A 144,179-nucleotide genomic window follows, 5' to 3' on the forward strand; every position below is an offset into this window, starting at 1 on the left:
GGGATCAATAGCAGAATAACTGAGGCAGAAGAACGGATAAGTGACCTGGAAGATAAAAGAGTGGAAATAACTACTGCAGAGCAGAATAAAAAAAAAAAGAATGAAAAGAACTGAGGGCAGTCTCAGAGACGTCTGGGACAACATTAAGCGCACCAACATTCAAATTATAGAGGTCCCAGAAGAAGAAGAGAAAAGGAAAGGGACTGAGAAAATATTTGAAGAGATTATAGTTGAAAACGTCACTAATATGGGAAAGGAGATAGTTAATCAAGTCCTGGAAGAACAGAGAGTCCCATACAGGATAAATCCAAGGAGAAACATGCCAAGACACATATTAATGAAACTATCAAAAATTAAATATAAAGAAAATATATTAAAAGTATCAAGGGAAAAACAACAAATAACACACAAGGGAATCCCCATAAGGTTAAAAGCTGATCTTTCAGCAGAAACTCTGTAAGCCAGAAGTGAGTGGCAGGACATATTTAAAGTGATGCAGGAGAAAAATGTAGAACCAAGATTACTCTACCCAGCAAGGATCTCATTCAGATTTGATGGAGAAATTAAAACCTTTACAGAGAAGCAAAAGCTGAGAGAGTTCAGCACCACCAAACCAGCTTTACAACAAATGCTAAAGGAACTTCTCTAGGCAAGAAACACAAGAGAAGGAAAACACCTACAATAACAAACCCAAAACATTTACGAAAATGGGTAAAGGAACATACATGTTGATAATTACCTTACATGTAAATGGAATCAATGCTCCCACTAAAAGACACAGACTGGCTGAATGTATACAAAAACAAGACCCGTATATATGCTGTCTACAAGAGACCCACTTCAGACCTAGGGACACATACAGACTGAAAGTGAGGGGATGGAAAAAGATATTCCATGCAAATGGAAATCAAAAGAAAGCTGGAGGGACTTCCCTGGTGGCGCAGTGGTTGAGAATCTGCCTGCCAATGCAGGGGACGCGGTTTCGGGCCCTGGTCTGGGAAGATCCCACATGCTGCAGAGCGGCTGGGCCCGTGAGCCACAATTGCTGAGCCTGCGCGTCTGGAGCCTGTGCTCTGCAGCGGGAGAGGCCGCGATAGTGAGAGGCCCGCGCACCGCGATGAGGAGTGGCCCCCACTTGCCGCAACTGGAGAAAGCCCTCGCACAGAAACGAAGACCCAACACAACCATAAATGGATAAATAAATAAAAATTGTATAACTTAAAAAAAAAAAAGGAACAGAATGGAGCTGTTCTGTAAAAAAAAAAAAAAAGAAAGCTGGAGTAGCAATTCTCATATCAGACAAAATTGACTTTAAAATAAAGACTATTACAAGAGACAAAGAAGGACACTACATAATGATCAAGGGATCGATCCACGAAAAAAGATTTAACAATTGTAAATATTTATGCACCCAACATAGGAGCACCTCAATACATACGGCAAATACTAACAGCCATAAAAGGGGAAATCAACAGTAACAAAATCAGAGTAGGGGACTTTAACACCCCACTTTCACCAATGGACAGATCATCCAAAATGAAAATAAATAAGGAAACACAAGCTTTAAGTGATACATTAAACAAGATGGACTTAATTGATATTTATAGGACATTCCACCCAACAACAACAGAATACACATTTTTCTCAAGTGCTCATGGAACATTCTCCAGGATAGATCATATCTTGGGTCACAAATCAAGCCTTGGTAAATTTAAGAAAATTGAAATCGTATCAAGTATCTTTTCTGACCACAACGCTATGAGACTAGATATCAATTAAAGGAAAAGATCTGTAAAAAATACAAACACATGAAGGCTAAACAATACACTACTTAATAACGAAGTGATCACTGAAGAAATCAAAGGGGAAATCAAACAATACCTACAAACAAATGACAATGGAGACACGAGGACCCAAAACCTATGGGATGCAGCAAAAGCAGTGCTAAGAGAGAAGTTTATAGCAATACTATCCTCCCTTAAGAAACAGGAAACATCTCAATTAAACAACCTAACCTTGCACCTAAAGCAATTAGAGAAAGAAGAACAAAAATACCCCAAAGTTAGCAGAAGGAAAGAAATCATAAAGATCAGACCAGAAATAAATGAAAAAGAAATGAAGGAAATGATAGCAAAGATCAATAAAAGTAGAAGCTGGTTCTTTGAGAAGATAAACAAAATTGATAAACCATTAGCCAGACTCACCAAGAAAAAAAGGGAGAAGACTCAAATCAATAGAATTAGAAATGAAAAAGGAGAAGTAACAACTGACTCTGCAGAAATACAAACGATCATGAGAGATTACTATAAGCAACTCTATGCCAATAAAATGGACAACCTGGAAGAAATGGACAAATTCTTAGAAATGCACAACTGCTGAGAATGAACCAGGAAGAAATAGAAAATATGAACACACCAATCACAAGCACTGAAATTGAAACTGTGATTAAAAATCTTCCAACAAACAAAAGCCCAGGACCAGATGGCTTCACAGGCGAATTCTATCAAACATTTAGAGAAGAGCTAACACCTATCCTTCTCAAACTCTTCCAAAATATTGCAGAGGGAGGAACACACCCCAACTCATTCTATGAGGCCACCATCACCCTGATACCCAAACCAGACAAAGATGTCACAAAGAAAGAAAACTACAGGCCAATAACACTGATGGACATAGATGCAAAAATCCTCAACAAAATACTAGCAAACAGAATCCAACAGCATATTAAAAGGATCACACACCATGATCAAATGGGGTTTATTCCAGGAATGCAAGGATTCTTCAATTTATGCAAATCAATCAACGTGATATACCATATTAACAAATTGAAGGAGAAAAACCATATGATCATCTCAATAGATGCAGAGAAAGCTTTTGGCAAAATTCAACACCCATTTATGATAAAAACCCTCTAGAAAGTAGGCATAGAGGGAACTTTCCTCGACATAACAGAGGCCATATATGACAAACCCACAGCCAACATGGTCCTCAATGGTGACAAACTGAAACCATTTCCACTACGATCAGGAAAAAGACAAGGTTGCCACTCTCACCATTGTTATTCAACATAGTTTTGAAAGTTTTAGTCACAGCAATATGAAAAGCAAAAGAAATAAAAGGAATCCAATTCGGAAAAGAAGAAATAAAGCTGTCACTGTTGGCAGATGACATGATACTATACATAGAGAATCCTAAAGATGCTACCAGAAAACTACTAGAGCTCATCAATTAATTTGGTAAAGTAGCAGGATACAAAATTAATGCACAGAAATCACTTGCATTCCTATACACTAATGATGAAAAATCTGAAAGTGAAATTAAGAAAACACTGCCATTTATCATTGCAACCAAAAGAATAATATATCTAGGAATAAACCTACCTAAGGAGACAAAAACCTGTATGCAGAAAATTATAAGACATTGATGAAAGGAATTAAAGATGATACAAATAGATGGAGAGATGTACCATGTTCTTGGATTGGAAGAATCAACATTGGGAAAATGACTCTACTACTGAAAGCAATCTACAGATTGAATGCAATCCCTATCAAACTACCACTGGCATTTTTCACAGAATTAGAACAAAAAATTTCACAATTTGTATGGAAACTCAAAAGACCCCGAAGAGCCAAAGCAATCTTGAGAACGAAAAATGGAGCTGGAGGAATCAGACTCCCTGACTTCAGACTATACTACAAAGCTACAGTAATCAGGACAGTATGGTACTGGCACAAAAACAGAAATATAGATCAATGGAACAGGATAGAAACTCCAGAGATAAACTCATGCACATATGGTCACCTTATATTTGATAAAGGAGGCGAACATATACAGTGGGGAAAAGACCACCTCTTCAATAAGTGGTGCTGGGAAAACTGGACAGCTACATGTAAAAGTATGAAATTAGAACACTCCCTAACACCATACACAAAAATAAACTCAAAATGGATTAAAGCCCTAAATGTAAGGCCAGACACTATCAAACTCCTAGAGGAAAACATAGGCAGAACACTCTATGACATAAATCACAGCAAGATCCTTTTTGACCCAGCTCCCTGAGAAATGGAAATAAAAACAAAGATAAACAAATCGGACCTAATGAAACTTAAACACTTTTGCACAGCAAAGGAAACCATAAACAAGACCAAAAGACAACCCTCAGAATGGGAAAAAATATAAACAAATGAAGCAACTGACAAAGGATTACTCTGCAAATTTTACAAGTAGCTCATGCAGCTCAATAACAAAAAAACAAACAACCCAATCCAAAAATGGGCTGAAGACTTAAATACACATTTCTTCAAAGAATATATACAGATTGCCAACAAACACATGAAAGAATGCTCAACATCATTAATCATTAGAGAAATGCAAATCAAAACTACAATTAGATATCATCTCACACTGGTCAGAATGGCCATCATCAAAAATTCTAGAAACAATAAATGCTGGAGAGGGTGTGGAGAAAAGGGAACACTCTTGCACTGTTTGTGGGAATGTAAGTTGATACAGCCACTATGGAGAACAGTATGGATTTTCCTTAAAAAGCTAAAAATAGAACTACCATACGACCCAGCAATCCCACTACTGGGCATGTACCCTGAGAAAACCATAATTCAAAAAGAGTCATGTACCAAAATGTTCATTGCAGCTCTATTTACAATAGCCAGGACATGGAAGCAACCTAAGTGTCCATCATCAGATGAGTGGATAAAGAAGATGTGGCACATATATACAATGGAATATTACTCAGCCATAAAAAGAAACGAAATTGAGTCATTTGTAGTTAAGTGGATGGAGTTAGTCTGTCATACAGAGTGAAGTAAGTCAGAAAGAGAAAAACAAATACAGTATGTTAACACATATATATGGAATCTAAGGGGAAAAAAAAAAGGTCATGAAGAACCTAGTGGCAAGACGGGAATAAAGACACAGACCTACTAGAGAATGGACTTGAGGATATGGCGAGAGTGAACGGTAAGCTGTGACAAAGTGAGAGAGTGGCATGGACATATTTATACTACCAAACGTAAAATAAATAGCTAGTTTGAAGCAACCGCATAGCACAGGGAGATCAGCTCGGTGCTTTGTGACCACCTATAAGGGTGGGATAGGGAGGGTGGGAGGGAGGGAGGTGCAAGAGGGAAGAGATATGGGTACATATGTATATGTATAACTGATTCACTTTGTTATAGAGCAGAAACTAACACACCTTTGTAAAGCAATTATACTCCAAAAAAGATGTTAAAAAAATTAGCCTTAAAATAATACTACCCTGATGCAAAATCAGAATTCAATTCTGCTACAGAAATAAAGTTTTCTTAGATTGTAGGTCTGCATTAAGGAGAAATTGAAAAATTTTTTTCCTTTACCTTTTAAGTAGTCAGCCTGGGAAACCAAGATTTTCTGGTTTTTTTTTTTGAAACCACGATTTTTGTATCTTAAAATTATTTCCTCTCCTTCATATTGTCTTTATCATTCCTTTGATTTCTTAAGAAAATAGAGTTTTCTCAATATTAAAAGAGCTACATTTTTTTTTTTTTACTGGTTATAACACCAAGGCTTTGACTGGAATGTGTATCCAAATCAGATATCACCTGAGAGCTTTAAGGAACTAATGTTGACTTTAAGGACCAAATTTTTACAAAGTCCCCCTTGGAAAATCTGGTCTGTGCTTGGTTTATGGAGTTCTCCAACTTAGAAATCAGTAAGAAGGGTCACTTTCCAGCAGTCCTGGGAACATCAGAATATTTGGGGAATGTATAGACAAAAGGAATTCACCTAAATCTATAGGTATTACAGGCAAAAATCTAGTGGCAAATTCTTAGCTTGGCTTCGTAGTCTCCAAAGGCTTTTAAAAGTCTAATCTGAGATTCCTTTATCAAAAATTCCAGCAAACTCAAGAGACCTTGTGGTCAAGCATTATTCTTGCTGTACTTATATAAATAATCAGACCAAGTTTAATGAGGCTGGACTTATTTTGCAAACAAAGTAGCCTATGATTCTCTCTAATAGAAGAGGTGGTGATTAGAGGTAAAAATTATGTTTCAATGGAAAACTATAATATACACTTGTGGGTTACACCTTGCACATTTTGGCAGTCCTTGACAAATCCCAAATTATTCTAGTTTCCTCCAATATCTGACTAAAACTCTCCAAATTAGCATTCTCAATTTTTCTCCCTTATGACTTGGAATCATTGTGAAGTAAAATTGCCCTTTGCCCAAAGACCTGCAAGATGAAGTTATACAATGTATTATCAACTTCAAAGAAGTGAATTTCTGTGAAAACAGACCATGAATAGGCAGCCTTTGTGCCTGCTGCTGTATGGGCCACTCAGGGAGTTCACTTGAATGCCTGATGCCATCAGCGCAGACATCCAAACTGAAACCTGGGAAATCCATTAAATTGTTACTGCTGCCCTCATTCCACTGTCTAAAGATGTTTTGTTCACGGCCACCTTGTTCTAAAGACACAGAACAAGAGTTGTTTCTCAAAACGAGAGTATTAATCTGAGGATGATAGCAGGACCTTGCTCTAAAATCCTAAAGACCTGTGCCGTGATTCACCTGTGGGGGCTGCCAAAGGCTTCAAATAGCATCGCTGTGAACCAATGAAACTTCAAGAACCTTTGGATATGCTGGATTATGTGGTCCAAGTGGCAGAGCGGCTTGAGCAGGATACTTGACCTGTTACAGAGCCTTCTCTTGTCTAAGCCCCACTGAAAACTAGTATCTTTCTGGTCACTTGATGCATAGGACAGACTAACACACCCAAACGAGGCATATGTTGCCTCCAAAATACAAAATATCCACTAGGTGTTGTGCCTCTTAGTTTAGGATGGACCATATACAACAATTTACCCTTCACCTTAAAAAAGGATTTCTGGACATGCCCCACACCTTTCAATCCCTAGAAATGTCACTGAAGTAGAAGATCCCTGAATTTTATTTGAATTTATTCTCCACCCTCTGACATGCAAATATCTTACCATCAAGTCTAATTGCTATTGCCCCTCTCTAGGTCCAGTTAGCATAATGTCATAACGTAATGCATTGATGGAATGGGCCACTGTGATATCATGTGGAAGGGAGTGGTGATGAACATCTCTGTGAACTGTGACACAGGACTGGAGAGTTGATATATCCCTAAGGTAGGACAGTGAGGGTGTATTGCTGGCCTTGCCACCTGCAAGGAAACTGCTCCTAGTGGGCTCTATGGTGAGGTAGGCATTTGCCAGATCAACAGCTGTATGCTGGATATCAGGGTATGTGTGAATTTGCTATATCAATAAAACCACATCTGGTATAGCAGCTGCATTACTATCTTAATCTCACAATCATCAACGGTAATTCTTCAAATATATTTGTCTTTTGCCCAAGCCAAATAGAAGGGCTGAAAGGGGGACTTTTAAATATTGGGTCATTAAAGTCAATCTTAGTTCCTTAAAGCTCTCGGGCCATATCTGATTCGATGTACATCATTCTCAAATTTAAAATTCCAGCCAAAGTCTTTGTAATATAGCCAGTGTTTCCAATTCCTGTTGCAATTAGAAGATATTTTTATTGAACTTATGCAAATTACTATAGTGCCATAAATATACGAATTCAAATCCTGGAGGGATCAAGTAGGGAGAAAAAACAATTGCTGCATATTTGTTCACAAAGGGATACTTTACTAAATTGCTATACCTTACAGATAGCTTAAGAGAAGTTTCCTTAAGTCCAGAAAACACAACATTATAAAAGCAAAATTTCAAATAATACGGCCATGGTTATAGTTCTGATATAGCTTATTTCATAAGGGATATTAGTGATTTCTGTGGCATGAAACATTTTAACATAGTATACTGACAACAGGGTATTGATAATTTTATCATTTCTGATTTGACAAAGCAGCCCATGGAATTTAACATACAAAAATAAACCAAATTAGTTTATCATCTATCTTTTACAAGATAAAATATAAGTACTTTAAGATTTTCCAGGGGCCAGCTGGAAATTCTCAAAGTTAGTTTGAGGTCAGAAAGACTCCATTTAAAATTTGATTTTCGGAAATTGTCAAAAATGTCAAATGTTGAAAACTTCACTAAATAGGATCACCAGTCATTATGAAACAATAAGTAGTTATTCATTTAACCCAACTCACAATTAAAATTCTTCATAGGAAAATACATAAAGTTCTACAGTTGTAAAAAATCTAGCTCTTTTAATAATGAGAATTCAGTTTTCTTAAGTAATCAAAGATCTGATAAACACAATCTGAAGCACAGGAAATTATTTTACAATACAAAATATTGGTTTCCCAGGCAAATACTTAAAAGGTAAGACACAGACTTTTCTTACAATTTCTTATCAAGAGCAGACTACAAATCTAAGTAAATTTTATTGTCTTAGCAGAGAAAGAGAACCAAATTCTAGTTTTGCAACATTGTATTATTAATTCTAAGACAGAGTTTTATAAGCCATGTAAATAATTCTTCCAATCTTAGCCAGATCTGACCACACAAGATGATTCATTTTCCAAAATTCCTTCCCCATAAATCTTCTACAACTTAAAAAAAAAATTCATTTAGTTTTGTCTTACCCTTCTTACATTCCATTCTAAAACAACTAATCATACTCCTTCCAGAAAAAATTTACTCTCCTTTAACCTCAACAAAAACACATCCTTCCTATTTTTCACTATCAAAATCATGTCTTACATAGAAAACAAACTTACAGTTACCAAAGGGGAAGGGGGGAAGGGATAAATTAGGAGTATGGGATTAACAGATACACACTACTATATATAAAATAGATAAACAACAAGGATCTACTGTATATCAGAGGGAACTATATTCAATATCTTGTAATAACCTATAATGAAAAAGAATTGGAAAACAAGATTATATAAATACACACACACACACAGAGACAGACACATCCAAATCACTTTGCTGTACACCTGAAACTAATACAGTATTGTAAATCAACTATACTTCAATTTAAGAAAGACATGTCTTACTTTTCCTGATTTTTTTTACCTTATTAGTCATGGTAGTATCATTTACAAACATTGAATAAAATTTTTAACCATCAGTCACCTTACTTTTACAGAGAAAACTAGAAAGTAAGCAACTGTTAACTGTCTGGCACATGCTATCATTCTGTAGCAAATTTATTAATAAATAATTTTATAATTTTCTAGATGCATGTGCTTTTCCATAGTACAATTTATCACATTTGAAAATGGACCCCAATTATATTTAGCTTCTCTATACTATATTTTAAAATATGCCAAAAGTTGACAAACTTTTGTTCAGCAATTAATGTTTCTATATTTTATTCTATCTGTAAATGATATAGATGTTAATTAATATGCATCATTTACTTAACTTACTATTAGCTTTAAGGTTTCAAGTTACCAAAAAAGGTTTGTAAAACTGTTTTAAGTAGATATATTATAAAACATAATTGTTGAAAAGTTGATTTATATATTTTATCACACCTGCATCTTTTTAATCCAATTGTGCTTAACAATAATGTATGAATTGATTATGAAAATTTCATGAGGTAAACAAACAAATCTAGCCATCATCCTAAGTTATTTTTCTTGCTGACAAATTAGGCAACAATATATTTTAAAAACATTTTCTACTGTGCTTGACATGCATCATATAATTCATTTTTACTGTACATTTCATTCTTAGGTTGGATTTATAGTTTTACAATCTTAAGCATCTAGTATAGATATTATAAGCTTGTTTGACTAGTAAACCTAGGAAGAAAAAAACCTGTATGTCTGCATTATATTTATTTCTGACAACTCTGAAAACATACTAGTCTTTATTTTACCAACAATTTTTAAAACTAGATTTTACAAAGATTATTTCAGATCATGTGACCTTAAAAAACTAGATTGGCTTCTATATTTCTGAGCATTTTAAGAATATTTAATATATGGATGAACTCATTTATCTCTAAGCCAATTTGAATAAAACTTCTTTAAAGGATTTTATAAATTAACTTAGAAATAGTTTTGGAAGGTGGAAAATGTCACATATACATTACATACATGCATAGGTACATAACCATACAGACAGATGAAAACAGAGTTCTTTTATCTTTCTTTCTAAAATTTTACCATGACTCAGTGAAACACAGTGATACAAACTAATTGATTTATCTATACTTTATATATTTATCTGAACCGTGTTTCTGGAAAATGGGACAAATAAAGGTTACCTGTTTACCAATATTTGTGGCGACTTCTAAGATTTTGTTTTGCCCTGACATGTAATCTAATGGAGGCTGTGGATAAAATTTTAGGCCAGTGACTGAGGAGACATCTAGCAACAATCTGGATGTCTCTAAAATCCAACCCAGTGGATAACATACTGAGTATGTGCCCAAACAGCTTGTGGTTCTCTTTTCAGCCCCAGGTAGTTACTTACTGCCAACTAAAAATTGTCAGTTGCCTTCTGTTTCTACAAGAATGAAGTCAGTAGCCACTGCAGCTGCTGAATTTCAACACATCCTGAAAGGAGATCAGGAATGAGGTACTCTGTGCTCTGTGAAAAACTGGCAGAATGGGCCTTCAGATAGTTAGATATTTTCAGGAGAAGATTTTATGAGCCCAAATTGTTGCATCTTCTCATATCTAGAAAAGCACTAAAATCATTAATGGAAACATCTGCTCCTCCTGACTAACAGCAACCTTCTGGTGACTAGCAGTAACCTTCTGCCAAAATGTGCGTTTGATTGTACGTATCCCCCTTCATCAAAATCACATATATACTGGTCTCCCTACCTTACCACTTTGGAGAAGTTCCTCAGAGCTATCTGAGAGGCTGTCTCCTATGCTATAGTCCTCATCTTGCCCCCAATAAAACTTAAGTCACAACTCTCATGCTGTGCATTTTTTTCAGTCAACAGTTTTGCAGCCAGTGAAGGGACCCAGAGCAGACTTCTCTCCTCCACCTGAACCTTACAAGGAACCAGAGCTTGGTACAAGCAGACACGTCTTGTGCCCATCTGCCTCCTCACAGAGTCCAGAAGAATTTGGTTGAGTCTTTCCTGGTTCTCAGATCTCCTGTATTGGTTGATGATCCTAAGTTTTATTTGGCAATACATAACGGGTATCTGGCCTCCCAGTCAAAAAATAGTGGGGGGTGCTCACCCAGTTGAAAGGTACTGGGAGGGCTGGTTGAAAGAAACTGGAATTTGCTTAGTTGAAAGACACTGAGCAGTGTGAGCTGAGTGGTTAGGTAGGGAGGCTGATCTGATGTCTTTCCCCAATTCAGCTGCCTTATTAGAATTTGTCAGAATAAAAGTGAAAATATTATATGTGACTTTGCTCTGAAGAAGAGGGACAAGACTCCTCTCAGTCAGTTATGGCTTAACCAGGAAACTGATAAATTTATGGGAGTGGTGGAGACAGAGTCCTCATACTGTGCAGTGGTCCACTCATTAATTAAAGACTTGCTCATCCAGGGGACACGTATAAGAAATGGCCATTCAGTGATCCAAGCATCCACGGTGGTCTTAGAAGGGAGAAACCGAGTAATGTAAGGGGCTGAAAGGACTCTAGGGTGATGCCTAGAGGAGTTAAGCTCAAAATCAGCATACTGGTCCACCACACAATTTCATTAGTAAATTTTATCCCCAACAATTTCAAATTTAAAATGGGAAATAGAGCCTCTCAAACACAGAAACAAAGGGTGTCAGAAAGCCAGTCTCCAACTAACACTCCAGCCAGATTTACATACATACAAAACTTATACTTACAAGTACATACTTAATTGGGAATCAAAGAACAATCTTGCCATGAAAATGGCCAGTATGGGATTCTTTATTGCATACACAGTTGTTAGAGAAAGCTGGCTTGATAAAACCTCTTTTCAGAAGTCTGACACTGAGAGAACAAATCCTTCTAGGAGAACTTGCTTTACTCTCCCTGTGGCTTGAGATGCAAATATTTTACCAGGGCTCTCAGGAACATTTAATTTATCTAGACAATCTCTAGACCCTGAGACTGAGGGGGAAAAGGGGTAGGGGGAAGAGGCCTTTTAAATTTAACTTATTTCAACTGTTATTTATAAACTAATGAGTTTTATATTGTAGTACCTGATTCATGACTAAGTTTGAAAATGAAGCTATGAGACCTCTGGTTGCGTCTTGTCTACATGTCTATGTGTACAAACATGTCTTTAGATTTTGATGGTATATAAAAATTAATTTGCAAATGAACTCTACTTAATTGGCTTAAAGGAAATTAAGCACTTATATAAATTCTGAGAAGTATAAAAGAAAATTGGCCAGAATGAATTTCAAGTTTATATGAACTGGAAAATATTAAATATTAAATCAATACCCGGTATTAAAGTTAAACTTGTTACCCACCACCAGTCCCTCCCATCAAGCCTATTAGATAGCCTCATCCAACAGAGGGCAGAGAGCAGAAGCAAGAAGAATCACAAACCTGCAGCCTGTAGAACAAAAACCACATTCACACGAAGATAGACAAGATGAAAAGGCAGAGGGCTATGTACCAGATGAAGGAACAAGATAAACAAGAAAAACAACTAAATGAAGTGGAGATAGGCAACCTTCCAGAAAAAGAATTCAGAATAATGATAGTGAAGATGATCCAGTACCTCAGAAAAACAATGGAGGCAAAGATCGAGAAGATGCAAGAAATGTTTAACAAAGAGCTAGAAGAATTAAAGAACAAACAAACAGAGATGAATAATACAATAACTGAAATGAAAACTACACTAGAAGGAATCAATCACAGAATAACTGAGGCAGAAGAACGGATAAGTGACCTGGAAGACAGAATGGTGGAATTCACTGTTGCGGAAGAGAATAAAGAAAAAAGAATGAAAAGAAATGAAGACAGACTAAGAGACTACTGGGACAACATTAAATGCAACAACATTCGCGTTATAGGGGTACCAGAAGGAGAAGAGAGAGAGAAAGGACCAGAGAAAATATTTGAAGAGATTATAGTCAAAAACTTCCCTAACATGGGAAAGGAAATAGCCACGCAAGTCCAGGAAGTGCAGCGAGTCCCATACAGGATAAACCCAAGGAGAAACACGCTGAGACACATAATAATCAAACTGGCAAAAATTAAAGACAAAGAAAAATTATTCAAGGTAGCAAGGTAAAAATGACAAATAATATACAAGGGAACTCCCATAAGGTTAACAGCTGATTTCTCAGCAGAAAATCTACAAGCCAGAAGGGAGTGGCATGATATAATTAAAGTGATGAAAGGGAAGAACCGACAACCAAGATTACTCTACCCGGAAAGGATCTCATTCAGATTCGATGGAGAAATCAAAAGGTTCACAGACAAGCAAAAGCTAAGAGAATTCAGCACCACCAAACCAGCTCTACAACAAATGCTAAAGGAACTTCTCTAAGTGGGAATCACAAGAGAAGAAAATGACCTACAAAAACAAACCCAAAACAATTAAGAAAATGGTAATAGGAGCATACATATCAATAATTACCTTAAACGTGAATGGATTAAATGCTCCAAACAAAAGACACAGGCTTGCTGAATGGATACAAAAACAAGGTCCATCTATATGCTGTCTACAAGAGACCCACTTCAGACCTAGGGACACATACAGACTGAAAGTGAGGAGATGGAAAAAGATATTCCATGCAAATGGAAAGCAAAAGAAAGCTGGAGTAGCTATACTCATATCAGATAAAATAGACTTTAAAATAAAGAATGTTACAAGAGACAACGAAAGACACTACATAATGATCAAGGGATCAATCAAAGAAGAAGATATAACAATTATAAATATATATGCACCCACCATAGGAGCACCTCAATACATAAGGCAACTGCTAACAGCTATAAAAGAGGAAATCGACAGTAACACAATCATAGTGGGGGACTTTAACACCTCACTTACACCAATGGACAGATCATCCAAAATTAAAATAAATAAGGAAACAGAAGCTTTAAATGACACAATAGACCAGATAGATTTAATTGATTTTTATAGGACATTCCATCCAAAAACAGCAGATTACACTTTCTTCTCAAGTGCACACGGAACATTCTCCAGGATAGATGACATCTTGGGTCAAAAATCAAGCCTCAGTAAATTTAAGAAAATTGAAATCATATCAAGCATCTTTTCGGACCACAATGCTATGAGATTAGAAATCAATTACAGGGAAAAAAATGTAAAAAACACAAACACATGGAGGATAAACAATACGTTACTAAATAAGCAAGCGATCACTGAAGAAATCAAAGAGGAAATAAAAAAATACCTAGAGACAAATGACAATGAAAACACGATGATCCAAAATATATGGGATGCGGCAAAAGCAGTTCTAAGAGGGAAGTTTATAGCTATACAAGCCTACCTCAAGAAACAAGAAAAATCTCAAGTAAACAATCTAACCTTACACCTAAAGGAACTAGAGAAAGAAAAACAAATAAAACCCCAAAGATAGCAGAAGGAAAGAAATCATAAAGATCAGAGCAGAAATAAATGAAATAGAAAAAAGAAAACAATAACAAAGATCAATAAAACTAAAAGCTGGTTCTTTGAGAAGATAAACAAAATTGATAAACCATTAGCCAGACTCATCAAGAAAAAGAGGGAGAGGACTCAAATCAATAAAATTAGAAATGAAAAAGGAGAAGTTACAACAGACATCACAGAAATAAAAAGCATCCTAAGAGACTGCTACAAGCAACTCTATGCCAATAAGATGGACAACCTGGAAGAAATGGACAAATTCTTAGAAAGGTATAACCTTCCAAGACTGAACCAGGAAGAAACAGAAAATATGAGCAGACCAATCACAAGTAATGAAATTGAAACTGCAATTAAAAATCTTCCAACAAACAAAAGTCCAGGACCAGATGGCTTCACAGGTGAATTCTATCAAACATTTAGAGAAGAGCTAACACCCATCCCTCTCAAACTCTTCCAAAAAATTGCAGGGGAAGGAACACTCCCAAACTCATTCTATGAGGCCACCATCACCCTGATACCAAAACCAGACAAAGATACTACAAAAAAAGAAAATTACAGACCAATATCACTGATGAATATAGATGCAAAAATCCTCAACAAAATACTAGCAAACAGAATCCAACAACACATTAAAAGGATCATACACCATGATCAAGTGGGATTTATCCCAGTGATGCAAGGATTCTTCAATATATGCAAATCAATCAATGTGATACACCATATTAACAAATTGAAGAATAAAAACCATATGATCATCTCAAGAGATGCAGGAAAAGATTTTGACAAAATTCTTCACCAATTTATGATAAAAACTGTCTGGAAAGTGGGCATAGAGGGAACCTACATCAACATAATAAAGGCCATATATGACAAAACCAGAGCAAACATCATTCTCAATGGTGAAAAATTGAAAACATTCCCTTTAAATCAGGAACGAAACAAGGATGTTCACTCTCACCACTATTACTCAACATAGTTTTGGAAGTCCTAGCCACGGCAATCAGAGAAGGAAAAGAAATAAAAGGAATACAAATTGGAAAAGAAGAAGTAAAACTCTCACTGTTTGCATGTGACATGATACTATACATAGAGAATCCTAAACATGCCACCAGAAAACTACTAGAGCTAATCAATGAATTTGGTAAAGTAGCAGGATACAAAATTAATGCACTGAAATCTCTGGCATTCCTATACACTAATGATGAAAAATCTGAAAGAGAAATTATGGAAACACTCCCATTTACCATTGCAACAAAAAGAATAAAATACCTAGGAATAAACCTACCTAGGGAGACAAAAGACCTGTATGCAGAAAACTATAAGATACTGATGAAAGAAATTAAAGATGATACCAACAGATGGAGAGATATACCATGTTCTTGGATTGGAAGAATCAGTACTGTGAAAATGACTATACTACCCAAAGCAATCTACAGATTCAATGCAATCCCTATCAAATTACCAATGGCATTTTTTATGGAACTAGAACAAATCATCTTAAAATTTGTATGGAGACACAAAAGACCCTGAATAGCCAAAGCAGTCTTGAGGGAAAAAAACGGAGCAACTACAGTGAGGTATCACCTCACAGCAATTAGAATGGGCATCATCAGAAAATCTACAAACCATAAATGTTGGAAAGGGTGTGGAGAAAAGGGAACCCTCTTGCACTGTTGGTGGGAATATAAATTGATACAGCCACTATGGAGAACAGTATGGATGTTCCTTAAAAAACTAAAAATAGAATTACCATATGATCCAGCAATCCCACTACTGGGCATATACCCAGAGAAAACCATAATTCAAAAAGACACATGCACCCCAATGTTCGTTGCAGCACTATTTACAATAGCCAGGTCATGGAAGCAACCTAAATGCCCATCGACAGACGAATGGATAAAGAAGTTGTGGTACATATATACAATGGACTATTACTCAGCCATAAAAAGAATGAAATTGAGTCATTTGTTGAGACGTGGATGGATCTAGAGACTGTCATACAGAGTGAAGTAAGTCAGAAAGAGTACAACAAATATCGTATATTAATGCATGTATGTGGCACCTAGAAAAATGGTACAGATGAACCAGTTTGCAGGGCAGAAGTTGAGACACAGATGTAGAGAACAAACGTATGGACACCAAGGGGGGAAATCTGCGGTGGGGTGGGGATAGTGGTGTGCTGAATTGGGCAATTGGGATTGACATGTATACACTGATGTGTATAAAATTGATGACTAATAAGAACCTGCAGTATAAACAAACAAACAAACAAACAAAAAACAACTAAACTTTCTTTGGGTTATTTTTATGGAAATATGTTAATATAAATGTTTCAGGCATTACATGAAATTTCTAAAGATCTTATATGTTCTGGTATAATGTTATAAGCCATAATTCCAGGTATTACTTTAAAATGTATATCTCAGAAATAACTAAATTTCCTTGTCAATTGCATTATTATGAACTTTCATCAAATCTTTTACCATGGTCATTTTTAAGTCTGTTGTCATTTACAGACAGTTCTGGATGTACTCTGATGCTTTTGCGAAAATGTTCCTATAAAAGGGTTTCATATTCAAGGAATTCATGGAAAAGACTCTGACAAGTACAGGTTTCTGGTAAATGACTATACTGCTGAACTGAATGAATAAGCATTTTCAGAACTCTAATGGAAAACTGATGAATTCATAAAAGTGCTAACAAAAGATCAAGATGAAAAAAAAATTAATTACTTGGGACTGAGTGAACTGATGAGGATGATTATAATTTTTGTGACTTTCTGTTTGAATAAAAAAAAAATCCCACAAGGACTCAGTGGCAAAAAAAATATACAAATCAATTTTCACTGCAAAGTAAAGGAGCTGTTATAGTGGAGGATTACTGGACCGAATGTCAATATTACGACATAGTATGAGTGTGTTTCATGCTTGGAAATTGCAATCATTGTTGCCTTTGTTGTGGTCATCCATTTCCAATGCTTGGTGTCAGTTTATTTATCTCTTGTAAAAATAAAATACAGTGTGTGTGTGAAAAAAACTTAAACTTGTTGATATAATTAATATAGGCATGTCTTTAGAGTCATCAACATTAAGTATAACACTTTTAATGTATCCATGTTTAACAGAAATCAAATTATATCTTATTATACCTGTTGCAAATTTGTCCACAGGAAAAATAACTTGGTATGATGGAATTTTTTGTAAATAAGTTAAATGTAAATGAGATAAGAGCTTTTGGGTGAACTCTTTAGGAATAATTATGTTTTAGGAATGTCTACCTAAAATAATCTCTCCAGATATTTGGTAACTTTAAATTTTAGAGTTGTGCTAAATTAAATTAAATGATAGAATTTTATTGAATAGTTAGGTCATTAGCAAACAAAATAAGATACTTAATCATTAATTACTGAATATTGGCTTCCTTTTATAGAGAAACTAAAGCTACTTAGGACTATTAATAAATATGTTTGGTGTCACAATGAAATATTTTCTCTAAGAAAGCACATTTTTTTAGAAATTATTATTGGTATTTATGTTTGCCAAGCTAAAAAAGTGCTCATGTAAAAGACAGTTCATAATTGCTTACTTATTGGTTTTCACTAGAAATTAAGGTTTTTATGAGTTGAGGATTCTAATTTAAATATGTAATTAAAGATATTAGATATAATAAGGGAACTATTTCAGTATACAGTAGCAAAGTAGGATGTATGCTTTCAATAAAAGAAGGTATGAGGAATGGAATTGCATTTTGTTAAAGGAAAAGAAAATAATGTTGTCCTAGAGCTGGTTGTTTCTGGATGGGACAAATAAGGGACAAACTAATATGGATACCAAAAGTTATGGAAGGTTTGTGGAAAAGGAACCCTGAGAAGAGTTTTGTGCATGGTCAGGATTGACTAAGTTTAGATTGAATTTACTTAAGTAAATGAATTTTGTTATCAAAAGTAAGCTGATGCAAGACTGGAGATTGGTTTTCTGTTTTTGTTAAGAAAACAAACTTTTCTTAGCCTATGAAGCTGCTTTTGATAACAGATTTTGGTTGTGTGTGTTTTTTGTTTGCTTGTTTTGCCTTTCAAATTATCTGTTCTGTATTTGCCTTTGAAATATTTTATTGTCACTTTGGTTAAGTGAATAAGTATTGTACTTTTGATATTTTTTGACAAACTTCCCAAATTATAATGAATTTCCTTTAACCTCTAGCTAACTTTGGGATACTTCAAAGGGCTCCTGAAACATACCAAAGAGAGCTATTAAACTGATTAGGTTCATCTGTTATGTTAAATTACATGGGAAGCATTGTCCAATGAATAACAAATCTTCTTAGGTTATATTGTATGGGTAAATATTATTTATCTAGATAGTCTAGAAATTATATGGAGTTTCTAAAAATCTGGTATGGCCTGGCAAAAAATTATCAATCATAATTCTAGCTATTATCTTAAGATGTTCTATGTCACAACAGTAACCACGTCTCTTTGTCAATTGCACTGTAATCAGGTCTTTAACCATGCCTTCTTAAATGTTTTGTCATTCATAGACAATTATTGTTTTACTCTGATACCTTTGCAAAAATGCTTCCTCTTCAAGAAGTTTCTTAGCAAGGATTTTGTAAGTACAGCTTTATGATAACTTTCAGATCATATGACTGAAATGGGTAAGAAATTAAAGAATTCTAATGGAAAACCTTACTGATTCATAAAAATATTAACAAAAAGGATTAGTTTCATAGGACTGAGTGAACTGGTGAATATGGTTATAATTGTTATGGCTTCTGTCTGAAATATTACTAGCTTTTAGTCTGTGTTTTCCAGATATAAGGAAACCCTTCCCCTCAAGCTAATTATGACTTATAGCAATTTAGTAAATTATAACTTTATAAGCAAAATTGAAACATTTATCTTTTCTTTCCACCTGATCCCTCCAGATATTGGAGTCTCTTAGGTTTCCAGCAGTTTTACCAGATAAATTAGGAAGGGCACCTCCTAACAGGTGCAAGAATCTCAAGGTATTTTAGGGACTGTGGAAAGGGATGAATTCACCCAAATCTATAGATACTGCAGATGAAATCTGTGACAAGTTCTTGGAATGGTTTTCCTGGCCTTGAGGGGCCTTTTAAAAATTTAATCTGAGATTCTTTATAAGAAGTTCCAGCAAAGCCAATTTTAAAAGTGCCTGTATGATCAATTACACTTATGTAAATCATCAGGTCAAATTCATTGAAACCAGACTTATTTTGCAAACAGATTACTCTTAATTTGGTTATATTTGGTAGAAATGAGGGTAGTTTTAGAGAGAAAAAGATTATGCTTCAGTAGATATTAAATTTTAGTTTTGTTAATTAAGGTCGAAATTTACTAAGACAGCTCCTAGTTGTTATATTATTGTAAAGTTTAATTGAATTGTTAAAAGGACACTCTAATTTTCTTTCTGAAGCTTATCTCAGTAATCTGTCTTTGGATGAAGATCAGATGCCTCATGATGTGCAACCAGAGGATTATGCATACTGGAAAATACATCAATTATAGGACTGTTAACAACCTAGGTGGAAGGACACTTATCAGATACTCTTAACTAGCTCATGCACAGCAAAACTGAAGGGAATTCACTCTTGTATTAGTATTTCCACTCAGAAAGGACCTCTTCACTAGACTGGCCTATTCAGGACTGCTGACCTCAAAATCACCTTAAAACAGTGCTCAAGCAGGAGAACCTCCCAGATAAGGATGAGAAGAAGACAACATCGTAAATGGACAGCTGACCAAGATGACAGACCAGGCCTGTATACGAATTACTTTGATAATTGACCACACCTTTGCTTACAAACCAAATCTATTTCTTTCTTTGGTTCAGTCTTATACATGAGTTTAAAATTAATCCAATTGTTAGATTTATGATGAATTACCTATGTTCAATACTTCTGGGTTACCTTGGTAGATTTCTCCACTCCAAGGCTCTAATTGTATGCCCTTAGGAAATTATTCTAGCAGAAAGAAATAATAGTTCAGTTTGGGCCACTATTGATGTTACTGGATGGCACTCCCTCACTTGGCCAATAAATCACACTTGTTCTGACCATCACCATAAATGTAAATGTTCTTTTAAAGTTACCCAAGCTTAATCAGAGCAACAAGCAAAATTTTAGCCAAAGAATATAATTTCTCTGAGTTGTGGGATGGATTAACATGGCCAATACCAGACTCTGATCGTATAAGGCCCCCCTTATGTTGAGAAAAGTTAAACCATACCAAGGATAACAAGCTTGATAACACTAGGAAATTGGACTGGGTGCTTTACGAACAATGATGTATATCACTTTCCTTGCTGTGCAGAATTGGTATAGAACAGACTAACCTAGGGATATACTGGTCCATACCTAATGGAAGTTCTTGGTTTATATTCTTCCTTATGACCTTAGTGATACTATTGGCTATATTACTTGTATTCTGCCTATTTTACAAGATTGTTGTTTCTTGCATTACAAATGTGTGACTGTGCTTTGATAAAATGATGACTAGGCAACTTGAAGCAGCTGACCAGCTATATAGTTCTATATGAGATCTGTGATTGTAAAGTATAACTCTAGAGATGGGAAGAAGCAACAAGATGGAAACATTTCCTGGACCATAACAGACTAGTAAGACAGGTGGTCCAGAGACTTTTGAATACTGTTAAAAAGGCCTAGTCCAGCAATAGCACATTGAGTGACCTATCAACAAAATCCTCGCCTGAACTAGGAATGAACCTGAACTAGGAATGAACCTAGCATCAAGAGACAAAATGGTCACAAATTTATGACTAAAAATTGTCACTTCCCTTCTGTTTCTACAAGAATGAAGTCAGTAGCCACTATAGTCACTGACCATCAACACTCCCTGAAAGGAGTTCAGAGTGGAGATCAGGAATGAGGCACTCTGCATTCTGGGAAAAACTGGCAAAACAGGCCTTTAGATAGATATTGTCTGGAGAAGATTTTATGATCCAAATTCTTGTATCTTCTCATGTCTAGAAAAGCGCTAAAATCATTAAAGGAGACAGACATCTGCTCCTCGTGACTAGAAGCAAACTTCTTGTGACTAACAACAACCTTCTGCCAAAATGTGTACTTGATTGCATGCATCCCCCTTCACCAAAATCACACATATACTGACCTGCCCCCTTAACTCTTGGGAGCAGTTCCTCAGAGCTATCTGAGAGGCTGTCTCCCAGACTATAGTCCCAAATAAAATTTAACTCACAATTCTCACCTTCTGCATTTTTTCAGTGGATATTATTTTGGGGGTCCCTTAATCCCTTGAGAGCTCTCCATGGAGGGCAGGGTGGGGGCTAAAGTTCAAGTGACTGCAGGGAGCAGAGGGGCTGAGGTGGGAAAAGTCTGTCAGGGTTGAGAGAGGGTTGGAGGAGGTAGGGGTTTGAAGGGGAGCATGTCAAAGGATCAAGGGAACTGGAGGGAAGATCCAAAGCAGTAAAAGGAGGAAGCAGGAGCAGCTGTGATGGGAAGGGACAGGTTTTAGAGAAGCCAGTGTGGGAAGACCTTAAATTTCCCAAAGACACCACTGAAGTTTCAAGTTATCCTTAGTAAAATCATGCCAACAAGAAAGGAAGAACAGAATTGGCACAACACAATTTCAGCAGGAGTTCCAGTAGGGGGTTTTCAGTCCAAGGAGAAGGTCCCATGTTCTTAACTAATGCTACCTTGATACTTATGAACAGAGAGCTTGGAACTCCAACCCAATTTGCACCTGCCTGCCTTCTAGAAACAGAGAAGCCCAGCTCTCTATCCCAGCCTCTCTTTGCCTGGGACCCTAACCTACCTTTGAAAGTACACTTCATTCTTAAGAACCAACATCTGTCCCTACAAGCTACAGGGAACATTTTTCTGGCTTAGAAGTCAAACTCACCTATGGATCCCTGATCATTCAGTCAGGAATGAAGACCAAATCTTCAAAGGTATGCACTTAGGGTCCTGGGTGAGTTATCTGGGCTCCAGTGATGAAACTGATCATATCTGAGTTACAGTACTGTCTCTGTCAAAGAAAAAGTATAGCTGGATGTTAAAGTGGTCAAAACAGATTTTATTCAAGACTGTTGAAATAGGGGAAAAGAGACCTCAGTATAGAACTGGCTCTATTCCAAATACAGCAGGGGTAATTGGGAATTTATAGCCAAGGGACCTTGCGGGAGTGAGTGGATGGAAAATTACTAAGAGGAAACATTAGAAGGTATAGAGGTTTCTGGCTAATTGATCTAACAGGATTCTTGCTGAAAACAGGACAGTCTGATCAGATATCACCTGGTAAATGGCGGAAGATGAGAAACCCAATAGATATCAAGAGTGATCCGACAAGAAGAATAAGAGACTTTTGCTAAACTGACAAGCACGATTCTTGTTGAGGTTTTTTTTACAAGTAAGTGTCCATATGGGCCTAGGAGAAGGTTCAGGAACCTGACTAAAGTTTGGTCAAACAAAGATTTTTTGGCAGTATCAAAGGGAAATTGGACAATTCCTCCACAATGGAGGTAAGGAAGAATATGTCTGGAATACAGAATATCCCTAAGAGTTTCTCTTGCTATCACCCTGCGCTGTGATTAAGATCAATGGAAAACTGCAACAATGCAATCCAAGTAACACTAGCAATGGCCCAGACCCTTCAGAAATGAACTTATGTCCCCCCACCAGGTAAAGAACAATAAGCAGCTAAAGAGCCTGCTGAAGCAAAAGGAATATAGAATTTTAATAGAAAAAGGTAGTTATAAATACCAGCTACTACTAAATAACCAGTTATAGAAACAAGGAGTATAACTGTCATGAGCAGTTCCTCCTTATACTCTTATGAGTACATTTGTGTGCATATATACATATCTTTGTTTCCTATCCTCTCTTATTTCCTTATCATGTAAAATAAAATATACTAAATTTACATCATTAGTATTTAAGTATTGTTAATTTTACATCATACTATTTGTCCCCAGATATCAAGTAGAATAGTCATTTTTACTCAAGCACTTTACCTCCTCTTCTGAGGAAGGGGTACGTGTGTTTTTGATTGTATGCAGGATAGTTTGATCATGTCAGGCAGAATTATGACCTTGTTCTTGTCTCTATTTAGAGATTAAGTATGCTTTAAGGTGACACCTATAGATGTAAAGTTGGCAAGGGGATATCTGTGATGACCAATTTTATGTGTCAATTTGACTGAGCTAAGGGAAGTGCATACAGCTCATACACCTTTAATTCTGGGTGTGTCTGTGAGGATGTTTCTGGAAGGGATTGGCATTTGATTCAGTAGACTGAGCAAAGAAACCCATCTAATCGAATAGAGGGCCTGAATAGAACAAAAAGGCAAAGAAAGGGCAAATTCCCTCTTTCTCTTCTTGAGCTGGGTGTCCATCTTTCCTTACCCTGAGACATCAGAGTTATCAGCCTTCAGACATTGGACTTTCATGAGTGGTCCCCTGGTTCTCAGGTCTTTGGTCTTGGACAAAATTATACCACCCCCTTTCCTGGTTCTGTAGCTGACAGATTGCAGATTGTGGAACTTCTTGACCTCCATAACTGCATGAGCAAATTCCTAAAAATAATATCCTGTTATATACACACACACGTGCACGCACACACACGTGTGCGCGCACACACACACACACACACATATTGGTCCTGTGGTCTTGTTTCTTGGAGAAATCTAACATTGTATTTCATTGTGATATTTAGTTGTCCATTTAACAAAAGTGACAATAAAAGATTTCAAATGGAAATATAAATCTGGATAAAATTTATCTCTTTTAACAATAGTACTCTATTCTCTTAAGAAATCAAGGGTGTGATAAAGGCAACCTGAAACATGGGATATTATTTTGAATAAGTCACATAATCTTTGTTTTAGATTACTCAAAAAGTATTGAAAAAATTTTTACAATCTCCTATTAAAAACAGACCTGCAGGGGGCTTCCCTGGTGGCGCAGTGGTTAAGAATCTGCCTGCTAATGCAGGGGACATGGGTTCGAGCCCTGGTCTGGGAAGATCCCACATGCCGCGGAGCAACTAGGCCCGTGAGCCACAACTACTGAGCCTGCGCGTCTGGAGCCTGTGCTCCACAACAAGAGAGACCGCGATAGTGAGAAGCCCGCGCACCGCGATGAAGAGTGGCCCCCGCTTGCCACAACTAGAGAAAGCCCTCGCACAGAAACGAAGACCCAACACAGCCAAAAATAAATAAAAAAAACAAAAACAAAAACAAAAACAGACCTGCAGTCTAAGAAACTTTGTCACTTTAACAGAGAGAAAATCAAACTCTCAATTTGTATCAATACATTATTGGGCTCATTTGAAAATGAGGCTTATAAACATACACATTTAATTTTAGCTAGCTTTGATCTCACAACATAATATTCCTTTCAAGAACTGTTTGTTAACAGATCCAAATATTTTTAGCCTCTCTGCACCATATAAAAATAAGAAGCCAAAATTATATAAAATTAAACATATGCTTAATGAATGTTTCAGTACCTTATCTTATTTTGAAATTATTTAGATATTCAATGGATATCTATTACTTAACTTTGCATAAATGTAAATTTACAAGTTTCCAAATATATTTTGGAAACTATTTTTAGGAAGACATATTACAAAACACGATTATTGTTGAAATAAAGTTTGTCCAAACAATGAGTCAATTTTATTTAATTTAAATTTATCATTTGTGTAATCTTAAACATCTACTGCATATAATATTAATTTATTTGACTAGTAAACCCAAGTAGAGTGGAAATGTATGCTTGCATTATATTTAATGTTGCCAACTCTGAAGATATATCTGCATTATTAAGTCAATGATATCAAAATAGTCTTATTTACCAAAGACTTACCCATCCCATGTAAATTTGGACAACCTTTGAGTTGGCTCTTATATTTCTGGGAATTTAGGAGGATTTAATATATAAATGCTTATTTCTCTCTAAACCAATTAGGATAGAATTCCTTTAAGGGATTTTTTAGATTAATGAGTTAATACCATCAGGAAATAAGGGAAAAATACACACACACACACACACATTCACAAAGACACAAGTAGAGACCTTATGGTTTTATTTTTAAAACTTTAGTCATGAGTCAGGCATAAATATAATAATAAAAAACTCACTAATTTATAGAATTGGTTTCTCTTTTTTCCTCCATTTTATATTTTTTATTGGCAATGAACTTACGGCAAATGGTTTAAAGTTAAACTGTTCAATATGAGGGCTAAAGTTTTTACCAATATATATCGAGAGAACTTCGAGATTTTCTTTGCTTTGATGTGTAATCTTATAGAGGCTGTGTACTACATTTTAGGCAAGAGACTGAGGTGACATCAAGTAGTTCTCTGGATATCTCCAAAGCCTCATTTAAGTGGATAAAATATCCAGTCGGTTTCCAATTAGTCTTTTTTTCTCTTTTCATCCCCAGGAAGTTGCTTTTGGGGGTCTGTGAATCATTGAGAGCCCCCATTGGGGCGGGGGCCTAAAGTTCCAGTGAATATAGAGAATTGAGGAGCTGGAGTTAGAAAGGTCTGGACAGAGTAAACGGAAGTGTGGCAGAGGTAAGTCTTGAAGGAAGATGGGGCAGGATACCAAGGAGCTGAAGGGAAGGTGGAAGGTGGTAAAAGGGGGTCATGGGAAGCCAGGTCTTTGCAAAGTCAAAGAAACCATTAAGGTTCTGAATTATCCTTAGTAAGTTAATGACACCAGGAGAAGTAGTAGAGAGAGTTAGTTATGTGGTGGCATATAGCCAGCTGGAGTCTGAGACAGGGGATTTGTCAACCAAGAAGTTCCCATTGGATTAAGAGATACACAACACACTACTATATAAAAAAACAGATAAACAACAAGGACCTACTACTACTATATAGCATATAGCACAGGGAACTATATTCAATATCTTGTAATAACCTACGATGGAAAAGACTCTGGAAAAGAATATATGTATACATTCATTGTAACAACATTGTAAATGTAGTTTGTAAACATTGTAAATTAACTATACTTCAATTTTTAAAAAGTTCCCATTAGAGGACCAGAATCAAATACAGAGAACAAAGATGCCTCAAAAAGAGCCAGAATTAAATAGCCAATGGCCATTATCAAAAAGACAAGAGATGACAAATGCTGGAGGGGGTGTGGAGAAAAGGGAGCCTTTGTGCACTGTTGGTGGCAATGTAAATTGGCTATGGAGAACATATGGAGTTCTCCACTATGGAGAACTGTATGGCAGCTCCTCAAAAAAACTAAAAATTTGACTACCATATGATCTGGCAATTCCACTTCTGGGTATTTATCTGAAGAAAATGAAATCAGTATCTCAAAAAACAAAATCTGCACCCCCATGTTCACCGCAGCACTATTTACAATATCCAAGACATGGAAACAACCTAAGTGTCCACTGTCAGATAAACAGATAAGGAAAGTGTGAAATATAGATATACATACACACAAAGGAATATTATTCCACCATAAAAATGAGGAAATCCTACCATTTGTGACAACATGGATTGACCTTGAGGACATTATGCTAAGTTAAATAAGTCAGAGAAAGACAAATAATATATGATGTCACTTGTGGAATACAAAACAAAAACAAAGGAACTCATAGATCAGAGAAAAAATTGGTGGTTATCAGAAGTGGGTGGTGGGAGTGGGTGAAATGGGTGAAAGTAGTCAAAAGGTACAAACTTCCAGTTATAAGATAAATAAGTCCTGGGGATGTAACATACAGCATGATGACTATAGTTAACAATAACTGTATTGAATATCTGAAAGTGGCTAAGAGAGTAAACCTTAAAAGTTCTCATCACAATAAAAAAAAATTTGTAACTATTTGTGGTGATAGATATTAACAAAGCATGTGATGGTATATATATCTTATTATGCTGTACATCTAAGACTAATACAATATTATATGTCAATTATATCTCAGTTTTAAAAAGAGCCAGGGAAATCTTTCTTTTCCTAGCACAGGATTCTGGGAATGACCCCTACTCAAAACAAGGAGCCAGCAAGGACTTCCATTCCAGCACACACAAGAAGTCTGATACTCTAACCTCACCCCAGAGAGTGTGAGCGTACTCAGAATTGTAAGAATCAAAACCATGCTTCAACAGACATCTGTCTGGAGCACTGGGTCAGGAGCTGGACTCACCACCAGATACCAAAACAGGCAAGAGGAATGGAGATCAAAGGTTTCTACACAGCTAAGAGGTCTGTCATGTTGGACGGTCTAGTGGTGCCTCTGATCCAGATCCCAGCCATGGAGCCAGATTAACTGTCAAAGATAAACCAACCTGACTTCAGTTAAAGGGGGTAAGCACAGATTTTCATCAGAAACATACTGTTGTCATAGGGAAAAGGTCCAGTGTGAACCGAACTCCACTTCTGTTTGCTCGGAGGTGACTGAGCATTTTCAAGGGAGAACGAGGGAAAAGTGAGAGGGTGTGCAGGGAGGGGGCACTCAGTAGAGTCAGGAAAATGGAAAGTTACAGAAAGTGGGGAAGGAGTGCTGTTCCCTGTAAGCCATCCGGGTTTGTTAACCAGCACTTATCAAACTTAGGCTCCCACAGAGATAGGAGCCTATCTCCAGGAGCGGGATGCAACAAACAGTAAATTCCTTTAGCTGAGTTTTCTCAAGCCAGCATTTTAATGGGAGTAGGAAGGGTCCAGGGTTAACCTAGGGAGGCAGCTTGGGCTGTTAGAAACCGTGTTTTTCAAGTCTTTATAGGCCTAGGCTGAGGCTTAGTCTAAAGGAGAGCTCAGAGGGGCCTGGCTAGAGTCCTGTCAGAGAGAATCTTTGTTAGCAATATGCCAACAAAGAAGGGCGTGGGGAGAGGGACTGAGGAAGGGCGGGAGGAAGGAAGAAAAAAACCTGAAACTGAGAAGGATTAAACAAAGCTAAAGTAAATACTATTTACCCTTGATAGACAAAGTATTAATAATCTACCAGTATTAGATTTGATGAACTATTGTTACATCGCCCCATCAAAGAGCTGATGAAGAGAATGCAGCCGGGAAGCGCTCTGCAAGAAAATCACAAGGCTTGTGTCTGGAAATCAAACAGCCTCTAAGAGAACAGACGCACAGCGGGATCCAGGAACCAGTGAGAAGGGGCCGGTTAAAGCTCGTCCACCGCCAGACTGGGGCACCTGGGCGCCCCCTACCGACCTCACCTGTCTCGCTCCCAGATAGGTCCCTCCTGTGCGCGGCTGTGGACCAGCTTCGTCCTCAGTTTCCTGTCAAGGCTGCTCCCGGGTCCCGCATGTGGACTCCAGATGGCGCTGTGAGCGGTCAGCTCCGAACCTTAGGACCAATGCATCCATCCGCCTACACGTGCAAAATGACCTAAGGGACAGCAACCTGCAGTCGGGTGGGGCGGGGAGGGCGTGAGGGTGGAGACAGACAGGTGAACAGGGCACTCAAGGTCCCTGCTGGTCCGTGAAACTGAGAACTCGCTCTGTCCCCTCCACTCTTGCTCCTCTTCAGGCTCAGAACCCCTCCTGGTAACATCCAGGGGTCTCCCCAGGGGACAGGGACCATCCACATTTGTTATGATTGCCTTTCCGACAGGCAGACTTCATGGGCCTGGGGTAACTGTCAAGGAACAAGACCTAGACCTTCAAAATTCCTCAACACGCAGGTGTTCCTCTGTGGGTTGCACCTGCCTCACTTACTGACCTTCCTCCCTCTCTCACCTGCCCGGTCTCACCAAGCTCTGCCTTTCCTGCCCCTGACATCTTCACAAGTAACTGCACCCAGTGTGCCCTCAGATGCATTGGCCTCCTTACCTGCCCTTGCCTGTGGCAAAGACAGTTTTTTTCTCTCTCCTCCCTGCCCCCAGTTTGCCTCACTGCTCCTCACGAGAGCACTTCCTCAGATGTGCTTCTCCTAGACTCCTTCCTGTGCATCCCAATCCAGGTCTGATTCCTGCCCTTGGAGTTCCCAAGCACAGCTCTCTACCCACAGTTTAGTTTTCTGAATCCCCACTGGAATGAAATCTCAGAGAACAGGGAATTTATCTGTTAATCCCCCAAGACCCCCTCACATGTAGTGGGCACAAAGTGACAGAGAAGAGTCTCATTTCATTGAAATTCAAAACCAAATAAGCCTATTTCAGTCTCTCACATCTCTCACCTCTAGTCTTGTTGCATTCTGTATAACATAGCCCCAGTTTCTGCAAGTATGAACAGGATTTGAATCTGAGTATGCTCCCTGGGGAGTCAGCACTGCAGGGTGAGACTCCTGCTCCTTCCCAAGCCACCACCCTATTAATAAATCACGGTGACACACAGGACTCCTTTTCACCTCCTTTACACCCATTCTTTCTTTCTGGGTGGGGAATCTTACCTTGCTGAATCCAAGTTAACTATACATTCTCCAAGAATCAGCTCAGAAATTGGTGCTCCTTTTATAAACCATTACAAACATCAATTTTAAGTTTCATCCATTTTGATATGCACATCTTCTTACATTTTCCATCCTAGAGCAAAAAGAACTATATAATTAATGGCATCTGACAGAGCGTACTGTCATTTCATATACACACATAAACTTGTCTGAAAACCTTCTGTTGACATTTTCTGGTAATATCACCAGCATAACGTTTAGCAGAGCTGGTGTCAGTGTCTTGGAGGGAAGTCTTACCGAGAAAGAAGGCATGTTTTTCATTAAGAAATGCCACATTACCATCTCAGGTAACAATATTACATGGAACATCATGGATATTGATGGTTCTGAGTTTAAACTTGATTCTGAAGATTTGGATGCAGACTGTGAAGATACTTATGGGACCCTAACTAATTAGTTTCTTTTGTATATATAAATAAGTATAATAGGATATTTATATATCTTATATATAGATAAGTATATAGGACTCATTTCTGTATAATTTGCAAAGGATTCTTTCAATAAGTACAAGCTAAGGATTATAAGCATTAAGCTATAATGCAATTGGGCACTTTTCTTTCATTAAGCTGCATCTTAAATTAATGATTCTTTGATTTGATGACATATGCTAAGTCCCAACCATTTGCACTCAAAGGGAAACAGTGAAAATTCTAACTTTGACATTCCTCTTTGTATTACAACTGCCAGGTTTCTTGTCTGTCTTATTTTGTGGATTTTATTTGAATTATTTTTTACCTAAATACTATAAATAACAAGCCTAAAGTTTGGTGTACAGAAATCTTTCAGTCAAGGTTTGCAGAAGAATCAGAAAATTGGGGGGAAATTTTAAAAAGACGGAAAATTCTAAGGAGCTTCTACCTGAAATTTTGGAATACATTAGCATGTTGTGGGTGACTGTGCTCCTGAGTACTCAACGCAATGGAAAGAATATGGCCACTTAAGCACTCCATGAAGTAAAATAACAAAGGGTAATGGCTCCTAAAACTTCCAAGTACTGGCAGATGTTAAATTAGAATCTCAGGAAAAACTGCTTAATATATCAATACCAATTTTGACTAGATCAGGTGAAGCAGGAACACATTATCATTCCTGGTGATAACAAAATTTCATAAATTTCAATAATTCATATTAAGAAAATTACATAAAAGTAGGAAAATGATTATAATCTTTTAGTCTTTTATGAAGGAGTGAAATAGATAATTATTCTAGTAATGCTTCAAACACCAAAAGCCTATTCTTGTGCCACAAACTTGGTGATAAAGGTGATATAAATCTTGAATTCATAGATTGTTGAATTTGAGCTACCACATCAGCTCTACCCACATTAAAACAATTGTTCCATAATCATTATATATATGCATATATATATATGTATATGTATATATGTATATTTTAAAATAGTTCCAGACTCTGCTGTAGGGCATAGCGACAAAGTTGTGACCAAAAAAGAATTACCTGTAGTCGACTCTGTTCTAATACATATTCAGTGTCTACTGTTTTTCCAGGTACTTGTGCATAGCTGTGTAAATCCTCTTCTCTTGGTGTTTCTGTCGGAAAAGGTGTCCACTCAGAGATAAGTCAGACAGAGAATGACAAATACTGATGATACCACTTGTATGTGGAATCTGAAAAAAAGCCAGAACTCATAGAAACAGAGAGTAGAATAGTGCTTCCCAGGTGCTGGGGGGTGGGGGGAATAGGGAGATGTTGGTCAAAGGACACAAATTTACAGTAAGAAGATGAATAAGTTCTGAGGATATAATGTGCAACATAGTGATTAACAATACTGTATTGTATACTTAAAAGTTCCTACGAAACTAGATCTTAAATGTTCTCACAACGAAAAAGAAATGATAATTATGTGATGTGATGGAGGTGTTAACTAAAACTATGATTATAATCATACTGCAGTCTATAAATGTATTAAATCAACAGTTGTACACCTTAAAGTTATGCAATGTGATATTTCAATTATATCTCAATTAAAAATTAAGATTAATTTTACCTCCCCCCCACAAACAGTTTGGAAGTAAGTTTGAAAGAGATGCTCCTGTGCCTCTTAAATCCACAGTCAGCCGAAGTCAGGCACCAAGTTGCAGGCACATCCTCTGTGCTTCCTGGCACCAAACAGGACTCTAAGCCGACCTGCAGGAGTTTCTGTAATTGCTTCTGTTTGTCCTCTTCCAATTTTACTAAGGAAGCACCCAGAGTTCTGTGGGCCATTTAAACCTACCTAGACCATTCCTCCTCCCAATGGAATGGAGCATGGCCTTTATGAGGTACAAATTTCCTCGATTCAAGGTCAGGGTGGCAACACTGTTTTTGCTGCCAACATCTTGACTTTTTGTCCTCGATAAGCTGAGGTCTCGTTCCTTTCTTAGAGGATTCTGGCCTCCCAGTAAGCACCATATGGGACATTCTTCTCTGTATTTAGAGTCTACCAAAGGACATTCTTGCCTATGGTTCAATGCAAGCCCTAACTACAGGACCTATTATAGTATGTGGACTGACCCTCAGGGTCAGAGCCAAAGTTAGAGTTAACATAAAACCTCAGTATGTGCCCATGGAATGCATTGTTGTAGGATGGGAATATCATCCAGGGATCAAAGGAGAAGGTAAACCAGAGAAAAGACTTTTAAAGGGCCAGTAGCCATCTCAAGTGTTTTGGGATGGCAATGATACTTAACGCTTAAAAGTGGGTTTGATGGTTTGATTGTGTCACTTCATATTTCTGTCCTGCAAGTTAGGGCAGGGTCCCCAGCAAGAGATGTGGCCACATGTAGTCTCAGTTTAATCATCTCTGACATGTGGAAAATAACTGTACTGTAGGGATTTTTTGAGATTGAAAACAATAAATGCATGTGAGAAATAACTAAAATTATTGCTAACATTCACGGAGCTCCTTTTAGGTATCCAATATGTTCAAAGCTGTTCTTATAAACTGTGTCAGGGTACATTTAATGTGTGCCATGGCTTTGACTGAACATCACTGGCTCTCTCTTGAAGAAAACACTAAACCCCTGTATGGAAGCCACAATTCAACTTTCAGGAATGAGAGTGGGGCAGGGACAATTTTTACCTTGATAAGTTGCCCCACATGACTGACACCCATGTGTGCATTTGACTGGAATCCCAATTCCCTTCATCAAAGCACCCTCCAGAATTGGAGGAAGAGGATAAACCCTAGCCACCGAGGAGGAAGAAATGGAAATCAGATGGATGCAGAGTCCATGAAGACATTCTTAAGCTTCCTGAGAGTCCTGGCCTGCTTGCCCTGGGATTTTACCATGCATATGAAAAATAAACTCATTGCTTCTGTATGCAACTGTAGTAAGGTATTATTTATACCTTGATACTTAAAGCACAACCATGCAATACCTGGGCAACACTCTTAAAGCAATAATCCACAAGAAGTATCCTCAAAGTATTTCCCCATCATTGTCTCCTCTCCTCAGCCTCTGCTCTCTCCTCTGGTTACTTGTCCCCCTGTGGCTGAGGTGGGGAACTGACCCAATGTTGCAGACAGGTGAAAGAGGTTCAGGTAAGAAAAACAGAGGGTAAAAAAATAGCTAATAAAAGCAAAATAGTCAAATTATTCAAAAGTTATAAATCAGGTAATACATGTTTTATAATTATGAAAATGTTTCTGAGTCTATCTAGTAAAATGAGTCAAAGATAATTATGCCATCTTATGCTATTAGAAGATTAAAAAAGCAATTTGGCAGTATCTAGTAATATTTTAAAAGAACATCTGACCCCATTAATTTCCTCTACAAAAATATATACATGGGTTTAGTTATATGTCTAGGGTTGTTTATTTCAACATTGTTTTTTACAGCAAAATACAATAACAACAACAACAATAAACAAACAAAAACATAAATATTGAAATATCAAGGAAAAATTAGTAAACTGGAAAGTCATTGTGGTCCACCGATAAAATGAAATATATGGAAACATTTAAAAGAACAAAACTTAAAAGCATCCAAAAGTTGTCTACAACAATTAGGGGCTACAGAACCTCATGGAATGTATATCCCAGCACAGTGGTGAGGAAGGATGGGCTTTGTGTCATGACCTTAGCACTCTTGTTTCTGGGAATTTGCACCCAACCCTTCCTTTTCTCTTTGTACACATTGTATACTATGTAATGCATACATTTACCATGAATATTAATTAAATAATGAAAGACAGTTATAATCAGTACCTGGAATACACAAAGTTCTTGACAAATACTAGCAGTAATTAATGTTATTACAATTGTACAGTATATATCTGTACAATATATCTGTGGTGTATATCTATACAGTCATGAGAAAGAAGGAAATCCTACCACTTGCAACAACATGGATAAAACTTGAAGGAATATATATATATATATGTATATAGGTACATATGCATATATATACACCATCATATATATATATATATATATATATATATATATATATATATATATATATGTATCTTGGAGATAGATGTCTTCCTCTTCATATAAAGACACCAATACTAATTCCATCATGAAGGTCTCAACCTCAAGACCTAATCTAAACCTAGTTACCTCCCAAATGTCCCACCTCCAAGTACCATTACATTGTGGGATAGGGCTTCAATGTATGTTTTGGGGGGGCGGACACAACCATTCAGTGCATAACAATATACTTTACCATGACTTTTTATACTACATCCTTTTCAAGGCAATGGAAATCACTTCTTGACTGCTGTATCTGAAGCAGCAGGATCTTCTTCTGCTCAGAACATCTGTGTATCCTCCACACAGAGAAGAACAGATACCATGTGGGTGGCTCAATATTTCAGTTTGCAAAAGCGAGTGAATTGTTGCATCAACCTTCCTTTCCTTATTCAAATCAGAGACACAAGCATACAAAACATGATTTGGTCTTTTTGCAGATTAAAATTATTTAGTAGCACCCAGCTTTAATGAGTCCTGCCTATTGATTTATCCCAATCTCTTTGCTTATTCTACTCACAAATCCATAAATAGAACATACAACTTCTTTGCAATTCACCAACATATGTGATCCCTTGTTAGCTTAGGTATGTGTGCCTTTGTGTGGGTGGTCAAGGAGTTTTAAGGAAATCCCAATTTCCTTGCCTATAATGAACATCCAAATTTAAGTGTTTAGTGATAACTAGTAGTATGATGAACAATAATGTATATTGTCCTCTGTGTGTGTGCCTTTTTTTAATTCTTAGCCCACTCATCACTCTAGATAGAAAAATAAGAAGTCAGGGAAAACATAACCAATATTTATGTAGCCTGTAGTTTGCTTCATTAACATGAAGAAGAAATTAAACACTGTCTCTTTAACCTTTTCCTAAAGCAGACCTTCTACACCTTGATGAAACATTTCAGGGCTCAGATATTTGTGAATTTCAGAGGTTTATGGTATTTTGTTTTGTTTTGTTTTAGCATGAGGGCAAGACAATTACAAAGTATCACTTGAATTGACTAACTTTGTGCAATATCCAGAATCCAGGAGAGGGAATACATACTGGGTGAATCCTAGGAAATCCAGGTCTTTCCTGGAAGCAAGGACTCTGGGTTGCAGATGTGGAGAAGACCCTCTGTCTAAACCCTGGTCTCTATATCATGTTTAATAACCATGCAGTACACCAGGATAAAACACTCAGATAAATAACAAACAACAGACCTAAAGGTCTTCCCTCCACCATATCTCTTGGGGCCTCAGGTTCATGAAGCTGTGTTCTGAATAGGTACCTGTTTCTAGGCTTTTCCATGAAGGAGAGAGAGTGGGACAGGAGGACAGCTTTGTGAACTACAACAAATACCCACAATAGACCCATCATGCTAATGGGTCTGAGAAAACTGCACATTTAAGGAGTTTATCCATCACCATGATGCAGAGCATTGTCTCTGCATTTAGAAAGATGGGTTTCAGTGTTTTGACTATACCTCTTAAGGTCTTTATGAGCCTTCAACAGTTATTCTAAGAAGTATATGCTTAATGAGCTCACTTGTTTAATGGGTAAAATAATAGTACATGATGTAAATTAAAGAAAAGCCTTAAAAGTAGAGTTCTTAAAGCAGAAGCTAACACACCATTGTAAGGCAATTATACTTCAATAAAGATGTTTAAAAAAAAAAAAAAGTAGAGTTCTGACACACACTATCCCATCAGAGTTCTGGCTACAATCATTGTCCATACCATTATTATGATCACATGTGTATTTACATAAACACGAGCATACGTGTACACACACACATGCTCATGCATAGATATACCCTCAGACAAAACTCCACATATTTTTTTAAAGCACAGTACATTTTTATAAAAGAAACACACCACAATTTTGATAGTGGTCGCCATGGAAAAGTGAAATCTGAAGAGAATTGGGATATATGCAGATTTTCACTGTCTACACTTGAGACTTCTACAATTCATAACAGGAAATGAAAATCAATGAAACAAAATATGTATTCGTGCACCTATGAGTAAGTTATTAAAATTTTAAGTATTATAGAAGTAAATCAGAAAATATTTCTAAATTTGATTCCTGATATTCTATGTCTTTTTTATTATATTCTGCTTGTTTCTTCTTTTCTACATTTTTTCTACACATTTATAAAAATTCAAGGAATTCCAGCTAACTTCCAAAAACAATGAAAGAAAACATATATTATGTCCTGTGTGATTTGGAGAACTGATTAGAGAGAAGAAAAATTACATTTTTGAAGACCATATAGTAATCACAATAATAGTCAAATTTATAGGGTATTGATGAATAGGCTTCAGGAGTACCTTAGTGAGACTACTAGCCTGATCAGTGACAACAGTGCCAGGACCCTGGGGTAGGAACAACTCCAAAGGCATGTGGAGGAATAGAACACCTAATTGTCACTGTCAGTCTGGGAGAAGAGAAGGAAAAAAGGGCAAGTTGCACATATAAGGGGCTCAATGAGAAGATGTTACACTTTGCCAATCAACTGACTAGTGTGGACATAGCCCATTCAGGCACAAATATATGCTCAGGAAGTTCTGAATTTTAAATTTAGCTCCATGAAAACTGACCTTGCAGTGCAAAGGGTCTGTTTGACAACTAGTATAAACACAACCATTATATTTATTTCAAAATTTTTCTGGATCAAACAACACATTTTAAATTTAGAATAAAGAAAGCCATATCATGTAAAATTCATGGAAATTTAAAACATAACATGAGACTCAGAGCAAGGTTCCCTGCCCATCTTGATACCCACTAGGTGTACTGCAGTGGAAAATTATAGAAATCATAAAACAGGAAACACTTACTAAAATCTGTATTTCATATTAAAAGTGGCACTCTAACTAAAAAGTGATACTCAACATTATTTAATTGATAACTATTTGAAAATTCGCTAAGAATACAAATAGATTTAAACAGAATTGAAAGGCATAAGTACTAAAATGAAGAACTTGGGTTTCACATAATGTTTTATGAGAAGTATGAATCTGTAAACCTAAGTTAAATGTTCTTTTGGCCAAAATTAAAAATGTGGAACAAGTCGCCTTCAGGGTTGCTTTCGCAGGTAGATGGGGTAAACACACTCCACCCTGTCTCTCCCACTGAATGTGGCTATAAAAATTAAGTAAACTGTAAGGAACAGCTCTCTGAAGACTCTGAAAGTAAATAGTAATGGGGAGTCAAGGAAGAACACTGTATTGTGAAGTATTTCTAAATTGATGATGAGTTTTCTTTTTTTTTTTTTTCCCCCTTTGTGTTATCTCCTGGTGTGAACTTAACACATCTAGAAACCTAGAACTGAGCACTGCGGTGCAGATAGAGAGCTGCAGGAGAAGCTCTCTAGTTCTAGTCTGAGGATTGAAAAGGGAACTCCTAATACTCAGAGAGTGCTCCCCTTCCTCTTTTTTTCTCCAATCTCTCCTTCCCAAACCCCGAGGCTGCCCTGTTGTCATGGTGACAGTGGCAGCTAAGGGAGCTCATAAGAACAAAAACTAAGATTAGGGGGACTTTCCTCTCCTTGGGAAGAGCTGCAGTTCCAAGACTGTGGAGCCAACCATCACTATATTTATTTCCTCTCTCTCTGGCCTCTGACCACTTCACCTCAAACATGGTCAAAATCATGGCCAGAGGACTGAAAAGGGAGTCAACAGGAAGCAAATAGTACTGGAAGTTTGTGGAGAGAGAGGAGCTTGAGAAGGGGACTCCCTGAAGTCCTTTAAGAATTCACAGGCTCAGTGGCCCCCTCTAACTGCTCTAGTGTGGGTCTCATCCTAATTAGCATACCAAATAACTGAACTGCCCAGGTCAGGGCTGAACTCTGGGTAATGTAGAGGCCAGATAGTAAATATTTTTGTCTTCATGGGCTATACTGTTTCTCTCAAAAATGACTGAAGTTTGCCATTGAAGAATGAAGGCAGCCATAAACAATTAAATTAATGGGTATAGCTGTTTCAATAAAGTTTTATCTACAAAAACAAGTTTTAGTTCTTAGGCCAAAAGTCAACAGAAATATGTGACAGTGTTCACCCCAACCAAGGGTGAATAACATGGTGTCTGCAGACAGAAGGATGGTTTGGTATTCTCACTCCCCCAATAACTGCTGCTTTTAAATTGAAAATACATTCTACCTTTGTTTTCTCATCTATACAAAGGTTAAACTGATGGAACAAACTCCACCTATATTTTCTGAGCATTAATTTCAGAACAGTGCCTGACACAAAATAACCTCTGAATAGGTATTAGCTTAAAATAATATTATCTTTATATATTGTGTATAATATATTTAAACACATACAAAGAAACATAGTGATACACTTTAATGTATTTTATAAACATATGTTTTAAAAAGGACACTGAAGTCTTAATAGTGGTAGTGCACTGCAATGATCAATTTCTGGAATCAGGGGTATAAGGTGGAATTTCCTTAATTGTAAAAAAAAAATTACATTTTCTTCCTTTACACTTTCTTTATTTTTTGCTACTGACAAAGATTCTGTTTGCCCAAACCCAGGCTCCTGAATCTTTTCCTAGGCCCATTTGTGCACTTGCTCATAAAACCTAGTTTTAGCAAGAGGCCTGCTAAGTTACTTTAGCCAGAACCCCTCACCCTGGATATCCAATCATCCTCAATGTCTAATCAGGTTCTGCATCCTTCACCATCACCTAGTTTGTGTCTAATGAGCCTAGCTTATCTTCAGCAAGAATCCTGTTAGTTAGGTTGACTTAGCCAGAACCCCTCTTATCCCTAATACTTCCCCTTAGTAATTTTTTATCCATTGATCTCCCACTCTACTCCTTGGCTATAAATTCCCACTTGCCTATGGTAGTTTCAGTGTTAAGCCTAACCTCTCTCCCCTACTGTAAAATCCCATTGCAGTGGCCCCTATACTTATCATAATGAAACTCTGTCTTACCATCTTTAACAAGCATCATTGAATATTTTTTATTTTACATTACCATTAGCACATATTCCTCTTTCAAAAAAAAACCATAGAATTGTCAACAGTTTTCCCTAACATTACCATCAGCGTGTATTTCTCTTTCAAAAAATCAATAGGATTGTCAACATAGCAAAAAACAATAAAGATTATAGAACAATAATAGAATCAACTAATAAAATATAGCAGACCATAGGGTCGTTATGTTGGGATTCTCTCCCTTTCCCTAATCGTCTCTAATATTACTTAAACATTCCATCATAAATCACAAAATGGAGGCAAATCAAAATAATTAACAACAAAAATAAAATATACATGACTTCTAAGGTTGTATAAAACTACCGTGTTGTTTACCACGAGCAAGGTGCTAATTAAGCTGTAAGGTCAGAAATTAGCTTCCTTGGTCAAATCATACATTTGTAAGTAAATCTTTGCTGGAATACAACCATGCTCATTCATTTATGTTGGTCTATGGCTGCTTTCATGCTACAACTACAGAGGTAAATAACTGTCAGAGAGACCATCTGGTCCTCCAAGCTTAGAATACTTAATATCTGGACCTTTACAGAAAAAAAAAAAAAAAAGCTGACGTCTGAATTACAGAGTTTGAGGAATATTTTCTAAGAAAAAAGAAAGAAAGAGTCACAACTGGGAGAATAACATAGGTCAACCAGAGGCAGTGTCAACTGAAAAAACAATCTGGGAAATGAATGATCAGTTATCAGGTGAGAACTGGGGTAATGGAGTAAGTCAGGATACACAGAAAAGTAAAGTCCAGTAGCTATTTTAAAACTTGTGAAACTTTTTTCAACTTTGCACAGAAATGTTTTAAATAATTTTAAAAGGATTTTATAATATTAATATTGAGACTTTGGGGGGAAACATTGAGGCGTTGACGCCCTTAAATATTCTCTCATATTAAAGGTATTTTGTTGGAAAATTAGGAAAAACATTAGTGAGACAATAGAGAATCTTAAGGACAATATAGAAATTATTCAAGTAGTATACTTTTTTTAAAAAAAAGATTATCACGTTCAGTACTATTGAAAAATATTTAAAATTTCACATGAATACAATAAACAAAACAAAAAAGGTTAATATTTTAAAAGGAAGGGTATAAAAGTATGCTTTTAGGCAATGTTTACATGACTAAAGAAAAGGGAAGAGCTGGCTGGGGAAACACCACACTACGTATTTTTCTTGGAAAAAAGAAAAAGAGGTTGACACAAAGTTAAAGAGAAAAACCCATAATAATGATACGAAGCCTAGAGAGGAAAACTTTTATGGGAAGCTTACTCCCACGCTTTGTTAATATTTGCTGCGCAAACGACCAATGGGAAATTCCCAGAGGGCACCTTAAAGCTGACGGACCCGGAGGAGAGCTCGGAAAGGGAAACCGGGAGGGGAAGCGGCGCTGCACCTGGTTCCGCCCCGCCCACGCCGCGCAGCCGCGTAAAATATCCGTTCTCTGGGTCGCGCGCTAGGGGACGAGCCACGTGACCTGCCCACAAAGCACTGCGAACGAGCCGGCGGCGCCGTACAATGGCGCATTTCCGGCTGGCTGCCGTGGTGGGCCGGAAGCGGGGATAGCGGTCGGTGCCGCTTGGGTCGGAACTGCGGGGAATCAAGTGTGCGGCTCTGCCGGGGGCCTCGAATAAATACGTCAGGCCTCTCTATGAGATTGGGAAACGTTTTAAAGAATAATGACCTATTAAGCATTTAGCCTATGAAAATTACACTCATGAACTATGAAAACTGAACCGGAAAAGGATGTGTTTGTAAACACACACATACACAGTTCCGCAGGCATGACCGTGACGCAATGCAGCGTCAACTGGATTTGTTTTATAACCAAATATGAACTACATATGTGTCCACGGCAACAAGTCCCTGTACATCCATGTTTGTAAATGAAATCAGTCTAATAGGATTCACACCAACCTTTATCCCATAGGTTACACATAGAAGAGGTGACGCGGATATTGGGCAGGCTTCCCTATTTCTTTACCGGGAATAATTATGAATCACCTCCCCACCCCGAAATTATACATTATGTTACACTTTTGAAATATATATTTTAAAAATCCTGCTCAAAGGAACACAGGCATTTCTGGTTTCTGTATCCTTTTTTTTTTTTTTAATCTTTTCATTCAGCTTGCCATTGGCCTCCCATTTTTGTTGATGCTAGATGGCGCTGTGAGCCCAGGGGTCCCTGATTCCCCCCAAACAGGGTAGCTGTATTCCTGAAATATGAGAAGGCGAGTTTAAGGTTTGAAAGTAACCTGTGTTTGGAGCTGAGTTGCCTCCAGAGGAGCGGTCCTGACCTGACTGCGTCTTTCATGTGGAAGTCTGTAACTCATTTGAAAGAAGGTTGTACCCTGAAAATACAAACTTTTTCTGTGCCCATTTTTCTTGGACTTTAGGCTCTCTCTCATTTTTCCTACCCCATACTTTTCCCTTGCCTATTACAGAGTCTGAGTCTAAAACCCATATTTTTTCTTCAAATTTAAAGGACTCCCAAATTCTCATTTTACATTTAAACCAGCTGCATTCCTGGTAAGCAGACCCAGAGTAGCCTGAGGAAACAAGAAAAACTACAAAATCAGAACACATTAACACGGAATAAAATTCCTCAAATATCTAGCCCAGGCATATTATTCCAGCGTTTCTCAATTGTACAGAAATTGCTACTTTCCATAAGATATCTCAAATCTTGACTTCTAGACGTGCCCTCGTTTCTACCTGAATACAATCCCTTTTTTGTCTTCCCTAGCTCTAATTTACAAGGCTTTCTGCTACCTATTCCTTATGTATTCAATCATAAATTGTTTCCTCTAGGAAATCTTCAATGATGATTTAAATTCAAGTTGCATGCTAAAACATCTTGTGAATTGCAGCAGAAAAATGCACATTCCCCACTACAGCACATCTAATCTGAATTTACATTGCCTATTCAAATCTCTGCTTGACTGATGTCTCAGATAAAGGAGAAACTTTATCTTTGTTGTTCATCTGTCCATTCCTCACAAATAGCAAAGTACACATTACGTGGTTGCTTCTCAATTTTCTTAGTTTTCAAAAATGAATGGGTCAAAATCAGTTTCCTATATACCAATAAGATATAATCGGATATTGAAGTTAGATATATTTTACAATAGCATCCAAAATATGATATACTAAAGAGAAATGTCTGGCAAAATACGTGCAAAATTTGTACTCTGAATATTACAGAATACTGATGAGGTTAATTAAAGGATATTTAAATAGATGTAGAGATACACCAATTCTATGGACTGGAAGTCTCAATATTTTTAACATTTCAATTCTCACAAATTTATCTAAAACTTTTAGCACAGTCTCCAATCAACATCCCATTATGAATTTTTGCAGAAGTTGACAAGAGGTTTCTAAAATTTATGTAGGAAAATAAAGGACTTAGAATAGTCATCCAAATCAGAAAATGAGGAGCAATGTTTGAAGACTCTCACAACTTATTTCAAAGCTTTAATATAAAGCAACATTAACCAAGATACTGTGGTATTGGTGTAAAGATAGACATTTAGATAAATGGAACAGCATAGTATTCAGAAATAAACCTACACATATATGTTCAGTGGATTTTTGACTAATGTGCTAAGGAAATTCAATGAAGAAAGAATAGTGTTTGCAACAAATGAGACTAGGACAATTGGGCAGCCATATACCACCCCCACCACCACCATCACCACCACCACCACCAACAACAACAGAAAACCCCAAACAGTCCATCCTTATTTTGCACTATGTACAAAAATTAACTCAGAATTTATCATAGATATAAATATAAAATCTTAACATATAAAACCTCTAAAGAAAGCATAGCAAGTAATCTTTGTGAATTTGGGATAAGCAAAGATTTCATATATAGAAAATAAATATTATAAACCACAAAAGAGAAAACTGGATAAATTGTTCTTAACCAATATTAAAAATAAATTTTGCTCTTTGAAAGACACTGTTATGAAAATGATGAGATGTCATAGACTTAGAGAAAATATTTTCAATACATAAACTGAAACAAATCTTATATCAAGAATTATATATATATAATTTTAATAATAATAAAACAAGAAACACAATTTTTAAAGTATAAAAAGTGATACTTAACCAAAGAAGAGTTGGCAGGTAAGCCCATGAAATATGCTCAATACCATTGTCATTAGAAAGATGTGAACTGAAACCACCATGAGATACCACTACACATCTACTGGAATAATTTTTAAAAAGTTAAAAATATACTGCCAATATAAAATGCTAGGGAAGCTGTGGAGCAATGGGAATTCTCATAGTTTGCTTTGAAAATGTGAAATAGTATAGCCACTTTGGAAAACAGTTTGGCAGTTTCTTGTGAAGCAAACCATACGTTTCTTATATGATCCAGCAACCTTACAATTCGGTATTTTCCCAAGAAAAGTGAAGCTATATGTCCACAAAAATGCTGTATCTAAGTGCTTATAGAAACTGTATTTATAATAGCCCAAACCTGGAAACAACCCAAATATCCATCAAGTGGTAAAAAGATGAACAAATTCTAGTACATTTATTCAGAAAAGTATGATTCAGAATTTAAAAGGAACAAATTACTGACATGCAAAAATACGAAAGACTCTCAAAAGCATTATTCTAAGTGGGAAAAACTAGACAGAGAAAAGACTGCATACAGAATGATTTCATTTATATGATCTGGAAAAGGCTAAACCATCCAGATAGACATGATTAATAATTTCCAAGGCTGGGTGTAGGATTACTACAAAGGGGCACAACAGAAATTTGAGGGGTGGGTGATGAAAAATATTCTTAATTATAATCTTAATTATGCTGCTGGTTGCACGGCTATATGTAATTTTTGAAATACATTTAACTGTCTACTGGAAAAGGATGGATTTCAACTTAATAAACCCAACTTAAAAATAAGTGGGTTATTGCATCAATCTCCTTATTTTCAATCTTTCCTTCGTTAAATTTGTACCCCCCCAAATGTTAAAATACAATTATCCATTTTTCACAGTAGATTTTTCAATTTACATCTCCTGCATAGAGATGAAATTGTAAGAGTCCTGCCTGCAGGATCAGATTTATCTCTTGTCCCAATGCCCACTGACAGTTCTATGAACAGGTCAGTCTTCTTGCCTTGTTACCTTTAAACATCTTTACCTCTGGGTAGTCATTCCCTTACTTCTGTAGCCTTAAAATCTGTATTTGTACTTGTTATGGACTGAACTGTGTCTCCCCCAAAATCATATGTTGAAGATCTAACCCCTGTACCTCAGAATGTGAATGTGCTTGGGGAGAGGGCCTTTAAAGAGGTGATTATGTTAAAATAATACCACTAGGGTATACCCTAATCCAATTTTACTGGTCCTTATAAGTAAAGAAAATTTGTACACACAAAGGGACATCAGGGATCCTAACACAAAGTGGAAAGAGGACATGCAAACACACAGAAGGAAAAAGGCCATGTGAGGACACAGCAATAATGCAAGTCAAAGGAGAGACCTCAGAAGAAACCAAACCTCCCAACACCTTGATCTTGGCCTTCTAGCCTCCAAAACTGTGAGAAAATAAATTTCTGTTGTTTAGCCACCCGATCTATGGCATTTTGTTATGACATCCTTAGCAAACTAATATAACACTCTAATAATTAACTTAGTCAACATCTCACGTAAGGAACTTGCCCCCTGACAACTCAGGTCGTTCTTAAATACTTTTCCCTTGGATTAATAAAATTCTCTGAGCTTAGGTTCTGCTTTTCTCTTCCCCATTATAACTTTTTAATTGTAAATCTTTCTCAGTGGTTCTGCCCCCATTTAATAGTCTTCATTTTAAAAGAGTCAATGATTAGCAAATAGGCAGGAAGAGTATAAACAGTCATTATAGGTATGACACAAATTTGTGATGGAGAAACAAAGAATAGACAACTCTGATGGGCTGTGATTTAAATCTTTGGTAATCCCTAAGCACATCGGAAAGCTCCTACGGAGACAAATTCTAGTGGAGGGCAACTTAGCCCCAGGAAGGCCAGAAACAACAGTAACGAGGATAAATATTCAACTTGTAAGTAAGTAAAACATTTAAAATAACAAGCTCCATTTTGCTTCTATGAAAATAAGATCATTTTAAATTTTTATTACTCATTTTATTAAAGGTTTGAGTGAAACATGAAAATACTGGAACAAGTAATGCTATTTTGGAAAGCCTAAATTAATGTATTAATATATAAGAAGAATAATAGCATACTTGTACGTGTTACTTGTGATTTTTACACAGAAACTGAAACAGAATTTTAATTTGATGCTATCAATATAAATAACCTATTTTCACACTGCTTATGTGGTAACAGATGAAAATGAAAATTGTAGTTATTAATGATGGATTTTCTGTCTGAGCTATAAGCTCTATTCTTCATACTCAAATCAATGTATTTCATCTATGTATTAATTCAACATCTAGGTATTTTCACCAGTGAGGTCAGAGGAAATATCCTAAGCTCTGCGGATATATAAGTAAAAGGTCAAGTAGAATTCAGTGTCTCCAAAGGGCTTATATTCTAGTTTTTTTTTAAATTTATATTTTATTTTTTTGATGTGAACCATTTTTAAAGTCTTTATTGAATTTGCTACAATATTGCTTCTGTTTTATGTCTTGTGTTACAATATTGCTTCTGTTTTATGTCTTGGATTTTTGGCCACAAGGCATGTCGGATCTTAGCTGCCCAACCAAGGATCAAATCCATACTCTCTGCATTGGAAGGTGAAGTCTTAACCACTGGACCGCCAGGGAAGTCCCTACATTCTAGTTCTTGTTTCCAGGTGCTACAAGTACAGAACTCATGAACATGGTGCTCAGAGTCCAACTGGCATCTACTGATAACAGGATATATGGAAATAAACTTTCAAGAAGCTGCTCTGTGACCACCTAACACCATGGTGGAGTCAACAATCAGGAATCATCCCCATCATATCTGCTTTTGTTTTTGTTACATTTTGAGTTTTTCTTGTTACTCATTTGTAGCAAGAGTCTGCAATGTTCTATGTGGTTTTTTTTTTTCACCTAACTGCCCGCTTGCTCCACCAAATTTGACTACTGAACATAGACTCTTAGTAGCTGAGACCCATCTATCATTTATCAATCGATCTATCTCAATAGGTGGCAATATTATGATAATTCTATATTTAATTTTTGAGGAAATGCCTACTTTATTTTCATAGCAGCTGCACCATTTTATGTTCCCACTAACAGTGCACAAGGATTCTCATTTCTCCACATCTCACCAACACTTGTCATTTTCTGTTTGTTTGTTTGTTTACAGTAGCCTTTCTAATAGGTATGAGGTGGTATCTCACTGTATTTTGATTTGCATTTCCCTAATGATTACTGATGTTGCACATCTTTTCATGTCCTTGTTGGCCATTTGCATATCTTCTTGGGATAAATGTTCATTCAAGTCCTTTGCACATTTCTTAATTAGGTTGTTCGTTTTGTTATTGTTGAATTGCAGGAGTTCTTTGTATTCTGGATTAATGCCTTATCAGATATAATTTGCAAATATTTGATCCCATTCCATAAGTCTCCTTTTCAGTCTCTCAGTTGTGTCCATTAATGCACAGAGTTTTTAATTTCGGTATACTCCAATTTATCTATTTTTATTTTTGTTGCCTGTGCTTCTGGAGGTCATATGCAATAACTCACTGCCAAATCAAACATGATTAAGCTTTCCTTCTACATTTTCTTCAAGGAGTTTTATAGTTTTAGATCTTACATTTAGGTCTTTGATCCATTTGGAATTGTTTTTGTATATGGCATAAGATCAGGGTCCAACTTTGTACTTTTGCATGAGGATAACCAGTTTTTTCCAACAACTTTTTTTGGTATTTTTTATTTTTTTATTAATTTTTATTGGAGTATAGTTGGTTTACAATGTTGTGTTAGTTTCTGCTGTAACACCTTCTTTTGAAAAGGCTGTCTTTCCCCCATTAGAAATGATTTTGGAACCCTTGTCAAAAATAATTTGACCATATACGCAAGGGTTTATTTCTGAACACTCTATTCTATTCCATTGGTCCATACAGCTGTCTTTATGCTAGTACCACACTCTTTTAAGTACTGTAGATTTGGAATAAGTTTTGAAATCAGGAAGTATGAGACTTTCAACTTTGTCCTTTTTTGAGATCATTTTGAATATTTAGGATCTATTGAGATTCCATATGAATTCTAGAATGCAATGTTATCTTTTATACTGACAAAAGTTCTTTGACCAAACTTTAGCCAGGTTCCTCTGAGCCTTCTCAACCAGACCTCATCTTGGCCTATGAAAACTACAGAGTTTCAGTACAAATGATTTTTTTCCATTTTCTACCCCCTATATTAAAAGACTTAAACAAATATTGTCATAGTTTCTAACAACTGAATCCCTAGGATGACTCAAGGCTGCCAAAAAATTTACTGTATGTTCTAGCCAACACCTGATCCCTTTTTCTTAGAGTACTTACTAAAATGAGCTTACAATTTTGAATCCTTTCTCTGTCCCTTTGAGATGTATATGTATCTCTTTCAACTCAGGGGAGTCTTTCTTAAGGACTGAAAGCCATTCCTTTGAAATGAAATTAGGAAGGATGGGGCCTCCATCTCCAAGTCTCTGTGAGAGGATAACATCTCAGCTTCTATAACTGTCAGCTAGCAGACACAGCTGGCCTAATCAGATTTACAGGAACCAACCCTTTGATTTTCCCATCCCAATTCTACTGAGCCCCTACTCGCCTCCCTCCCTTTCCCCTCATTCTCTCTTTACAATGCCTATTCACCTCTGCACAAATAGAAGTTGAGTTCAGTTTACAGTGGATCCCCTTCCTTATTGCAATAGTATATTATTGATTAAAATCTCTTTACCACTGCTTTGTATTTGTTGATGGGAGGGATACTTGGATCTCATATTTTACTTTTAAAACCTTGGCATTTCAATAAATACCATATAGTAGGTTATTTGACTTTGCAGGCTGCCTCTTGTTATTATGGGTCACAGCTTGAGGCCATCTTCTGTATAGAGGTTATTTTGAGAGCTGTATTGTCACCAGGCCGAAGGTAAGATATCAGGGCAGTTTTCACTGTGGTATTCAAAGAATGTGCTGCTGAAGGGCAGGAGAATGAAACCAAGAGCCTTAGAGAAAGATAGGCAGATAAAAAACATTTAAAATTCCAGATTTTTTTTTCTTTTTTTCCACTTAATGCTCTCGTCAGTGGGTTTTCATACTGAGGAATAAGACTTGTGAAGTACGGCAGCCTGGGATGATTTCCCAATCTTGCTATTTTCTGTGTGGCTTTGGGCAAGTTTCTTAACCTGGCTGTACCTCCAATTTCTGATCTGTAAAATAGTTATGAGAATCCTGATATGATATTTTGAAATTCAGAGGTGATAATCCATTGGGCTAGTAATCCTATGGTTAATTTGTACTGGTATCTGTATTGCCAGGCATGTTTCTAGGAACTCTCTGTGAATGTTCTCACTGCAGGGCTGCTGAGTGTGGGAACTAGGTCTTAGCACAGGTTCTGTCTCCCGGAGGTAACTCCACAACCACACCTTGGCACACCAGTTTTCTGTGTGGGCAGTCAAAAACCGAATTCCCATGCCTGTCTGTCCAGATGACTATTCAAAATTTCCTCTTGACTCTACATCCAGAATCAAGAAGTAAGTTTTAGCCAGTTGGGAGATGCATAAAGAAGGTACATTGTTTGTTCTGTATGGCTTTTTCTTTCTGCACTGCTGCTGAACAACATAAGAAACATCTCCACTCAGAAAATAACGATAAGTATTCATTGAGCATAAGTGAGTACTAGCTACTGTTATTAATATATTTAATTCCCACAAATCTCTATGAGGTGGTTATTGTTGTTATGGCAATGGGACATATAATGACATCAGATATTTAATAACTGACTGGCAGTCTTCGATCTAACACGTGGTAGAATTGACTCACAGTCAATTCCCCATGTTTCTCTTACCAGCTTTTTACTACTGGCCACATTTTAGGCTCATGTAAAGATGAAAAACACACGTGAGATGTGGCACTGTCTTCTGCCTATGGTAGCCCAGAACACTCCCCAGATGAAGAAGAGGAAAGTGTGACAGACACTACATACTGATTCCCTTAAGATCTATCTCAGGTTACCTCATCAAACTGTCCTCCAAGTCCAGTGATAAGAAGAATAGGGGGTAATCATGCCACTCCCATGCAGACAGGGTTGCTATGTGCATCATTGTTCCACTGAGACGTGGATCACAGAACTACAGAAGTAGTGCAGAAGAAAAAGGTAAAGACACAGGGAAAGTCATTCAAACTTGGCCCTCAACCCTTTCATCTTTCTGACTGCAAAAAAAAAGAGGTCTCCACATGTCACAGCCATCTTGCAACAAGCCCAAGGATAAAATATCTACCCATTAGAGATGAAGGAAATGATATGCTTAAATGGGTTGAACCTCTCATAGGGACCCTAATCTGCCTTTTAATGATTTCTTACCAGCCACATATATTACCAGTTATATGTAGCTGGTAAACTTACAACATTACAAACTAATTCAAGAAGAGTTTTCTATTTATAAAAGCAAAACAAAATGATCATCTTTTTTCTCTTTTAAAGAGAAAACAGTAAGGCTTATTGCTTCTGTTTCCAAAAAAAACTCTCCAGTTTCCTTTAAATTGGGGAAACGTCTCTGCCCTTTGCTACATAATAATGTCACATTCTATGTAGTTTGCATGGGGCACAGGGTTGCTATTCACATGCAGGAAAATTAAGGTTAATGGTGACAGACTTTAATAGTGTGACGATGAAGGGTAATTTTTTGACTAAGATCTAAACCTTAAATTCTCTATTTAGAGTATTGACCCTCAGAGCCCCTGAATGAAACCATACAATTTGTAGTAAAAAATATCCATAAAGCATCAGTCCTTTTGCTCTGTTGGTTGCTCACAACTCATAAACTGAAATCAAATGTTCCCCCCAGAATAGTTTTTAGATCATTAGATTAAGGTTTTCATTACTTGCATAGCAGACATATGCTACTGAGTCTCAGAGATGCACCCTGTGAGGATGCTTCCTTCAAAAGAGAATGTGTTCCTTTCAACACAATCCTGCTGTCATTCATGCCCTCCACACTGTTGGAGCCTTGGATTTTTTTTCTACCCTCTTGCTTTTGTGTCTCTTGGCAGTTTCAGGTGAGGAAATCTCTGTTCAGCCCAGGCTGAGGAATCCCATCTTCACTCTCAAGGACACTCAGCAGCCTATTCACAAGCAAACTATGTCATATTGGTGTCAAAGGTTCAGCCTGAAATAATGGACATTGATGAATCAGCTAAATCATAGAAAGGTGGACAAATAACTAAGTCAACAAAAATGATAATCCTAAAAAGTCGCAAGCATGAAAGTCTTTTTAACATTATGGTAACTGACAAAGAGAAATAAATAAAAGATTAAAATTCCATTTCTACATGACCAGATTACCAAAGTATGTTTTGCCTGGAACAGATGTATGAACACATATTCTGAGCAGAATTTTTTATTTCACTGTAAACAATTTTGCTATCCACTTGATAAAGAGTAAGAAAATAATAAATATATATACTATGTGCCATCTGTACAAGGAACATCACACAGACATTTTACAAATGAGGTGGAAGTAATCACAGGCTCCAACCAATGTCTACAGCCCTTGGGTAAGGATAAAAGCAAACAGTATAACAAAATTCATACTAGCACAATAAAGTGTCTGGTCTCTGCATTCAGAGTGTGAATCTTAGTGCTCTGTTTACACAAATGAATGTCTTTGTGAATCTTTCACAACTAAAACAAATTAAGCCATATAATACCATATTCACAGCACTTTTAAAGCATGAGTCTCTGAGCACATTTTACTTTGTGGCTCTTGGAAAAGTCTCTGTCCCTCTCTTTTCCCACCAAAAGTATGTCAGAGGAAATTTCTGTAAAACACTAAAAGAGGGAAAGCGCAACATCTGCCTTTCCTAAACAAATTCCCATTCAATTTAGTAACGAGTGATGCTTGAAGAGATTAAAATAATTGAAAAGACTCTTCGAAAAATGATTATGAATGCATTTTTTAAAAACAGTAATGAAAGGTTTATACACAATATAAAATATGAATCTTGTTGTAGATGATGTTTATGTGACTTAAATGAGAATGTATGCACATGTTAAATACATTTGCATGCCAAAACAAAAAGCAAGAACAAATACTACACAAGGCAAATCCTGAAGCAGTAACACAGAGCAAGCAGTATGATTTCTGAACAAACTTGTTCTTTGTACAAACTCTCCAGCCGGCCCCAGAGGGAAAGCAGGGAGAAGCTGGCCTCGCCTGTGCATCCGACGCCGCAAAAAGGCCCTCAGCTCCGTGGCCCCTGATGAGTCCCTTGGATCTCGAGGTCCGGACAGTGCCCGGAGGGTTGGCTGTGCATGCGCAGGGGGCGCTTTGGGCAGGCTTCTCGGGCCGCTACTGGCTGTTGCTGGCGCAAAGAGTGGAAATTCCCGAAGGTTAGAGAAAGCAGGGAAGGAAAAAGGGGAGGCATGCCATGGAATAAAAGTCACTGAGAATGTACTAAAACAAAATTAAAGGGGAGACTGGTGTTGAGAGATTGCCTAAATTCCCAGGGACTTTAGAGACAGAAACATCAACAGCGATAAGGAATCTTCTATCACATCCTGGTTGGGGGCAGGGGTCAGCTGTAAATGTTTTGGCGAAAATTTTAACACGGAACAGGAATCATGAGCTTAGGGATGTATCTCCCTTATTTTGTTTAAAGTGGTCTAGGTGTATGGTTATAGAAGAATATCTTTATCTTGTGAAAATGAAGGCAGAGATGTTTTTATTTACTCCACAATCGTCCATTTCACACATATGTATATAGATGAGTTACTATAGCAATATGTAGCAATTTTGAATCTAGGTGCGTGGATATACCTGTTCGTTTTACTATTCCTTTTGCTTTTCTAAAGAAAGTTTCCATTTTCATTATAAGTGTAAAATTTTTAAATTCAATAGAGAAGATATCTCAAATTATACACGAAAATGGTGAAGGTACGAGAACACCACATATAGTAATGACTACGTAATTCCCTTACATATTTTCCAACTTTATGTAAAATAAATCATTTTGTAACAGGTCCCTCCTGTGCGCGGCTGTGGACGAACTTGGTCCGCGGTTTCCTGTCAAGGCTGCTCTCGGGTCCCGCGTGTGGACGCCAGATGGCGCTGTGAGCGGGCAGCTCCGAACCTTAGGGCCAATGCATCCATCCGCCTACACGTGCAAAATGGCCTAGGGGACAGCAACCTGCAGTCGGGTGGGGCGGGGAGGGCGTGAGGGTGGAGACAGGTGAACAGGGCACTCAAGGTCCCTGCTGGTCCGTGAAACTGAGAACTCGCTCTGTCCCCTCCACTCTTGCTCCTCTTCAAGCCCAGAACCCCTCCTGGTAACATCCAGGGGTCTCCCCAGGGGACAGGGACTATCCTCATTTGTTATGATTACCTTCCCGACAGGCAGACCTCATGGGCCTGGGGTAACGGTCAAAGAACAAGACCCAGACCTTCAAAATTCCTCAACACGCAGGCGTTCCTCTGTGGGCTGCACCTGCTTCATTTCCTGACCTTCCTCCCTCTCTCACCTGCCTGGTCCTACCAAACTCTGCCCTTCCTGCCCCTGACATCTTCACAAGTAACTCTGCCCAGTGTGCCCTCAGATGCATTGGCCTCCTTACCTGCCCGTGCCTGTGGCAAAGACACAGTTTTTTTCTCTCTCTTCCCTGCCCCCAGTTTGCCTCACTGCTCCTCATGAGAACACTTCTTCAGATGTTCTCTCCTAGACGCCTTCTTGTGCGTCCCATTCCAGGTCTGATTCCTGCCCTCGGAGTTCCCAAGCACAGCTCTCTACCCACAGTTTAGTTTTCTGAATCCCCACTGGACTGAAATTTCAGAGAATGTGAAAACATTTCTGTGTTAATCCTCCAGGACCCCCCTCAGATGTAGTGGACGAAGTGACAGAGAAGAGTCTCTTTTCATTGAAATTCAAAACCGAATAAGGCTATTTCAGTCTCTCACATCTCTCACCTCTAGTCTTGCTATCTTCCCTACAATCCCGTAATTTCTGCAAATATGAACAGGATTTGAATCTGAACACTCTTCCCTAGGGAATCAGCACTGCAGGGTGAGAGTCCTGCTCCTTCTCAAACCACCACCCTACTGAAAAATCACTGTGACACACTGGGTTCCTTCCCATACCTTTGTATTCAATCACACAAATGAATGGATCTCTCAAATATCCTCACCTATATTCTTGCCTACTTCACAATAAACCTCAACTTTCATTTAATTTGAAGAGGATTTGAACTTGAAGATTAATGTGTTTCAGTTGTTCCCTTCCGTTCTCATGGCAGGCTATGAGCCCCGATTTCCACCTCAGCCTCTTTTATAGCCTCCTCTTTCACACACCACTATTTAAGACCCCCTAATGTGCCATGCTGCTTCATACCTCGTCTGCACCTCTTCTTTCCTTTTGGGCAGTTTTACCCTCTTAGACCAAGTAAAATCTTAGTCACAAGAGTCAGTTCTATTATGGTAGCTCCTCTGATAAATATTTCCAACTCCTTATTAGTTACTATAGTTTACCAATTTTAGTTTGTGGGGTTTTTTTTTCTTTAAAGTTTTCCAAAAATTCTGTTAGTCTGGTGGCATTCATGACATGGTTTTCATTGTCTGCACGAGGATGAACTTGGCGAGAAATTTTCTATTGTCACTTGCTTGTACAATCACCTGCGTGAAAACGTGCAGAATGGGTGTGTACAGGAAAGGTGGAAATCTCACATACAATATTGCAGCCCCTTTTATTAATACATGTTTCATGGTCATCACTCTTAATGCTACAGAGGGTGATGACAAATATTCATGACTCTGGATCAAAATCTTATTCAGAACAATCAGAAACAGAATGTCAAGATATTTGTAAATTCATTTAAGAATTAATTCCAATTTTGTCTTCATTTTTGTGTGAACAAAAATTATGCCTTCATAATTCTTGAAGACCTTTTAACATAAGTATAAAATGAGGTGATTAGGTGTATAATAGTTTAGTTGACAGAGATGTTATCTTTTCTTTTGATCCATCTTAAACCTTTGTTTCATTAGCATAGGGTGGATGCTCCCCATTGAGATGCCTATAGACAGTACATATATCATTTCTGACTTCCCTTCACTGTTGCAAATGTGAGTTCACTTATCTTTTTTGGTTTCACTCACATTGTTCCTTATTCACCATAATATTGCCAGGTAGAAGCATACACTCAGGGGTTCAGTCATCATTGATTAATTACAGGAGGAATAGACCAGTATGTTGTGTAAAAAGTAACAAGAATTAGATATGCCTTGCCACATGTAAAAACAAACCAACAAAAAAGGGACAAAATATATGAAGGAATGGTTTTCAAGTTACTGTACATTAGACAATGAAGACAGTGATCCCTGAAAGATGTGAAATAATGCCATTAGCCCACTATTTCCCCAGCTTACTATTTCAAGACTTTTTCCAGGTTGTAGCGTGGCAAGGATCTCAGTAGGATTTCTGAATTGAGAATATGGAACTAGATGTCTGGAAAAGCAAGGTGGCCTGATTTCCCAGACCCAAGTTCTGAGGAGAAGAGGGAAAAGAACTAAACACAGAGAAAATCCTGGAGAATGGCAAAAGATCCAGCAGTGCCTGTGAGTTAGGAAACTTGCTCACAGCCAGGGAAAAAAACAACCTGAAAGCATCAGAGGTACCTCTTGCTTACAAAATGTTGAGAATAACAGCTGTTTCCATCAGCCAGACTGGTGAAGGTCAGGATTCATGGGACATTAGAAAGAGGACACATAAGTGGAGAATAATTGGTCTTAGATTAAATACAGCTCTGGATCCAACAAATATTACAGGCAAGATGTGGAACTATGAAGCTGTTCCCAAGTAATGGTCCAAAACAAAGCTCCAGAATATTTATCAGAATACAAAAATATAAAGCACCCAATAAAGTATAATTCATAATATACTGACATCCAAAAAATGTTAACAGGCATGCAAAGAAACATAAAAATATGACCCATAATGGGTATATAAATTAATCAATTGGAAATGACTCTGAAGTGGCACAGATGTTAAAATTAACATTAAAATGGATACTATAATTGTATCCATACATTGAAACAGTTTTTATAACTGCATTCTCTAATATAAACGTTAGTTAGAGGTGTCATAAATATAAAAGGCCAAAATAAAATTTCTAGAGAGGAAAGCTCAACAAACATTTGAGTTATATTTTAAAAATATACCAAATTGAATTAACAGCAGATTAGACTTTGCAGAAGAAATAAGACATGACAATAGAAACCATCCAAAGTAAAAGAGAGAAAAAATTAACAGAAATGAAAAGGGCATCAGTAAGCTGTGGGACCATGTCAAGTAGCGTAATATATGAGCGATGGAGTAGAACGTTGACAAAAATGTATAAACACTCAGATTCAGAAGCTCAGTAAACTTCAAGCACAAGAAAAATGAAAAAATCTATAAAGGAACATCAAAAATCAAGTTACTGTAAGTCAGTAATAAAGAAAGTAACTAGAGAACAAAGTACAAGTTAGTACAGAGACATAGAGATAAGGAAAACAGCAGATTTCCTATCAGAAACAACACAAGCAAGATGAGGATGTTGTGATATTGTTAAAATACTAAAAGAAAAGAATGTCAATCTGGTATTCTGTATAAAGCAAAAATGTCTTTCAAAAACAAAGGAAAAATAAAAACCTTTTCATATATACATAAACTGAAAGAATTAATCACTAACAGACCCTCACTACAATAATTGTTAAATTTCAGGCAGAAGGAACACAATACTGTATGCATATTTAAAAAAATAGATAGGTACTTTTTATTACTATATATATATATATTTTCTCTCCTGTTTTTTATTTATTTATTTATTTACTTATTTTGACTACACTGGGTTTTAGTTGTGGCATGCGGGATCTTTAGTTGCAACATGCAGACTTCTTAGTTGTGGCATGCATGTGGGATCTACTTTCCCAACCGGGGATTGAACCCAGGCCCCCTGTATTGGGAGCACGGAGTCTTACCCACTGGACCACGAGGGAAGTCCCTGTATGGATATTTGGATCTACACCGAGGAATGAATAGCACAGGGATTGCAAGAGTAAACTGCATGAGTAAATATATAAGATATATTTTATTATTATTTAAATGTCATTACATATAATTTACTTTTTATACAAAATAATTATAACATAGTGTGTGTTACTCATGTAAGAGTAAAAAGGTACTATGACAATTTCACAAAGGTTGGAAAGGGAGAAATGGGATTATACTATTTAATGGCTTTTCCACATTATATGAAGTGGTAGAATATCACTTGAAGCTTAACTTTGGTAGGTTAAACATGTACATAATAAACCTAAATCAACCACAACACTAATTTAAAAGAGTTATAGACAATAAGCCAATAAAGGACACAAAATGGAATCATTAGACATATTGTATTATTCCAAACAAGGCAGATAAAGAAAAGGATCAAAGTATATATGTGCCAAATAGAAAAAAAAGATTTAAACTTAATCATATTAATAATAATTTTAAATGTAAAGCATCTAAATATAAAACTCAAAGACAGATTGTCAGGTTGGACATAAAAGCAAGAGCCAACTATATGTTTCCTGAAGAAATGTATTTTAAATATAAAGGTATAAATAGGGCAAAAGTAAAAGGATAGACAAGTATATGTCATTCTAACAAAAATCAGAAGAAAGCTTTAAAGGAAATATTAATATCATTTAAAGTAAATGTTATACTGAAATAGTATAAGGGATAAGGAAGTTTATTTCATAATGATATATGTCAATTTATCAAGAGGACCTAATAATCCTAATCCTTTATACACCAAATAACAGATTTTCAAAATGTATGCCAACTGGAAAAAAACTGTTAGAATCTTAAAGAGAAATAGACAAATCCAAAATTATAGTTGAAAATTCCAATACCCCACAATATTTAGTAGAAGAAGTAGAGAAAAAAATATTAATAAATACAGAGAATATTTGGACAACACTGTCAACTAAATTGATGTAATTGACATTTACGGATTTATATGCTCCACCTGACAGCCGCAGAATACACACCTTTTCAAGCGCACATGGAACATTTAGCATGATAGACCATATTCTGGGATTTTCAAAAGCCTAAATAAATTTAGAGAGATTCAAGGCATACAAACTCTAACATCCATTCTGTATCAAATCTATCAGAAGAGTAGGAGTAGCCCAAAGCCCAAAGGAGGGATTTTCCTAAAACTGATAAAGAACATTTAGATAACCTACAGATAACATCATACATAATGGCAAAAGACTGATGTTTTATTTTTAGGATTGAAACAAGGTAAAGATGTCCACCCTCACCACTTCTTTACCATAGTACTAGATGATTTAGCTAATGCAATAAGAGAAAAAGAAACTAAATAATAGTCGTACAGGAAGAAAAAGAATAATAAAGATGATGTGATATCTCAAGGAATCTACCAAAGAGCTCCTAGAACCAATAAGTAAATTTAGCTAGGTTACAAGTATAATGTCACCACAGTGTATGCGTGTGCACATACACAGTGAACATAACTACTGTAAATTCAAATTTAAAGCACAACACTCCATAAGACTCCACTCCTCTAGTGCAAGGGGCACAGGTTCGATCCCTGGTTGGATAACTAAGATCCCACATGCTGCGTGACACAGCAAAAAATCAAAACAAAACAAAACATAAAACAACACTTACACATGAACACACACACCACAACAAAAACACAACACCATAAACAATAACCAAAAATAGCTATACTCTAATAAAACATATGCCAGATCTTTATGCTGAAAATTACAGAATGCTAATTAAAAAAAAATCAAACAAGGCCAAAATAAGTGGAAAGATATATCTTGTTCATAGAATGGAAGACTCAACATAGCAAAGACCAGTTCTTTCCAAAACTATTCATAGGTATAAAGAAATTCCTATGAAAATCCAAGCAAACCTTTTTGTAGACATTAATAAGCATATTCTAAAATTTACATGGAAAGGCAAATTAACTAAGGTAGCTAAAACAATTTTGAAAGAGAACAATAAAATTGGAGGAATCACACTACTTGATTTTGTGTAGCTACAGTAATCAAGACATTGTAAATTTTGGTGGAAGGATAGAGACATACATCAATGGAACAGAACAGAGTTTATAAGTAGACCCACAAAATAATAGCCAAAACATAAAGTACAAAAGGAATTCAGTGGAGAAATATTTTTTCAGACATATGGTGTTGGTTGTATATCTAACACACACACACAAAATGAACCTCAACTCATACCTGGCACCTTATGAAAAATAAACTCAAATCGACCATTTAAATTTAAAATGTTAAACTGCATAACTTTTACAGGAAAAATAGGAGAAAATTCGTTGACTTATGGTTAGCAGAAGAGATATTAGATTTGACTCCAGAAGCATGATCTAAAAGAAAAAAAGTCAGTAAATTGGACTTCTAAATTAATAATTTTTGTTCTGTGATAGATATGGTTAAGATTCTGAAAAGTCAACGTGCAGAATAGGTGACAATATTTGCAAATTGTATGTCTGACAAAGGGCTCATATCCAGAATATATAAAGAACTCTCTAAAGTAAATAGTAAAAAAAATCTAATTAAGTAATGGGAAGGTCTTGAACAGACTTTTCACCAAGGAGAAGATATGTACAGCATAAAAGGACGTGAAAGATACTCAACATCCTTAGCTATTAAGGAAACTCAAATTTAAGCCACTATGAGATAATACTGTACATACTAAAATGGCTAAAATATTAAAAAATGACAAAAAACAAGTGATGTGGGAATATACAATGGTACAGCCACTCTGGAAAACAGTTTTGCAGTTTCTTATAAGGTTAAAAATACACTTACCATATGACCCAGAAATGTCACCAATGGAAATGTATCCTAGAGAAATGAAAACTATGTTCACACAAAAACCTGTACAAGAACAATCATAACAGCCTTCTCTGTAATTTCCCCAAACAGGAAATAACCCAAGTGTCTTTCACTGGGTGAAGGGAAAATCCAACAACGGTATATACATGCAATGGAATACTTCTCAGCAATATAAAGGAGTACACTATTGATACACGCATAGAATGGATGTATTTCAAAACATTAGCGTGAGTGAAAAGAAGTTAGTCTCAAAAAGTTACTTTTCATAAGATTTAATTTGAATAAGTTTGAATTTATAAAATTGTAGTTACAGAAAACAGATCAGTGGAGGAGACGGGTTAGCAGTAGGAGAGGATGTTACTATCACAGAGTAGCATGTGAGAGTTTTTTCAGAGAGGCGGTGATGGAAAAATTCTGTATCCTGAATGTGATGGTTGTTACACAAATCTATACATGTGGTAAAATTTTATAGAATTATATACAAAAAAGTGTGCATATTAAAATGGGTGAAATTCAAAGAAGCTGTGTAGTTTTGTTAATAGTATTGTACCAAGGTCAATTTTTTGGTTTTGATAACTGTACTCTAGTTATATAAGATGTTATCATTGGGGGACCCAGATGAAGGGGCCATGGAAACTCTGTTTTTTCGTGATCTCTCAGGTATGTCATATTAAAGACACTTTACAGTTCTGTTTTGCTAAGCAGGTTCTCAGCAAGAACCAACCTGTTCTTCGTGTGCTCTTTAATTCCCTGGTACCTTCTCTCAAGTGAACTAAAAATATACATTGAACAGGATAGAGTTTTTCACTTTAAGATTTCAATTGGCAAAATGGCCTTTAATACAACATTTTGCATCTTTGGTTTGGCAAAACTGAGGTTTCTTGTTTTACTCTTGAGAACTTTGCATCCCCGCAGACATGATATTATGAGTTAACTAATTTTATAGGCTTCCTCTCCCCGTTTATGAACATGCTTAAGGATTTTCCCAGACAGCGGCTATTGAGATGTGTCTGTTCACCCAGGGCCAGGGCCAAAGTCAGAGGTAAAGGCAATGCATCATAGAAGGAAGGGAAATGATGCAATAAGAAATAGAGCATAGCAAGGCACATACAGAATTTATGCCAAATGTTTCACAATGACACTCTTTAAAGCACAAAATTTGAGTTTGGCTGGACTATATTCTTTGTGCTAATATCATAGTCCTATTGCCAAAAAAAGTGTGACCTTAAGAACTATGCTCTCAGTCTTAATCTTGCATCTCTCTCTCTCTCTCTTTTTTTTTTTTCATTTTTGCCCAAGAATATTTTTTGAGAAGTTTTAGGTTCACAGCAAAATTGAGAGGGAGGTAAAATTTCCTACATATCCCCTGCCCCACACATGTACAGCCTCCCCCATCATCATCATCACTCCCCAGAGTGGTACATTTGTTACAACTGATGAACCTATATTGAAACATAATCATCTGAAGTACACAGTTTACACTAGGGTTCACTTGATACTGTTCATTCAATGGGTTTGGACAATATAATGACATGTATCCATCATTATAATATCATACAGAGTATTTTCACTGCCCTAGAAATCCTCTGTGCTCCACACATTCGACTCTTCTCCCCTCCCTCAACTCCTGGCAACCACTGGTCTTCTTACTTTTTACTTTTACCTTTTCTAGAATGTCATATATTTGGAATTGTATAGTATGTAGCTTTTTCAGATTCTCGTCTTTCACTTAGCTATATGCATTTATGTTTCTTCCACATGTTTTTCCATGGTTTGATAGCTCATTTCTTTTTAGTGCTAGATAATATTCCATTGCCTGAAGTAACAGAGTTTGTTTATCCATTCACCTACCAACCAAAGGACATCTAAGTTGCTTCTGAGTTTTTGCAACTATAAATAAAGTTGCTATGTCATCTTTGTGCAGGTGGTTGTGTGAACCTAAGTTTCCAATTCCTTTGTATAAATACCAAGAGGCATGACACCAGCAATCTATGAGAGTTCCTGTTGCTTTACATCCTTACCAGCATTTAGTGTTGTCAGGATTCCAGATTTGGCCATTCTAATATGTTTGTAGTTGTTTCTCATTGTTGTCTTAATTTGCACTTCTCTGATTGCATCTCTTAAAGTGGTTTCCTGGAATGCTTATAAATTTTCTGTTTTTTTCTTTAAGACAAGAGGTATAATTACATGTGACTATTAAGATAATGGTTAAATAATAATTAAATTAGTTCTGTGTTTCAAAAACTGTTCAAAGCCTTTTCCATGAATCATGTCATGCCACAACTAGCAATTGTTACAGCTCTAATTCAACATAAAATGATTCTTTCCACAAGAAAACCCTAAGCCCCTGTGCTAAACCAACAATTCAAATGGCAAGCGTGCAAGTGAAGCAAGCATGTTTCACAACTGCACAAGTGATCCACGTACATGCCATCTGGCAAGAGATGCAACGGTAATCCCCATTGCCTTCCTCATTTCTTTCTCCAGAATTGGAGGAATATGAAGGTCTACATATTTAGGATGATGGGAAAAAAACAGGAGGTTGAGACTACCAGGTCATTCCTGAGCTTCCATAATAGTCCAAGTTTGTTTACCATTACTTGAATTTTTGATGCAATAAAAATAAATCCTCATGCATCTCTAAGAAACTAGTTTGTTTGTTTTTTCTCCCTAAAACAAGCTCACTTAGCTTGTGTTACCTGTGGGCAGCACTTACACCAAAAACCCACACAGAAGTCTCCCAGAACGCCTTGCCCAGTGGTTCTCCCTAAACAGCACCTTTGTGCTTTGCTTTCTGCTTTCTTTTCTGGTTTATTGTCCCTCTGTGATCAGCCCACCAATCATATCATTCTCAAAGAAACTTTATCCAAGCAGTGTGAAAGGTTAGCTAGAGGCAATAGACAATATTGAGATAGCTGTTAAAGCAAAATGAAAGAACTACATACTCTGATTTGTGAAAGAGATACTTTTTCAATATAAAAAATGTTTCCCATATTACGTCATATATAACATAGCTCTACAAGATGATGTATACTATAGTTGGAAATAATACAACTTGGGGAATGAGTTGCTATTATGCAGTAAGATTGCAGAGATTCACACTTTGACCTGGAAGTTATAATTCTACAAATATATTCTATACGTATAATAGGTCTCTAGCACAGATAAATGTACAGAGTATGCATACTCCAAAACTGTGTCTTTTGGCAAAAAACAAAAATACAAGTGAAAAAATGGAAAACAAACTAAATACTGTATATAGCCATCAAAGACTAATGGGATGATTGGGTGAGCAAATTATGGCACATCTTCATAAGATTACCATTATTGATTTACTGATTGGAGGTAAATCAGTAATTACTGAATGTTAACACACCCACAGTAAGGGACAACAGGACAATGAGAAGAGTTTATGCTTACACAGCTGTAAAGAGGATGATAGTGTAGAGAACAAAGGTGACTGTGTTCTGATTACATCACTTAATACCTATATAACCTTTCACCACTTACACGACCTACCCCATCCTTAGTGTACTCACATATGCAGTGGATGTAACACATACCTGTATTTTTAATGAGCAATAATGTTCTTATCAAATAAAATACTAATTATGATTTGTGGTAACACTATGACATGGTATATAGAGCCGAAAATAAAACAGTTATCGTTGTGTGGTCTCTACGTAAGTCTACATGTGAAAACATACAGAGAAATACATATGTATGTATTTTACAAGCATATGTCAGAAAAAAAGAAATATCAAAGTATGGATGTTGGTGGTTACAAACTGGAAGAGTCATAAGGTAGATAATGGTCTTTCATTATGTAACTTTTGTCCAGGTATAATTTGAACTTTTATCAACAAAATTTCTTCCTTCAAAAATTGGAACGTTAACACAGCAAAATAAGTACGCATACAGTTCTGAATATTCCATATAGGAAAAGTATAGGGCTATCAAAACAAGAGTTGAACATCAATACCAAATGTCATATTAAGAGTTTCATGTTATTGCATTTCCCCCTGCTTTTGCTTCTCCCTTATCTTTTTATGTCATTATGTAATAAGTTTTAGACTACAGAAGGCCAAAGAGGTGAATTCCAAATAATTTACAACACACAGTAAGGAAAAGAGACCTAGACTTCTTTTGTGTGGTGCACTATAGAAGAGATTTCTGCAACAGACACAGAAGCTCGAGCTAGGATACAGCACAGGAGGAACAAGGGTGGGGTATATGTGAAAAAAATTCCCCTACCAAGGATCAAACCCGTGCCCTCAGCAGTGAAAGGGCGGAGTACCAACCACTGGACCGCCACGGAATTCCCAAAATTCTTAAATCCAGTAGGTCCAAGTTGAGATTAAGGGGTACTGGGTAAGAGGAGTTGTATATAGAAGAGGGTCAAAAGGAAAGTCCATCAGCTGTTTTGAAATTAATACAACAAAAACTTTAAATTGTTATAATTTAAATTAACATTGAATTTAAAAGACAGGATAAAATCACAAAAGTTTAAAAATCGAGGCAAAGTTTTAAATTGGCAATAATCACAGAATTCTTAAGATGTGTGAAACTCTGTAAGTTCCTCCTCCCCTCCCCCCCCCCAGCTATTGGGGTGGATGAAAAAGTCTGCAAAACACTAAAATAAATAATCAGTATCCAAATCTAAAATGATCTTAAGTAATGTTGGCTTCCCATTAAACAAAAAGCACTTCAACATCCATCTAAACTAAAATATTTGAAAAAATCCTGACCAATAGAATTAAGCTAAAGTAAAAATAGAAAACACTAATATTAAAAAGGAATACTGTAAACAACTTTATTTATGGACTTTCATATAAATATAAAAAGCAATGGATATTACAAACACACTTGCACACTTTCTAGAAAAATCCAACTCCTGTATATGCTGAAAATCAGATATCAAAATCTGGGGGTCCCAACTCCCCAGAAGAAACCAGTTGCGCGGGTAACCAGCCATATCTAGCATCTCCGACTCCATCTCCGCGGTGCAAAAGACCCATGGCAAATTCCCAGCGAGCGCCTAAAGCCTGGACGGACTGGCAGAGGTCCAAGAGATGGAACTCCGGAGGGTTCCCACCTGCCAATGCAGAACAGACGTTAATAGAATTGGCCCTTACAGGCCGCCGTCCTTCCCTCCAGTCACGTGACCTTCACACGGCGCTCAGCTAGTGAGATGATCTGTGGACCCAGTCACTCCTCCGGTGGCCGGGCCTTGCGGGGCGCGCTGACGCTGGGTATCCCCGCACGGAGGGGGCCAGTGTCCGGAGACCGGAGGTTCATGTAGTGTTCACTCTGGGATACGTATAAGTCAAGAAAAAGCAGTTTCCGGAAGGCTCTGTCTCGCCATGATCAATTCCCACATCCTCGCTGTTTTTCAGCATAGTACGATACTTGTAAAATATACTCCCTTTGGCAGGTCACTTTGTCAAGAAAATTTTACAGTTTGTAGATTCTGTAGCTGCATTCTTACAGGTTAAATCTGAAATGCTGAATTTAAAACGTTGAGAGAACAGGTTACAAAGTAGCACATGCCTTACGATATTTAGGGCAAATGTACCGGTATCAGCAAAAGGACAGTAAGAAGTCCTTCAAAATGGCAAAAAAAAAAAAAAAAAAGCACTGTTCCACACCTTTCAGGGTATTCCTGTTCCTGTCTTTCACTGAATATATTTTCTATAAAATAAAGAATTTAGCTTAATAAAAATGAACTTAAAGATATATATATTTTTTATTGAAGTTGATTTACAATGTGGTGTTAATTTCATATGTACAGTAAAGTGATTCAGTTATACACACACTATAATTTTCCATTATACATTATTACAAGATATTGAATATAGTTCAATAGGTGTGCAGTAGGTCCTTGTTGTTTTATCTATTAGCTGTTGCTCATCTAAAAATGAACTTTTAATTAAAATCCACAATCTAGAGCGGATGGATAATTCAAAGACTTTTAACATTAGCATTCATTCATTAAATAACCTTAGATTCTTTTGCCGTACATATACATAATCCAAAATGTAAAAAAAATATATGTTTAAGATGAAAAACCAACAATAAAATGTTTTTCCTAATGTTTTTCCTAATAGTAATGTTCACATGAAATCCAAGAATAATAAAAAAGATTTACATTTTTCTTTAAAACTAGTAATAATGTTTATATATAATAAGGTGAGTAAGATTACAAACAAATAGACAAGCATTTGGAAGATATTTGCTATATGTGTAGGGTAGTATTGAGTGTAATACTCAGAATACAAATTGGCCTAAAATTAATGAGGAAAAACAAAAGCAACAACTTTAACGTGTTAAGTCATATGAACAGGTTGGTTTTAGAAGAGAAAACAAATAAATAAAAACAATACAAAACTGTATCCCCCACAAATCTAAAGTAGAAGCCTTGTTAACCCGATTGGAGACAAAAATGAATTGCTAATATTCAGGTTTGAGAACTGCATATTTGGTACTTACACATTTTAAGGTAGCTTTTTTGACCCATCAATTCTATTTTTACCAAAGTGTGAAATTTACAAGAATGCTCTCTGCAGAATTTTCTGCAAAAGTGAAAAATAAGAAATAAAGTAAATCTTTATCATTGGGGCATAGACAAATGATATAGATAGAAGATTCTGTCCAATATATTGTAAATGTCCTGAAAAATCTGAATGTATACACAAGTTTAAAAGGTAGTATGGAATGAAAGAGAAAAGATATACCGTGTATAATTAAAGTTTCTTTTTAACTTGTAAGCTTCTGTAATTTTTTAATGTTTACAGTGATCTATAATTTAAAAGGTATTCTAATCCTTTCTTCATTGAAGTCCTTCACCAGTGGTTCCTTGGACTCTGCTCTTTCCAGGACTCTGATCTCTCTCCTCATAATAATCATTAACATCTTCAGCAGCTGCTGGGAGCTTGGGTTCTCAGCAATTTAATTTTATCCTGTCCCCGTACTTCCATTTCTGGATGACAGATGGCGCTACAACATGGGTCTTTGATAATTGTAACACTGACAACTCACATATGAATGAGGCGAATTTTAACTAGGAAAATGGAGTTGTTCTTGGGCCTCACACATTTCCTTTGAGGATAGTATACTGATGTAAATTTTCACAGGCAGACTTCAAGGGCTTTAGCAACAGAGTAGTATATGGCACTCTCCACGTGCTGAGAAAAGGCTGCAAAATAAACTCTCCAGAGGGTGGTTCCCCTTGTCAGACAACAATTTTTCTGGGCTCAGGAGTTCTCGAAAACTCCAAAGCCCCAGGAACATTAATTTAATAAAGAGTGAGTCTCGGAGAAAAAAGTTTTTGTGGCACATCTTTGTCGGAATATGCAGAAGAAGGCCAGACAAGGCATTACAAGATGTACTAGAAAATTGTGAGTAGTAATAAAACAAAAACAAAAAACTTAGATTTTAAAGTGAAAGACTTGAAATGAGAAGATCAATCACTAACGAAAAACAATTTTTTGGAGTCCAAGAAAATTTTCTTAGCCTTGCAATTTTTAAGCAATGAAAAAAATCTTGCATAAGCCACTGCATTTTAAGATCTTTGCAAGGGCTTATGGGTTTATAGAAGCCCCTGCCGCATGATTTTACTAATGCATTTCTCACTTCTGGATGGCCCAAAGTGCTGGTGAAAAGGGATGATAAAAAAAAGTCATAAAACTGAATCTGACCCATGTATATATGAAAAATTAATACATTATAAATAGGATATTTCAAATCAAAGAAGAACTGAAGAATTTATTTTTGAAGAAAAATAATGTTGGAGTAAAGAAGTGCTTGAAAAAAACAAACATGGGAACATGTCAAAGGGTACAGAAGCCAGCATGAAGGAGGCAGGTTTGGGAAAATATGTGCATCAAAATAAATAAAGCAGTGTTCAATTATATCCCTAAACATAACATAAAAATCTGTGAGTTCAGTGCCATGCAGTGTGGCCAAAAAAAAAAAAAAACCATTAGTCCAGACTTACATACATAAATAATTTAAGAAATTAACAAATGGGGAAATAAGACAATATTTCATGCAGAATAACCCTGAATAATTTATGTAGATACTCTCCCCACAAGCCAGTAGAACATAACTCCTCACTTCTTAAGTGTGGGCAGCTCAGAGCGACTTACTTTCAAAGAGTGTAGTATGGAAAGGGGAAAAAATAATAACTTTACCGTGGAAAAACCTGACAAACGTTACTTCAGCCAGGTGTTCAAGTGCTAAGTCAGACTGTTAGAATGTATCATTGATGTGATGGAAATTATGTTTTCCTCTGTGATTCTTCTTCCCCAAATCTACAGATTCTGTCTAATCATGAGGAAAACATCAAATAAAACCCAACTGAGGGACACTGTACAAAATACTTGCCTGGTAGTCCTCAAAAAGTGTCAAAGTCATCAAAAACAAGAACATGTTGAGAAAGTTTCACAGTCTAGAGGAGCCTAAGGAGACATCATAAGTAAATGTAATGTGGTATCCTGGGCAGGATCCTGGAACAGATAATGCACATTAGGTAAACACTAAGGAAATCTAGTATAATATGAGTTTTAGTTACTGAAAATGTATCAATATTGGTATATTAATTGTAATAAATATAGCATACTTATGCAAAACATTAAAAGTAGGGGAACTGGGTGTCAGACTGTAGGAACTCTGAATAAGAACATAGGGGCTGTACTATCGTCTCAGTTTTTCAGTAAATTTAGAACTATTTTTTTTAAAGAAATAAAGGTAGTAATGGATTTGAACCCAATGAGTAAAAGGAAAATCCATGAGTCCATACCGATAAAAACAATGAATGACTGAGTGAGGATGAAAGGAAAACTCTTCCTGACATTAGAATACCGACTAATAACTAAAGAAGGAATGATAAGAAGGAATTAGAAAATCATCAGTTTGTGCTAAAACAGTGAGTGAAAGTACCATTAGGAACAGACTATTTACATAGTCTCAAAGTATCTCCCCACAAATTATTTTTATTAATCAAAAAGAGGAGAAACAGAACTATCGATCTGAACCATAGTAATCAAAGTTACCATCACCAATATTGGTAAGTACCAATATTACACGTCTCCTGAAACGATGCTTTGAGAAGGACCCAGCATCCATTCAATACCATTCTTGCTAAAAATACATACTATAAATCTGACCACGGGGCAACATCATCCTAACACAAGTTAAATGATATTTTACAAAACAGTTGACCTGTACACATCAAAGCCGTAAAAGTCAAGAATCTCAAAGAAACACCGAGGAATTACTCTAAATGATACTAAAAAGACATGAAAATGAAATGCAGATGCTCATTTTGTATATCAACTGTACTTGAATAAGAAAAATAGATTGTAGACTAGATAATGACATTTAACCAATCCTAAATTTCCTGAACTGTAGTTGTGTAGGAAAATGTCAGTGTTATTGGAAATGCACTCCAAAGTATTAAGGTTTGCTTTATCTAACTTATTTTCAAATGGTTTGGAAATATTGTGTGTCTGTGCATGTGTGTGTGGTACATGGGTATGTCTATATCTATCCATGTCTATACAGAGAATAATGAGAACAATAAATCAAATAGCAGCAAAATGTGAACAAACATATGATGAATTTGGCTAGAGAACATAGGAATCCATTGTCCTATTCTTGCAACTTTCTTTAAGTATATAATTATATCATAATAAAAAGTTACCAAAATAGTTTTGGTACAATTTATTATATCATCCTCTCTCACAATGTTTACAAAAGTGATTTTAAATTAACATAGAATGACTGACTAAAAATAGTTGAGGATATCTATCAACTGGGAAGAAATATTTGTAGCATGCGTGACTGACAAAAATTTTGTCTCTAGAATGTATAAATGTCTTCCAAAATGATGAAGATTAACCAATATCCACCCAGTGGGGGAAAATGAGCAATTTATATCTGACAGGAAATTCACAGCAGATAATTAAAACAAATTACCAAGAAACATGACAAAATGCTTAATCTTATGTAGAAATCAGGAAAATTAAAATATACTATTTTTCACTTATTGAAATAGAAATTTACAAAACGTTACTTTATATGGTATGGTCAAAGGAGTGAAGAAACAGGAATTCTTTATATTGGTACTAGGAGTGCAAATGTATTAAGTTCTGGTGTTGCACATAATGGCTATGATAAATATTCAGAGAAGGAAGGACTACCTGAAATTCTGGAAGAAATAAAAAGGAAGGAAGGAAGGAAGGGGAAATATCCATCTATCTATATAATGAGTACTTTCATTTTTCTAATTATTTTATATGCATTTTAAGATAGTTTCTGCTTCATAAAATCATAAATATTTGAAGGGAATACTCAAGAAGTTGGAAATAATGCCAACATGGATAATAGGTTAAGTTACCACTGTCATTAACTGGTATGGCTGACTAATTCTCATTATGTCTGATGAAATATTTATTTTTATTTTTCTCTTTGCTTCAATATCTCAATGTTGAACAAAATTAAAAGAAAATACTTTGAAGAGTCATTATATTATTCATGGTTTCCCATTCTAAACATAGATATCTACTTCAGGTGCTTGATGTTGGAGCTTACAGCTGGACCCATCCATCTACCAACTGTATCACCAGGATTCTGGCCAGGACAGGAATAGAGCCTGGCATGTTTTTTAAAGCCATAGAAATGCATTGGAGATTATCATGTGCCCTCTGACTGCCATGAATCACGAATAGATACTGTGATTATTTTCCATGTGGTTGGTAATATTTAGAGTGATTTTGAGTTAGAAATTTTAAAATTATCTGTCCTACATAGGAAAGACTATAGCATAATGAACAGTAATGGGTCATTTCACAGACATTAACTATTCACATCTGAGCCTTCATCCTACCCTGGGTGGGTTTTCTCCCTCACCCCATCAAAACAAATCTTTCAAAAAACGTTGTGATACTTCATGCTGTTAAACCTGGTGGATACTTCCCACTGCTCATGTTATCTAACCACTCATTGGATTAAAGTGTTCAGTGGACTCCTCCTTTCTAAATAGCCTCCTCTCTCTTTTTGGGCTTCCATTTTCCTTCTTGTCCACTGAACTCTCTGACTACTCTAATTTTGTCTCATTTATTGGCTCCCTCTCCTCTGTTCCTCACCCCCAAATGCTGGAGTACTTAAGCCATGGTGGTAACCCCACCATATTATCCATTTCCACATGTGCAAAATGGCTGCAATAATTCCACTCCCTGCATCCAAATCACTGGGTAGCCCCCAGCCACACTGACTCTGGGCTGGGCTACGTATATTGTTTTTGCCAACAGGACAATTGCAAATGTGACACAACCAGAGATGCAGAAAAAGTACTTGCACACAGGGCTTGCCTTCTCCTGCATTCTTAAGAATGCCATAACTATATGAAGGAAGCTGCTCAATGATGAGAGACATATCACTAACTCATCCCTGTCACCTAACCTGCCACCAAACCAACCTTTGCATATGTAAGTGAGGCCACCCTAGACCATCCAGGCCCAGTCGAGCTGACTCAGATCAGAAGAACCATGAAGCTCATCCACAGAATCACTATAAATAATGAATACTGTTGTTTTAAGCCTCAAATTTTGGGGGTTAGTTTGATACAAACCAAAGTTAATGATACATACATAGGTACTTAGAAGTGTGGTGGTGCTGTAACAAAAACATAAAGCATCTGGCCAAAACACCAAACAACCTAATTAAAAGTTGGGTGAGGAGGGCTTCCCTCGTGGTGCAGTGGTTAAGAATCCGCCTGCCAATGCAGGTGACACGGGTTCGAGCCCTGGTCTGGGAAGGTCCCACATGCTGTGGAGCAACTAAGCCTGTGCGCCACAACTACTGAGCCCATGTGCAACAACTACTGAAGCCCATGTGCCTAGAGCCTGTGCTCTGCAATGAGAGAAGCCACCACAATGAGAAGCCCACACACCACAATGAAGAGCGGCCCCTGCTCACTGCAACTAGAGAAAGCCCACACACAGCAATGAAGACCCAGCACAGTCAATAAATAAATAAATAGATAAATAAATAGAAAAATAAAAGATAGGCGAGGAGCTGAATAGACATTTTTCCAAAGAAGGCATATAGATGGCCAACAGGCAAGTGAAAAGATGCTCAACATCACTAATTATTAGGGAAGTGCAAATCAAAACTACAACGAAATACCACCTCTCACCTGTCAGAATGGTTATTATCAAAGAAGCAAGAAATAACAAGTACTGGGGAGGATGTAAAGAAAAGAGAACACTTGTGCACTGTTGGTGGGATGTAAATTGGTGCAGCCACTATGGAAAACACTATGGATATTCCTCAAAAAATTCAGAATAGAACTATCATATGATCCAGCTATTCCACTTCTGGGTGGAAATCCAAAGAATATGAAAACACTAATTTGAAAAGACATACGCACACCTGCGTTCATCACAACATTATTTATAACAGCCAAGATATGGAAATATGGAAATAACCTAAGTACTCATCAACAGATGAATGGATAAAGAAGATGTGATAGATGTGACACACACACACACACACATATATATGCAATGGAATACTACTCAGTCATAAAAAAGATGAAACCTCTCCATTTGTGATGACATGGATGGACCTTGAGGGTATTGTATTAAGTGAAATAAGTCAGATGGAGAAAGACAAATACCATATGATTTCACTCATGTGGAATACAAAGAAATCAAACAAACAAAAACAAAATAAATGAACAAACCAAAGATAAATGGGAGAGGAAAACACCACAGGACCTGGAAAGCAGAGGGGACTTGGGCTCATTGTTCTATCTGTTCATCAGAGAGAGGACAACACCTTAAGGAGAAAGATTAGTGATCAGAGGTGAGAACCTCAGGGCAGAGTGCTGTCAGATCCAAGGTCCATGCAAGCCAGGATCATGTCTTCATCATGATGACCCTTTGTGTTGATGTGTGCCCTAATGGGCAAACAAGAGGCTGTCCCCAAATCACATTAGCATGGAAACGGGCAAAGGCATGGAAACAAAACAAAGCAGTGCAACAGCACAAATACAATCCCCATGCTTGGGAAGACCCCTCTGAGCACTTACGACTGCTGCATTTCTTCTCACCTATATATGCCCATTGGCACCAGCTTGCATAGACCACAGCTCTGGACAAGAGAGTTCCCAGGACAACATAAGTAACTGTTGTACTCTCCGGGGAAGAAAAATCTCTAGTTCTCATTCTTGCCTGTATGCAAGAACAGGATACAAAAGATTTGAGGCCCAGTTTGAGAAATGTGTCTGACTTTTTACATCACTGCTTTCACCCAAATTCAGTGTGCACGGAGTCTTTACAGCCTCTCAAGCTCATCACTCAACCCTTGTCACATCATTGCTTATTTCTCATTACAACTTTAACCAAAGACTCCCCTGCACCCCAACATAAGGTTTGGACAGTCATCTGGTGGGCAAATTCAGATGAAATGTGTGGAGCTTAAACGGATTTAAGTCCGTTTCTCAGATATATGACCAGAAAATGGGTTTTCACCATTAGTAGCTTGGAGGGCAGAATCGGTAGTCTGTGACAGGCCTTAAAAAAATCATCATTCCTCCTTAAAAGCTTCCCCCCAAATTCTCACCTATGACACAGCCATGAGGGACATGGGGTGCAGTGACGATGCCATACTGCACCCATAACACAGGCTTCAGGAAGACCCATTTCAGTTCAGAATTTGGCAGCCTGTCTCTCTCTTCTCTCCCACCATTACATCCCAGAAATGGCAGACACCAACTTAGTTCAAGCAGGCAGGGAATGCAGGCTTTTCCAGTAGATCCTGGAAACCAGTTTTGGATGCAATGAAAAGTTCCTGGTTTTCCTTGGACGGTTTCCACCGCAAGCTCTCAGCACCCTGACACAGATTCTACCTTAGGGCATGTATTAAAGTCAGCAGGAGGGCTTTTTAAACATCTGTGTGCCCACTCCCAGAGTTTCAGCTTGATAGACTGAGGTGGCCTGAGAATCTGTGTTTCTAACAAGTTTGCAGCGATGGTGCTGCTGTTCTTGAAAACACACTTTGAGAACCGCTGTGCAATGACCCATGGCCAAAGTGAGAGAGTGGCTCGTAGGAAGCGGGGCTCTGATGCTGAGGTGATACTTATTTGGGGCCAGTTCACCTCCAGGTTGTCAATCTGCCCAGATATCCTTCATGCAGCTGCTCTCTTTCCAAAATTAGGGTTTGTTATTTGACTCTAATCCTACTCTGGTGGCCCACACAGCTAATTCCCCGGTCCCAACACCGCAGTTAGATGTTGTCAGACAGAGAACCAAAAGGGGTTATGCTTGTGCAGTTAGGCTGCGGTCTATTGATGCGGTACAATGTCACAAAACGAACACTTGGGGGCTGTGAGCTCCAGCGGCGGGAGGAGCAGGAAGAGAGAATGACGACCAACTCTCCCTCACTATCCCCCCGCCCAGCCCTCGAGCTTTCTGGAAGGTGCCAAACTGGCGCAGCCGCAAACCAGGCTCCGCAATGCTGTAAGAAGAGTGCGCAAGCGCCAGGAAGCCCCCTCCCTGCGCGAAACCGTCCCTGCAGTGCATCTAGAGTGCGCATGCGCCGCGGAACCCCCTTCCTGCGTGAAGTCGACCCCTGCAGTGCAGTGAAGAGTGCGCAGGCGGTGGAAGGACCCCTCCCTTGCAGGGCTGTGAGCTGGTCTCCACCCCTCCCCTCCCATCTCCCCTTCCAGGTGATTGACGCTAGATGTGGCCTAAGGGATGAAGGGCTGCAGAATGGTGGTCCTAGGATACTGTTGTCCAGATACAAATGCGCCACAAACGTTCTCTGTTACTGCAAAATAACCTAAACACCTACCCCTGTCCCAGAGCGGACAGAGTTTGGAATGGAGAAGTGAGCTAACAGAGGGCTGAGGTTAGATTTCTGAAATCAGAGCGCTCTTAGACTGTAATGCTCAATTCACTCTGATTTCTTCAAAATTCTTCACCCTTGCAGCTTTCAGATGGCATGTTAGGAGCCTGCACCTGGCCTTCTTGCTTCTTCTGCTTAAGTCTTGGGTTATCATTGTTATCAGTTTTTTAACCTCTAGACACCTACACCAATGAGGCGCAGAGCTTCTTCCAAATTTCGCTATCTCACAGGTACAGGAAGTCAGGATAGTAACAGAGCAGAGCACCTAGCTACTCTGTGGTCCTGTTGAGGGGAAAAGAGTCATTGTGGAACCAGAGATTTGGGGCAGGCAAAGGAGAGGTAGAGAGAGCCCCTCCCCCATGTCTGCCCTCCAGTTTTCACCTTGCCCTTCACTATGCCGTTGTTTTCAGGCTAAGAACCACATTTCCCCAGCAGGCATATGTTTAAACATTCTGGTTTCATTCTGACCACATTACAAACCATCTGCATTCTGCCCCAGAGTCCGAACTGAACAAGATTTCTTTGGGGAGCAGAGATACGGGATAGCACAGCAAAGACGTTTCTCACGTTAGTTCAACACTTCCTAAGGCACAGCTTTTTTTCTTACTCAAGTATTGCAGAAGCCCTCCATAGATTACCTCTTCACATTCTACCAGGGTCTCACATAACCTCACAGTTACATCAGACAGAATAGCAGGTGGACAGAACCTGACCCATAGGTTAAACCTGGTCAGAGTCCATTCATCTCTCACTTATGTGACTGTCATAGTCTCTGAACATGTTTTCCTGTTTCTTTCCTTGCCCCTCCCCCAGCCCATAATCATCAGTACTGCAGAATGAGTCAGACTGTGTCCAGCCTCTGTTCAAACCCCTGCAATGGCTGTTTACTGCAGTCTTTGGAAGCAGAGTCCTCACCATGCCCTGAATGCTGTGAATGGCTGTGATGACCTCTGACTTCAGCTGCACATCAGTCACACTGCCCCCTTTGCCATTTCACTGACAAATGAGCTCTCCTGTAGGGCCTTTGCTCTCTGCCTTGAACAACCCTCATTCTGCTCCTGCTTGATTAACTCTTTCCCTTCCTTCACCTCTTTGCTTAAAATTCAAAACTGAGTCCTTTCCCAACCACCCTATTCACTTTTGAAAGCCGCCCTCCCCCAACCAACCCTTTTCTAGTCACCTTACCATGACACATTTGTCTTTTTGCCCACTGTCCTCTTCTCCTCCTTACCCACTAGATAATTTTTTTAATTAGTTATAAATATGTAACATAAGTTATGATTGTAAGCTTATGGGGACAGGGAGTTTTGTTTTGTACATGATTGTAAGCTTATGAGGACAGGGAGTTTTGTTTTGTACACTAATGTATTTCAAGACTCTAGGAGAGTGCTCAGTATACAGTAGGTATTCAATAAATATTTATTAAATAAATGAATACTTAGGTCTCAGGAGTAAGAGACAAAATGAAATGACAGTTTAGGAACAATGAGTTGAGTGGGAGAAATGAGTAGCAAGGGAATAAAAGAGGCATAGCAAAACTTGTAGGCTCATAAACAGACTTCCCAAACCCTCTTCTGAGTTGTGAGCAAAGAGGATAATGCCAGCCCAGTGAAGACTTATAAGGAAGCAAGAAGCACATTCAGGCACTGAAAGACAGCTCCAGAACAGGGAGGTGTACTCTTATTGCTGCTCTCTTCCTCCTGCCTCAGTAAACCATCCCACACGATTCTCACCATGCGTGCTTCCATGGAACAAAATGTGTACACATTTTGGCATGAAACTTGTTTTCCCTGGAAGGCCTCAATTTCACAACTAGTGGCCTCAGTTTGAATATTTTGGTCCCTGCAGATCTGAATCACATAGTCTGTCCTCAGAAGTTCACCCTTGTCCCACAGCCAGGGAGGACTTCGAGGGATTAGCTGCTGAGAATGAGCTAGGAGACTGGCAGCAGTCACCGTTCCCTGTTTGAGATCAGGGCACGGCTACCTTGGAGCCTCTGTTCCATCCATGTGACCTCAGGGAAGCCTCTTCTGGGACAGATATTTTTAAATATCTTGAAAAATGTGAAATGTGCCTACATTTAGACCTAACTATCTTATTTTTCCATAAATAGATTAAAAAACAAAAAAGAATAAAAGTCCACTGCAGCATTGTTTGTGGTAGTGGAAAAAATTAGCAGTGATCTAATTAACTATAAATAGATGGTTGACAACAAAATAAGGTGCATATGATAGTGGATATCATACAACTGATAAAAAAATGAAAGAGCTATATATGGTAATATGGAAAAATGATCTGATAGTTGTAAAACAAGAACAATTTCAAAAATAAGTTAAAAGCAGCATTTGTATTTATGTAGGCACTTTTTAGTATATTTTTATAGGCATCGACTGCTTTGTAGATGCTAGTCAACCTGTAACAGTGATACATTTATTAAGTTAAATGAGGCAGGGGAATTGGGCATTGGACTCAATACATTTATACAATCCTAGATTGTTTGAATGCTTGCAGCAACCATTAATTATTTTTGTTATTTTAAAATCCCTGTCCCATTGACCTCCTTCATCATTGTCTCCTCAGTCCCTTTCTCAGCACCTTTTCTGAGTCTGTTCTGACCCCCTCCCCTCAAGGGAGCACTGTTTTTTTCTGCAGTTACTGTGGATTTTTTTTAAAGCAGTTTGCCTCTTACGCAGCTTTGAATGCCAGATGGCGCTGTAACCTGGTTGGTAAAGACTATCCCAAGCAAAAATACCTCAAATGGGAATGAAGATCATTTTACAGCAGCAAATTTGGACATGTTTGGTATTCACCCCTCTCCTTCATGGGAGGGATGCTGGTGCTCTTGTTCACAGGCAGACATTTGAAGATTCTGGCGGGGGGGAGGATTGGTACCCTCTTGGGGGCTGAAAAATCTGCCACACCTAGGATCTTACCCATCAAACACACACTTGGCGACACGTTAGGTTGGAATCTACAGAATAGCCCCAAAGGGGAAGCCCACGAGGGGTTTGCTGACTAATTTTCCATCCAAAAACAAACGCACAAACACCCCCCTCCAAAAAATAACAAAACAAAAACCAAAAAGCATTTGAAATAATAGATTTTAAATGACAAGAAAGATCAATTAGAAAAATGTTCTCTCCGATTTTAATTATCCTGAATTTAGCTATTTCTAAACTATGGGAAAAATCTGCCATAAGTGGTTTTTGGGGAGAAATTTTTTTTTGGCTGCGTTGGGTCTTCGTTTCTGTGCGAGGGCTTTCTCTAGTTGTGGCAAGTGGGGGGCCACTCTTCATCGCGGTGCGCGGGCCTCTCACCATCGCGGCCTCTCTCGTTGCGGAGCACAGGCTCCAGTCGCACAGGCTCAGTAATTGTGGCTCACGGACCTAGTTGCTCCGAGGCATGTGGGATCTTCCCAGACCAGGGCTCAAACCCATGTCCCCTGCATTGGCAGGCAGACTCTCAACCACTGCGCCACCAGGGAAACCCTGGGGAGAACTTTTGACTGCTGGTACCTGCGAAGGCTTCAATTTAGAGTTTTTCTAGTTGATAACTTCTGGAGAAACTATAGATATGAATGATGAGTTAAGAGGAAAACAATTTAAATCCGTGTTTAATCTAAGTGTACAGAGAAACATATTCAAACTAATTAGAATATTTCAAATTGTATAACACTGAAACGTTAAAAATATTGTTTTGCAACATTTGGAAGAAAATGAAGCTAAATCTCTATCTTAAATCATTTATAAAAATAAATCTCAGTGGTCTAAAACCAGCAAAAGGTAGTGTAAAAAAAAAAAGTGAAAAGAGAAGCCATAGCCTTAGTGGAGATATTTACAACTTTCCTAACTAGATAATAAAAAAGACCTCTACAAACTAGTAAGAGAAAAGGCTAAGAAGACAATGGGAAGGAGGGCAAATTACATGAAAATTCAAATCACAGCAACATGGAATAGAATTATACATATTTATTGGCGATTTTTATTCCGATGTTGCTGTTCTAAGATAATGTAACCAAGCATACATTTCTGCCCTGAAGTCACCAGTGAACATTTGCCAGAGGTGAGGGTCACAGGTAAGTTGAAATTCTGGAAGTAAATAATGTTAACAGAGAATAAGCAAATCATTTTATTTTCTAAACTTTTTATTATTTTTTGTGGTTGTGAAGAAGTTTTATGTTTAAAAATCCCTTGGAAAGCACTGTGGGGAGATTAAGAATAACAGATTAAGTGGCAAATATTTTATTCCCACTACCTGCAGGAAGTTCAAGTGGGTCACAAACATGTTATCAATATTGGAACATTTGTAAAGAGAATATTTCTAAGCAATTAAAATGTCACAGAATCTTCAAACATATGATACATTCCTCCTATTCAACAATAGAGATGGAAATGCATTTGTTTTCTAATATAGAACAGTTTTATGCCCACCCTCACCAATTAACTCTTGACCAAATATTTTACAAATATGAGTTTGAGGTTCATGGTATCATTAGCTGTCCATGGTTCTCTCACACCTCCAGGCCACCCAAACACAGAGTTATCTACCTCAGGGCTTTGTTGCTATTTAGGCTCCCAGCTGGACCTATCTATCCACGAAGCCCACTTTGGGCCCCCGGCCAAGGCAGGAATAGAGTCTGAGATGGTATGTCTTTTAAAACCACGAGAGTATGTCAGAGGTTACCGATGTGCTCCCTCAGGATCACTGGGAGTTAGCACGAGGATGTTTGCTTGGGGATCATAAGTTTCTTCGAGGAGTTTGAGCTGGAAATGATGTTCTTGGGCCCCCTCAGGAGAGAGAGGCGGTACCGAGAGGAAAGAGAAAGGGTCTCTCTATATGGTAATGTATTGTTCACTTTCCAGTTTGTTTCTAAGGGATTTCTGTTCTTATCCCTCCACCGAAAGACTCTTACAGAGATCTCTGTTAACTTCGTGTTTTTTTAATCTACGGGGCTTGTGTCACAGCTCACAGAACTTGACAGTGCAGCAGCCCTGCCCACCTAGAAGCCTAATCCTCTCCTACCCACACCCCTGCAGTCTCCTGGTCTTCCAGACCTTTCTGGCCATGCCTTTTTCAGTCTCTTCTTCCTGCACTTTTCACAGCTCTGCTGTTTTTAAAAAACTCTGTCCTGTATGAAGTCATATTGCCCTCTGGGCTCATCATCCACCCCTTGGAAGACCCCTGCTTCTTTTCCTTTTCTCACTGGTAAACCTTCAGCTGAGTTCCCCTCTGAGCCCATGTGAAAACCCTAATTCAGTTAAATCCAGGCAGACTTCTCATGAGCATACTGGGGGTAATTAGCAGGAGCCACATTTTGTCTGCTGACAGCAAGAACCAGAAAATGAATTAGCCACCATGAGCTCAAAGCAGGGGTAGAAGGCAGGCAGGGGAGAAAACAGCAGACACAACACTCCACCTCTGGAGGCCCACTGCTCCCTCCCCACCAGGCCTGGAGCAGGCGCAGAGGATACCCCTGCATTGCACCATGGCAACTGCGCAGGCTCCAGTGGGACAGCTCCCTGCACTGAGGGCGGGGGTCTGGTACCCTCTGCTCACCTTGGCAACACATTTTCTAGAAGCCTGATATGAGCTTTACTGAAGGGGCAGGGAGCCTGCAAGAAAATGACTCTGAAAGCCAGAGTTCCTCAGACAGATGCAATTAGAACCTCCTGGATTATACCAGACCGAGTTTGACACCGGACTGCCCTCCCTCCCACCCCCAGCCCTGTCCATGTCCCAGATAATTTGGGCCTCTGGTCAGAGAAGAATGGAGATAGCCAAGTGCAGATATCAGTTTATTTTCTGTTGTTCAGTTAATTCAGCCTCCCAGAACCTTCTCATCATGCATTCATTTCTTTCCATGATTATAGGGGTCCATTTTTTACCCTCTGTGACTACAGTATCCCTTCTGGATGGGATGGTAACTGTGTCCACTGAATGATGACAGGGCAGTTCCTCTCCAGCTATGACAAGGTCTGTCTTTCCTGGTGGCTTGTTAAAAACACTTTATGGCAGGACAGTGGCCTGATAGGGAGGAACCACAAGGAGCTTCCAAGAGATGCTAGTTTTTCTGGACCTGGGTGCTGTTTTTTTTTCTGGACACACAGGTGTGTTGTTCACCTTGTGAAAAATTTTTGAACTTACTCTTAGAGTGTGCAATTTTCTGTGGTTTTCTTAAAACCAAAAGCAAATGCACCAATAAAAAACAAACTAAAAGAAGAGGCAAACAAAAACTTACTTGGGAGCCATGAGTTTAAGTAGAGGGATGGCCCAGCAAACACACACACACACACACACACACACTCCATCGCCCTCTACTGCTCTGCCCCCAGATATCAGGATGGAGCCCAGGCAAGGGTACAAGTAAGATCCTCAATGCTGTATCAAGAAAATACATGCTTGACTAAGACCCCTCCCAGCATAGAGAGATCCCTTCTCTCTTTCCCTCAGCCCACACACTGACCACACACCCGGCTTCCACTTTATCACCAGGTACAGGACTGGACACTAATTTTTTCAAACGTTTTGATTTCTACCTGGCTGCTTCTTGCAGTATTATGTCTTATTTATCCCATCAGATCCCCCAGCTGGGCTAGGCTTCTGGAGATCAATAGCCCTGAATGGGAAGTGGGGCTTACAGCAGCAAAGCTCATACTTCTGCACCCAAAACATCCATACCTGAGGTGATGCTTTGTCTTTCAGGTTGCCTGAAGCCAATCTTTATGTCTTTAGGTTATTACTGTGACTATCAGCCTCCTAGTCATTTCAGAAATCATATCCTCAACCAGTGTTTGTTGGGTCTCTGTTTATTGTCTTTGCTTTTGAGCATGCATCACATTTTCCTGTTCCTTCATATGCTGAAAAATTTTGGATTATGTCCTAGACATTCTGAATGGTACATTATAAACAATCTTGATTGTGATATTTTTCTGAATAAATTTTTCAAATCAGGCAGTTAATTTGTTGGAACAACAGCTACAAACTCTGTCTCCCCTGTTGCTGGTGGGAACTGAAGTCTCACCAGCTGGGTTGTTTGGAGTCTGCCATCTGTGCCTATATCAGGGGTCATCCAGGAGTTGGACAGAATGTATAAGCAGAATTCAGCCCCCATCCTTCTAAGTCTTTTCTTTGTGAGACCTCCTCCTCATATTCTAGCTCGTGTGATTGCTGCAAACTTTATCCTCTGGTTTTTCATGCCAGTAAAACTGCTGGTTTCGTTTCTCCACTGGAATTTTAGTTGCCCTTCATGAGCAAGGACTTGAGACTGCCCTCAGGCTTAAAGTCCTAAAACAATGGGAATCTCACCCAGCACCATATCCCCATAACTAAGAGTCGACTCCCCTTCAGTACCTGCCTGCTCTGATTACTCTCCGATGATTTCAGAGAGTTAATTTATATTTCATCTTATATTTCTATTTAAATTATTTATTTTATAAATTTTAAATAATATATTTAAAGTATATTATTACAATGCAATATTAGTATTATATTAATAATATACATTATATTATTAGTATAATATAATATTTGCACTAATATATGTTAATATATAATTAATACAAGTTTTTAAAATATTTGTGTATATATTTATATTTAAATATTTAAAACTAAATATGTTTATTTACTTTTTGTTAACTGCTGGAGACTTGGTCCAATTGGAGATACTTGGCCATGTCCTGAAGCAGAATGCCAAGGTGGTGTACTTGGCACATGCTAGAAGAAGCTCATGAACTGCTCCAAAGCTCCAGAGTTATGTATGTTCAGGGCAGTCAGACAGAAACATTTTTGTGAATACATGTCAGGGCATCCTACATAGAGATCCCAGAAAATTGCATGAATTTTGGTGTGGTATATGGGGACAAGGGAGAGAAAGGCTGGTAAGGAGGCAAAAATGCTAATAAAACCAAAATAGTATCTCCCAGTGCAGCCATCTAGAAGAAGAACATAGGATAAATGAAAAACCTGGAAAGGACCACGAAGAAGGTGTGGATCCAGAGAGTCCTCCCATACAGAGGGAGCCTACTTGCCTTCCCCACTCATACCTTTTCTTTCATCCCTGTAGTCTGAATGAAACCTCAGATTCACATGACTGTCCACACTTGTCAAGAGCAAACTGTATCTTCCTTTGTTTTAATATACAAGATGATATAGCACATCTTCCAAACTGTATTCTCAGCTTTAGACAAGACCCCCTTCAGAGAGCTGGGGACCTGGAATGAGGAAAGCTACAGACATGAAACATGGTTCTGTTCTCTTTTGTTTTGTTCTGTTTTTTTCCCCCCTTTAGAGATTGCTGTTCTTTCCATTTAGCCTTCATAAAGCATCTAGACTCTCCAAGTGCTGACCTCACCCCTCAGGAAAATGCAACATCAGTTCTATTCAAGGCTAAATTGTGGAAAACTTTGTTTTTTTATTTCATTTTGTATGAATTTTGTTTCCACAATATCTTAGCTCTTGTGATGTCTCATTTCCCTTTTCATTAAACATCTTTCATCATAATGTGCAAAGTGTTTTCCATTCAACTGGCACCTTCCCTAAGGATGCCATCCATATGGGTGCCCTCTCTGGCCAATTATCACATAAGAACAGGTAAGGGGCAAGAGCTTGATGTGAAGCCATGCTCATATTTGATAAAGGAGTGATTAGACAGGTGGAGACTGAAGATCAGTGAGCCAGGTGAGTTCTATGTCCTGAGGGGACAGGAGTGGTCCCACAGTGGTCACCATAAAGGTTCTAGAACAACAGGCCTTGTGTGCAAACTCTAGAAGCATCCTGGGAACATAAAGGACCCTCTTATGTCCAACATCTTTTTAAGCCACACTGTAATAATTTCCCCAAAATCACAACTTAAAATATACTCTAATTTTTTACATCAAATCATGAATTAATATTTGAGGATCAAATCACAAATTAATATTGCAATTAATATTAATAATTAGTAAACAATAGTCTAAGTCTAAAATTATGAATAGAGAAGGATAGATGGCAGGACACACAGCTTATAGAAATGTAATATTTTCCTACCTCCAAAATCATCCTAAAAATCATGTGTAACTTGAGGTGTCATCTCAGCCCAAATCTTATATCATGAGTTGGTCACTCAATACCTACCTCAGGATCCCCCAACACCTGTGTCCAACCCTAACACCCCAGAGTTTCATGTAGCCAGAGCTGCTGGTTGTTGAGCAAGATAGTTTCTATAGAGCCCTATTAACTCAGTCCCTACAGTGTCAGGACATAAACCAGGAGAAAAGCAGCTGACAGGGAGCACTACTCATATTTCTCAGATCTGGGCAAAGCTTCTTAAGATACATCTGTTTTCTTAATTCTGTCTTTATGAAGCCATTATTCACCTCCAAGGTCTTAACTCACTCCTAGGCAAATTCCAGGCTCCCCCCAACACTTTTTAAGCCATACAAATACTGAGGTCAACTCAAGAACCAAATCACGGAAATCTGCACCCCAATAAAATAAAATAACAGTCCCCAATAACCCAATAAAATAGCACTGCCACATAATTAAATCTGTATAGATAATTAGTTGCAAAGTGGGCCACATAAATGAAGCTCCAATAAATCTAACCTTGTACTTTTACATAAGAAAAATAGCTTATCAGTCATAATCAATTTGGATGGAGGGATAGGCAGGGTAGTAGGACTCCTCCATACCTCTCAATCCATCTCTCTCCATACTTCCAATGCAGCTTCTATCAATAGAGAGATGCAGGTGCTGACAATGCACCCAGATTGCTCTATGAAGATGCACTTGATCCTGGTAGATCCTTCCCAAGTCGTCTATTGCCTCTCTTCTTGTCCCCACCCTGTAAATACTTGGTAACAGCTTTATCCCCAGTAATAAAGCACATACTTGCAGGCATGGGTAACACATTTCTGCTGAAAGCCCTAATATCAAAAGTTCTGTATATTATATGATCAAATCCTACTCTTGTATTCAGCACACCATCCCTGGCCCTAGACCAGCAAAGCTATTGTGTATCAGAGACTTAGATACGGGAATGAAACTAGAAAGGCACACAGCGTATACAGCTGATGACTAAAGGGTACCAGCAGAACCAGGCATTGCTATTTCCTTCATACTTTCCTGGTGAAGTCTCCTTGTTCCACCCACCACAGTCTCAGCTCAATTATCTTTATTTTACATCCCTAAATTAAGGATTGCCGTATTCCAGTCTAAAATGTCATGTTTTTATATAGATATGGTAAAAAGTAGGCAGAGTGGGGGAGTTTACTTTTGTGAAGATATTTCTAAACCAGGGAGAAAACAAACAAAAATGCTGTCTAAGAATTGTAGGCACATAGGGAGAGAGTAGTCATCAACTTCTTTAAAAAATCAACTTTATTTTTATAATTTACATACAATAAAATTAATCCATTTAAAATGTACAGTTCAATGAGCTTTAAAAAATTATGACACCTGTGTAACCACCATAGCAATGAAAGTATAGAAATATTCATCACCTCAGAGAGTTCCTTCTTCTCCCTTGCATTCAGTCCTCCCCCAGGCCTGAGCCCGAGGCTAATACTGATATGATTTTTATCACAAAAGAGTAGTTTCAGAACTTCATATGAATTGATCAGACAGTATATAGTCTTGTGCTAGGCATACTATGTTTTAGATTCATTCATATGGTTGTGTTTATCAGTTTATCAATAGTTTGTCACTTTTAATAGATGACTGGTATTCCCTTTTATGGATATAACATGATTTGTTTACCCACTCAATTGTCGATAGAAATTTGGGTTGTTTCCTCTTTTTGGCCATTATGAATAAAGCCGCTATGTACATTTCTGTAAACTTCATTGTGTAGACGGATGTTTTTATTCCTTTTTGGTAAATATCTAGGATTAGGATTTCTGGGTCATATGGTAACTATATGTTTACCCTTATAAGAAATTACCAAACTCACTCTATTCCAAACTGCCTTACCGTTTTATGGTCCCCACAGCAATATATAAGAATTTCAATTGCTCCACATCTATGTCAACACTTGGTATTGCCAGCCTTTTAGATTTTAGCCATTCTAGTAGGTGTGTGATGGTATTTCACTGTGGTTTTACTTTGGATTTCCCTCATGATTAGTGATGTTAAGCATCTTTGTAGGATCAGTTGACCATTCACATATCTTCTTAGGTAAAGAGTTTGGTCAAATCTTTTTCTCATTTTTATTGAGTTGTTTATCTTATTACTGAGTTTTAAGAGTTCATTCTATAATCTAGATACAAAACTGTTGCTATATAGGCTAAATGTAAATATTTTCCCACAGTCTATGGCTTGTCTTTTCATTTCATCAAAGATGTATTTCAAAGAGCACAAGTTTTTAATGCAGTTAAACTTATTAATTTTTTAAACCATGAATCTTTGCCTAACCCTAAAGGTCATGGATATTTTCACCAACGTTTTCGTCTAGATGCTTTATAATTTTAGCTTTTATGTTTATGCTCCATATCATTAATTTTTGTGTGTGATGTGATGTGATGTAAATATCTAGGTTCGCTTTTTCTCCATATGGATAACCAGTTGTTCCAGCACACGTTGAGAAGATTCTGTTCCTAACTGAATTACCTTGGAAACTTTGTTGAAAACCAAGTGGCCATTTATGTATGAATCTATTTTTTGACGCTTCAAACTATTCAACTGAGTTATATGCCTATCCTTATACTAATAACATGCTTTCTTGATTAGTGTAGCTTTATAGTAACTTGAAGTCAGATGGTGTAAATCCTCCAAATTTGACTTTTTTTTTTTTTTCAAAATCATTGTGGTTGCCCTAGGTACTTTGCATTTCCAAACACATTTTAAAATCAGGCTGTGATTTTCTTCAAAAATCCTGCTGTGATTTTGACTGGGTTTGTGTTTTACCTATACGTCCACTTGAAGAGAACTTGATATTTTAACAATATTGAGTTTTTCTGTCCATGAGCATGCTATACATTTCCATTTATTTAGATTCTTCTTTAAATTTTCATGGCAAAGTTTTGTAGTTTTCAGTGCAGATATCTTGCAAATGTTTTGTTAAAATATATCCTGATTTCATAGGTGTTTTCGCTATTATAAGTGGTATTGTTTCTAAAGTTTTATTTTCAAATTGCTTGCTGGTACTAAATAGAGTTACAATTAATTTTTGTATCTTGAACTTGTGCCCTGCAACCTTGCTAAATTCACTGATTAATTCTAATGGATATTTTGTAGATTCCTTAGGAATTTATATATACATTATCATGTCATCTGTGAATAAAAGAGTTATTAACAGCACTTATAATATTACTTTTAAAATTCTGCTCTGCTAATCCCATCGTGTCTGAGTCTGTTTTGACTAGCGCATTTTTTTCTCCCAGTTATGGGTCATATTTTCCTAATTTTTAGCATATTTAGTAATTTTTGAGTGAATGGTGAATATTGTAAGTATTTCAGTGTAGATTGCCTGGATTCTGTTGGCCTTTGTTCTGAAAGGTTATTAAGTAACTTGCAAATCAGCTCAATTATTCTGAGGTTTGTTTTGAGGCATTTTTAGGACAAGTCTAGAATTACTTTTACTTTAGGGAGTGTTTGGCCTTATTACTAATGAGTGGCCCTTTTTGGCTCACCACTGAATGTTTTGTCATTAAATGAAGTTACTCCGCCCTGCCTGTCTGTACTGGAATATTCTCCAGCTCTGCCTGATGTCTAGGAATTGTTCAGTTTACAGTTCTGTGGTTGTTTGTTGTCTACATATCCATGGAATAGTAACAGACTGAATGGGACCACTATGCAGATTTTGGGAGCTTTTTTCTTCATATTTTTCCATTTTTGGTTACTGTATCCCATAAATCCGATCCACCTCATCCTCTGAGTGCTGACCTCTGCCTCTTCTTACCAGAGTGACTGCACTGTTGATTGGGGTGCCCCTACCTCCATTGCAGTGGGAAAACACTTCCAGGCAGAAAGTGGAGCAACCATCTTGTTTTCTTCTATCTGGGATCATGTTTTATGCTGCCTGTTTCCATTGTTTGAAAATAACTTTCACAGTTTTTCCAGTTTTCTAAGTATTTTTTGTTTTTTTTTTTTTTATTACAGGAAAGTAAGTCCAGCCCAAGCTCTGGCTTAATGGCTAGAATTGGAGATCTTATCATCCTCCTAATTCCCTTCAATCTACCTGAGTAATAATGAGGGCACCTGCTGTACACTATAAACATAACACAGAATCTGGAATCTGGGAAGACCCCTATAAGCTAAGAGAGTGGTACTATTTCTTGCAACCCCTCTATCTCATGGCTTTACCAATTCAAGAACAGCATCTCTTATTGAGCCCTAATTTTAATATTCTGCCTTCTCTCTTGTTGCTCACCCAGCATGCTCTGAGCAATCTTTTTAATTTTAAAGTCTCTTACCGGCCTAAAATGAGAAGTATGGGTAGCAGGGAGTACAGGTCATATTTATGTGCTTTGGGTAGTGATAGTTGAGTCATAGTTCCCTTTGGTTTTCTTGTTCTTCAAAGCCCTCAATAAAGTCCATGCAGACTGAAGAATCCTGTCATTCAAAAATAACATAATAAGATCAACAAAATGTGGTATAGCCATACAAGATAATATTATTTGGTTATAAAAAATGAATGAAGTGATACATGCTATAACAGGGATGAGCTTCAAAAACATCATGCTAAGAGAAAGAACTCAGTCACAAAACACCCTGTATTACATGATTCCATTCGTATGAATTGTCCAGAATAGGCAAATCTAGAGGTAATGAAAGTAGATTAGTGGTTGCTTAGGGTTGGGGGTGATAGCTAAAGAATATGATGATTTTTATTTTTAAAATTTTTTATTGAAATATAGTTGATTAACAAAGTTGTGTTAGTTTCAGGTGTACAGCAAAGTGATTCAGTTATGCATATATACATATATACATATATATATATATATATATATATATATATATATATATATATATATATATATATATATATATATATTACATTCTCTTCCCTTATAGGTTATTATAAGATTTTGAGTATAGTTCCCTATGCTCTACAGTAGGTCCTTGTTGGTTATTTTATATATAGGAATTCATTTCTGACTGTTAGTTCTTTTTTTTTTTAACATCTTTATTGGAGTATAATTGCTTTACAATGGTGTGTTAGTTTCTGCTTTATAACAAAGTGAATCAGTTATACATATACATACGTTCCCATATCTCTTCCCTCTTGCATCTCCCTCCCTCCCACCCTCCCTATCCCATCCCTCTAGGTGGTCACAAAGCACAGAGCTGATCTCCCTGTGCTATGCAGTTGCTTCTCACTAGCTATCTATTTTACATTTGGTAGTGTATATATGTCCATGCCACTCTCTCACTTTGTTACAGCTTACCCTTCCCCCTCCCCATATCCTCAAGTCCGTTCTCTAGTAGGTCTGTGTCTTTATTCCCGTCTTACCACTAGGTCCTTCATGACCTTTTTTTTCCCCCTTAGATTTCATATATATATGTTAGCATACTGTATTTGTTTTTCTCTTTCTGACTTACTTCACTCTGTATGACAGACTCTAACTCCATCCACCTCACTACAAATAACTCAGTTTCGTTTCTTTTTATGGCCGAGTAATATTCCATTGTATATATGTGCCACATCTTCTTTATCCATTCATCCGATGATGGACACTTAGGTTGCTTCCATGTCCTGGCTATTGTAAATAGAGCTGCAATGAACATTTTGGTACATGACTCTTTTTGAATTATGGTTTTCTCAGGGTATATGCTCAGTAGTGGGATTGCTGGGTCATATGGCAGTTCTATTTTTAGTTTTTTAAGGAACCTCCATACTGTTCTCCATAGTGGCTGTATCAATTTACAGTCCCACCAACAGTGCAAGAGTGTTCCCTTTTCTCCACACCCTCTCCAGCATTTAATGTTTCTAGACTTTTTGATGATGGCCATTCTGACCGGTGTGAGATGATATCTCATTGTAGTTTTGATTTGTATTTCTCTAATGATTAATGATGTTGAGCATTCTTTCATGTGTTTCTTGGCAATCTGTATATCTTCTTTGGAGAAATGTCTATTCAGGTCTTCTGCCCATTTTTGGATTGGGTTGTTTGTTTTTTTTGTTATTGAGCACTTGTAAATTTTGGAGATTAATCCTGTGTCAGTTGCTTCATTTGAAAATATTTTCTCCCATCCTGAGGGTTGTCTTTTGGTCTTGCTTATGGTTTCCTTTGCTGTGCAAAAGCTTTTAAGATTCATTAGGTCCCATTTGTTTATTTTTATTTTTATTTCCATTTCTCTAGGAGGTGGGTCAAAAGGACCTTGCTGTGATTTATGTCATAGAGTGTTCTGCCTATGTTTTCCTCTAAGAGTTTGATAGTGTCTGGCCTTACATTTAGGTCTTTAATCCATTTTGAGTTTATTTTTGTGTATGGTGTTAGGGAGTGTTCTAATTTCATACTTTTACATGTACCTGTCCAGTTTTCCCAGCACCACTTATTGAAGAGGCTGTCTTTTCTCCACTGTATATGCTTTCCTCCTTTATCAAAGATAAGGTGACCATATGTGCGTGGGTTGATCTCTGGGCTTTCTATCCTGTTCCATTTATGTATATTTCAGTTTTTGTGCCAGTACCATACTGTCTTGATTACTGTATCTTTGTAGTATAGTCTGAAGTCAGGGAGCCTGATTCCTCCAGCTCATTTTTCGTTCTCAAGATTGCTTTGGCTATTCGGGGTCTTTTGTGTTTCCATACAAATTGTGAAATTTTTTGTTCTAGTTCTGTGAAAAATGCCAGTGGTAGTTTGATAGGGATTGCACTGAATCTGTAGATTGCTTTGGGTAACACTAACCCTAACCCTAACCCTAACCATACGATGATTTTTTGGTGATGAAAATGTTTTAAAATTGACTGCAGTTATGTCTGCCCATATCTGTGACTATACTAAAAACCACGGCATTGTACATTTTAAATGAGTGAATTATATGGCATGTGATCTCAGTGAAGATGTTTAAAAAATATATAACGCAATGGGCCATTAAGGGTCAATACCATAGTACAGAACTGAAACTTTAACTCCCCAGATGTGACATGAGCATTGAACATAGGCAGGCTTTGGGAGACAACTTTCACAGATGTGTGTGCGTGTGTGTGTGTAAAATCCGGAAAATTATCCCTTTAGAAACAAGTGCTTTCAGGGTTGTGTACATATGTAACTTGTGGTGTGTAATGAAGCAAATATATATGGGGGAAATATGGCAATTGGCAGTTTAGAGGAGCTCATAGGAAAAGAAAGATGAAACTTTAAGCCTTCCCATGCAGTGATTTCAGAGGAGGAGCAAATACCCTGTAGAGAAGCATGAAGAGACACCCTCCTGGAAGGGGCAGGGTCCCCTTGTTCCATTCACTTCTGCCTTTTTCCTTCCCTAGCCTATCTGAAACTTTATATAAGAATGGCTGGGCTTCCTTGGTGGCGCAGTGGTTGAGAATCTGCCTGCCAATGCAGGGGACACAGGGTCGAGCCCTGGTCTGGGAAGATCCCACATGCCGCGGAGCAACTGGGCCCGTGAGCCACAATTACTGAGCCTGCGCGTCTGGAGCCTGTGCTCCGCAACAAGAGAGGCCGCGATAGTGAGAGGCCCGCGCACCGTGATGAAGAGTGGCCCCCACTTGCCGCAACTAGAGAAAGCCCTTGCACAGAAACGAAGACCCAACACAGCCATAAATAAATAAATAAATAATTAAAAAAAAAAAAAAAGAATGGTCTATATTTCTGTTTTTGTGCCAGTACCAAACTGTCTTGATTACTATAGCTTTGTAATATAGTCTGAAGTCAGGGAGCCTGATTCCTCCAGCGCCATTTTTCGTTCTCAAGATTGCTTTGGCTATTCGGGGTCTTTTGTGTCTCCATACAAATTGTGAAATTTTTTGTTCTAGTTCTGTGAAAAATGCCAGTGGTAGTTTGACAGGGATTGCATTGAATCTGTAGATTGCTTTGGGTAATGAGGTGGATGGAGTTAGAGTCTGTCATACAGAGTGAAGTAAGTCAGAAAGAGAAAAACAAATACAGTATGCTAACACATATATATGGAATCTAAGGAAAAAAGAAAAAAAAAAGGCCATGAAGAACCTAGTGGCAAGGTGGGAATAAAGACACAGACCTACTAAAGAATGGACTTGAGGATATGGGGAGGGGGAGGGGTGAGATGTGACAGGATGAGAGAGTGTCATGGACATATATACACTACCAAATGTAAAATAGATAGCTAGTGGGAAGCAGCTGCATAGCACAGGGAGATCAGCATGGTGCTTTGTGACCGCCTGGTGGGGTGGGATGGGGAGGGTGGGAGGGAGGGAGATGCGGGAGGGAGGAGATATGGGAACGTGTGTATATCTGTAGCTGATTCACTTTGTTATAAAGCAGAAACTAACACACCATTGTAAAGCAATTATACTTCAATAAAGATGTTAAAAAAATAAATGGGACTTTCTCAGATATTTCATTGGACTCCGTGGCTCCCCGCCCAGTATTTCTATCACTAGTCTGATTTTTTGTTTTCTAGTTTTACACAAGTACAATTGCAGTATATAATCTTCTATTCTAGCCTCTTTTATTGAGCACATATCATAGATGACTTTAATAGTCATCTATGCTGTGGCAGATATCAGGAGCATTTCCTCTTTATTGTGGAGCAGTACTCTGTTGTATGAACATATCGCCATGTGTTTATTATTTTCCTGTTGAAGGATATTGGGGTTCTGCCTGGATTGGGGCTATTATGAATAAAACTGCTATGAATATTTGTGAACAAGTCTTTTTGCAGATATATATTTTCATCTCTATTAGATAAATGACTGGGAATGGGATTGCAAATTACTATTGTAAGTATATGTTTAACTTTATAAGAAACCGACAATTTTCCAAAATTATTGTACTAGGTGGTTGTTTTAATTTTAAAAGCGGGATATTCTTAACTATCTTAAAAACTCCATAGACTTCCCATGAATGTGCTTCTTATCATGTCTTTGTACCAGTATCCATGCCCACAATTACTTTTGAGAACTTGTCAATTAGCCATTTCCTTGTGTTTTCATCCCCATGACTTTCTTTTCCAACATAAAGGTAGAGGAAAGGGTATCTTTAACCTATAAGGAACACAAAGGAGGAAGATTACAACTTTTTGATATTTTTGACGAGGTATATTAGCACATTGATGTATTTTACTGGCCATTTTCTTTAATAAAAAACTTAAAATATCATTCCTATCCCCACGTTTTCTTCCTGCTTTCTAACTGGTCTGTTCTTTTCTTAGCTTATGATATTTCACTCACTGTAGGCAATAACTGCCAACTTCAGAAGTAAGATTTTATTTCCCAAAGACTTACCTGCAAGCTGCTGGTTCAGGAAGCACTTGGTTCACCTCCCAACTTAGTGAAGGCAGCAGAGTAACCCTATATTTTGCCACTGCCAAAGACAGATGATCATCTTACTAAGCTCAGATATCTGTTTCTATACTGCTTGCTACTAACTGCTAAATTAAAATTGCAAGTTTTGGTTTTCATGTTATTTTAGCATGCTGATTCTCTAAAGATTGCTACATTAGATTAGGCTAGGCTATACTGTGGTAACAAACTTAACCCAAAGTATCTGTGGCTGAACACATTAGTTTGTTACATACCACAGAGATGGGTAGGTGTATCTCCTCCACAGAGTCTCTCAGGGACCCAGACTGCTAGAACTATCACGTTCACTTAGCCTTTTTGTTGTTCCTTTGGGCTCTTACTTCACATATTGTCAATATAGTGCCTCATATGGGAAAATATATTCCCCCACCCCACTTCATTCTACTTGAAGCTCTGGTCAACAAATAGACTACCTTTTATTTTTTTCAAATCAAATTCAGTCCAAAATTTATTTCAGACCATGTGGACAGGTAAGCAGTAAAGATGAATGGGCATGTGTTTTCTAACCATGATTTGTAGAAATTACAAAACAAAAATTGGAGAATGAGGTCAATGAGCTTGGGATCCTTCATGTCAAGAGATAATAAGCTGTCCCAGTAAAGTGATGACAAGTGGGTGCCCAATCACAAAAGTCACACAGTACACAATGCATGCAGTATAGACTATAGGGCTACCCTGCTGAGCATGGATGACCAACTTTAATCTGCTCACAGAGACTGGCCTTAACTACAGTATTCTCAAAAGAAATAACAAACAAATCCTAAAATTTTAAACACCCCTGCAGTTTTTAGACCAAAACATGAAGCAATAATCCTAGCTCTTGTCTCTATCTTCCATAAGAAATATCTTGTGGTGATTAAATGATCAAATAAAGAAGTGCAGCCGATACTACCAAAATCAGGAAAAATCACCAAAATATTCATTTTAGTTTCCTTGAATCTGCCCCCTTATTCCCAGAACTTATATAAAGAACTTGAAAATCTTTGCACAATCAGAGATAATATTTTAAATTGTGAATCATCAAGGTTTCCCCTTCATTTAGTGTTTCCACTAGAGAAACATGCAGCTTTTCCCAAACTTTTGGTGTTTGCAAAATTTCCCTAATAAATGCTGGAGAGGATGTGGAGAAAAGAGAACCCTCCTACACTGTTGGTGGAAATGTAAATTGGTACAGCCACTATGGAGAACAGTATGGAGGTTCCTTAAAAAACTAAAAATAGAGTTACTGTATGATCCAGCAATCCCACTCCTGGGCATATACCTGGAGAAACTGTAATTCAAAAAGATAAATTCACCCCAATGTTCATAACAACACTATTTACAATGGTCAAGCCATGGAAGCAACCTAAGTAACCATCAACAGATGAATGGATAAAGAAGAAGTGGCATGTGTGTGTATATATATATATATATATATATATATATATATATATATATATATATATATATATATATATACACTCACACACACACACACACACACTGTGGAATATTACTCAGCCATAGAAAAGAATGAAATAATGCCATTTGCAGCAACATGAATGGGCATAGAGATTATCATATTAAGTGAATTAAGCCAGAGAAAGACAAATGTAACATAATATTGCTTATATGTGGAGTTTAAAAAAATTATACAAATGAACTTATTTACAAAGCAGAAATAGATCCCCACAGACATAGAAAAGAAACTTATGGTCACCAAAGGGGAAAGAGCAGGGAGGGATAAATTAGGATTTGGGGATTAACATATACACACTACTATATATAAAATAGGTAAACAACAAGGACCTACTGAATAGCACAGGGAACTATATCCAATATTTTATAAGGGAAAAGAACCTGAAAAAGAATATATATATATATACACACACATATACATATTTTGCTGTACACATGAAACTAACATTGGAAATCAACTACAGTTCAATAAAAAAAAGAGATAATCCTAAATATCTTTGGGAAAATAATTTCACTACAAATACTTGGACATTACTCCCATCAAAAGGCAGAGATTATTCTCTCTCCCCTTGAAACTGGGTGGATTTGGGAGTGCTTCCACTAACACAGGATGGCATGGATGTTCTGTGAATTCTGAGTCAGGATCACAAAAGGAATGCTGTTCTGTCTTGCACACTGGAAATTGACCCTTTAAATCTAAGCTGCTATGTACGATGTCCAACTAGGTTTCCAGGCTGTGAAGAGTCGAAGCCACATGGAGAGCCCCTGTTGATACTCCTAGCTGAGCACAGCATTTGGGTTGTCTCTGCCCCACATCACACATGTGAGTGAAGAAGCCTCTAGATTATTCCAGCCCCCAATAGTTTGAATCACTCACCAGCCATTTATGTTTTGCCATTTGAGGCTCCAGACATTATGAAGCAAAGAAAAGTCTTCATTACTATGCCACAGAATCCATGAACATAACAAAATAGTTGTTATTTAATGCTACTAATTCTGGGATGGTTTGTTATACAGCAGTAGACAATGGTAACACATCTCATACTTCAGTGTTACATGTGGCCAAGGTGTCATGAGGATGAGCAAGATATTTTATTCATGAAAGACCCCTCTGCAAATGGCCTAGGAAGATAAAGAGAAAAACTTTAATGTAGTATGGAATATAGGGAAAATTGCTCATTTTTCTCAAGTCATGGAAGATCTTCCTAAGGTGCAACTTTTTCTCATTGTGGATTTTAGGATGCTTATACCCTCTAGACTTTTAATTCACTTCTTAAAAATTCAGGCTTCCTATTTACCCTACTTCTTTAATAAAAGAATATGAAATTTTTCCTTCCTCATTTAAGTTAAATTAGCCCAACAGAAACCCAAGCCCACCCACTTATTTCTGACACACAGCTGGTGGATGTAGTGATGTTTACATTGGCCACTACATCAATAAGTCAGGTAACGGCTGGTGTAGTTTAGATGGAGGAAGGGGTCGGCAGGAAGAAGGTGGTAAGGGAAAATTTCCCCTTACTCTCTAAACCTGACCACTGTACCCCTCATACCCCAACTGCCTAAGGGAGATCTGGGTCATGGAGAGACAGACCCTGGGAAAAGAACTGCAGTGCTCAGGGAACACTGTACAGACTTTGCAGAGCCATTCCAAACAGAAAGGTTGGCCTGAGGTGTCTCAGAGTCTGCACCTCTCTGTATTTGTCTACTGTCAGCTTTATTCTGGGGTGGGGCTGACATGCACAAATAGGAGCCTGGAGAGAGATTTTGAACCAAACACATACCTAAAGATTCTAGCTTTGAGCATTCAACTGTACTGAACAGACTTAGGTCCCATCTTTTCCTCCAAATATCTTTAAAATAAGAAAGTGCCTGTCAGATAGCAAAGCTCAAATTTCTGTGGTCACGACTATCACACTTGTTATATTAATCTTGATTGAGATTTCCTCATAACTACCATACTTTTATATGTCTCTTGATTGAAGTTTCCTCACATCTTCTCATCTCCTTAGATCTTTAATCACCCACTTAATATCTCAGCTGCAACAGATCACCCACATTGATTTATACATTTCGAGTACCTTCTCCTTTTCACTGTATCTACACTATAGATTTCTGCCCATTCTATATGAGTTGTCCCATAGTTACAGGTGGAAAGGTTAGGAGTAGAGACACTTCTTTGAATGTTTGTGAAAAATTCTCCGCAATGAGAGTTATGTGAACAATGCTTTAAGAGTCATGAGACCCAAAAAAACCAAAAAACCAAAAAAACAAAACATTATAAGAGAAGAATTTGAATAGATATTTCTTTAAAGAAAGTATGCAAATGGCCAAAAAACACAACTGAACATCACGAATCACTAGGGAAAGGCAAATCAAAACTATAATGAGATACCACTTCACACCTATTACAGAAAATAACAAGTGTTGGTAAGGATGTGAAGAAATTGGAACACTTGCACACTGCTGGTAAGAATGTGAAATGGTATAGCCACTACAGAAAACAGTGTGGTGATTCCTGAAGGAATTAAAAATAGAATTACTATATGGTGCTTCACTATCACTTCTACATGTATACGCAAAAGAATTGAAAGCAGAATCCTGAGCAGATATTTGTATACCCATGTCCATAGCGGCATTATTCACAATAGCCAAAAGATGGCAGCAATGCAAGTGTCCATTGATGGACGAATGGATAAGCAAAATGTGCTATTTACATACAATGGAATATTATCCAGTCTTAAGAAGGATGGAACATTTGAAACATGCTCCAATATGGATGAACCTTAAGGACATTATGCTAAGTGAAATAAACCAGTCACAAAAAGACAAATACTGTTGATTCCACTAGAGTATTCAAACTCATAGAGACAGAAAGCAAAATTGTGGTTTCTAGGGACTGGGGAAAGGGGAAATGGGAAGTTATTGTTTAATGGGTCTAGAGTTTCAATTTTGTGGGAAGAAAAGAATTCTGGAGGTTAATGTTGGTGATGATTACACAAGAATGTGAATGTACTTAATGTTACCGAACTATGCAATTCAAAATGGTTAATGACATTTATGTTAAGTGTGTTTTACCACAATTTTAAAAATCCATTTTAAAAAATCCAGTGGGAATGGCATGAGCAAAGATATCAAGTTAGGAATAAACACAGCATGTTATGGGAATAATAAAAAGACCAACTTCTAAAAAACTGTAGATGTGCTGAGAAAAGAGGGAGTAGAGTAATTAGGTAAAGAGAAGCCAAGGCAAAAGAGGATAGATCTCATATAGAAAGGTGTGGGATCAGATACTAATAGCTGTTGAGGAAAATGTGAAGCAGACAGAATCCTCATACATTGCTGGTGGGGGTGTAAAATTGTGCAGCCCCTTTGGAAAACAGTTTGAAAGTTCCTCAAAAAGTTAAACATGGAGTTATCATTTGACCCATCAATTTCACTCTTACATATATACCCAAGAGAAATGAAAACATATGCCACAGAAAAACTTATACACAAATGTCCACACCGTTATTATTCATAATAGCCAAAAGGTGGAAACAACCTAAACGTCCACCAATTAGATGAGTGGATAAAATGTGGTATATACATGCAATGGAATGTTATTTAGCCATAAAAAAGGAGTGAAGTACTGATACATGCTACATGAATGAACTTTGAAAACATTTTGGTAAGTGGAAGAAGCTAGTCACAAAAGCTCATATACTTTATGATCCCATTTATATGAAATGTCCATCATCAAATAATCTAGAAACAATAAATGCTGGAGAGGGTGTGGAGAAAATGAGACTTGCACTGTTGGTGGGAATGTAAATTGATACAGCCATTATGGAGAACAGTATGGAGGTTCCTTAAAAAACTATAAATAGAACTACCATACGACACAACAATCCCACTACTGGGCATATACGCTGAGAAAACCATAATTCAAAAAGAATCATGTACCAAAATGTTCATTGCAGCTCTATTTACAATAGCCAGGACATGGAAGCAACCTAAGTGTCCATCATCATGTGAATGGATAAAGAAGATGTGGCAATATATACAATGGAATATTACTCAGCCATAAAAAGAAACGAAATTGAGTTATTTGTAGTGAGGTGGATGGAGTTAGAGTCTGTCATACAAAGTGAAATAAGTCAGAAAGAGAAAAACAAATACAGTATGCTAACACATATATATGGAATCTAAGGGGAAAAAAAAGAGATCATTAAGAACCTAGTGGTAAGACGGGAATAAAGACACAGACCTACTAGAGAATAGACTTGAGGATATGGGGAGGGGGAAGGGTAAGCTGTGACAACTAGAGAATTGACTTGAGGATATGGGGAGGGTGAAGGGTAAGCTGTAACAAAGTGAGAGAGTGGCATGGACATATATACACTACCAAACGTAAAATAGATAGCTAGTGGGAAGCAACTGCATAGCACAGGGAGATCAGCTCTGTGCTTTGTGACCACCTAGAGGGGTGGGATAGGGAGGGTGGGAGGGAGGGAGATGCAAGAGGGAAGAGATATGGGAACATATGTATATGTATAACTGATTCACTTTGTTATAAAGCAGAAACTAACACACCATTGTAAAGCAATAATACTCCAATAAAGATGTTAAAAAAAAAACAGGATAGGAAATCCCTAGAGACAGGAATTAAATTAGTGGTTGCTTAGAGATGAGGAGGATGGGGACTAGGGGGTTAAAGTCAAAGGGTACAGTGTTTTTTGGGTTGTAAATGTGCTATATTTGCTTTGAATTTGATTCCAAATTGATTATTGTGATGATTGCACAATTCTGTGAATATACTAAAACACAGTGAATTGTATGTGTTAAGTGGGTAACTTGCATGGTATGTGAATTATCTTTCAATAAAGCTGTTACAGAAAAAAGAAAGAAAAAAAAAAAAAGAGGCCGAAGGCTAAGATGATGGAAAGGCAGGCAGAAGAAGAAAGCTAGGTCACAGCTCTCCTGCTACACCCTGCTTTCTGTAGGCGCAAAGAGGACAGATTGGTTGTCCCAAAAATACATGCATCCTCCATGCAGACCTTTACCAGTTCAGACAGCAGTTTTCTTCTCTTGTTCTCCTCACCTCTGACATGCTATTGTCTACAAACTATCCTGTTACCAAGCTTTATTCTCAGCAAGGAAAGTATGTACAAAAAGCCAGTTTTCACCAGAGGCACTCGTTTCTTTGAATACTATTCCTATCTTGAAATTTCTGCTGTCTAGTATGAGAAATCATATAGCATGTCTTCAGTAGCCTGCCTTCTCCCTTCACATGAAGATGCTTCTAGCAAAGAGTAGCCTATCATGGAATGTGAAGCTTAGACCCCTGGGTCCAGAACAGCTCTTTTTGTGCTCCAGCTTTCCTGTTCATGACATCTTCAGGTCCTGTTGCTCCTCCAGTACTCATATCAGGGCACAGGTGAGGTCATTTATTATCAGAGTGTGTTTGCTCATACCACTGTCACTTCTATAGAGAATATCAGAGCCCTGAAGCCATAAAGAACATATGGAAACAGGAGCATTGTTAATACTGGAGTGTCACTGCTTGTAGGCTTTTTCAACAAACAGAGAGCTAAGAATATATGTATGTACTCATGTACACCCATACATGAGTGTACATGATTTTGTGCCAGGCTATATTTGGTTCTTTCTCAATGCAGTAAGGTGAAAACACTACAAGGAAGCATGAGTTTTGTGGGAAAGCAAGTGGGAAAACTTGGGGGGTCAGTTCCCTGCCATGAGAAAATTGAGGGCATGCATACCATGAGGGCACTCAGGCTCCACAACATCTTTCCAAGGGTTCAGCCTCTTGAATCAGTCGAGGGTTCAGACTGTTTTCAGTTTTGTCCTTAGAAGGGAAATCTACACAGTTAGTGGACTTAAGACCACAGTTCACCAGAAATCAGTTTTAACATCTTATGAAATAGGTGTCCCAATAACGTGTATGTACTGGCATCTACCTCTGAGTCCTACAGCAAAAGTATTTCTGGGAGACAGAGGATCAACCCATGGAGGTCACCACAAGCGTACCTTAGAACGGACCAAATTGCCTGAATTCTGTTGCTTACATATTTGAGGGTTCATGTAATGTATTCATTTCACTAAGCTATTGGCTCACTCTTTGCCAAATTCCAATCTGCTTTTAATTTCACATCTATAAACATAGATGGTCAAGTCCAATGTTTCCTATCACTTTTTCCAGAAACCAAGTATCCCAACCAAGTCACTGTGGCTGAGATCTAGATACCAGCACAAGATAAATAAAGATGGATTTAAATCAGCTTGTGTATGTATAAAGAAAAATATAATAATTAAAAATCTGAGACTCAGGGAAGTTTTGTCCCTGTCAAAGAAAGAAGTTATGATCCAAAAGTTCCACTCCTGGGTATATATCCAAAGAAAATAAAAACACTAATTAGAAAACATACATGCACCCTGATGTTCATAGCAGTGCTATTTACAATAGCCAAAATATGGTAGCAATCTAAGTATTCATTAACAGATGAATAGATAAGGAAGATGTGACATATACATGCATTGGAATATTACTCAGACATAAAACAAGAATGAAATTATGCCATTTGTAAAAACATGGATGGACTTGGAGGGTATTGTGCTTAGTGAAATAAGTCAGACAGAGAAAGACAAGTACTGTATGTTTTCACTTATATGTAGAATCTGAAAACTAAAACAAATAAACGAATATAATAAAACAGAAACAGACTCACAGATACAGAAAACAAACTAATTGTTACCAGTGGGGAGAGGAATGGGGGGGAGGGGCAAGATAGGGGAAGGGGGTTAAGAGGTATAAACTACTAGGTATAAAATAAATAAGATACAAGAATGTAATGTACAGCACAGGGAATATAAACTGACATTTTATAATAACTATATATGTAGTATAATCTATAACAATATCAAATCACTGTGTTGTACATGTGAAACTAATATAATATTGTAAGTCAACAATACTTCAATTAAAAAAAGAAGAAAATAAATAAATAGGTTATGAATAACCAAGAGGGAAGGTTAGAATGAATCCCACAGTTCTGGACTAGAGTTATAGATATCAGCATTAACTCATGTTAATAACTCATTTTAATATATCTATATATTTACAAAGATTTAGAAAAATAAATATAGAAATGTGGGTGTACATGAGTACATACACATATTCTTAGCTCTCTCTTTGCTGAAAAAGCCTACAAGCAGTGACACTCCAGTATTAACAAGTACAACTAATTTTGAAATACAATTCTCCAACAAGAACAACGAAAACAAAACAGAGTTTCTTGAAGAAGTGTTTGATTTTAGGGTTCAGACAGAAAAAATACAAGATGAGTCTGTAGCAAGTACTTTAAAAAATTACTGTATTATATACTTGAAAGTTGCTAAGAAAGTAGATTCTAAATATTCTCAGCACAAAGGAGCAATATTAAGTAAGTCATGTGAGGCAGGTTGTAGTTAATGCTATTGTGATATCCATTTTGCAATATATAAGTGTATCAGATCAACATATTGTACAATTTAAACTTACACAACATTATATGTCAATTATATTTCAATAAATCTAGAAAAAATCAATACACCCATACTGATATAAATAAATAAATAAAGTATTTATAGAATAATTTGAAATAATAAATACAAAATGAATAAAGAAAGTGAACCATCGTCTTACAACATCACAATAATAATTACTTCAAACAAGATCCACTGATGAGTGCTAAAATTAGTTTGTGTAACATTAAGAAGAAACAAAATATTTGCAAGACTCAAAGTATCTTTCCCAAAACATTTTCTTTCTTAGAAATTCACGTTATTTTATTTATTTATTTATTTATTTATTTATTTATTTATTTATTTATTTATGACTGTGTTGAGTCTTCGTTTCTGTGCGAAGGCTTTCTCTAGTAGCGGCAAGTGGGGACCACTCTTCATCGCGGTGCGCGGGCCTCTCACCACCGCGGCCTCTCTTGTTGCGGAGCACAGGCTCCAGACGCGCAGGCTCAGTAATTGTGGCTCACGGGCCCAGTTGCTCCGTGGCATGTGGGATCTTCCCAGACCAGGGCTCGAACCCGTGTCCCCTGCATTGGCAGGCAGATTCTCAACACTGTGCCACCAGGGAAGCCCTCCCAAAACATTTTTAATTATTGTTGTGGTTTTAACATAAATCTATTAATTTCCTTGATAATTCACTCCTCCTATTGGTTATGGGATAGACTCAGAGAATTGCTTCCAATGCATAAAAGATGGAAAAGAAAAATCAATAACTTTATAGGGAAAAAATCTGGCAGGCACCATCTTAACCAAGTGATCAAGTTCAACACCATCAGTAAAAATTTTGTGGCCATGACGTATCCCTGATATGATGCAATGAGAAGGGTTTTTCACCTCTGTGTTACTCTTCCTAAACACCCACATCCCATACTCCTGGTTTCATCTCCGGCATGTAAACAACTTGAAGGTTGTCACCCCTATTTTGTAACAAGAAAAAAGTGGACAAACTGAAAATCAATTACTTACCTTGGATGCCCCACAGAGAACTGAGGCCACAGAGCAAGTCTGCACTCTAAACTATGGAGAGACAGACACAATCAGAGGCATATGTCAACCAAGGTCTTCTTACCAGGAGCAGAAGGTGATGGAATCATAAATTAATAGAAAAGTTTAATGATGATTTGATGAATTGATAGAGGCTGAGAGTGGACCAAGTTGAGGGTGGGAGCCTCCTGGGTGCCACAGTCTTAGGAAGCCCTTGTACTTTTATGGACTCTCCCTCCAGGAACCCTCCTGGTTTCTCATGGTTCGCCTGGACCCTGGTGGCCCTGGCAGGAGAAAAAAAGAGTAGCGATTGTAAAAATATGTCCAGTTCCTTCTCTCAAAAAAAAATATATAAAAATATATAAAAAAAATATATATATATAGAGAGAGAGAGAGTCCCTTTTGGGAGGTAAATTTTGCCAGAGGACAATTTGGAAACCTTGCCCCAGGTAGTTGGAAGGGATTTTTCCCCAACGCTGCAACCACTAGCTTTCCTGTCTCACCTAAGGTGGGAAAACTCAGAGTAAACTGAAGACAGGGATTTAAGGTAAAGTATTTGGAATGCTGTAGGAACTGAAAGGAATAGAAAACCAGCAGGGGGGAAAAGAGTGGGAGTCTCTCACTCTCACAACTGAAAGAGGGACAAAAATATTTGTAAAGATCACAGCCTTAAGACACAGGCAAATTAAAAGATTGAGATTAACTTGGAATATTGTATAATATCCATATCCTTCAGACCTACTATCACATCAAAATGGTTTCAGTATAATAGAGTAGATTAGAGCTGAAACTGCAGCAAGACACAAACTATTTCTAAGTTGTAGCTCATAAAGAATCCCCAAAACTAAGAGGGGAGGGGGAAAAAAGCCACTAATAAAATTTGAAGCCTCTGGTACGTACAGCTACCACATATAACAAACACAACCCAACTCTTAGCCAGATTAACAAAAATCCTCACACTAAAGTTCTGTTTACCTCAGTTCCTTTTGGCAGGTGTAATGTGTCTAGCTTTCAAAAAGAACAACACAATTCCATGAAAAACAGCAAGAAAAAACAGACTAGAGAGACAAAACAATCTTTGGAAGACTCAGATATGACACTGATGTTGGAATTTTCAGAGAGGGAATATAAAATAATACGTTACAGGATGAATGAAGAAAAGTAGACAACATGCAAGAACAGGTTGGTAAAACAGAGAGATGAAAGCTCAAATAAATAATCAAAGGAAATATGAGAAATTAAAAAAACACAGAGGAACAGAAATGAAGAGTGTATTAAGTTAGTCAATTGACTTGATATGGTTGAGGAAAAAAATCAGAGGACTCAAGTTAGGTCAATAGAAACTTCTGAACTGGAAAGAGGAAAAAGTGAAATAAAAAAGAAGAGAACATTCAAGAACTGTGTGATAATATCAAAAGATATAACATACTCATTGTTGGAAGAGCAGAAGAAAGAAAGAATGGGTCAGAGTAAAGATTTTGAGGTAATAATGACCAAGAATATCCAAAATCACTGAGAAACACCAAACCAAGATAAACAGCAAAACAAAAGGAAGAACATAGAAAACCAAACAAAATAAAGAGCAAAAAAAAAAAAGAAAGAAGAAAAAGAAAAAAACACCTATACGTTTCACAGTCAAGCTGCAGGAAACCAAAGACAAAGAGATAACTCTAACAGAAACCTGAGAAAACAAAACTTTACTTATAGAAGAATAAAGATAAGAATTATAGTGTACTTGTCTTCAGAAACAATTCAAGCAAGAAATGGAGAAGATCTTTGAAGTGTTAAAAGAAAAAAAACACCGATCTATAATTCCATATGCAGCTAAATCATCCATCAAATGTGAAGGAGAGGAAAAATATTCTGTAATCACAGACTACTACTCTGAAAAATTGCTCCTTCATAATAACAATAAGAGCATGGTAAAAAGTATCAAAATGACCCTTTTCAAAACTCTGGAAATTAAACAAAGACTTGCAAAAATTGAAGGACCATTTATTTTTATAAATGAATTAATTTCAGTAATAACAGTAATTTTGTGTCATTTTAATTTGCCCTATTCCCAATTCCCCCCTCCTGAATTCCACAGTAATTTTGAAATCTATCATCTCTGCAACCACTTTATCTGTGAAAACCAGTGTCGTAGCAATCATTGGAGGGGGAAGAGTGGGTTTCGAACTTCTCTCAAAACTCCATTCCTAGGCAATTATCACTATTTTAGCGGACAGCTCCCTGAAAATACCCATCCATAAGGCTTGTCTTTACTGGATGTGACTAAGAACTTGCTCAGTCAGAATATCCTATTCCCAGGGTTTTTGTCAGAAACAGTAAGCAGCATTTGTTTAACATTGCAAGTAGCTGAGGTGGTAATACCAGTTGAGGTAAATAAGAGGGTGACAAAAACTTAAAAAGAAAACTGGGGAGATGAGATGTCCATAAGACACTTTTGAAAGGTCCAACATATTCTTAGTGATCTAGAAATACATGTACATGTGATGGCTGTATGCAGGCTCAGAAAAGACTTTTTAAAATCCTTAATCTCTCACCTGTGGCTATAAACTCTCTTACCTGAGGCTCTGCACAGACAGGAAGTGAAAGGCTAAGGTGGAGTTGTAAATAGTTGAAGAATGAAGCTGTGTCCCAACCCTACATAGAGCCCCTTGGAAAAGGCTGGTTCAAGTCATTTAAGAAAATTTCTGTCCAGTCATTAACTGGACACTTAGTTAAATGAAAGAGAACACAGTAGCCACAGATGACAAATAATACATACTTTACAGAGTTAGTTCAGGAAAGTCACTAAATAAAAAAAAACCCAGCAACAATGGCAACCTGTATTAACAAAAATAAACACTGAAAAGGGTTTCCAGAGTTGTCACAGGTTATTTAAAATGTCTCATTTCAACAACCAAAAATTATGATACACACAAATATAAAGGAAAATATGCCCTATGCATGGAACAAAAAAGCAGCCAATAAAGACTCTCTCTCCCACAGGAAGCTTAGACCTTGGACTTAAAGGATAAAGGTATAAAATCAGCTATTACAGCTATTTCAAAGAATCAAAGGAAACCATGTTGAAATAATTAAAGTGTAAGAAAGATATCTCATCAACTAGAAAATACCAATTAAAAGTATTGTTTTAAAAGTGGAAATCATGGAGTTTCAAAATAGTAACTGAAATACAGAATTCACTTGAGAGGTCAACAGCCTATTTAAATAGGCAGAAAAAACAATCAACAAACTTGAATAAAGTACTACTGAGATCATCATATTGTGCAACAGAAAGAAAAAAAAGAATAGAGAAAGTTCAACAGAGACTTAGACATCTTTGGGACACTGTCAAGTGTACAAATATATGCATAATAGGATTCCTAGAATGAGATGAGATAAAGTGGCAGAAAGAATATTTAGAGAAATAATAGCTAAAAACTTCCCAAATATAATGAAAATCATTACACATTCAAGAGTCAGATAAAATACAAATTGGATAAACATAGAGACCCACACCAAGATATAGCATAGTCAAATTATCAAAAGCCATAGATAGAGAATGTTTAAAGCTAGGGAAAAGTGACTTGGATATGGATATGGATACAAGGGATCCTTTAATTATTAAGAGTTGATTTATAGTCAGAAATCATGAGTCCAGAGGGCAGTGGATGAAATATTCAAAGTGCTGAAAGAAAAAAAAATGTCAAATGAGAATTTTATATCCACAAAGCTACTCTTCAAAAGTGAGGAAGAAATTGACACTCTCAGATAAACAAAAACAGAGGAAATTTGTCATTAATAGTCATGATGTACAAGAAATACTAAAGTGAGTTATATGGGGAGGAATGATAAGAAACTGAACAGTAACTTGAATTCACACAAAGAAAGAGTGCAAGTTAAGATAATTACATAGGTAAATATAAAAGAGAACATATTATATTTTGTGTGTAACTCTTCCCTTCTTCCATATGGTTTAATATACAACTACTTCAATCATTAATTATAAAACTGTGTTGACAGGCTTGTAATTCATTAAGATATAATTCATATAACGATAATAGCACAAAGGAAGGGGAAGGAATGGTAACATTGGAGTAATTATTTTATTTATAGTAATGAAATTAAGTTAGTATTAATGTGAATTAGACTGCTTCAAGTTAAGATGTTAATTGTGATCATCAGGACAACCAATTAGAAAATAATTCCAAAAATATAGCTAAAGAAACAAAGGGGATTAAAAGGGTACACTAGAAAATACACAAGAAGGCAGTGGTGGTTAAGTGTGGAACAAAAATGAGTTAAGACATATCAGGGGTCAGAGTCAAAATGACAGAGTAGGAGGATGTGGACTTTGAATCTCCTCACTGGTGCAGCAGGGGGGAATTGGAGCAGTTCTCGTGGAGCCCCTACTGGGTGCTACTGGGGGACCTTGGACACCTAAGAGGACAGGAGGGGTTCCCATGCAACTGGGTGGGGCATGGTAAGGAAGGGGGGGGAAGAAGGGTGGAAATGGGATGAGATTGGCACCCTTGGTGGGGGCTGGAGGAGAGGAGAGTTTCTCGCACTCAGGGTGGCCCACTCACAGCAGGGGGATCAGTGGAAACAGATGGGGACCTTCGGGGGTTTGGGAGCCAGAGGGGATCAGAGACTGGTTTGTGGGGGTTGGGACAGAGTGGGGCCTCTGTGCGTAGTACCTGCCATGGCCCTGCGCACCCTGGCCTGGGTTGTGTGTCTCCTGGTGCAGAGGAGGGCTAGGCACAGAAGAGTGGGGTTTGGAGGGTGGATCCTGGGAGGGGACGGCTGATGGGGATAAGGAGACAGACTGAGGTGAAAGGAGGAAGGGCTCTGTAGCAGGGAAGGTTGGCAGGGGAGGCCCGGGCCACCAGGGAAGCAGGAAATGATTGTTGAGTGGCGTGCAAAGGGTGGGGCCACCATTGTGGCACCCTTCCCCGCCTGGCCTCCTTGGGCAGTGGTGGGGGCACACACCTGAGCAGGCTTGCCCATCCCTCAAACCATGGAGAGCCTGCTAGGGGGACGGGCCTGAGCCCCACCCCACCAGGGCCTCCTCAGCCCTCGTGGGTCCCCTGCCTGGGCCCTGGCCCCACCAAAGCCTCTGGGGGCCACATGGATCCCAGGCCTGAGACCCGCCCCTGTCAAGGCCTCCTCTGGTCCTGGTGGACCGAAGCACCACCACCCCTAAAGCCTCCACGGGCCAACTGGGTCCTGGTGGGCTGAGCACCACCCCCCTCCAAAGACTCCTCCAGCTGCACTGGCCCCTGCAGACATGCCCATAGAAGCCTGGGTCCCAGCTGGCCTGCATGGGCAAGTGTGCTCTGGGCCAGCTTCAGGAGCAGACACAGGTGAAAGGAACACATGCAGAAGTGGAGCTGACAGAGTGGGCCCAGAGACCTACCTAGAGGTCTTGGAGGCCCTCTTCCAAGAGTCAGGAGTCAGATGTAGCTCACTGTGGGGTAAGGACACTGATAGCAGAAGCACCAGGGATTTTTTTTCAATTTTTTTTCCTGTTGTGCTTTGTTTTGTGATTGTTGTTTCATTTTCATTTTTATTTTTTCTAATATATTTTGTATTTTTCTAATTTTATTCTATTTTTTATTCTTTGTTATGTTCTGCCCTTGTTTGTTTGTTTTTTGGTTTAGTTTTTAGTTTGTTTGGTTTTCTTTTTTGCCACACTGCGTGGCTTGCAGGGTCTTGGTTCCCAGGCAGGGGATAGGGCCTGAGCCCCTGAGGTGGGAACACCGAGTCTAAGTGGCTGGACTAACAGAGAACTTCAAGCCTCAGGGAATATTAGTCAGTGTGAGCTCTCCTGGAGGTCCTCATCTTGACACCAAGACTTGGCTCCACCCAACTGCCTGCAAACTCCAGTACTGGACACCTCAGGTCAAACAACAAGCAAGACAGGAACACAGCCCAAACCATCAGCAAAAATGAAATGACAGCGGAATATGTTGCAGACAAAATAGCAAGGTAAAAATCTGCAAGACCAAGTAAATGAAGAGGAAACAGGCAATCTACCCAAAAAAGAATTCAGAGTAATGATAGTAAAGGTGATCCAAATCTCGGAAATAGAATGGAGGCATGGACTGAGAAAATACAAGAAATGTTTAATAAGGACCTAGAAGAACTAAAGAACAAACAAACAGTGATGAACAACACAAAAACTGAAATGAAAAATACACTAGAAGGAATCAATAGCAGAATAACTGAGACAGAAGAATGGATAAGTGAACTGGAAGACAGAATGGTGGAGCAGAATAAAGAAAAAAGAATGAAAAGAAACGAGGACAGTCTCAGAGACTTCTGGGACAACATTAAATGCACCAACAATTGAGTTAGAGGGGACGCAAAAGAAGAAGAGAAAGAGAAGGGGTCTAAGAAAATATTTGAAGAGATTATAGTCAAAAACTTCAACAGCATGGGAAAAAAAAATAGCCACCCAAGTACAGGAAGCACAGAGAGTCCCATACAAGATAAACCCAAAGAGAAACATGCCAAGACACATATTAATCAAATTAACAAAAATTAAATTCAAAGAAAAAATATTAAAAGCAGCAAGGGAAATTCAACAAATAATATACAAGGGATTCCCCATAAGGATATCAGCTGATTTTTCAGTAGAAATCCTGCAGGCCAGAGGAGAGTGGCCGGATATATTTAAAGTGATGAAACGGAAAACCTAAAACGAAGATCACTCTACCCAGCAAGAATATCATTCAGATTTGACGGAGATATCAAAAGCTTTACAGACAAACAAAAGCTAAGAGAATTCAGCACCACCAAACCAGCTTTACAACAAATGCTAAAGGAACTTCTTTAGGTGGAAAACACAAGAGAAGAAAAGACCTACAAAAACAAACCCAAAACAATTAAGAAAATGGTAATAGGAACATACATATCAATAATTGCCTTAAATGTGTATGAATTAAATTCTCTAACCAAAAGATACAGACTGGTTGAATGGATACTAAAACCAGACCCATATATATGCTGTCTACAAGAGACCCAGTTCAGACCTAGGGACACATACAGGCTGAACGAGAGGGGATGGAAGAAGATATTCCATGCAAATGGAAATCAAAAGAAAGCTGGAGTAGCAATACTCATATTGACAAAACAGACTTTAAAATGAAGACTTTTACAAGAGACAAGGAAGGACACTACATAATGATCAAGGGATCAATCCAAGAAGAAAATATAACAATTATAAATACTTATGCGCCCAATGTAAGAGCACCTCAATACATAAGGCAAATAAAAGGGGAAATCGACAGTAAAACAATAATAATGGGGGAGTTTAACACTCCACTTACACCAATGGACTCATCATCCAGACAGAAAATTAATAAGCAAACACAAGCTTTAAATGACACATTAGACCAGATAGACTTAGTTGATATTTATAGGACATTCCAACTGAAAGCAGCAGAATACACTTTCTTCTCAACGGCACAAAAAAACATTCTCCAGGATAGATCACATCTTAGGTCACAAATCAAGCCTTGGTAAATTTAAGAAAATTGAAATTGTACCAAGCATCTTTTCTGACCACAATACTATGAGATTAGAAATCATTTAGAGGAAAAAAACTGTAAAAAACACAAGCACACAGAGGCTAAACAACATGCTACTAAATAATGAGATCAATGAAGAAATCAAAGAGGAAATCAAAAAATACCTAGAAACAAATGACAACAAAAACACAGTGATCAAAAACCTATGGGATACAGCAAAAGCAGTTCTAAGAGTGAAGTTTATAGCAACACAATCCTGTTTCAAGAAACAAGAAAAATCTCAAATAAGCAACCTAACCTTACACCTAAAGCAACTAGAGAAAGAAGAACAAACAAAACTCAAAGTTCGTAGAGGGAAAGAAATCATTAAATCAGAGCAGAAATAAATGAAATAGAAATGAAGAAAACAATAGCAAAGATCAATGAAACTAAAAGCTGATTCTTTGAGAAAATAAAAAAAGACTGGTAAACACTTAGCCAGACTCATCAAGAAAAAAAGGAGAGGACTCAAATCAATAAAATTAGAAATGGAAAAGGAGAAATTACAATTGATAATGAGGAAATACAAAGTATCATAAGAAACTACTACAAGCAACTATATGCCAATAAAATGGACAACTTTGAAGAAAAGGACAAACTCTTAGACAGGTACAACCTTCCAAGACAGAGCCAGGAAGAAATAGAAAATATAAACAGACCAATCACAAGTAATGAAATTGAAACTGTGCTTAAAAATCTTCCAAAAAACAGAAGTCCAGGACCAGATGGCTTCACAGGCAAATTCTATCAAACATTTAGAGAAGAGCTAACACCTATCCTTCTCAAACTCTTTTGAAAAATTGCAGAGTGAGGAACACTCCTAAGCTCATTCTATGAGGCCAACATCACTCTGATACCAAAACCAGACAAAGATATCACAAAAAAAAGAAAATTACAGGCCAATATCACTGATGAACATAGATGCAAAAATTCTCAACAAAATACTCGCAAACAGAATCCAACAACACGTTAAAAGGATCGTACACCATGATCAAATGGGATTTATCCCAGGGATGCAAAGAATTTTCATATGCAAATCAATCAATGTGATACACCATATTAGCAAATTGAAGAATAAAAACCATATGATCATCTCAATAGATGCAGAAAAAGCTTTTGACAAAATTCAACACCAATTTATGATAAAAACTCTCCAGAGAGTGGGCATAGAGGGAACCTACCTCAACATAATAAACATCATATACGACAAACCCACAGCAAACATCATCCTCAATGGTGAAAAAATGAAAGCATTTCCTCTAAGATCAGGAACAAGATAAGGATGTCCACTCTCACCATTATTATTCAACAGAGTTTTGGAAGCCTTAGCTATGGCAATCAGAGAAAAAAAAAAAGAAATGAGGAATCCAAATTAGAAAAGAAGAAGTAAAACTGTCACTGTTTGCAGATGACATGATACTATACCTAGAAAATCCTAAAGATGCCACCAGAAAATGATTAGAGCTAATCAATGACTTTGGTAAAGTTGCAGGATGCAAAATTAATGCACAGTAATTTCTTGCATTCCTATACACTAACAACGAATGATCAGAAAGAGAAATTAAGGAAACGATTCCATTTACCACAGCAATGAAAAGAATAAAATGTCTAGCAATAACCCTACCTAAGGAGGCAAAAACCTATATGCAGAAAACTGTAAGATACTGATGAAAGAAATCAAATATGACACAAACAAATGGAGAGATGTACCATGTTCTTGGATTGTAAGAATCAACATTGTGAAAATGACTATACTACCCAAAGCAATCTACAGATTCAGTGCAATCTCTATCAAACTAACAATGGCATTTTTCACAGAATTAGACCAAAAAAATTTTACAATTTGTATGGAAACACAAAAGACCCCAAATATCCAAAGCAATCCTGAGAAAGAAAAACAGAGCTGGAAGCATCAGGCTACCTGACTTCAGACTATAGACTATACTACAAAGCTACAGTAATCAAGACAATACGGGACTGGCACAAAAACAGAAATATAGATCAGTGGAGTAGGATAGGAAGCCCAGAGATAAACGCATGCACCTATGGTCAATTAATCTATGACAAAGGAGGCAGGAATATACAACGGAGAAAAGACAATCTCATCAATAAGAGGTGTCAGGAAAACTGGACAGCTACATGTAAAAGAATGAAATTAGAACACTCCCTAACACCATACACAAAAATAAACTCAAAATGGATTAGAGACCTAAATGTAAAGCTGGACACTATAAAACTCTTAGAGGAAAACATCGGAAAAACACTCTTTGACATAAATCACAGCAAGATCTTTTTGACTCACCTCCTAGAATAATGAAAATAAAAACAAAAATAAACAAATGAGGGCTTCCCTGGTGGTGCAGTGGTTGAGAATCTACCTGCCAATGCAGGGGACACGGGTTCAAGCCCTGGTCTGGGAGGATCCCACATGCCACGGAGCAACTAGGCCCATGAGCCACAATTACTGAGCCTGCACGTCTGGAGCCTGTGCTCCACAACAAGAGAGGCCGCAATAGTGAGAGGCCCGCACACCGGGATGAAGAGTGGCCCCCGCTTGCCGCAACTAGAGGAAGCCCTCGCACAGAAACGAAGACCCAACACAGACAAATAAATAAATAATAATTAAAGGTGTTAATAATTAAGAAATAAAAAAATAAAAAAATAAACAAATGAGACCTAATTAAACCCAAAAGTTTTGCACAGCAAAGGAAACCATAAACAAGATGAAAAGACAACACTCAAAATGGGAGAAAATGTTTGCAAATGAAGCAACTGACAAGGGGTTAACCTCCTAAATATACAAACAGCTCATGCAGCTCAATATCAGAAAAACAAGCAACTCAATCAGAAAATGGGCAGAAGACGTAAATAGACTTTTCTCCAGAGAAGACATAGAGATGGCCAACTGACATATGAAAAGATGCTCAACATCACTAATTATTAGAGAAATGCAGATCAAAACTACAATGAGATACCACCTCACACCATTCAGAATGGCCTTCATCAAACAATCTACAAACAATAAATGCTTGAGAGGGTGTGGAGAAAAGGGAACCCTTTTATGTTGGTGGTGGAAATGTAAATTGATACAGCCACTATGGAGAGCAGTATGGAAGTTCCTTAAAAAACTAAAAATACAACTACCATATAACACAGTAATCCCACTCTCGGGCATGTACCTGGAGAAAGCCATAATTCCAAAAAATACATGCACCCCAATGTTCATTGTAGCACTGTTTACAGTAGCCAGGGCAACCTACATGTCCATCAACAGATAAATGAATAAAGAAGATGTGGTACATATATACAATGGAATATTACTCAGCCATGAAAAGGAATGAAATTGTGCCATTTGCAGAGATGTGGCTGGACCTATAGACTGTCATACAGAGTGAAGTAAGTCAGAAAGAGAAAATAAATATCATATATTAATGCATATATGTGGAATTTAGAAAAATGATACAGATGAACCTATTTGCAAATCAGATATACAGACACCGATGTAGAGAACAAACGTATGGGCACCAAGGGAGGGTGTGGAATAGATTGGGAGATTGGGATTGAGGTATATGTACACTACTATGTAGGAAGTTAATGGCTGGTGAGTGCCTACTGTATAGCACAGGGGAATAAAAAGAAGGTACAATCTGTTTGCAGGACATATATTAAGTTAATTTTAAAAATGCATTCCAATATACATTAGGTGCAGACAAATACTGCTTGATTCCAGTTATACGAGGTACCTAGAATAGTCAAATTCATAGCGTCAGAAAGTACATTGGTAGATGCCAGGGTCTGGGGGGGTGGGAAGGGTGGAGAGGGGGAATGGGGAATTAGTGTTTAAAGGGGACAGAGTTTCCGTTTAGGAAGGTGAAAAATTCACGTGATGGTGAGAGTTACACAACAATGTGAATGTACTTAGTGCCACTGAACTGTACAGTTAAATATGGTTAAAATAGTATGTTTTATATCATGTGACTTACCACAATAAAAAAATTTTTTAAGACATATAAAAAACAAGTAGTAAAATGGAAGACATAAATCTGCCAGTGACAGTAATTACATTAAAAGTAAATGGATTAAAAATCCTATCAAAAGGCATACATTTTCAAAATTGATGAGAAACATTATCTAAATACATGTTTCTAAAAGGGAAACACTTTAGAAACAAAGATATCAATAGACTAAAAGTGAAATGATGAAAAATATATACTAAAAAAACATTATCCAAAGGAGAACTGAGGAGCTATCAGACAAAAATAGATTTTAAGAAAAAAACTGCTACTTAAAAGAAAGACTTTTTATAATGAAATGGCCAATCCATCAAGAAGACATAATTTTAAACTTATATACATCTAACAATAGAACTCAAACCACACAGAGCAAAACTGACATAATTTATGGGACAAAAGACAATAAAACAGTAATAGTTGGAGACTTTAATGCCCCACTTTTAATAATGGATAGAACAACTAGGAAGAAGATCAACAAGGAAATAGAAGACTTGAACAACACAGTAATTCAAATAATCTAACAGACATCTATAGAACATTCCACTTAATAACAGCAGAATGCAGATCCTGCTCAAACACACATGGAACTTTGTTCAGGATAGACCATATTTTAGGCTATAAAACATGTCTCCGTAAATGTATAAGAACTGAAATCAAGCATAGGATATTATCTGACCATAATGGAATAAAATTAGAAATCAGCTACACATAAAAATGTATATATGTGCAGCAGTTAAACCACACACTCCTAGATAATCAATGGGTCAAGGAAGAAATAACAAGAAAATCTAAACTTATTGTGGTGATTATTTTGTAATATATGGTATAAAATCATTGTTTGCACAACTTAAGCTTACACAATGTTATATGTCAATTATATCTCAATAAAACTGGAAAAAGTTTAAAATTTTCAGAAATAGACAATAATTTGAGATGAATGAAAACAAAAATCACACCATACCAAGTTTTAAGAGATATAGTTAAAATGGCACTTAGAGGAAAATTAATATATGTAAACATCCATATTAAAATAGAAAATATTTCAAATTAAAAAGCCTAAACTTATACTTAAAGAAACTAGAGAAAAGATAAATTATACCCACATCAATCAAAGGAAGGGAGTATTAAAGATTAGAGTGGAAATAAATGAAATAGAAAATAGAAAAACAGTAGAGAAAATCAACACAGCTAAGAGATGGTTCTTTGAAAGTAGCAACTAAATTGATAAAGTATGAGAGAGAGAGAGAGAAAAGAAAGAAGACAGAAAGAAGATGGAAAAGAAACTCAATTTATGAAAATCAAATCACTGAAAGAGGGCATTATTACCAACCTTCCATGAATAGATCAGGATTATCAATGAGTACTAAGAACACTATGGAGAATATGCTAACAAATTAGATGACCTGGATGAAATGGGTAAATACCTACCAAGGAAAAAACTGGTAAGAAAATAAAAAGAAAACCTTAATAGATCTACACAAGTGGCAAAAATGAGTTAGTAATTTTAAAATATATATCATTAAAAATCTAATCTATGAAGACTTCACTGTTAATTTATACCAAATATTTAAGTAATTAATATAAATCTTTCACAAACTCCTCCAAAAAAACAGAAGATAAGAAAATACTTACCAACTCATTCTACAAGGCCAGTTTACCCTAATACCACAGCTAAACATTACAAGAAAATAAAATTACTGACCAATATTCTTCATGAATCTAGATACAAAAATCATCAACAAAATATTAGCAAGCCAAATACAGCAATGTATACAAAAGTTAAATGCCATGACCAACTGAGATTTATCTCAGGAATTCAAGTTTGGTTCAAAATACAAAAACAATTAATATAATACACTATAGCAGTAGAATAAAGGACAAAACAACATGATCATCTCAAAAACATGCATGAAAAGCATTTGACAAAACCCAACATTCATTTATGATAAAACACTAAACAAATTGAGCATAGAAGGGAACTTTCTGAATCTAATAAAGGGCATCCATGAAAAAACAAAATAACCTAATATGTAATTGTGAAAGCTCAGTACTTTGCCCAAGATGAGAAACAAGACAAGAATGACCACTCTTGTCACTTCTCTTCAGCAATGGAGGTTGTAACCAGGGCAATTAGCCAGAAAAACAAATGTAAGGCAACCTGATTGGAAAGAAGTCAAACTATCTCTATTTGTAAATGACATGATTTTGTGTATAAAAATCCTAAGCAATCTACTAAAATACTATTAGAACTAAAAAATGAGTTCAGCAAGGTCGCAGTGTACAAGGTCAATATACAAAAATCAATTGCATTTCTATACACTAGCAATGGACAAAATGACAATGAAACCAAGAAAACTTTTCCATTTAAAATAACATCTAAAAGGATAAAATATTTAGACATGACCTTAACAAAATAAGTGTGAGACATGTACATGGAAAACTACAAAATATTGTTGAAAGAAAATAAAGAAGACATAAATAAATGGAAAAAAAATCCCAGGTTCATTTATCAGAAGGCCTAATATTGTTAAGATAACTATACTTTCCAAATGGAGCAGCAGATTCAATGCAATCTGTGTTGAAATTCCAGTTGCCTTTTTTTCAGTAATTGACAAGCTGATACTAAAATTAATTGAAAATGCCAGGAATCCAGGATAATCAAAATAACCTTGAAAAGGAACAAAATTTGGAGTACTCAACTTACCCTTCTTGAGTTCAAAACTCACAAACAGCTATGATAGTCAAGATATTGTGGCACTGGCATAAGGCTAAACATATAGATTGATGGAATAGAATTTAGTTATCAAATATGAATCCTTACATTTTGGCCAGTTGATTTTACAGGTTTGCCAAGACAATTCAATGTGAATTGTTCTTCTAACAAATGTTGCTAGGACAAGTGGATATCCACACTAAAGTTGGATTCCAACCTCACACCATATACCAATTGACTCAGAGTGGAACATAGAATTAAATATAAAAGCTAAAACTTTAGAATAAAACATAGGAGTAAATCTTCATGACCATCAGTTAAACAATGGTTTCTAGTTTATGACACCAAAAGGACAAGTGACAGAAGAAATAAGTTGAACTTCATCAGCATTTAAAACCTTTGTGATTCAAAGCATACTATCAAGAAAGTGAATAGACAACCCAAAGAATGGGATAAAATATTTGTAAATTATAAAGCTGATAAGAGTGTCTTATCCAGAATATATAAAGAACTCTTACAACTCAAAAATTAAAAATAAAATATTCCAATTAAAAATAGTTAAATAATTTGAATAGATATTTTTCTAAAGAAGATATATACGTATAGTAAGCACATAAAAAGATGCTCAAAACCTTTGACCATTAGGGAAATGCGAACTTATGCACAGTGAGGTAAACTTCACAAATCTTAAAGGCATTCAGCTAAAGGAAAGAAGAAGTTTGAAAAGACCATATATTGTATGATTCCATTTATATGACACTTTGGAAAAGGGGAAACTATAGAGATAGTAAGCAGATTAGTGTTTACTAGGGGCTTGAGAAAGAGGATGGTTAAATAGGTGAAGTGAAAATGTGTGTGGGGTGTATGTATATTTCTGAAATATATCTCTATGCTGTCTTCACAACTGTTTTGTAAATCTAAAACTGTTCTAAATTTTAAAAGTTTATTTTTGAAAAGTCATTTCTGAGCTTAATATAAAGAACATTAGCAATATTGTAATATTCCCTGCATGCATATCCCCAACTTAATCCTCTTCCCTGGCCACTGAAGGTGTTATTTATTATTATTTTGAAGTCTCTATTCATCGTTCCTTTATTTCTCCTTATTATTTTTCTCTCTACATTTCTATTTCCAAATAACATACTCTTCAGCTTTGCTCATCTTCAAACTTAGACAAATGTAAGAGTATAAATTAATCCATATCACTAGCATAATCATGAGAAAACATGGGACAAATCCACATTTTGGAACATTCTACAAAATATTTGACAAATACTTTTCAAAAGGGTAAAGTTCATGGAAGATAAGTGAAGACTGAGAAAGTGTTGCAGATTGGGAGAATAGCTGATGTGGCGGGTAGACCCTAATATGGTACCCGATGATCCCCACCTCTTGGTATACCACTTTGTATTCTAATCCCTGCTCGTGTGTACGGGCAGGAACTGTGACTTGCCCACATGGCAAGGAATTGAGTGCAACCTCTGGACAATGGCCAGTAAGGAATGGAGGCCCTTGGTCCAACAGACTGCAGGTAATTGAATTCTAACAATCATGTGAGTTTGGAAGGGGATTCTTCCTTGGCTAAGCCTTCTGTTGAAACTTTATCCTTGGACATTATCTACATCTGGATTCTTCACCTACACAAACTTTGAGACAATATGTGTGTAATTTTAAGATGCTAAATTATGTGGTAATTTATTATTAGCAAAAACAATTATGTGATACGTATGGCAAATAAATGTAATGTTGTGTCCTGGAATACTGGAAAAGAAAAATGACCTTAGTTGGCAAATCTACTGATAAAATATCAAGAAAGTCCAGACTTCCTTTAATAGTTTTATACCACTGCTAATTTCTCAGTTCTTATAAACTATGGTGATATAAGATGTTAATATTACAGCAACTTGAAAGGTATATGAAACTCTCTGTACTATCTATGTTACTTTCTGCAAATCTAAAATTGTTTCAAAACATTTTTTAAAAAGTATTATTCTTGTACAAAAAAACTCTCAAAAACATAAACAAAAAAACTTGGGCTCAGAGGGTAAAGGACCTATAGGGAGAAAAGGGCAAAGCATTTTCCCTAATCTATCCTCCATTCCAAACACAGATGCACTTGCTTCAGGAAGACCCTCTCAAGCTCCAGCGACTCTCCACCTCTTTCTTTTTTTTTTTCTTCATACTTCCCATTACCCTGTCACCAGTTTTTTTCTCAGCAAACACTTCTTTAAAAATAGGTATCTGTGCCTCACATATCCCATTTTCTTTTTTTCCCACAATTTTTATTTTTACTTTTTTCATGGAAAGCCATTTTATTTTAAATATAGCACTGTCTATGTCAATCCCAGACTCCCAATATCCCTTCCCCCAACAATATCCCCCTGGTAATCATAAGTTTGTTCTCTAAGTCTGTGAGCCTGTTTCTGTTTTGTAAATAAGTTCATTTGTATCGTTTTTTTAGATTCCACATATAAGTGGTATCATATGATATTTGTCTTCCTCTGCCTGACTTACTTCACTTAGTATGATAATCTCCAAGTCCATCCATGTTCCTTCAAATGATATTATTTCATTCTTTTTAATGGCTGAGTAATATTCCATTGCATATATGTACAACATCTTCTTTATCCATTCATCTGTCGATGAACGTTTATGTTTCTTCCATGTCTTAGCTATTGTAAACAGCACTGCAATGAACATTGGGGTGCATGTATCCTTTTGAACCATGTTTTTCTCCAGATATATGCCCAGGAGTGGGATTGCTGTATAATAGGGTAGGTTTACATCTTTTGGCAGTGTATCTGCAGGATACCACTAAATCTCTTTTGAAAGACATGGCTCCTGGATATTAGAAGCCAAGATTGACACATGCAAGTGATAGGGAACATTAATCACATTTCTGCATTTAGGAGATTTTGTTTTGTTTGTTTTGTTTGTTTGTTTGTTTTGGTACAGGGTTTCCTTCTTCAAACTTTCAAAAGATTTTCAAGCCCTTGAGGGAATCTGTGACTACATTCTTCCCATTTGACAGACTCCATCACCAATTCACTGGGTCCATTTATTCTCTTGACACCCACATTGTGGAATTATATAACCCATTGCCAAGCCTGAAAGCCACAGAATAGATATGGTCATAGCAGCAGGTGAGCTGGGTGAAAAACTTTTTTATGTGTTTTAGGCCAGTCCCTGATTATACATACCTGGATGTGAACCTTTATATGCCAAATTTTTGGCAGATGAAGACAAGTGAATTATTCAGGATGTGTTTTACATGGGTGGAGAAAGCCTGGCAGAAAAAAGGAAAGAAAGCACAATACAATATATCCCAACCCTCCATGCTGTGTCTAAGGGATGGACACAGTTGAATGATGACTGCATCTGTGCTGGTTAAATAAATATCCTCCCAGAGAGAGGACCACATGCTCCTCCCTCGCACAGCTCCCTATTCACAGCCACAGCAGTCCTGCCGGCTAGCACCAGGGCAGTTTCTGGGAGCTCTGTCTACAAAGCCATAGAACTGCATACTATACTTCCATGGATATCTGCAGAAGCAAAGCTCTTGCCTTTATGTTCCATAATCACAGGGTATATTCTCCATATCACATTCATGGCTTCAATGAGAAAACTAACTCCTGGGGCCTGGAGACCTAGAGTAAGAGATACAGCTGACCTGGACCATATTTCTCACTTCTGGGATCAGGATAGCATTTAGTTAGGTGCTAATATTTTGGGCATTTGTTATTCAAGAAACTTTCTCACTCCTCCAAGATCAAAGTTCACACCTTAAGAAAGGACAGTCTCATTTAAATTCCACATCTTAAAGCATAGAGGTTTATTCTATTCATTTCATTTTATCTGGAGTTCTTATAACAGCTAAATGACTTGTCAAATCTCCCCTTCCTCTTCATTTCAATGCACACATTATAATATATTATGATGTATACTATGAATGTCATCCCTCACTAAACTCTTTACCAAACAAAACCAAAAACCACAATGAAAACAAAAACAAAAGCCAGAGTGGCAGGCCTTAAACAAGTCACCATTAGATCTGGATAAGGAGTGACCTAAACTCAAAAGTGGCAAATAAAATAACAAACCAAAGGGCCCTGAGTGCTTAGAGTTAAGAGAAGACAGTAGATAGACACAGTATGACATAATGTCACAGGCACAGAGCTCACAGTGCTAAGCTCTGAGTCCTCAAACACTGCTCTCTGATAGCATGGATGATATGATTTCCCACAACCTTCTAAACCACCTGTACCTAGATTTCACAGAAGGTGGCCTGGTCACCAGAATTCTCAGAAAGATGTTCCTGCAAACATCCCTAAGTCTTAGACTACACCATGAGACAAGAACCTATCACCCTGTCTTCATACTCGAGCTTGAATAGAGGATGGAGTCCAGCGGATGCATGACTCATATATTTGAGATCAAAATTGGCTGTTCACTTAATTCAGCCTTCCTGGAGCTTGAAACTCTAGATAAAATTTCAGCCAACATCCTAATTTATGAATTATATGAGTTTCTTATTCCCTTAATACATTCATCAGGGAACACCAAAGATTGTTCCAATTTTAAAAGTGGAATTGGTCGGAGTAGCAAGTAGGCAGAGAAAAATAATTTATGTAGATCATAACGCATCTGCTATGCACTGACAAATTTTAAAGTGATTGTATTATCACCATCCATCTGATTAGAGGAAAGAAAGGGGAAGAAAAAAAAGATAGATATACAATTGTTATAGACTGAAATATTGAATTTAGAATGGCACAGAGGACATTGCTCTTATTTCTACGATTAGGGCAGAAATTCACAAGATACGGCTTCTTTCTAAGTCTTTAGAAAGCTACTGCTCCAATGCAAACTTTCCACTAACTCAGTCATGTCTATCTTGCTTCTCAGTGGATTTCTTGAGGTAATAAAATTACCTCTACATATATAATCTAGGAATTCCAGTAGCTCCCTAGAACCTCTAATATCTCCAATAGTCAAATAGAAGGCAAATGGAGTTGGTAAACTTATGTTAAACTACATTTAAGTATGTTTCCTCAATAATGGAACAGAATACAACAGATGGGCCACTATGATTTTACAGTAAGAAATGGGTAGTCACAGAGAAAAATAGTGAATTCACTGATGCTAGAGTGTACATTTCCACATCTTTCAAATAGAGGTTCATCTTAGAATTGATAGTGTACAAACACTATTATTCAGAAGGCAATCACAACAGGTTCTTGTGTTTACATGCATGAACTGATCAAAAAATCTTCTGTTGACACCTTCTGGTAATATCGGTATCAAAACTTGTATGGGGGGTGTCAGTAAGTTGGAAGATAATCTCACAGAGAGAAGTATAGAGCTCTCTCAAGAAATGTGACATTCCTAAACCTCCTGATTAGCACAGATGATGATAATGTGGGGAAAATTATGGTCAAGATAAGTTGAAAAGCTATTCAGAGGAGTTTGACTCTGAATGGGAAAAATGTTAGGAATAACTTTATCAGTACATGTTGCTTATATTTTCCATCTCGTGATCATAATTGTGATAGAAGACAAATATCCACATTTATACAAATTTTAAAGAGTGTTTTTAATAAACTCTTTCAATAAATAAGCTAAAATTCTAAGTGGCAAGAAATATCTGTGCCATAGTTTTCAGTGATTTTATTCCTTCCTTGTGACATACACAATAATGATGAATCCTTCAGTTGATATAATTTTGCATTTACTTAGAAAAAGCTGTCAATATTAGCCCATACTGACTTAGTGGCTACTATAGATTTGATATTAGTCCACACACTTTATATATCATGAGTTTGTTCAACCCTTCCATCTCAGAAGGTAGACACTAATATCATTCCAAAGTTTCAGTTCTAAATCTGAGCTATATTACTACCAGAAATGAATGGAAGAATCTTGAGCACGACTCATTCTGTCTCGAGTTTTTCATCAACTATGTTAGAAGATCTTTTCTCTTTTATGGTAAATATTGATATTTTCTGAGTCTAGTTTCTCAATCTCCCCCAATGTCATGAAGTTATTTTCCTAAAGTAGGTTCTAGATACTGTATTAAATTGTTTTCATTTTTATTTTTTATTTTACTTTTTAAAAATTTTATTGGAGTACAGTTGATTTACAATGTTTTGTTAGTTTCAGGTGTACAGCAAAGTGAATCTGTTATACATATATCCACTCTTTTTTAGATTCTTTTCCCATATAGGCCATTACAAAGTATTGAGTAGACGTCCCTGTGCTATACAGAATGTCCTTATTAGTTTAAATTGTTTTTATATTTTAGGTCTATATTCTACACGGAATTCATTTTGTGTGAAATATAAGGTTAAAGATCAGATTTTATTTCCCTCTGTGGCTGTTCAATCTGTTAGAAAGTTTATTGAAAAATCCATTTTCCCCCATCAATCTTTCTTATAAATGATTTTCTTTTATATGCCTGTGTTTATTTTTGAGCTCTCTTTTCTTTTATTCATTGATTTATTTTTCTATCTTTGTGCAAATACCACATTGAGAAAGTTAGACCATATTCTGATTCTTTTCCACTCCCCTCCATGGAAGAAGGCCAGCTTAGGTATGGCACCAAGGATTCCTCCTAGAGTGAGAAATCCACAGCCCTTCCTGTTACTTCCCCTGCTGCCTGCTACTGAGCCCTGTTCTCAGCAATGAAATCTGTACAGACAGACTCAAAAAGTTTTCATCAGGGGCACCAATCTAAAAATTCCTGGTGTGAATTTGAAAGTTCTGGTTTGTATCAGACTAACTCATACCGTGTTGCTTTAGCAGTCTGTCCCCTTCTCCATTACTGGAAAAGGTTTCTAGGAAACCACAATCCAGAGCTAAAAATTACATTGGCAGGGAATATGACTCATGTCTCTGAAATCTGAATTATTGTTTATAAGCTGCAACCAGTATGATCGTGGGCCTTCTGGAAGTCCCCTTATACTCCCAGACCCTTAATTCACCCCTTATCAAGAATTATTCCTCATTTCCTGGTAAACTGAAGGATTTCACCACCAGATATTTTTATGAGGGTCCCAAATTCCAATGCTATGACCTACACATAGAGGGAGAATCTAGGGTCTGAGTACACAAGCATTTATGTTGGGCCTTGTTTGATCTAATTCCACAGAGGAAGGATAGGAAACAGCCCCCAAGACCCATGAGCTTACTGAAGGGGGAAGGGATCAGCAAGGGCAAGAGAACTAGAGGTTCCACCTTCTAGACACAGCCATCCAGTCTTCTCCTTACACAGTGGAAATTTGTGCACAAGTGCACAGCTCCCTACAATGTGCTTATGCTACATAAATACTTATGTACCTACAGAAGTACTTATGCTCCATGAAGCCCCCTCTAAGTTCTAAAATCAGAAGTGGGCCCCAAGTGCCACCTCCTAGTTTGCATTCAGCACCTCCATCCCAGGAAGAGAATCTACACAGTTAAGAGCCCAGATACCTCATGCTCTAAGAAAACTCAATTTCACGTGGCTGGGACAAGGTGTGGTCACATCTCATGCTTATCCAAGTGCTTTAATCCTGAGCTTTGCCACAGGATCTCTGGGAACTAGAGATGTGGAGGGAAGGCACCAATTCTGTCTCTAAACAGAATGGACTGCCAAAGTCACTGTCAGTGTCGCCTCGTCTTCATAAGGGCATGGGTACCACCAAGCTCTTACTTAGAATGTGTCGTTTCCCTCCACATCACAACCAGGGACCCTTATATTACACCCCACACCCCAAATCATCACAAATATGTATTTCATTAAATCTAAGAGGTCATTGACTTCAAAGGCACCATTATTTGATGCAACATTAAGAAAAAACACATAGCCAATTAAATAAAGACTCAATTCCGAGATGCTGTGGATTCAAAGATGTTAAAATGTGAAAATGTACATATTAAAAATAATAAGTATTTCTGAATAAGGCCAGAGTTTGGTGAAGTGGGAAAACAAAATTAGAAAGATATTTATGTGAGTAACACTAAGAGAGTTAACATTGCTGATCAGAAACCAGATGAGATGAATGAATGAATATACAGCAATAAAATGGCAAATCACCTCCCTGAGACCCTAGTTTTCTCTCTGGCCCTGGAAATCACCAGAAGTGTGTGTAGGCATCAGGAACACCCCTCCCAGCCAGCAGTAAGACAGGGTCAGAAGTGAGCTGTGGGGTGCTTTTCAGTTCTGGACCAGAAACCACAAATCACATAATGGAGGAGGGGCAAGGAGCTGTGTGTCTACAGATCAGAGCACCACTGGACTGCATGCCACTGAAGGGGGGATTCATATGGCCATTTCTCCCAAGTTCCCAAGTTACAAACTTCCTCCTTTCCTTTGAGAAATGTTGTGGGTGTAGGTGTCATGGAGAGTCACAGGAGGCCCCATGAACATCAAGCAGACACCAGAAAGAGCCTTCTCATCAGAAAGGACTGCAGACTTTTCTCCACGCTCTCCTATGCCCCTTCCCCTTGCCTTATATCAGCTCTTTTTACCCCATGGGAAAATGTATCAACAGGATTATGAGTCTGTAACAGATTTCCCTGGTAGAGGCCATTCCACCGCATAGTCAGCCTAGGGCCCCACAGCAGCCTCCTAGACAGAGAGAGATTATGAACATCAGAGCCTGAACATGAAGAGCTGGGCTGGCAGGAGAAGGTCTGAGCTGTGCCTCAGGTTTCCTCAGGCACAGTTGTTCTCTTCAGAAATCCTCTGGTCTCCCCTCTGTCCTTGGAAGTCTTTAGCACACACCTATGGCTGATGTTTCTCTTTCATTTATAAATTCATGAGTTATCCGAGAATCTTCTTTAACTCATTGAGGCAACTCTGGAGCCCTTTCCTAATAGCTCCAAGTTACAATGTGGAGGGGTCATAGATGGCAGAAAAGGGAAATTTCCAAGAAGTTATCCTGATGATTGTTACCACGATAAAAAGTCAAAACACAGATCTTGAGAAACTGTGGACTCGGAAAAAAGGAGGGGCAGGTATGGGGAGAAAATTAAGCCTACCACATTCAACATCCATTACTCTTTTCTGCAGGGAGCCAAGGCCAGGGAACAGGCATCAGGAAGGTGTCACAAAGAGCCAAGAAAAAAACTTCCATATGGTCTGTCCCAGCTCAGAGAAGTTCAAGAGTGTTACAGAGACACAGTTTGCACAGAGCCACCTGCACACCAGCCATACCAAAGGTCTCAATTAAAAACAATCCTGGTTCTGGTTTTGAATGTTATTCTCCATATGAGGCTCAACATCCACACCATCTTGTCCATACCCCACAGCCAAAATGTGCTTCAAGGAAAAAGCAGCCTGGAATCAAGAATGAAGATAGATGGGAAACCAGCGCATATCTGAAGTCAAAAGAGCTCCATAACAGATAAACTATCCACACAACCTTCTGGAAACTTCCTTATACTCACAGACATTTGTTCCCCTACAACCTCTTATTTCAATACACATGTATCTGAATTTAGTTTTTCACTCATTATACACTATCAATGTGGGTCCTCCAGGCCTGCCCCTGACAATATCTGACAAAGACATGTGAGCAGGGGACCACTGTTCTGAGGGTAGAGCCCTAGCCAGCCCTACTTGTTTTCTCTCCCTGGTGATGGGAAAGAAACAGAAGGGGTGAGCTTAGGGAGGAGAGGAAGGCAAGGTGACACATTCTCTACCTTTCTGCTCCTCAAGACAGCCCCAGAGAGTACAAACCAGAAACACAGAAGCAAAGTGGGTTCTCAGTTAAGACTGCAACAAAACCTTGGCTGGCACAGAAGACTACCAGCTGTCTCTTTCACCTCTCAACTGCCTGCCACTGGCTCAGGAAATGAGTCTATAGAATTATAAAGCTACAGAATTAGTCTATAAATGAATCAAATTAGAATACCAATTTCAAAGGATCTAAATACTCTGGGATCAAATTACAAATATGTCTCAGCACCACCTACCACTTCACAGATGAAGCTTCTAGGGGTCTGAGACCCAGAATTAGAAATGCACAAAGCACGGGCACCAGGTAGTAGCCACAAAGAGAGATGTGCCAGTGAGGTCCTGGTTCTTTCTCATTCACTGCTTAGGAAATGTGTTGGCTACACCACTCTTAATTAAACCTCTTTACTTTTTAAGCTATGTCTATCATCTATATTGATTGAGAGAGATGAATGGTCAAATAGGGAGAAAATAGCAAAGTGAAAAAAAAATCTAGCTTCTCTCCATTTTCCTAAACTTCCCACATATGCTATGAGCACAAGCACAGTCACCATGGAAACCAGCAGGGGGAAAGATACAGCTTTGCACTGAAAACAGAGAGCAGAAAGACCCCTTGCCCTCACTGAGTAAGAGGACATCATGACTGAGCCTTAGAGAGCTGTATTTTTCATTTGCTTCTCTCTCAAGTTTGGATCCATCCACAGCTCATCTCAGTGTACTGGACAATGCATCCGAACCAGCTGGTGAGCCTGGGGAAACATAGATTTCCGAGCCCCACCTCCAGATTTTCTAATTCAATAGGTCTGGGTTACAGTAACCTGTTTTAACTCCAGGCTTAACTACTGGTCAAATCCTATTCTCCTTTTCTCTCTAGTGTCTAACTAGTTCTTCAGTGCCCACACTGGGGATGTCATCTCTCCAAGGGATCTAGAAAGATTTTCTGAATCATAGTCACAATGGAAGAGGTAGGAGTTGGAGGAAGGGATTTGGAGGAAGGGATGATGGGTGGTAAAGCCACATTGAAATTTGACCAAGGAGGGACTCTGTACAGAAGGGCAAAATAGCACAGAATGAGATCAGGGGACTGTGCTTAATGGAGGAGGAGGTTCTCTGAACAGTGTGCCAATACAAGGTCACAAACCCCCCAAGTTTCACTGTGCACCAAGCTCCAAACAGGGTGAACAGACGCCATGGGTATTCTAGAGGAAGGAGTGCCCAATTACCCATATCTCCCTAATCCACTTGTTGCCAGAGTATGGCAATATTGGCCTAGACAGCACAATTCTTGGAAGACAGCCATTTAAAGCATGCATACATGCATTAGACCAACATCTGAAGCCAGATTTCAAGGTCACATTCCCACCCTGTGGCAAGAAAAAGATTCTGGGGATTAGAAGCCTGAAAGGAGGAATGTAGCTGACCAGGCACACAGCTCATATTTCTGTATCCAGGACTGTTAGTTCTCCCTATTCAGACTTCACGAAGGCCCCTTCCACCCTGGGCAGTCCCATGTGAAACTCCTCGAACAGGTTCACCCAAAATATTAAATAGGAATAATTCAAATAACTCCACATTTCTTCTTTATTCAGTATTTGCAATGTGTACCCCATAGCTCATTCTAAACTGTAACACCCCAGAATTGGGTATAGCCAGCACTTTTAGCACTGAGAGTATTGCTGAAGTGACAGGTCATGAAATAGCTATGCCCAATCTGGGGAGCCCAAAGGAATATTCTGCAGGGAGATGCAGATAATACAGTTCTGTGGATGGAAATTAGGGGCTAAGAAATGGATCTGACAAATCCCTAGAGTCGTAAACCTATGAAGACTGAATCATGAATAGAAAATCTGAACATACCGATAATAAATAAGGTAATTCAATCAGTAACCAAAACCTCCCAACAAAGAAAAGTCCAGACCAGATGACTTCATGGGTGAATTCTACCAAACATTTAGAGAATTAACACCAATCCTTCTCAAACTCTTCCAAAAAACTGAAGTGGAAGAGACACTCCCAAACTCATTTCACGAGGCCAGCATTATCTTGATATCAAAGTCAGATAAGACCACTGCAAGGAAAGAAAATTACAGGCCAATATTCCTGATGAATGTTGCTACAAAAATTCTCAACAAAATACAGTTGACCCTTGAGCAATGCATGGGTCAGGGCACCAACTCCCCACACAATTGAAAATCCACATATAACTTTGCAGTCGGCCTTCCATATCTGTGGTTCTGCATCCATGGATTCAACCAACTGTACATCATGTAGTACTATTGCAGTATTTATTAAAAAAAAATGTATAAGTGGACTCACACAGTTAAAAATCATGTTATTCAAGGGTCAACTGTACTAGCAAACTGAATTCAATAGTACATTAAAATTTTACCATGATCAAGTGGGATTTATCCCTGAGACACAAGGATGGTTCAACATATGCAAATCAATAAATGTGACACACCACATTAATAGAATAAAATATTAAAATTGTATGATCATCTCAATAAATTCAGAAAAAAGCATTTGACAAAACTCAAATCCTTTCATGATACAAACTCTCAAAAAATTTAGTATAGAGTAAAACTACCTCAACATAATAAGGCTGTATATGACAAACCCATAGCTAACATCATGTTCAGTGGTGACAGGTTGAAAGCTTTTCCTCTAAGATAAGGAACAACACAAAGATGCCCACTCTCACCATTCCTATTCAACATAGTACTGTAAGCCCTAGCCAGAGTGATTAGGTAAGAAAAAGAAATAAAAGCAATTCAAATCAGAAAGGAAGAAGTAAAATGGTCTCTGTTTGAAGATGACATGTTTTTGTGTATAGAAAACCCTAAAGACTCCATCCAAAAACTGTGAGAACTAAAATTTTTACACTTAGTAAAGTTTCAGGATAAAAAATCAACACGCAAAAATCAGTTGTGTTTGTATACACTAACAATGAACTATCTGGAAAAGAAGTAAGGAAAACAATTCCATTTATAATAGCATCAAAAACAATACAATACTCAGGAATAAATTTAATCAAAGAGGTGAAAGATCTATACATTGACAATTTTAGAACATTGTTAAGAGACACCGACAAAGAAACAAATATATATGGAAAGATATTCTGTGCCCCTGGATCAAAAAATGTAATATTGTCAAAATGTCCATACTACCCAAAACCATGGATAGATTCAATCCGATCCCTAACAAAATTCCAATGGCCTTTTTCACAGATATAGGAAAAAATATCCTAAAATCAGTATGGAACCACAAAAGATCTTAAATAACCAAATCAATCTTAAGAAGAAAACAAAGCCAGAGACAGCATAGTTCCTGATTTTAAACTATATTACAAAGCTATAGTAATCGAAACAGTACAGTACTGGCATAAAAACAGCCACATAGACCAATGGAACCCAGAAATAAATTCACACATATCAGGTCAACTAATGTTTGATGTGGGAGCCAATAATACACTATGCTCAAAGAATAGTCTTTTCAATAATGAAAATGGTGCTGGGAAAACTGGATATTCACATGCAAAATAATAAAAATGAACCCCTAGCTTACACCATTCACAAAAATTACCTTGAAATAGATTAAAGACTTAACATGTAAAATCTGAAACTGCAAAATTCCTAGAAGAATACATTGAGAAAAAGCTCCATGACATCAGTCTTGGCAGTATTATGGATATGTCACCGAAAGCACATGCAACAAAAGCAAAAATCAAGTGGGACTATATCAAACTAAAAAGAGTCTGTATAGCAAAAAACAAAAAAAAAATTAACAACAACAACAACAACAAATCGTACAAAATGGGGAAAATACCTGCAACCAATCTACCTGAAAAGGGGTTAATATGCAAAATATGGGAGTTCTCTGAAAGTCCAGTGGTTAGGACTCAGCGTTTCGGTGCTTTCACTGCCATGGCCCATGTTCAATCCCTGGTTGGGGAACTAAGATCCTCCAAGCTGTGCAGTGCAGCCAAAAAAAAGGGAGGGGTTGATATGCAAAATATATGAGACTCATACAAATCAATAGCAAAAAAACCCACGAACAAACAAATAATCCAATTTAAAAATGGACAGATGATCTAAATTAACATTTTTCTAAAGAAGACATACATATGACCACCAGGTATATGAAAAGGTGCTCAGCATCACTAATCATTAGGTAAATGCAGATTAAAACCACAATGAGATACCACCATACACCTATTAGAAAGGCTAGTATAAAAATTTAAAAAAGACAAGAGATAAGTGATTATGAGAATGTGGAGAAAAGGGAAGTTCTAGTACACTGTTGGTGAGACTGTAAATTGGTAGAGCCATCCTAGAAATCAGTATGGAGGTTCCTCTAAAAATTAAAAATAGAACTAGGATATGATCTAACAATCCCAGCCCTGGGTATATAGCTAAAGGAAATGAAATCAGTATCTTGAACATATATCTTCACTCCCATGTTCATTGCAGCATTAGTCATGATAGCAATGACATGGGAAAAAAACTTGTGTCCACCAACAAATGAATGAACAAAAAAAATAAGGAGATCCTGCCATTTACAACAACATGGATGACACTTGAGAGGATTAAGTGAAATGACTCAGAGAGAAAAATATAAATACAGTATTATCTCACTTATACATGGAATCTAAAAAAGCAAAACTCATAGAAACAGAGAGTAGGATGGTGGTTGCTATGGGTTGAGTAGTTTGGGGAAATGGGGAGATGTTGGTTAAAGGGTACAAACATCCATTTTTAAGATGAACAAGTTCTGGGAGTGTACTGTAGGGAATGGTGACTACAGTTAACATTACTGCACCATATACTTGAAAGTTGCTAAGAGAGTCAAACTTAAGTGTTCTCACCACACACAAAAATATTGTAATTATGTGTGGTGATGGAAGTGTTAACTAAACATATTGTTGTAATCATTTCACAGTCTATATGTGTATCAAATAATCACATGGTACATCTTAAACTTACACAACGTTTTATGTCAATTATATCTCAATAAAGCTGGAAAAAATGCATCTCAGTGAGAACATTGCTCATATTTCTCAGATCTGGGAAGAAGTTCCTAAGATTCAGCTTCCTTTATTTGCAAAACTAGAAAACCAGCACCTCCCTCAATGCTCAGTTCATTCAAGTTCTTTAGCTACTGACTCTTAGGGTAGCACCCACGTCAAAAAACAGTGACCCCCCTCTAGAAATCTCAGAAATCTATCTTATGTCTCAGCAAAGAGTTTGTGGAGGCCCCCAAATGATGGACAAGCCAGCATGGAGTTATTTACAGGAATAGGCAGACAGAAGAATGGCAAAGAAGCTTCTATTTCCTGCTGTCTCACACCTGCAAATCCCCCATGTTTTCCTTGCACCAGGAAGGGGGCACAGACCCCAGGAAGACCCTGTAAGCTCTTCATATGCCACAAGACTCTTAGAAAATTCCTGCCTAAATGTGGTTTGCTTCCCAGGACACCCTATGTACCTTTCTCCACCCACTTGCCCAAACCCCCTGAGGATGCTTTATTGTCAGCACTTAAAAACATGTGTATTCTCAGGGGCCCTTCCCATGTTAAAGAAAACGTCGATGTTCTTGGTGAAGCCCCCCACCCCCCAGCACAGACTTGTCTGCTCTACCCTTTCCAAAGGGTTTGTTGTTATGACCTGTTCGTAGGGACCAAATCTGCATCTATGAATCTCAAAATGTTTCTGCCCAGGGGTCTCAATGATAAATACCTGAACGTGCTCGGTTGGACAAGGCTGCATCACCGCACAGCATGTCCTCGGTAGCATAGCATGATGCTCCCAACCCCCTGCCTGGAAAACATTTCTAAGAGTTAGCAGCCTGCCCTGGGTAATGAGGCTGACAGTAACTCTGTTCTCATAAATTCCCTAACGACGCTTCACCGCCCCCACCATGGGCTCACGACAGCCACCTAGTTAATCACCCGCCTTCGCACAGCCGCATTCAGTAGGCAGAGACGCAGCAGGTATATGGGGACAAGGCATCAGCTAGCAAAGTGCGTAAATCTGAGCAGAGTCACGTTTTAGTCCCGACTCCATGGCAACAGAAAGTAGAAAACAGGCAATCAAGGATAATAAGCCCCCGTGGGCGGGCGAACCTGTGAGAACGAGTTAAGCCCCCATCCTTCCTTTCCTCCTTTCTACGCCCACATCCCTCTCTGGAATATAAACAAGCCTTAAGCCCCAGTAGAGAGGGCTCCATGACGACTGCCCTCCCTACATCCTGCCTTCCCCTACCAGGGCTGGGTACACCACCTTTCTGCAAAATGCCTCCGTTTCAAACAATCTGGTGACAATATGGCCACTTCACAACACCCAATCCTGACCAGAAGGGGCTTCTGAGGGTCAGCGACCTGGACAATGAGAATGCACCAAGACAATGAGAATGCACAAGAGCAGAAGCTGGGCAGCTGAAAACAGAACAATGCTGTTCTTTCTTTATGCTATTTCCCCACTTTTCCCCCAATTATATACTTTGAAAAAATATTAAACCTACAGGAAACTGAAAGGATAGTAAAGTAAACCTCTGTAATAACCTCACCTAACTTCATTAATTGTTAACAGTTTGGCACATTAATAGTCTACCTGTCTGTCTATCCATCTATCTACCTATCTATCTATCCGTCTATTTATCTATGTGTTTATCTATCTATCGGTTTGTGTATCTATCTACCTATCTAACATATAGATACATAATTATGATGATATCACATCTGAGAAAATTAAGATCAATTCAATAATATTTAATATGTAGTCCATGTTTAAGTTTTCTCAGTGTCCCTAAAATATCTTTTACAGCTTTTTTTAAAAAAAAAATTTTGGCTTCAGAATGCAAGCAAAGTCCATGCACTGTATTTGGTTGTTCTGTCTCTTTTAAATTAGCATGATCTCCTCCCTTCCACTAAAGCACACACATTCATGCCTTTTAATTTATTTTTTAATGATATTGTTTTTCAAGAGTCCAGGGCAGTTGTCTTGTAGAATGATCTACATTATGAATTTGTTTGATTTTGTTCCCTCAAGATTAAATTTGGGTTGGGTTGCCACACCATCGGGGACACTGGATTTGATTACTGCACATTGTACGGGAACATTTTTCCCCTTTGGGCTGGATAAGTTATCTGTGGGGTAATGCTTTGAGACCACATGACTACCCTGACACTTAAGAGCCTTTCACATGATGATTGTAGCCTTGATAAATTATCCTGCCTGAATCAGTTATTACATTGGGGATTAGAAAATGCTAATTTTCTACTTCTACCACTCATTCAGTAGTTATTAGCAAAAGAAAGAAGAGCTCCTCCCTAATAACTCTTTTTATCTATCTGTCCATCTATCTATCCATCTATCATTTACCTATCTCTTTCTCCATTACTCTGTATATTTATTGAGGTAAAATCTGAAAGCTGCATATATTTACAATGTATAGTTTGATGAGTATTCACATGTGTATACACTCATGAAACCATCAACATAATCAAGATAACATTTTACCACCCTCCAAAATGTCTGTGACCCTTTGTAATCTCACCTTCCTCCCTCTAACATCTTCAGTAGGCAACCACTGATATGCTTTTTTTCATTGTAGATTAGATTTCACTTTTTGGAATTTTGTATACATAAAATAATTCTCTTTAAAATGTGCTCTTTTATGTCTGTCTTTTTAACTTAGCATAATGACTTTGAGATTCTTCTATAATGTTGTATATATCAACAAATTATTCATTTTGGTCCTTTTAATTGCTGTATAGTATTCCATTGTCTCCTAAAATTTTTTAATTCAATATGATCTTAGATTCATGGAACAATTGCAAAGATAGTACAAACAACTTCTGTATATACTTTCTCCAGCTTCCCCTAATGTTAACATCATATATATCATAAACCATTTATCAAAACTGAGGTATTAGATCCTTTGCCCATTATTTAATCTTTTTTTTTTTTTTGCTATTGTGTTGAGTTCTTTATATGTTTTCAGTATTACCCCTTATCAGACATACGGTTTGCAAATATTTTCTCCCATTCCATAGGTTGTTTATTTACTTTGTTAATTGTTTTCTCAAAGAAACATATAGGGGCCAACAGGTATATGCTCAACATTACTAATCATCAGATAAATTCAGATCAAAACCAAAATGACATATCATCCCATACCTGTTAGAATGACTATTACCAAAAAGACAAGAAACAACAAGTGTTTGTGAGAACATGGAGAACTGCACTGCTGGTGGGGATATAAATTTGTACAGTCATTATGGAATTCAGTATGGACATTCCTCTAAAAATTAAAAAATGGAACTACTGTATGATCCAATAATCCCACTTCTGGGTGTATATGCAAACAAAATGAAATCAGTATCTGGGAGAGGTATCTGCACTCCCAACTTAATTGCAGTGTTAGTCACAATAGCCAGGATATGGTAATCATTTAGACACTTAGACACTTAGATTGATTATCTTAGACACCCAGTTTGATTGACAGATACACTGACTGACACAGACACTTAGATTTGTTCATCCATGTTGTCACAAATGTCAGGATTTTCTTCTTTTTTAAGGCTGAATAGTATTCCATAGTGTGTGTATGTGGTTGTGTATACAATGGAATACTACTATTCAGCCTTAAAAAAGAAGGACATCTGCTGTATGTGACAACACGGAGAAACCTAGAAGACATTAAGCTAAGTGGAATAAGCCAGAGACAAAAAGACACATGCTGTTTGATCTCACTTACATGTAGAATCTAAAAAAGTCAAACTCATAAACGCAAGGAGTAGAATGGTTATTGCCAGGGACTGGGGCATGGGGGAAATGGGAAATATTGATCAAAGAGTATAAAGTTTCAGTTAAGCAGGATAAGTTCTTCAGATGTAATGAACAGCATGGCAACTATGGTTAATAATACTGTATTGTACACTTGAAATTTACTGAGAGCAGATCTTAAGTGTCATCAACACACACAGAACATTAGTAACTGTGTGAGGGGATGGATATGCTAATTAGCTTGATTGTGGTCATCATCTCACAATGGATATTATATTAAAACATCACATTGTACACCTTAAAATATATCCTTTTTACTTGTCAATTATAGCTCAACAAAGCTGGGAAAGAACCAAGACATTTGCATTGGTACAAAATATTAACTAAACTAGTCTTAATCCAGACGAGACAAGTTTTTGCTTTAATGACATTTTTCCTGTTCCAGTATTCTGTTCCTGTATACCATGTTGTGTTTGGCCATCATGTCTCCTTGGTCTCCTCCAACCTGTGAGTGTTTCTCAGTTTTTCTTTGTTTTTCATGACCTTGGCACTTTTGAAGAGTACAGTATGGGTCAGGTGTTTTGTAGACTGTCCTTCAGTTTGAGTCTATCTGATGTTTTCTTATTATTAAGCTATGGTTTCTGGTTTTGGAGGTAAATACCACAGAAGTGAACCTCCTTACACATGAAATCACATCTGGGGATACATGATTTCAACATGACCTATTTCTGGTGACATTAACCTTGATAACTTGGTAAAGGTGGTATCCGTTATTTTTCTCCACTGTAAAGTTACTATTTTTCACTTTCCATAATCCTCAGAAGCAAGTTACTAAGCCCACACTGAAGGGAGGGGAATTAAGCTATACCTCCTGGAGGAGTGCATATCTACATCTATACTTTGGAATTCTTTTGTAAAGAACTTCTCTACTGTTTGTTTGTGCAATCATTTATTTTAAAGTATAGGTAAGGACTCATAGGTATTTATTTTATTATTTTCCAAAACTATTCTTATTTTGTTGTTCAAATTTTTCCAGCTTTGTTTAGCTATTGGGAGATTTTTCGGTCTATTTCTGTGTCCCTGTGGCATGCCCCATGTTGGGCTTTGTTTTTCATTTCCTTATTGTCTGGCATTGTGAGATGTTTTAGGTTCACACTATATTTTTGCTGTCCCGGCCTTAGAGTCACTGAAAGACCTGGTTCTTTTCCTGGGGAGTAGTATCTAGAAACTAACATCAGGCCATTCTATGCACTCATTGCTACTAGGGTGTTGCTGCTTCTAGATCCTATTAGTAGTCAGAAAGAAAATACAATGTATGCCTATGCTTCACTCAGTTTTATACTAGCAAATGCTAGTCCCACCAAGCTCTTAGCTTTCCTTCACGAAACTCCATTCATTTGGTTATTCCATATCTTAAGCTATAGACTAACAGAGATTTCCCTTCACATCATAACCAGAGATAGCAATATTATACCTTAAAATGAATTCCTCATGGTTACATACAGGCAGACTAAGAAGGGGAATTGTGTAACTTACATGGAGCCAAATGCGAGAGCCTGTGCTGTGAAAAAAAATACAACATGGCTGACGCAAGAGGGATGAATGGTCAGGCAGGTCCCCCAGCTTCTCCAGCCCACCCCCCCCAAAACTTCCCCACATATGCTGTGAGCTATGAAAACAGCATGGCTGCAATGAAGACCCATCACACAGGGAATGGAGCACAGTGTGGGTGCTCCAGGAAAATCCTGGCTTGTCATGTTTTTCTCTCACCTCATAATCCCAGAGGAGATCGTGATTACCCCCTGTGATTCTCTGGAACAAAATGTGAAAAACTGGGGATATGAATCCCAAATGTCTCTAAACAGAAAATATTTGGAATATTTGGGCCTTCCCACATACATGGCACACAGTGTGTCCTCACCATTTCATTCATGCTTTTTAGTTCCCAAGTTTCATGGGACTTGAAGGCCAAGAGGGAGGGATGCTGATAGCATAGGAGACAGGGCACTTTCTGGGATTTATCAGGCAATGATATTTTCTTTGCTCAGTCATCCTGATGTACAAATCTAACACCTTCAATGTGCACCTCTGAAATTACAGTTGCTATCCATTCCAGAGCTCACATTCTAAAATATCATGGAGTCTGTACACTTTGGACTTACATCTGGGATATGCAGAGCCCCACCTGAAGTCCTAGACCAAGAAGCTGTATGTCACTAGGAAAGCAGGTACAAGACAGTTATTATGGATAGGTGGACCAACCTCAGCAAGCATATGCACAATGGAAAATAAAATCCAGAAACCATGAGCTTTGGGTATGCATGGGGGGTGCTAACTGATGTGGGGAAGAAAATAGAAAGACAAACAACCTTACTCACCACCCCTCCCATACTCTGATCTGTGAGAAAGGCACAGGTTTAATGAAGAAGCTGGAGGGACAGAAAAGAACCTGCTGATGGAAGAAGTTGTCATCTAGCAGAAAGGACTGCTTCTCCCACCACGTGCCCTCACCTTGTTGGACATCTCCACCTCTATTCTCTGAGGAGCCCAACCTGCTTAACTTTACACTGGGCAGCACCACATCTCCCCAGACACCAGCTCAAACACAACCACTTCGGTCAGCATGGCTTCTCCCCACTTCAGTCCAAACCGGTGGGGCTGGACCTGGGGTGAGGGGAGCAGCTGGCAAGGGCACAGCTCATGTTTCTGAGATCAGGAAGGCCATTCCTTAGGTGCTGCTGTTTGGGCCATTTGGCCACCAGGAACCCTTCTGGCTCTCTTAGCTCTTACCTCACCCCTGGTCAACTTTCACAGGATTTTCCATTCCTTGTCTTAAATAGATCATGGGCAGCTGTTCTTGTCATTTTATCCCCCATGTTGCTTAACCCCTTGCCAAGCCTCATTCTCATTGTTGCTTTAGACACTCTGAGGAACGGCAGAGCAAGCTGGGTGAGAACAGAGCCAGCCTCAAGCCCTGATTCTGACTCTCATTACCTGTGTGACTCTGTGTAAATCATTTAACCTTTCTGTGCTGTTATCTCAGTGTAAAGTGGGAAAGTAATAATAGCACTGATGCCATAGTGTTCTAATGATGTTTAAATTAATTAATTGTACGAAGTCCTGAGAACAGTACCATGTACCTCAGAACAGTTATGGAAGTGTTGGGCACCTACTAAAACCTGTCATTGCTCACCAGTCTCTCTGAAATCCCAGTGCTACCCAGTACAGGACAGGGAGGAGGTCTGATACTGCAGATTAATGTGTTCAGGCCGAGGAGGGGCTAATCACAAAACCAGAAGATACCATCCAAAAGAGACAGACTATTTCCCCAGGGTTGTGCAAATACATATTTTGAAGACCCTGCCTCTCCTGTAAGTTCTCACAAATAATCATGTGAAACTGCAGGCCAACACCTAAGTGATAAATTGTTAGGGCTTGGTTAATAATTTCTTCAAGCAACAACCCCAAAGTTGGTTCCAAATCTTAGCTCCCAAGAACACCTTTAGTTGCAAAGAGCATGCTCAGAAAGAGGAAGAGATGGAGATAAAGATTTTGGGGAATGAAGCTGACAGGGGACACTTTCAGCCCCCTATTCATGGTTCCATAATGCCTTCACCTACAAAACTCCTATATGGCAATGAGTACAACTGAGGTCACAAATACAGTAAAGACTGCTGTGCTGACCCATAAACATTGTTCCATTTCCAGTAAGACCGCTCATGTCACAGAGCATTACCTACCCCAACCTCTACACTGCTGCTTGTTATTGTCTGACACTCACCTTTGTCCTTAACTAACTAACTAACTAACTAACTAACTAACTAACAACTAAACAAAAAGAACAAAACTGTAAGTATATTTTCAATTACATTTCTTGTGTTGAAATGTTAACTATTTTGGTCTCACTATGTTAATATTTTGGTCCCTTTGGTCAAAGGTACTATCTTTTGTGCCTTACAGTAACTTTCACACACACACACGCACACATGCACACACACACACATTACTTTTAAGGGAAAAATCTTAAAAATAAGTTGTCTTTATTCATGATTGTTTTGACTGTATAACCAAACATAGGTGTGGTAAAATCATGAGATTTCTCAATTTTATTCCATGGCAGTAGAGAGTATAAACTTATTCAGCAAAGCCGGATAAACAAAAAAAAAGTATTTCCACATGTTGTAATGGTCCAAACAACAAGTTAAGGATTTAAGAATTAAATTGTAAACACCATTTGAGGCCTGAATATTTAGTTTTTTAGTCCTCCCTTGCTTTTTTCCCATTTAATTATGGAAAATTTCAAACCAAAATGTTGAAAGAATTATGTACCCACCACCTAGATTCTATAATTAATATTTAGTATATTTGTTCTAGAAAATATCTATCCATATATCCATTCCTACATTCAACCCATCTTATTTTTAGGCACTTCAAGGTAAATTGCAGAAGTCAGTACATATCACCCTTATACATATTAATAAGATGACAATATTTACTTTCTAAGATACAACCTAAATATAGTGAAATGCACAACTCCTAAGTGATGAGTTTTGACAAATGGGTGAACAAAAGGATCTCAAAACCCTATCAAGGCTTCCCTGGAGGCACAGTGTTTAAGAATCCACCTGCCAATGTAGGGGACACGGGTTCGATCCCTGGGCCGGGAAGATCCCACGTGCTGTGGAGCAACTAAGCCCATGCGCCACAACTATTGACCCTGTGCTCTAGAGCCCTCCACAACTATGGAGTCTGTGTGCCACAACTACTGAAGCCTGTATGCGTAGAGCCCATGCTCTGCAAAAAGAAAAGCCACTGCAGTGAGAAGCCCGACACTGCAACAAAGAGTAGCCCCCGCTCACAGCAACTGGAGAAAGCCTGTGAGCACTAACGAAGACACACTGCAGCCAAAAAATAAAAAATAAAATAAAATAAAAACCCTATCAAAATATAGAAAGCTACCTCATGCTTCTTCCCAGTCAATTCAAAGCAACAAATCATCTGATTTTTCGGAACAACAGATGATTTTGCCTGTTCTTGAAAATCATATAAATGTAATCAAACTGTATGCACTATGTTGTGATAGATTACTGTTCATCACCATAATGTTTTTGAGGTTTTCCCATGTTGTTGCATATATCAGTGATTCATTCTTTTTTGTTGCTGAGTAGTATTTCATTGTATACCAAAGTTTGGGCATTGTGGCTGTTTCCAGGTGTCTGCTGTCATGCATAAGAGGCATGAATATTCACAGACCTAAAGTCAGAAAGGGGTGTGAGGTTTTGTCACCAAAGTTCCTAATTCTGACATCTCTAATTTGTTGATTTTGACAAGATGGGTGGTGAGAAAACCCTGTGTAATTTGGAAACAGAGAGATAGGTTATCTGAAAAGTGGATTATATGTGGAAGCTAAGTGTTAAGGATATTTTTCTCAGATTTTGCTCCTGATAACAAAGCTGGTGACACCTTCCAAGGAAATGGAATATATGTCAGGTTCCTGTTTAAGAAATATTTGCTGACTGCAAAATCATGACGTTATTCTCCTATTTTATTTTGTAAAGGTTTTTATACTTTACCACTTATGTGTAGATCTGAAAGCCTTCAATAGTTGATCATTTTGTATGGTATAAGGTAGGGACCAAGATGCAACTCTCTCTCTCTCTTTCTCTGCATATCTATCTATCTATCTACCTATTTTTTCCATACTGATCTAGGAAAATTTTTGAAAAGACTATTTCCTACTGCTTTACAGTATAATTGTGTCATAGCTCAGGTGGCCATATATAGGTGGACCTGTGTCTGTATTCTCTATTTTGTGCCATTGATCTGTTAATTTTGTACCATTAATGCACTGTACATTGTGTTGTATCCAGCTTTGTATCTGGTAGTGTAATTCCTCCAACTTTGTGTTTTTTCTTCAAATTCCTTTGGCTTTTCTTTGGTCTTCATATTTCTATATAAATTTTGGAAGAAGCTTGTCACTTTCTGAAACAAATGTTAGAATTTTCATTAGGATTGCACTGAAAGTGTACACAGTTCAAGGTGAACTGGCATATTTACAATATTGATTCTTCCAATATATGACTATGGCATTGTCTTCCATTATTTATGTTTATAATTGGTATATAAGAATCCTATGTATTTGATTTTTATGTTATTGTAAATTTTAAGCTATTCTAAGTGAATTATTATTTCTAGTTTCTGGTTACATTTACCCTAGTTGAGCATGTGTTTGTGTCTTGTTTATCCTGGTAGGGACTGTTTCTTCTTAGATTTTTGGCTAGTTTGTTTTCCAACCTCACACTCCAGTGAATTCCCCCCAAAAATCATGAGGCTGATTTAATCAGGCTCTTTTGTACTTTAAGTGTGGGAGTTATATAAGCTCAATGCAATCTTTGTATTTTCATTTGAGTAATTAGTCCATTTATACTTTATAAACTACTGTTATAATTGGGTTTCACTTGGTTTATATTTCTTGTCCCCTCTCTTGAATCTTTAATTTAAAATCAATAAAATAGTTTAGTCATTCATTTTTAATCTCTAAATTATTATTTATCTATTTTTAATTATCATTATTGACCATCTAATGGGTTACAGTATGATCTTTTAGCTTAATAAATAGTAATATGAATTGCTAATTTTGTCACCTTTCCGGTGATGATAGAAACATGGAATACTTTACTTTTCTCTCCTTTGCATTATCAGTGACTTGCATTTTATTTCTACTTATATTTTGAATCCTATAAGATCTTAGTATCATTGTTTTCACACCAATATCTAATTATATTTAATGACCTATTTAGCCTGTCTTTTGTCCTTCTTATCTTCCTCTATTTCTAATGTTTCTCTTAGGGATTATTCTGCCAGAAGAAGTTCTTTTGATTGTTCTTTTAGGGCAGGTATGTTGGCAAAATTTATCTGAAAACATATTAATTTTCCCTGAATTTTAAAAGATATTTTCACCGAATATAGAATTCTTGGTCAGCAGTTATTTTCTTTTTACTTATGAGAAGACAATCCATTGTTTTCTGGCTTCAGTTATTTCTGTTTGGAAATCTGTTTTATTGTTACTCCTTTAGACATAATGTGTCTGTTTTTCTCTGGCTTCTTTCAAAATTTTCCTCATTAAATTGGTATTCACTGCTTTTACTAAGTGTGCCATAAGCATGGTTTGCTTTGTATTTATCCTGCTTGATTTTCACTGGAATTTTTAAATTTGTTGATTGATATTTTCATTAATTTTGGAAAATTCTCAGGCATTATCTCTTCAAATATTACTTCGGCCCCCATTTCTCTCTTTTCTACTTTGTAGATTCTGATTACAAATGAGTTAGATATTTTTACTGTGTTCTTGATGTCTTAAATATAATTTTTCAATTATTTATTCTCTGTAACTATCTGTGTATATTTGCTATTGGTCCATCTTCCTATTTCTTATTCAATCACTCAAGCTGTTCTACTATATATGGAGTTCTTAATTTTACCTACTGTACCTTTTTTTTTCTCTAATTTTATTTGAGTATTTTATGTATCCTTTACTTTTGAGAACTTCTCATATTTTCAATTTATTTTACATTTTCTCTATTTTCATAAACATATTAATGAAAATTAGAATTGAAAATATCAACTTACCATGTTCTGCAACAACTGTAGAAAAATTTTTCACCAGTTTAAAATATATGTCCATTTAAGGTGTCAATTATTTAAAAAATACAACTATAAATACATTTCAGAAAGTACAGCCATAGTAAGATAGGCTCAAGGATGTATTATACAACACAGGGAATATAGCAACTATTTTGTAAAAACTGTACATGGAAAATAACCTTAAAAATTGTACATAAATAAATAAATAAATAAAGTATAGCTATAATAATGTTTGAGGTAATATTATGGAATAATGACATAAGTAACATTTTCTATATATACACTATATATATATATATATATATATATATATATATATATATATATATATATATATATATATATATATATATATATATATTTCCAAAATACCAGAGAATGGTGTTTGAGACAGATATGGCTAAGAAATAGACTATATTGTTTGAATGTATATCAAGAGTAATATGCTAATGCAATTTTTTCAGTGTTCAGAAAGATCATTTAAAAAGGATATCAGAATGGGTTAATTCAAGATATTGTTTCTCCAAATTGGCAAGTTAAAATAACCTTTATGAGACTGTGGTCTCAGCTAACACCTTCCTGGAGACAATCCCACTTGTTTTTCTGGAGACAGGCAAGGCTGTCTGTGGGCAGAAAGAATGTTCACAGTGCAAACAAAAAGCTGTGTGGACTCCAGACAGACTCAGGAGCTCTCCTTTGCCCCTTACCCCTACATGCCCTCCATGTATCTGTTTCCAAACTTTGTTCTCTGTAACCAAATATGAACAAATAGACCTGAACATTGCTTTGCATGAAAGGACCACTTTTAAAAAAAAAATCCCTGACCCCAGTTTTACATGTTTTGGCTTGTAAAAGTGTGAATCACATAACATGTCCTCAGCAGCTGCCCCATCCTGAAGCCAGAAAAATGCTTCTAGGAATGAGCACATGGGATGAAGACACAGCTT

The sequence above is a fragment of the Balaenoptera musculus genome, chromosome 2 (genome assembly GCF_009873245.2).
Source record: "Balaenoptera musculus isolate JJ_BM4_2016_0621 chromosome 2, mBalMus1.pri.v3, whole genome shotgun sequence".
Lineage (NCBI taxonomy): Eukaryota > Metazoa > Chordata > Mammalia > Artiodactyla > Balaenopteridae > Balaenoptera > Balaenoptera musculus.